Source organism: Cyprinodon tularosa, unplaced genomic scaffold, assembly GCF_016077235.1.
Source record: "Cyprinodon tularosa strain WSP-4 unplaced genomic scaffold, ASM1607723v1 ctg338, whole genome shotgun sequence".
Classification (NCBI taxonomy): domain Eukaryota; kingdom Metazoa; phylum Chordata; class Actinopteri; order Cyprinodontiformes; family Cyprinodontidae; genus Cyprinodon; species Cyprinodon tularosa.
Genome location: NW_024039050.1, coordinates 1,078,357 through 1,222,535, shown reverse-complemented (window position 1 = coordinate 1,222,535; position 144,179 = coordinate 1,078,357). Strand labels below are relative to the sequence as shown.

Genomic DNA, 144,179 nt, shown 5'->3' with positions numbered 1-144,179 from the left:
CCCGCCCTATATAGTGATTGAGGGATTTAGCGGTTAGAGCGCATGTTTGGGCACAGTAAACTTGTATAAGCTATGAGAACAGCAAATATTTAAACAAAGTGTGCACGAGGAGAAATGGGCTCATGCACGCTTTCACACGCAAATTTTTTTTTGGTGGAGAGGGCGGGTCATTTCAAAAATTAATGAAAATCCTCCACAATACAGAAAAGTGTATTTGCTCTTAATTTGAGCAGCTAAATAAGATGAACAGTCAGTGGAATGAGTATTTTTACTCTTAAATAATGCTAATTAGACATTATGCACTTGGAATAAGATAATAAAATAGTTTTTTCTTATTTTAAATGTAAATTGTCTTGTTCCATTGACACTGTCTCACTTGCCTCCTAAATATGATGCACAAATCCTAAAAATGCACAAATTTTACGAAAAAATGTCTTATTTAGATTAAAAATGTTTGCAGTGAAGCTCTATCATTACATAATCAGAAATATCTCATGTATATATTGTTTGATCCTATCTGTGTTACTCTGTGGTTTTGTGAAGGATCATAATAAAAATAAACAATTAACCTAAATACAGTTATATTAATTTAAGCATTTCTGCAAAGACCAAAAACAAATTTTAAAAACAATGGATGAAACAACTTACGGAAGAGGATTAGGGCCACTGAAAAAAAAAAAAGTAACTGATTTTTAAATTTTATTTCAGTTTAATATGGGAAAAAAAGTCAGAATTCTGACTTTAATCTCAGAATTCTGAATTTAATCTCAGAATTCAGACTTTTTTTCTCAGAATTCTGACTCTAATCTCAGAATTCTGACTTTTTCCTCAAAATTCTGACTTTAATCTCAGAATTTTGGATCTTAAAACAGACATGGCTATGGCTTGATGCTAAAATGTTTATTATCTGTCAGAATTCTGAGATTAAAGTCAGAATTCTGAGAAAAAAGTCAGAATTCTGAGATTAAAGTCAGAATTCTGAGAAAAAAGTCAGAATTCTGAGATTAAAGTCAGAATTCTGTGTTAAACTGAAATAAAATAAAAAAATCAGTTAACATTTTTTTTTTTCAGTGGCCCTAATCCTCTTTCATAACACCTAGATGTGTTGCTGGACGCTTTACACACTGCAAAGAAATGTAAATCTAAATCAATTTTTTCTTAAAATAAGTAAAAAAGCTGAAGATTCTCAGTCATCAAGGTCATAGTAATTACCAAAACAGTAAAAAACAATCCACTGGATTGATGTTTTGCTTCCCATCCTGGAAGCCTTTTCAATTGAATTGAAAAAGCTTCAAACTTGGAAAAAAGTCCAGTGGATTGTGTTATAATTTTTTGGGAAATCGTGTGATTGGTTACAATGGCGCCATAAGTTGCATTTACACTGACCATTATATTATGTGAACTGTCGTTGCAAAAATCAATGGGAAACATGCAAATTTTTAACAAAGTCGTTTTTCAATGAATATTTTGGTGCCATGATCAGGTGTTTGTCTGTATTGAAGTTGGTAAATTTTATAACAATAACCAATAAAAGCTTCTGTGTCTACAGATGCTTTAGGTTCGCTCTGTAGTTTAAAGATCCAGTACCTGTTGTGGTTCTATGATCCTCTTTAACTCTGGTTTTCCTGCATTTGATGAAAACAACAGCCAGAACAACCAGCGGCACCAGAACTGCACCAAGGAGGATGTTGATGATGTTGGTGTTTTTGGGAGGAACTGCTTCTGGGATACAAAGATGATAAAATATGCAATGACCATGGTTAAAAACCCATAAAGCATACTAAAGTATAAACCAGTACTGCTAAGCTTCAACATGCATGGCATAGATTTAATGACAGATTTTAATTCAACCTTTACCTTATAAAGATGACATCATACCTTCCAGCTGGTAGTGAGCTTCTATCTTCACTGTGTTTCCCTCAATAAACTGGCAGGTGTATCGTCTTCTGCTGCTGCTCTGAAGCTTCACAGTGAGATGAGAATCACAGCCAGTCTTTCCTCTAAACTGGTAGCCAACACCTTCACCAGTCAGATTAGTTCCTCTATCATCCATCCAGAGGAGGCTGTTCTCTGGACAAGAACCCAACCCACTCCACCTATTAAGAGAACACTGTAATGTGACATCTCCATCCTTTGTTGGATCAGCAGCTGGTGAAGATGGAGAGACTGAAAGAAAAATGAAAACTGTTGTCTGAGTTAGAAAGATGAAGAATAAACTTTATATAAGGTGAGAAACCTAAAAAGACAACTTTATCTCAGTTTGTGAAAAGCGGAATAAAAATAAGAAACCATAAAAAAAAAAACTAATGAAACTTTATATGTTGTCTCCATGTTTCTTGGTGATTGATGCACTAATGTTGCAGATCTGAGCAGATATTTATCAGCATGATGGAACAAAACAAGAAAACTTTTCAAATGAAAGTAAATGATGCAGTGGTTTGATCAAAGCATTTAACCACACAATACAAGAGAAACTAATTGAATCTAAACAGCCCCACAGCAGCTGAGCACAACGTTCATTCTGATGAGGTCACTTCCTGATGTCAGGCTGCTCAAAGCTTGGCCCCGCCTTTAGCTCAAACAGGAAGCAGCCGACACCCAACAAAGAAAACTCAACAAAAACACAGTTGGAGGCAGAAATAAGATTTAAAAACCACATTGAGTTTGATTTGATCATTGTTAGGTATAAAAACAATCATCCATGAAATGAATGAACCTTTTCAACATCAGATCTTTGACTGTAAAGTCAAACTAAGTGTGTGGACTGATGTGTGGTTGAAGCATCACACAGAGCTAAATAAATGATTGGTTCACACTCTGTCAGAACAATATTTGAACTTCTGACTGCATCAGATATTCATCAGAACTGTTGATGTCAGAAACATCTGTCCAACACAAGTATTTCACAATGTTAATGAGAAGGAAAGAGTCTGACAGCATCAGATCATTCCGGTCTACATACTCACTGGTTAGAACGTTCAGAAACACAAATCCATCATAGGTGGATCCTGAACCAAATCGATAGAAATAACATCCAGCATCTTCAGCAGTGATGTTGTTGATGATCAGAGAGCAGTTACTGTCCACATTTAACCTGGCAGCTCGAGGTGAACTCTGAACTTTTCCATTCTTAACCTGCTGCTGATGATCAGTGGGCGAATCTCTGCTGTAAAACCAGTTAATAGTGGAGCAGGAGGGAGAATTTGTAGAACTGTTACAACGTAGAACGGCATCATCTCCAGATCTATGATAGAGATGAAGATCACCTCCTTCAGTTCCTGCACCAGAGACAAAGACACTTTCAAGTTTTACACGTTTTATCCTTTATAAATACAACCATAGAAAAAACCATCAGAAATATTTAGTCAATGATTTAATTTTTCATAATCTTTTAATAATTTATATATTTTTCAATTGACTTAAAACCTTTTAAAAAATCTATGTAAGACATTTTAAAGTGAAAAACAATTTACATTTTCATTCCTGTCAGGTAAGACATCTGAGAAAAAAACCCATTGTATTCTCCTTTTCTGAATGTTTATATATTTGGTTAAAACCTGATTGACCAATACATTCTAACGAAATTATCCTACAGATACTAGATTTAAATTGTCATATCTCAATTAAATATCTCAGTAAACCAAAGTGTCCTTTAATCTTTTCATGCTTATTCGTCTCTGCAGTTGGCAGCTATTTAAAATCCAATTTTTTGTTTATCATAGGTTTTTATTCTATATATCATTTGACACAAACTGCCATCTTATGGCCATCAACTATGAGGGTATCAACATTTTCTCAAATTCAAAATGGTCTACAGACAACAAATAATCCTTAACAACTCAGATATCTTGTTAACTGTAATACAGTAGAAAACCTTTGCAGGTAAAACACATTGATTGCAAGAACAGTGGAGTATATTAATGATTTATTTTACATATAAAAACTCTATTTAGGAAGAAATTCTTAATTGATCACCTGTCCACTAAATTGAACGTCATACATCAGCAGTTCGTTCTGTTATTCTGGAGTATGCAATATCTGCAGAATCTCTTTTTACAGCAAATAATGCTGGTTTTACTGGTGAATATTCTCAGTCAGTCGCTCCTCTTTAGATCTCAATGTCCACAAATCACGACAGAAAGAAGATTTTAGATGTTTAAAAAAGAAATTGTAGGGGACTAGCCAAGGACCAGTAAAGGACCCATCAAGGGAAGTGGGGAAAATTTTGAATGTTTTCTTCTGTAGATGTACCGCAGAGTCTTGTCTGGAGAGAGTGGTTATGTTAAATCTTACTGTAGTATATAAATTAGGATGTTATGAAGAAAAGCAATTTGTTGTTGCAATTACAGCAGTAGCCATTCAGAATTTCCCCACTTTCCTTCATGGGCCCTTGGCTAGTTGCCTACAATTCATTTTTAAACGTCTAAAATATTCTTTCTGTTATGATTTGTGGGCATTAAGATCTAAAAAAAAAAGTGTCATCTCCTGGTCAGATCCTATAAATCAATGAACAGGTGGAGTCAAAGTAAAAATATATATGCAATAGGGGGTCACTCCATTGGCTGGAAGTTGAAGGGGATTTTGCTGCCATTTGGCTGGCTTTTGACTGGGAAGGGTCATTTTGAATGGCTGCTACTGTATGTCTATAGTGGCACAAGTGTCTATTGATTCAAGTGAGGATAAAGCTACCGATAGTGATGATGACTGACTGCGATAAAGAGAGGCTCTGGTAATTGTGTGATTTTTACTGAGAATTGAATTATATAAAAAAAATTGTTCAGGTAGATCACGTTTCCCACACCTTAGTCGATTAGTTGATGTAATGACACATTACATCAACTAATCGACTAACTCATGCAACACATCCATCCATTTTGTTTTCCTGTCTGTGTGGTTTGTGTTTTGTGTGTTTGTCTTCCTTCCTCCACCAGGCGGCGCCTGGTCCTGGTTCGCCTCCTCACACACCTTCGGAGGGTTACCTCATTAACGGAGTGCTCTTAAGCTGCTGACTGCCACTACCTCGACGCCTGAGTGTTTGCCAGTTTTGGGTACTCTAGCCAAGCTGAGTTTTGCTGAGTCAAACTGAGTTTTTGTAAACCTGAGTCTTAACTTTGTTATTTTTGTCTTTGCCTCTCGGCAGGAAGTCATCCTGCAAACTGGCTGTTTTGGACCTTCTCTCCCTGGAAGGATAATCTGAGCTTCAAACTGAGCTGGGGATTCAAACTGGAGGTTTGGATCTACTTTCCTCCAAGGGATCGTTTGAGCTTCACACTGAGCAAGGGATTCATCTCCACAACAACCCGTTCAAGTACCGCAGGAAATCTAAGTGGCAGTCAGTTTCTTCGTTCACCAACAAACAACCGCATCCTGGGTAAACCCTGTCCGCCCTCCACCGAATGAGACAAACACTGGAACATCCCACACCGACAGGAGTCAAAGAGTCAACCACTTTTCTGGAAACGTGAGTCTGCAATCTATTTCTCCTCTTCAAGTTTAAGAATCAAATTTCCCACTGAGCCTGAACTAACCGCAGTGTCTTCCCCTCACTTTCCAGTTCCGGTTGAGCAGTGTTCAGAGCAACACTGGATTCTTCACAATCTCCTCAATAAACCAGTTAAACTTTCCCCTGGTCTCTCTGTATTGGTTTTTTCTGCTTGTGGGTCCGAGCTCTTGATAAAATCATGACACGTTTTCCATGACCCTTTTTTCTAAGCTGGGGTTGCAAGGTGCTGGTGCCTATCTCCAACTGTCTGCGGGTGAGAGGCGGGGTCCGCCCTGGACAGGTCCATCGCAGAGGCAACACAGATGAACTCCATTTATGATATCTCAATTAAATATCTCTGCAAACCAAAGTGTCCTTTAATTTTTTCAGCTTCATTTGAAAGGAAAAAATGTCTTAACAATGATCCGAATCAGTACCAGACCCAACATCTCCTGTCTTTCTATCAGCCGTTGAGAACTGACAGACGTTTCTCTGCTGCAGATCTAAAAATAATGAACTAATTTCCTCTTTTAGGCTCATTAGGCTGTAATGGGAAACTTCTTCACACCAACTCTTCTGTTATTTGTTTTTACAACACTTGATTATTTCTTAGAAACTGGAAGAAACCCACAAATAGAAGGAACTAGTTGCTCAAACGTTGGTTAGAAACCAACATTTATACTGAATTTAATCGACTGAATTTATAATAGCCAGATCAACTAAACGGTCTCACAGTCACTGGCACTACAGTGAGGATGAGGATGATGAGGATCCTGCAATTACTGAGGGAACTCAAAGTGCTGAAGGACTTCAGGGAGCCTGACAGAGTTAAAGGTGAGAAAAGCAAAGAAACTTGGAAGAAAAAGGAAAATGATTTTGTTTTTTATCAGAGAAGCGGAAGATGAAGATTGAATAAGAGAAACCAGAAGATATCACCGTGAATTTATCTCCTGAGGATTAAACTGCTGCAGTGTTGTCTGCAGATATATAAATATCACGCCATAAACGAGAAGTAGTAGAATGAAAGGAGAGATATATGCAAAAATGGATATCTATGTTTTCAGTAAACCAGTCACAATATTTCAAAATGTGTTTATATTTTTATCTCACAGCCTTTTAATTGAAAAATCCTGAAACAGTGTTCTCCGTCTGAGTGGAAAAGTGATAAACTCTTTGAATAAATTTATTTTTTACAGAAAAAAAATCCACACTATTTTTCATACTCTAAGAGAAAGAAAAACGGACAAACTTAAATATTAAAAAGCAAAAAAATTTACCTTCGAACTGAAGAACGATGATCAGAATCAGCTCCAAACCCAACATCTCCTGTCCTTCTATCAGCCGCTGAGAACTGAGAGACGTTTCTCTGCTGCAGATCTAACAGTACTGATCTTATTTCCTCTTCCTGGTTAAATTAATGGGTGGTATAAACGTCTCACCAACACCCACTGCCTATTCTGTTCTATTTAGTTCTAAACACTTGAGATTTTTTAAAGAAATGGACAGAAAACCAAAAATAGAAGCAAATAGTAGCACAAATTGAAGGACTTTTGAAAGACGGAACACAATCATTCTCAGATCTGTGATAGAGATTAAGATCTCCTCCTCTGGTTCCTGCAGCAGAGACAAAGTTTTACACACTTCATCCGTTAAAAATACCATCAGGAAGCTGGAATTAGAAAGTGCAGTCATTTACAGGTGCTGGTCATAAAATTAGAATATCATGAAAAAGTAGATTGATTTCAGTAATTCCATTTAAAAAGTGAAACTTGTATATTATATTCATACATTACATACAAACTCATATATTTCAGATGTTTATTTTGTTTAATTTTGATGATTATAAATGACAACAAATGAAAATCTCAAATTCATCATATCAGAAAATTAGAATATTGTGAAAAGGTTCAAAATTGATGGCCCCTGGTGCCACACTCTAATCAGCTAATTAACTCAAACCACCTGCAAAAGCCTTTAAATGGTCTTTCAGTCTAGTTCTATAGGCTACACAATCATGGGGAAGACTGCTGACTTGACAGTTGTCCAAAAGACGACCATCGACACCTTGCACAAGGAGGGCAAGACACAAAAGGTCATCGCTAAAGAGGCTGGCGGTTCACAGAGCTCAGTGTCCAAGCACATTAATAGAGAGGCGAAGGGAAGGAAAAGATGTGGTCGAAAAAAGTGTACAAGCAAGAGAGATAACCGCACCCTGGAGAGGATTGTGAAACAAAACCCATTCAAAAATGTGGGGGAGATTCACAAAGAGTGGACTGCAGCTGGAGTGAGTGCTTCAAGAACCACCACACACAGACGTATGAAAGACATGGGTTTCTGCTGTCGCATTCCTTGTGTCAAGCCACTCTTGAACCACAGACAGCGTCAGAAGCGTCTTGCCTGGGCTAAAGAGAAACAGGACTGGACTGCTGGTGAGTGGTCCAAAGTCATGTTCTCTGATGAAAGTAAATTTTGCATTTCCTTTGGAAATCAAGGTCCCAGAGTCTGGAGGAAAAGAAGAGAGGCACTTCATCCACGTTGCTTGAAGTCCAGTGTAAAGTTTCCACAGTCAGTGATGGTTTGGGGTGCCATGTCATCTGCTGGTGTTGGTCCATTGTGTTTTCTGAGGTCCAGGGTCAACGCAGCCACATACCAGGAAGTTTTAGAGCACTTCATGCTTCCTGCAGCTGACCAACTTTTTGGAGATGCAGATTTCATTTTCCAACAGGACTTGGCACCTGCACACAGTGCCAAAGCTACCAGTACCTGGTTGAAGGACCATGGTATCCCTGTTCTTAATTGGCCAGCAAACTCTCCTGACCTTAACCCCATAGAAAATCTATGGGGTATTGTGAAGAAGAAGATGCAATACACCAGACCCAACAATTCAGAAGAGCTAAAAGCCACTATTAGAGCAACCTGGGCTATCATAACACCTGAGCAGTGCCACAGACTGATCGACTCCATGCCACGCCGCATTGCTGCAGTAATACAGGCCAAAGGAGGCCCAACTAAATACTGAGTGCTGTACATGCTCATACTTTTCATGTTCATACTTTTCAGTTGGCCAACATTTCTATAAATCCTTTGTTTTTATTGGTCTTCAGTAATATTCTAATTTTCTGATATGATGAATTTGAGATTTTCATTTGTTGTCATTTGTAATCATCAAAATTAAACAAAATAAACATCTGAAATATATGAGTTTGTATGTAATGTATGAATATAATATACAAGTTTCACTTTTTAAATGGAATTACTGAAATCAATCTACTTTTTCATGATATTCTAATTTTATGACCAGCACCTGTATATAACATCATGTTTGGATGAGTTCCAGAAGATTTTATTTCCAGTTTAATGCATTTATTAAAGTCTGTTTAAGACATTTTTGTATCAACAGTTCATCAAATTTTGACACAAAAAATCGATATCAATCCAACTTCCATCACGCTTATCTCCAGCTGTCTCTGGGCGAGAGGCAGGGTGCAGCCTGGACAAATCGCCAGTCCATCTCAGGGCAACACAGAGACAAATAGAATAAACAACCATTCACACATAAGGAGAATTTAGAGAAGCCAATTAACCTAACAGTCATGTTTTTGGACTGTGGGAGGAAGCCGGAGTACCCAGAGAGAACCCGCGCATGCTCAGGGAGAACATGCAAACTCCATGAAGAAGGACCCCGGGCTGGGATTTGAACCCGGAACCTTCCTTCTGCAGTGCTGCCCACTGTTCCACTGAGCAGCCAATGAAGGAAGGGTGGGGGATTATATATATTATCCACGTTTTTTGGTCAAAACATGATCAACTAATACATGCTGCACAGATTAAATCTTGCAAATACTGGTAGTTATTTCTTGATATCTCAATAAAGCCTTTAAAATTTCTTGGCTTTATTTGAAAGGGGAAAAAAAGTCTTGATAACGATCAGAATCTGATAGACTTTTCTCTGCTGCAGATCTAAAAGTACTGATGTTATTTCCTCTTTGACGCTGAATTAATGAATGGAAAACAACTTTGCACTAACTCCTCGCACAGCTTCTTTTCACGTTTCACAGCACTTGACTGTTTTTAGAAACTGAAAGAAAATCACAAATAGAAGGACCTAGTTGCACAAATGTTGGTTTGAAACAAACGTTAAAACTACATTTAATTAATTAAATTTCTAAGAGTCAGATCAACTAAAATGATAAATTTTTAAGCCAAAGGGTCTGCTGTTGAAGAACATTAAACAGACGATTAATTTTAATCCAGCTTGTCATTTCCTCTGCCTGAGCAAAGAGGAAGTGTGATGTATTCTAATGAGCTGCAGTCAGTCCACTAACACCCAGCAGCTCTGAGACTCTGCAGACAGAGCAGTTAAACCGAGTCAGAACAGAATCCCAGCAGGTCAAAGTGGACCCCTTACAGCAGAGGAGTCAGACTCAGACCCACAGACCAAATGTGATCAATGAGATCAATCCAAATGTCTACTAGAGCTGACCCACTGGTAGACAGACCATTCACTGCTTATACTACAACCCCCAGAATGCACTGCTGGTGGGTTGAGCTGATGCTACAACCAATCACATCAGTAGAAGAAGAGATGCCAGCTATCTGGGTTGGACCAGAGAGCATCAGTGTAGATGAGAGAGCAGCAAACTGAGCTTTAATGATTGTTTTCTTTATGCTCTGTTCTTCCTGATCAAAGGAAGAAACTGATTGGTTGGATTTTATAGGAGGAAGTTATTTATTTATGTTTATTAGCAGAGATGGGAAGTAACGAAGTACAAATACTTTGTTACTGAACTCAAGTAGATTTTTCTGATATTTTTACTTTACTTTACTACTTATTTTTATGGCGACTTTTTACTTCTACTCCTTACATTTTTACACAAATATCTGTACTTTCTACTCCTTATATTTTTAAACAATTGTCTTGTTACTTTAGTTTTGAATCATTTCAATGGAGTTACCGTTATTTTTTTTCACATCATCAATACCAAATTCATCTAATTGGATGGGAATCTACATTGCATTTGACGCACCACTACAAGACGAATCGACAGATTCGGCGGTATTCATTGGCGGCAAATCATTGCAGCTTGGTGGCGGTGGCGTTAGCATAGTAGCATGGACGACGAGATGATTGAAAATGAACACAACGGAGATCTAGTCCTATTGGCAGACATCCATTTAAAATGTAGGCAACGGCATGAAAAAAGTGGTTTCTACTTTTACTTTTATACTTTAAGGACATTTACAAGCCTGTACTTTGTTACGTTTACTTGAGTAAAGAAGTTTAATCAGTACTTGCACTTTTACCAGAGTATTTTTAACACAAGTATCTGTACTTTTACTCAAGTACGGAAAGTGAGTACTTTTGCCATCTCTGTTTATTAGTGACAAAAGGATTTGTTGTTTTCGAAACAAAATCATAGAGAGTTTTAAGCAAAAATTTGATCGTTGATGTGACTCCGTCTGTCTGTCTGCCTCCAGGTTTTAGTCTGAGAACAAATCCAGAGATTTTGTTTTTTTTTTCTTCATGAATAATAAGAAGAACCAGGGACAAAAATGGGTAATTTATCAGGAAATACAATAAGATAGTGTACAAAATATAATAAAGTCTTTAGTATAAACTGTATTGATGTGTTGAAGGTCAACTGATTGTGGCAGCAGCAGAACGTTCTCCATCGTCTCCAGCATCAAGAACCTGTAAGATAAAACCAAACATTAACCTTATAATACAGTTATAGAAAAAAAAAAACATTTAAAGAGACATTTTAAAACATTATAAATGAGAAAATCCTTTGTAACAGCTGATGTATTTATTATTCTGATATGCTGATGAAGGTTCTCAGTCATCCAGGTCATAGTCATTCCGTAAAAATTCAAAAAATATCCACTGGACTTGGTTTCCAAGATTTGAAGACGTTTCGCCACCTCTCCAGGAAGCTTTCTCAATTCTGATAAAATAACAGTTTTACACTGTTTAAGGTCAAAACATGTTGTTTATCTTTTAAAAATATTCTCGTTGCGTGATTTTTTACTAGATAGGACCAAACTTTCCTTTTTATTATTTAAAAGCCTAGTTTGTCCTTTCTCTTTAGAAAAAGGACAAAACTGGATTTTTTTTGTTACCCAAACCTTCTTGTTTCAGCAGCTTGTAAATCGATTGTGTTCAAACAGAATCTCACCAGAGAGAATAAGTTGAAAATGTTTAATGTCTTGAAAACTGGAAGCTTAGCTTAGAGGGAACAGGTTTGTCATTATAATCTACAGGGGTTGGACAATGAAACTGAAACACCTCTCGTTTTAGTATGGGAGGTTTCATGGCTAAATTGGCTAAACCACCAGCCTGGTGGCCAATCTTCATCAATTGCACATTGAACCAGTAAGAGCAGATTGTGAATGTCCAATTAACAGGGTAAATATTGCAAGGCACACAACATTATGGGTGACATACCAGAGTTCAAAAGAGGACAAATTGTTGGTGCACGTCTTGCTGGTGCATCTGTGACCAAGACAGCAAGTCTTTGTGATGTATCAAGAGCCACAGTATCCAGGGTAATGTCAGCATACCACCAAGAAGGACGAACCACATCCATCAGGATTAACTGTGGATGCAAGAGGATGCTGTCTAAAAGGGATATTCGGGTGCTAACCCGGATTGTATCCAAAAAACATAAAACCACGGCTGCTCAAATCATGGCAGAATTAAATGTGCACCTCAACTCTCCTGTTTCCACCAAAACTGTCCGTCGGGAGCTCCACAGGGTCAATATACATGGCCGGGCTGCTATAGCCAAACCTTTGGTCACTCGTGCCAATGCCAAATGTCGGTTTCAAAGGTGCAAGGAGCGCAAATCATGGGCTGTGGATAATGTGAGTCCAGCTTTACTGTTTTCCTCACTTCCGGGAGAATTACGTTGTGGAGAAGCCCCAAAGAAGCGTACCACCCAGACTGTTGCATGCCCAGAGTGAAGCATGGGGGTGGATCAGTGATGGTTTGGGCTGCAATATCATGGCATTCCCTTGGCCCCATACTTGTGCTAGATGGGCACTGCCAAGGACTACCGAACCATTCTGGAGGACCATGTGCATCCAATGGTTCAAACATTGTATCCTGAAGGAGGTGCCGTGTATCAGGATGACAATGCACCAATACACACAGCAAGACTGGTGAAAGATTGGTTTGATGCACAGTCACCAGATCTAAATATTATTGAGCCATTTTGGGGTGTTTTGGAGGAGCGAGTCAGGAAACATTTTCCTCCACCAGCATCACGTCGTGACCTGGTCACTATCCTGCAAGAAGAACAGCTTAAAATCCCTCTGACCACTGTGCAGGACTTCTATATGTCATTCCCAAGACGAACTGATGCTGTATTGGCCGCAAAAGGAGGCCCTACACCACACTAATAAATTATTGGGGTGTAAAACCAGGTGTTTCAGTTTCATTGTCCAACCCCTATATATTTAAAAGATCTATGAAGGTATTATTTGTCTCTTTGTGCCTTTTTGCTTTCTGTGATGGACAAAAATGTCAGGAAATTGGGTTTTTTTTGGGCGGGATTTGTTCTGCTATTCTTCTGGTTTTCCACCAGAGGGCACCATAAGGCTGCTACTGAGCTGACAGCTTCTCCTGCATGTCTTACACAGGTGCAACACATCAGCTCATCACCAGGGCTGCATAAGAGGAGGGGTTCACCCTTCACTCAGTGTCAGAGTGTTATTCTTCTAATGCGACTGATCTTGGTTTCCTTCGGACGTATCTATAGTTCTCACCAATGACTGGTGTTCTCTGCTGATTTTCATGACAAACAAACATCCAATCAACTATGCAGATCAATTATTAGTGTTGGTGATTCAACCCTGCAGCCAGTCTGTTACGACAAATCACTAATTTCTTTGAGCTTCATGTGAACATGACACCACCTACTGGCACAGTGCATAGATATATGTAGCAATATAATATTTGAAGTTTGCAATTGAAATTGTTCATGATTGATGTGTATAATAAAATATTCTCTAAGGTCTTTGTGTGTAAATTGTCTTTGAAAAAAAACAATCCTTAAAGATACACTGAGTACACTAAAAGTTTTTTCATTGTTTTTGGTTTTAATTTGGTTTGACTTTATGTATCCAACCAATATTTTGGTTAAAACAACCTATCTAATTCGGTAGTGTTTTTTTCCCAAACTATACAATACAAATTGGTCCCATTGACCAACACACTGGTTAAGTAGTATAACAAAAAATAGATAAATAAAAAAGAAAAAAAACTAAGGGTGGGTCTCAAATCAATAACCTTTTGTTTGAGAGACAAACTCCTACACCCAGCACAGCTGTCACCAACATTTGATTTCTCAGAAAGTAATACCATTGAATAATGCAATAACCAAAACCAGTGGCTTATTCAGACTCTGACCATTATATTGTTTATTCTAACCATAATTATTTTAATTAACGAGCTCTGTTGTTTTTTCAACCAATCTATTTTCAGAATACTTTCAAACTCTATCCAAACTCCAACATCTTGGCTGAATACTGAGTCTGTTTAAAAGCCTGTCAGGTTGCGGGCGATCTGAACCACTTCCTGAAGCGGTCACGTGGTATGGCAGTAGCGAGGCTTCTGACGTCATAGATTTTAGCTCCTCCCCTACATGAAGTAAGCGTTGTGTCAGGGCTCCTGTCTGTGTGTTTGTTTTTGTGTTTGTCTCCCTTCCACCGACAGGAGGCGCCTGGTTCCGGTCCGCCTCCTCACACACCTGATGATGGTTACCTCGTTAACGGAGTGCTCTTAAGCTGCTGATTGCCACTACCCGAGTGTTTGCCAGTTTTTGATACTCTAGCCAAGCTGAGTTTTCTCTGAGTAAGACTGAGTTCTTGTCAACCTGAGTTTTAACTTTGTTTTTGTCTTTGCCTCTCAGCAGGAAGTCATCCTGCAAACTGGACCTTTTCGGACCTTCTCTCCCTGGAGGGATCAACTGAGCCTTTAACTGAGTCGGGGATTCAAACGGGAGGTTTGGATCCAGTCTCCTTAGAGGACGTTGAAATCTCTGAGCAAGGGAATCATCTTCACTACGACCCGTTCAAGTACAGCAGGAGTTCCTCATTGTCCCTCTCTTACCATAGCCTCGTGAGACCATCCTGATCTCGCGAGCTTTCAAGGTTTCACTCACAGATTAGTCTGGAGACTCTCCGTTAAAGAAAATTTGGAGCAGTTCATCAAACGAACGTCCAATCAGCGTTGGCTTTGAGGCGGGTTGAGGTGTGACGCAACAAGAAGCGCGACAGTTCGGTCTAAAGAACATGGTGGCTTCAGCCAATGAAACTAGCGTTAGCGTGGCTATCGAGCAAGTTTTATCGGAATTACAGAGTATTTCTTCACTGAAAGAAGAGCAAAACACTGCTCTGGAGGCTTTTCTCAGAGGAAAAGATGTTTTTGCTCTTCTCCCGACTGGTTTCGGCAAGAGTTTGATCTATCAATTGGCTCCTCTTCGTCGTTGCTCTGTTAGTACGTCATATGCTTCGTTGATCTGATTGGTTTATTTGGCCCGTCTATCACCAACATAGGCCAATCAGCTAACCAGTATTTTCTCCCCTTCCCAAAATTACTTCAACGAAAGGTTTCCAGATGGATATGCGGAGCAAATCCATCTAGCGGAGTCAGGTTACTCTTACCATAGCTCAGTCTTCACATTCCGTCTCTATACAATAGACTTTATTATAGTGATTCACCTCTCGTAAAAAAAACTTCCTGTGTGTGCATCAGGAGATTAAATAAAACCATGAGAGAAAAATTATAATTACAACCACAAATCTGTAGCTTTGCTCCATTCTGGTCCAGTTTGCTCACCTCTGGTTCTGATGATATCAGCAGTGATTCCAACCATCAGGATCAGTGCTGTGATCCTCAGAGTCAACATGATGAAGCTCAGAGGAGACCAGTCTGTGGAACCTGTGGATGAGATGAAGCAGAGAAGCTGCTGTGTTTGGATTCTTTTTAACATGATGGTGGTTTGTTCATCAGAATTAAAAGCATCTTCTCTCCAACGCATTCAGACAGATGTTCACACACAGTAAGCTTTTTCACAGGTCATGTTTCTCTATGGAGGAAGTATGTCTCATGTTTTTTTTTTTAGAGATTTAATTCATAATCTTGTGCAATGATTTTATTGACTTTTTTTTTACTCTAAGCCTAAGCTTGTGCAGGAGGTGGAGAGATACTCGGGCTCCCCTCCACACATTACCTAGGCTCTGGCTCTTTTGCTGCAAAACAAGTTTTGCATGTAAAGAAATTCAGTAGCACAACTTAAAGCTACAGTGTGTAATTTTCAGCGACATCTAGTGTCCAGACTGCAGACCGCAGCAACATGAACATCTCCCCCACACCGCTTCTCCCCCCAACAGTACGGCGACATTACGGGACAAAATGTCTTCCACGACATCCGCATCACCTACCTTCTCAAGTGATGAGGTTTGTTTACATAGATAATTCTAATACTGCCATCTATTGTTCAGTACCGTCTCAGTTCATCTCTCTCAACTTGCCGTAGTTACTTTCGAGCGTAATGGGCGATCTAGCAATCGCTAGTTTGTTGGCTCTGCGCTGCCGTAGCGCAAAGATGTCTGCCTCCATGGCTGTGAGACCCGCTCCTATGTAATTATAAATAACGAATTCTAAGGCATCGCAAATATTAAGGTTAGGAGGCTGAGCTCGTAGATGATGATAAATAACATAGTTATGTATAATATATTGCATTTCTGACTGTATATCCCTGTAATTATTACACACTGTAGCTTTAACAAGCAAAAATTAGCTTGTAAAATTGAGTTGACCTTTTGTTGACCCCTAGCCAAAGCGATTAGCTGCAAGTTCAGCAGCTTTAATCCCATCAAATTAGTCATTCGTTTATGGGACATATCAGTGATTTTGCCAACAAACTTCCATACAGACAGACGATCAGTTCAGTCAACATTTTACCCAGCATCGTTTCTCCGTAGGACCTCGTGTTTTTGAACTGGTGCTCTCTGGATGTCATGGAACTATAGTGTTTTATTACATGTTAAAACCCATTTACTCAACCTTTGTCATTAACAGTGGGGGTTACACAACACAGAGTAAGGGCAAAGTTGCACGATGACAGAGCTTGTTCACATGTACCTTTGGGTGCGATATTGCAGCTTGCAGATTGCATCAACAAAACAACAGTTAAGGAGAAGAACCAGGTGGCTTTGCTCAAGCAAAGGTATGCACAATGATTTCATTAATAGTATCAACAAGTGTAACATAAACTAGTAGTTTAAGATGTTTTTTTTTGTTAATCATAGGTAAACTAGCTATTACAAGAAGTTGCAGGGCTGCAGTTTGGTGGTATCCATGATTGTATACATCCAGAGTGATTCCCAATTTTGACTCAGCTGACAAGTGACGATTACTGGGTTTCACCAACAAGGATGCCTTACTTGCTTAAAGCTGCTAATGTAAGACAGGTTAAAATTAAAGATTAAGCAAAACGAACATTTGATCGCGGAGTGCATTTAGAAATCCTGGTGAAACATGAACTCTGGTAGACATTGGTAGAAAGCAGATTGAGAAATTTTATTTTGAAAATAAAAGGGAAATACTGTTCCCAATCAATAGAAGCCTGAAAGGAGAATGATAGACCATTGCTGAAAGATTAAATGCATAAATTGTCACCTTATTCATCATAGACATTATTTTATTATTTGAATGTGACATTTAACTAGCGTGAACTTTGACGATTTAAGTACGTGGTAGCATAAAGTCTTTTGATGAATAAAACATTATTTGCCCAATAATCTTTTATTCACCTTATGGATTTGCATTTTGAATTGAATTGAAATCAGTCACTCTAAATTGGTTAAAAACTAATATGATTCCATCCCAAATTCTTCAAGGTAAACTTTAAGACCAAATCCATTCTAGATGGTGATATAATTTCATCGTCTCTCTTTTAGTGAAATATGTTTGCACTGGAAAAATGATCTATAAATAAGTAAAAATGTCTTAAATGAAGTGTATTTATCCTTAATCTGAGTAGATAAATGAGATAGTTTGCCAATGGAATGAGTATTTTTACTCTTAGAATAAGGTAATTGGATAATATGTAGTTGAAATAAGACAATGCAATTGTGTTTTCTTATTCTAAGTGTAAATTGTCTTGTTCCATTGGCAAAATGTCTCTTTTACCTCCTCAATCTAAGAACAAATGCACTTATTTTAAGAAAAAATGACTGATCTAGATTTTAATTTCTTTCCGTGTGAGTTGGCGCTGAATCATTGTAAAAAAAAAAAACCTCGTATTTTGAAAGGAGGCTGTGGTGAATTTATTCCATATATGTGCAGAATTTTCAGTTTAACCAAGATATTAGAAAATTCACTCTTTCACAGCCAGTAGGGCGTGTGTTCATACACAATATATGATAGCCTGAATAATATCTTATCAAATAAAACATTTACCACATCTCCTGGGTTGGGTTATGAATATCTTACAGTTGTTCATCATATGCATTCCATGTAATGTGCTTTGTCCCTTCGTGATCTTTAAGATGACCAGAGATGGCAAAAGTACTTACTTTCTGTACTTAAGTAAAAGTAGAGATACTTGCGTTAAAAAATACTCTGGTAAAAGTGGAAGTACTGATTAAACTTCTTTACTCAAGTAAAATTAACAAAGTACAGGCTTGTAAATTTACTTAAAGTATAAAAGTAAAAGTAGAAACCACTTTTTTCATGCCGTTGCCTACATTTTAAATGGATGTCTGCCAATAGGACTAGATCTCCGTTGTGTTCATTTTCAATCATCTCGTCGTCCATGCTACTATGCTAACGCCACCCGCCACCAAGCTGCAATGATTTGCCGCCAATGAATACCGCCGAATCTGTCGATTCATCTTGTAGTGGTGCGTCAAATGCAACGTAGATTCCCATCCAATTAGATTGAATTTGGTATTGATGTCGTGAAAAATAATAACGGTAACTCCATTGAACTGATTCAAAACTAAAGTAACGAGCCAATTTTTTAAAATGTAACGAGTAGAAAGTACAGATATTTGTGTAAAAATGTAAGGAGTAGAAGTAAAAAGTCGCCATAAAAATAAGTAGTAAAGTAAAGTAAAAATATCAGAAAAATCTACTTGAGTACAGTAACAAAGTATTTGTACTTCGTTACTTCCCATCTCTGAAGTAGACTATATGCCATGGATAAGCAATAAATGTTTAAACCCAAGGAGAGAACCAGAATTAATTTTAAAAAATAAAGTGGAGCAAAATATATGTTGCTAAAGATAAAGACTGTAATAATAATATTGACTTCTGCAGCCTTATCACAGAACATTGCACCAATATGAAGATTCAAATCTAATATCAGACATTCACTGCTTTGATAATAGATGCTAAAATGTCTGAGATTTTCACTTTATTAGAATGTATCTGTAGCGACAGATGTGTAATGACATCATACCTTCCAGCTGGTAGTGAGCTTCTATCTTCACTGTGTTTCCATCAACAAACTGGCAGGTGTATCTTCTCCTGCTGCTGCTCTGAAGGTTCACAGTGAGATTAGAACAACAGCCAGTCTGTCTAAACTGGTACCCAACAACTTCACCAGTCAGACCAGTTCCTGTCTCATCCAACCAGAGGAGGCTGTTCTCTGGGCAAGAACCCACACTGCAAAAACCATCTAGAATTAAGTTAAAAAATTCTTAAATTGAGTGTATTTACCCTTAATTTTAGCAGATAAATAAGATGATTTGTCAATGGAACTAGTATTTTTACTTCTAAAACAAGATAATTAGATAATATGCACTCGAAATAAGACAAAGCAATTGTTTTTTCTTATTTTAAATGTAAATTGTCTTGTTCCATTGGCAAATTATCTCAATTACCTCCTCAATTCAAGAAAAAAATGCACTTAATTTAAGCAAAAATGACTCATTTAGATCTCCATTTTCTGCAGTGCAATGATCTGAATCTCAGCAGAGAACAGAGTAATGTGATATTATTCTCTGTTTGATCAGCGTCTGATGAAAATGCAGAGACTGGAAGGAAATAAAACAATCAGTATGAAAAAAATAGGGAAAAACTAATAAAATCAACTTTTTAAAGTTATGAATAGAAGCTGATTTCTTAACATTACAGACTAACAGTTGGCAGTAATTAAAAAGATGGACCTCTGCAAATATAATCAACATATCCAAACCACTGATGTGCCTAACCACATTACCAGACAATAAGTTGCCTGAAAATTAGAAATTCTGGTATTTTTTACATCTCTAAGAAATAAACAGACCCAGTTTCAGTTAATCTCAGAAGATAAATACATCATGATCTAACCATCCCCCTTTTGCAAAAACGACCTAGAAATAAGTAAAAATGTCTTAAATTAAGTGTATTCACCTTTAATTTGAGTAGGTAAATGAGATAGTTTGCCAATGGAATGAGTAATTCTACTCTTAAAATAAGATAATTAGATAAAATGCACTTGAAATAAGACAATATAATTGTGTTTTCTTATTTAAAGCGTAAATTGTCTTGTTCCATTGGCAAAATGTCTCTTTTACCTCCTCAATTCAAGAACAAATGCACTTATTTTAAGAAAAAACCACTTATCTAGATTTAGATTTTTTGCAGTGTATATAGGGGTTTCAGGGTTAGGAAGGACTGATATCAGCAGGAACGCAGAGTAAGTTCAGATCACTCACTGCTAAGCAGATTTAGATACACATCTGGATCAGAGCTGCCTCCATCCTCAATCTGACATCTGTAACCTCCAGCATCCTCAGCAGTGATGTTGTTGATGATCAGAGAGCAGTCATTGTCCACACTCAGCCTGGCAGCTTTAGATGAACTCTGAACAACGTTTCCTCTCTGAACTTCCTGCTGAGGATTCAAGCCTTCAGCTATCCTATAAAGCCAGTTAACAGTGGAGCATGAGGAAGAGGATGATGAAGGTCTGTTACAGGGTAAAACAGCATCATCTCCAGCTCTGTGATAGATATGGACTCTGATACCTGCAGAAAAAGACAAATTCAGTATTTTAATGAGAGCTAATTCTATGTCTTTTAATATTTCTGGTCAGCAAACAGTAGAGACGATTCAGAGACAGTTCAACACGCCCACACACCACCCGCCTTTATGTGCTGCATTCATTAGAAACACACGTGGAAGAGAGAAGTCTGACGTCTGTTGGTCATGTGAACATTTCTCAGTTTCACACACATTTTCTTTTTTGTCCCTGTTAGGTTTGACTTCCTTCTTTGCCTTTGACTCTAAGCAGTGGATCTGCACAGAGTCATTAAAGCTCATTAAAAGGGGCAGAGCGGTCCATATCAATCATATTTAAGCTTGATAATTAAAAAGTAAGTAAAGGAAAACCCACAAAGCTGGATTATTGTCAGTTATCACACTCGGCTACATTACACACATTGCTGTCATTACTGACATAAATCCCACTTATTACCACTGAAGGAAAAGACTGGCTTTAATTTTTGGAGAACCAAACTTTGTCCTAAAAGCTTTAAATATGTTTTTTTTTTTTCAGTGTTTCTACAGCAAATTTTAAAAAAAAAGGACCTTTTTTGTTAAGCATAAAACAAGAAATATGATGCTTTTTTTCTTGCAGATTTTTAAACTAGTTTGAAAATCAAAACAATCTCTAAAACAAGAAGAAAAAAATGCTGAATATAATAATATTCCAATTAATAACCAATCTAATTACTCATATGCATAATATTCTGGTAATTCCTGCTTATTACCCAGTAAATTCAAGCATCTCACCTTTAAACCCAGCTGAGTAGTGAGCTTCTACCTTTACGCTGTTTTCTGTGACAAACTGACAGGTGTATTTTGTATTGATGAAGCTCTGATGGTGCACAGTTAAAGAGGAAACACAGCTCCACGGTCTCCTAATCCCATAGCGAACATCTTCACCAGTCAGCCTCTTTCCTGTCTCATCCAACCAGCGGAAGCTTTGATGTTGACAAGATCCAAACCAACTGATTCTTTCCAGAGAACATCGTAATGTCACATTTCCATCCTTTGTTGGATCAGCGGCTGGTGAAGAGGGAGAGACTGAAAGAAAAAAGAAAACCGCCGTCTGAGTCTGAAAAATGTAGAAGTAAGTTTTTCCAAAACAAGGAACTTAAAGGAGAAATCTTTTCCTCTGTGATGAAAAGATTTCATTCTGAGAAAAAAAATTGCCTCCATGTTACTTGGTGATTGAATTTTGCTCATGATGCAGATCTGAGTAGGTTTCCATCAGCACTATGGAACAGAGCAGAAAATCTTTACAAATGAAAGTAAATGATGCGTTGGTATGAAAAAACTATTTAACCACACAATACATCAGAGAATCCCAATCTTCGCTTTATCCGGGCCGCGGGGGGAAGTAGTCTCAGCTGAGACTAGAGGGCTCTGTTTCTCCTGACACCTCCTCTGGGGGAAGCCTGGTGCACTCTAAGGCCCCTCCAGGGTATCCTGGACCATCCCCTGGGCCTCCTCCCAGTTGGACGGGCCTGGAACACACTTCACAAGGCGGGGTCAATGGGGCATTGGAAACAGATGTCTGTGTATTACAGCTTACTTCTCACAAGCCCTTCCTATCTCTAAGGGAGTGTTAGCCAATTCCGGTTGCTTGTATCAAGGTGTCACATTCTTTGACATTCCTGAAACAGATTTCAGGACCATAGATGGGGGTAAGAATGTAGAACAACTGGAATTTTGACTCTGCTCCCTCCACCATAAAAGACCGGCACAGTGTCCACATTATGGCGGCAGCCACACTGATTCGTCCTTCAATCTCCTGCTCCATTCTAGCCTCACTCTTGAACAGGATCCCAAAATACTTGAACCTCCAAACATAAGGCAGGAACTCTCATCCAACCTGAAGGGGGCAAGATCATTTTACAGCACAATAACCATGGGCTCAGACCTGAATGAGCTGCTTCCTTTTAGCTGCAAATCACCCCAACAAATGCTTTAGTTCTTGGCAGGAGGGCGCTAGCGGAGCCATTTCATTTGCAAAAAGAAGAAAAGAAATCTGCTGGTCCCCAAACCAAACCCCTGCTGGCCCTTGGCTGCACCTAGAGATCCTTAAAGTTACAAACAGGAACGGATACAGAGGGCAGCACTGCCAGAGTCCAACATGCACCAGAAACAGGTCAGACCTAAAGGTAAATTAGAGGATTTTTGCGATTTTTTTAAAAGACCCACCCTCTCCACTTAAAAAAAAAAAATGCACATGCACCACCCTGTGCCTGCTCCTGAGAGGACACCTTATTAAACGCGTGGAGGGCGTGCATGAGGAGAAATGGGCTTGTGCACGGCCAGTTTAAAAGTTGCTGTTAGCATCACTCATTCAAGCTTACAAGAGAAGATTTGCAATTTTTCCATTATGTCAGTTTCACCGGCGGTGGGTGAAAATGGGAACAAGCATGTAGGATGGCCTTATGTAAACATCACCAGAGTGATTGACAATTAGGAGTACCTCTAATTTTGATGATCCACCCGTAAAAAGAAAATCCTCCACTATACCTTTAACGCCAGCAATGCAGACCAAACTCCTGCTGTTTTTGTACAGAGACCAGACGGCCCCTATTAGAGGACAGCTGACTCCATACTGTCATAATCTGGCCTGTTTGCTCTCCCTTAATTAGTCATTCCTTTCACCTGTCTGTTTTCTCTCCCTGCCTCAATTCTTATTTATTCCTTTCACCTGTTTCCTCTTGGTTATATTCAGTTCAGCCTGAGCATTCAGTGCCAGATCATTGCTTGTCTTTCTGTTAGCCTGTCTGTTAGTTTTGTTCCTTGGTTCATGTCCTGGATCCTAGCAGCCAGTGGAAAGAGGGTTTTTGTGTTTTTCTCGTCTCCTGATCGTCCACTGTTCCTCCCCCGGAGTCCTCTGGGTTTTGGCTCAATATGTGGGGAGGTTCCGTTTTTATCCAATAAGCCTGGCTCCAGGGAGGAGACCAGTTTAAAGTCCTGCTTCAAGTTCCGGTTCCACGTCCTGTCTCGGCTACCCTCTTCCACTGAGCCTGCCTGTCTGCACCTGATCCTGTCTGCTCCTGTGCGTGACCACCTGGTCATGCTTCTGGTCCCAGTCAGACTCTGAACCCTCCTGGGAGCCTGTGGATGCCTGGAAGTCTGGATCCTGCCACCTGTTTTTGTTCCTACCTGATCTGGATTCTGCCTGTTCTGTCTGTTCCCGTCTGTTCTGGATCCCTGACCAGGATCGGCTTCCAGCATCACCCCTTGGACTGCAGCACTGGGGACATTCATGGTCTGGACTTAATTAATAAACGTTTTGAACTTTCCTACTGACTGTCTCTCCTTTAATACTTGGTCCTTCTGTCCCTGGTTCATGACTCATACTCCTGAAGGGCCTCCTAAAGGGCAGCATGAGGGACGCAGAAGAGAACCTTCTCCAGGGCCACAAAGCACATGTAGACGGGTTGGACAAACTCCCACAAACCCTGCAGAGAGAGTAAAGCTGCTCTACAGCCTAAACTAACCCACACTGCTCCTTCTAAAGCCGAGGTTTAAAATCAGCCCCTCTTCTCCTATTAAAGGTCTCCCAGGGAGGCTGTATCAGCGTATAGTTGGAACACAACATCCAATACAGTAAGTAAAGCTAAGTGTGGATCGATATGTGGTTGAAGCATCACACACACTGGAAAAAGTCTAAATCTAGGTAAGTAATTTTTCTCTTAAAATAAGTGATTTTCGTCTTGAATTTAGGAAGAAATTGAGACACCTTTCCAATGGAACAAGACAATTTACATTTAAAATAGGAAAAAAAATATATGCATTGTCTTATTTTAGGTGCATTTTATATAATTATCTTATTTTAGGGTTTAAATACTCATCCCATTGGCAGATCCTGTTATTTACCTGCTCAAAATAAATGAAAATACAATTAATTTAAGAAATGTTGACTTATTTGTAGATGGTTTTTGCAGTGCAGATTGAGCTTTTGATATCAGAAACATCTGTCCAACACAGTACAAAAAAAATATCTAGAAATAAGTAAAAAAAATGTCTTAAATTAAGTGTATTTACCCTTAATGTGTGCAGGTAAATAAGATAATCTGCCAATGGAATTAGTAATATTACTCCTAAAATAAAATAATTAGATAATAAACACTTGAAATAAGACAAAGCAATTATTTTCTTATTTTAAATGTAAATTGTGTTGTTGCATTGGCAAAGTGTCTCACTTACAGTGGGGCAAAAAAGTATTTAGTCAGCCACCAATAGTACAAGTTCTCCCACTTAAAAAGATGAGCGAGGCCGGTCATTTTCATCATAGATATACCTCAACTATGAGAGACAAAATGAGAAAAAAAAATCCAGAAAATCACATTGTCTGATTTTTAAAGAATTTATTTGCAAAATATGGTGGAAAATAAGTATTTGGTCAGTTACAAACAAGCAAGATTTCTGGCTCTCACAGACCTGTAACTTCTTCTGTAAGAGGCTCCTCTGTCCTCCACTCGTTACCTTCATTAATGGCACCTGTTTGAACCCGTTATCAGTATAAAAGACACCTGTCCACAACCTCAAACAGTCACACTCTAAACTCCACCATGGCCAAAACTAGAGAGCTGTCAAAGGACACCCGAAACAAAATTATAGACCTGCACCAGGCTGGGAAGTCTGAATCTGCAATAAGTAAACAGCTTGGTGTAAAGAAATCAACTGTGGGATCAATTTTTAGAAAATGGAAAACATACAAGACCACTGATAATCTTCCTCGATCTGGGGCTCCACGCAAGATCTCACCCCGTGGGGTCAAAATGATCACAAGAACGGTGAGTAAAAATCCCAGAACCACACGGGGGGACCTAGTGAATGACCTGCAGAGAGCTGGGACCAAAGTAACAAAGGCTACCATCAGTAACACACTACGCCGCCAGGGACTCAAATCCTGCAGTGCCAGACGTGTCCCCCTGCTTAAGCCAGTACATGTCAAGGCCCGTCTCAAGTTTGCTAGAGAGCATTTGGATGATCCAGACGATGACTGGGAGAATATCATATGGTCAGATGAAACCAAAATAGAACTTTTTGGTAAAAACTCTACTCGTCGTATTTGGAGGAGAGAGAATGCTGAGTTGCATCCAAAGAACACCATACCTACAGTGAAGCATGGGGGTGGAAACATCATGCTTTGGGGCAGTTTTTCTGCTAAGGGACCAGGACGACTGATCCGTGTGAAGGAAAGAATGAATGGGGCCATGTATCGTCAAATTTTGAGTGAAAACCTCCTTCCATCAGCAAGGGCATTGAAGATGAAACGTGGCTGGGTCTTTCAGCATGACAATGATCCCAAACACACCGCCCGGGTAACGAAGGAGTGGCTTCGTAAGAAGCATTTCAAGGTCCTGGAGTGGCCTAGCCAGTCTCCAGATCTCAACCCCATAGAAAATCTTTGGAGGGAGTTGAAAGTACGTGTTGCCCAGCGACAGCCCCAGAACATCACTGCTCTAGAGGAGATCTGCATGGAGGAATGGGCCAAAATACCAGCAACAGTGTGTGAAAACCTTGTGAAGACTTACAGAAAACGTTTGATCTCTGTCATTGCCAACAAAGGGTATATAACAAAGTATTGAGATGAACTTTTGTAACTGACCAAATACTTATTTTCCACCATATTTTGCAAATAAATTCTTTAAAAATCCGACAATGTGATTTTCTGGATTTTTTTTTTCTCATTTTGTCTCTCATAGTTGAGGTATATCTATGATGAAATATACCGGCCTCTCTCATCTTTTTGAGTGGGAGAACTTGCACTATTGGTGGCTGACTAAATACTTTTTTGCCCCACTGTACCTCCTCAATTCAAGAAAAATGCTCTTAATTTGAGCAAAAAGGACTTATTTAGATTTCCGTTTTTGCAATGCACAAGTATTTTACTATTTTAATCAAATGAAAAGAGTCTGACAGCATCAGATCATTTAAGTCTACATACTCACTGGTCAGAACGTTCAAAAACACTAAACTAACAAAGGTGTTTCCTGAACCAAGTCGACAGCGGTACGCTCCAGCATCCTCAGCAGTGATGTTATTGACGATTAGAGAGCAGTTACTGTCCACCTTTAATCTGGCAGCTCGAGGTGAACTCTGATCAACTTTTCCATCTTCAAACTCTGAGACTGAGCTTCTTTCTCTGCTATATAACCAGTTATGAACGGAGCATGAGGACGATGAAGAACTGTTACAAGGTAGAACGGCATCATCTCCTGATCTGTAATAGAGATGATAAACTCCTCCACTGGTGCCTGCAGCAGAGACAAAAACACATTTAAGGTTTTATATCCTTTGTTCTTGACAATCACAATCATAAAGCTGTAATTAGGAATGTGTAGTCATTTATATAATTTGCTTTATGATTGATTTATTGTTGTTGAAATAGTTTGTTGCTTCAACCCTTTAAAAAATCAATTTAAGACTTTTACTAATAAATGTTTTAATCCGTGTCAAATTAGAAGTTTTGGACTAAAAAACATAAAATCAAACAATCCAAACTGCTCAAAGAATCATATTGGACCAAAAAATAAATCTGTCTAGAGCTGCAAAAATGTAAAAGTCTTATACATGCCTCGTATGGAAACACGGGCTCTAAGTGTTTTATGCCACTATAGAAAATGACTATGTGGGCTTAAATATATAATAAGCATTCATAATTAAATCTTTATCCTGGAGCAAATGTCACATAGCAGCATGAGGTGAGGGAGGAGCAGTGAAGGCTCTCACTGCGGCGCTTAACCACCCTTCATTGCACAGTTTAAGCTTTGTTGCATTGATGAAATTCTAGAAACAGGATCAAGCAATCTCTCTATGATGGACGTGTTTCTGTTGGGAGGAGTTGATTGAGTCATGAGGAACCAAGCAGGAACTGACACCCATCAGAGCACAGCTCTCCAACCCTGAAATCCCCCATCCCAGCGTTCCTTGGTGTGATTTATAGTTTTAGGATTTGGGGAAAAAATGGAAGAAAGTTCCCATCCCATCTGTGGATGGTTTTCCATCCTTGCAACAAAACCAGCAGCAGCGGATGGAGATGCAATCCGCTTCTTAAATCTACATTTGCTCTCCTCTAATTTTTCTGCAATCACCATTTTTCTCTCCCTCCCAGCTTGGTTGTTGGCTGCATATTTAGCTTGCCTTCCCTGGAAATTGGCTTTCCAAATGTTTATTTTTTGCCAACCTCATTACCAAGCAAAAATGCATGCAATCGTTGATAATGAAAGAAAATGATTTGGTCCATCCTTTGAATCCTCTTTTCTCATCAGCTATCTTCCTTTTTTCCCCTTTGGAATCCATGGTCCGAGACACTCCAGCAGCCTGGCACCGCGCAGCACGTTATGACACCTGATCTCTATGGCTATGACGCAAATTTACATTTATTTATTATACAAATGTTAACAGCATTGGAAAATGCTGTTAGCAAAAGAAAAAAAACAAGGAAAAAAAAACGTGATTTTCAGAAATTTTTTGAAACAGCTCCAGGGAGCTGTTTTTTTTTAGTTTTTTTTAGTTTTTTTGCTGTGTTTATTCTCATATGGCCATGAAATATCTCAGTAAACCAAAGTGTTTCATTTAAAAGAAAACAGATATTTACCTTCAAGATGAAGAACAACGATCAGAATCAGCTCCAGACCCAACATCTCCTCTCCTTCTATCAGCTGCTAAACAATAAGAGACTTTTCTCTGCTGCAGGTTTAAAAATAATGATCTTATTTCCTCTTTGTGGCTGAATGGAACTTCAGAAGAACTTCAGACCAACACCCACCACCTACTCTCTCTGTGGGTTCAGTAGGAACTGGCATAAAACCTCAAACAGAAGCAACTATTTGCACGGAAGTAAACATTTAATAAGCATTTAAACTTGATTACTTTTAACCCTCAACTTAAATTGAGATCAAATAAAGGGAGCCATGTTTTAGCTGAAGGATCTACTGGTGAAGAAGATCAAACAGACGATTTATTACCTTTTTATTGCAATCCAGCCTGTTATTATTTCCCTTGTATTAGCAGTAAAAGAGGAAGTGTGATGTATTCTAATGAGCTGCAGTCAGTCCACTAACACCCAGCAGCTCTGAGACTCTGCAGACAGAGCAGTTAAACCGAGTCAGAACAGAATCCAAGCAGGTCAAAGTGGACCCCTTACAGCAGAGGAGTCAATTCAGCTAATTCAGACTCAGCTTTGTCCTGTCCACGGTTATAAAGACAGAAAACATTTATGTATCAGTTGGCAAAAATGTTTTGTTGTACTTTTATTTATGTTGAATGTGATAAAAATCCCAAATGTGGGGCAGAGAATAATTGATATCAGACTCTAAGTCAGATTTTATTTATAGGTAATATTGGTAAAATCTAGTTGTTTTAGGGAATGTAATCAAAATATTAGTAATTCTTTAAAAAGATAACATTTTTACACACTTTTTGACACATGATGAATATTATAGGGTTTCAGCAAAAGTATCAAATATCTCAAAATAATATGACACTTTCGTACTGAAAAGAAGAGAGCTGGAACTTCATTTATAATATGAGAACTAAACTTTCCCTCAGCTAAGTCAGCAGCACACCACAGATCTGCTTCCAATCCCGTCTTAACTGGGAAGCTAGACTGACACCATGGCGCCCCCTTGGACAGTAGAATTCAATCAGTGGGTAAAAGTTCAGCAGCCATAGAGTCCTTTATCCCTTAATTGGTATCTTTAATTAAATCTTTGTTAGTTCAATCTCTAAACGTTCTGCTCTCTCTGCTTTTTCTCATAGTAGCTTCATCTGGTCTGTTCCTGTTTGGCTGTGACTCCATCCTGGAGAGAAATATCAGCTGTGCTGCTGCCATCAACACCTTTGTTTATAGATGATGGAGATCGGCCTGTTTTCCAGTGTAGTCCTGTTTCTCTCACTGTGACTAACTGGATGTGCTCTCTTCATTCTCTGACATGGGAGCTGGCTCGGAGCTCGTCTGCCTGGCTGTGTGTTTCCTGGATGGGGCCTTTTACAGTGGGCCTCAGCAGATGGCCGCTCACACTGAGTCTGGTTCTGCTGGAGGTTTCTTCTTGTCAAAAGGGAGTTTTTCCTCTCCACTGTCGCTACAAGCTTGGTGTGAAGGATTGCTTTAGAGTCAATGAGTCGATGAAATCAGCTGGTTTTCCTTCGATCTGCTTGAAAATAAATATTAATTTATCCAAACATTTTTTTTTATTCATATATGAGCTTGATTATCAAAGGATATGAAAACTAAATTCAAACTGGGATGGTCATTAAACATTGATTATTCTCAGTTTCTCATTGATTTAATACACAGAAAACAGTAATAAACAGTAAATAAACAGCCCTTTTCAGTTTTTGTTGAGACTCATTGCCAATCTCCATGATGCGTTTAAGAGCGTTTAGGATCAGAACGTCCACATTGGTGTCCAGGTCCTTCTCCATGTAGTAGTTCTTAATGGTAAAGATATCGTTCTCAGGGATCCCCGACTTCTCACTGAAGTCCTGGACCTGCAGTTCAGAAAGGACTCCATGAATCGGAATTATAATGATTTTAACACAAATAAAAAATAGAAATAATAATAATATTCACCCTGTCATGCAGTAATTTGCTCCTGCAGACATTTCTTATTTCTTTTTTTGTTTTGGCACAGGCCTCATCAATCTTGGTGAAAATGGCAACTTGAGGAATTCCTGCAGAAATAATTTTTATTAAAATCAATTCCTTTAGAAGAACTAGAATTTAAACCTGGAGAGACTCACACAGATACAATCTGCGATCAGAAAATTACTCAATTTATTTATACAGATTATTATATACTTAAAAATGTTTCTATCTAAAGAAAATAAGCTGATTGCGAGGACACAATGACCCTCTGCAATCCTTTGCACTGAGCATGCATGTAGCCACTGTGGAGAGGAAAAACTCCCTTATAACAAGAAGAAACCTCCAGAAGAACCAGGCTCAGTTTGAGCGAAAGACATAAACAAACTAAGTTCTTTGGCGCTTGGGCCCCTAGCCTCGTGAGACCATCCTGATCTCGCGAGCTTTCAAGGTTTCACTCGCAGATCAGTCGGGCTACTTTCCGTTGAAGAAAATTTGGAGCCGTTCACCAAACGAACGTCCAATCAGCGTTGGCTTTGAGGCGGGTTGAGGTGTGACGCAACGAGAAGCGCGACAGTTCAGTCTAAAGAACATGGCGGCTTCAGCCGATGAAACTAGCGTTAGCGTGGCTATCGAGCAAGTTTTATCGGAATTACAGAGTATTTCTTCACTGAAAGAAGAACAAAACACTGCTCTGGAGGCTTTTCTCAGAGGAAAAGATGTTTTTGCTCTTCTCCCAACTGGTTTCGGCAAGACCAGCCTGGCTTGTGGTTGTGTTTTCGTTGTCGCTCTGTTAGTACGTCATATGCTTCGTTGATCTGATTGGTTTATTTGGCCCGTCTATCACCAACATAGGCCAATCAGCTAACCAGTATTTTCTCCCCTTCCCAAAATTACTTCAACGGAAGGTTTCCAGATGGATATGCGGAGCAAATCCATCTGGCGGAGTCAGGTTAGTGAACCAGTGTGCTGGTCTGGATGTCAATATCGGGGCGTGACAAAAGTAAAGGCCAGAACCAAATAACGCAACATCTCCAATATTACGTCAACTCAGGGCTTCGTTTGGATTCGCCGTTTTATGGTGAAGTTTAGAATAGTGAGATTTGCAGAGAAAGGAGGTGTCGATGGGATTTGAGCTTCTCTGTACGTCGTTTTCACCCACTGAACTATCGTTATTCATCTATAGAAACTCAGTTTTGCGTTCTATGACCCCTTTAAGCTTCATTTGCGGAGACCTAATCCTCCATTAAGGAAAAGAACTGTGTGTTGTCTCACCCAGATCTGTGGCGTCATCTCTGATGTCCTGAATTGTTTCAATGACATCGTTTCTCAGCTCTGAGGTAGCATCAATCACACATACCAGGATGTGCGCTTTGTCATTGGCGTTTGGAGAAGTATTGTAGTATCCATCACTTTTGGACAAACTGCACTCAGGATTAAACTAAAAAAAATAATAAAAAAAACTCTAAAAACAAATACCGTAAATTCTCTAATATTGGCCTGTATTCCAATAGCGGCCGGGACTCTAACATTGGCCGGTCTCGCTGTCAGAGGAGGTAAATAATGGCCGGTCTCTAATACAGGCCGGGGCTATAAACGTTTTTTTCTGGGCATACCTCAACATTATACTTGTAGTAAGTAACATACAAGTACCACAGCCCTGCGCAGCTGGACGACAGGCCCTGACTGCTGCCCGTCTGCGCGAGGAAGAGAACAGACACGCAGCAGAACAGGAGGAGCGCGAGTGATGAGGAGATTAAAGGGAGAGATGAAGAGGAGGAGGAAACTGAGGAGGAGAATTAAACAGAATTGGAGGATTTTTTTTTTTTTTTTACTTCAAACCAAGCGAGACATGGTAACTGTACTTTTTCAATAAATGAACCTAGTGTTTTATAGGTTCAAATAGACACAAAATCTCATTTTTATTCATTCCACTGGTAGTCTGTTTTGCTCAAATAGCAATAGAGGCCTGTCTCTAATTCTGGCCTCTATCCAATAAAGGCCTGGACCGCGATGCACTTGAGTGAAATAAAGGCCCGGGCCTATATTAGAGAATTTACGGTATTTCAGATTTAAATCAGATAAAAAATGTTCTCCCGTTTCGTAGAGACTTTACCGTATAGTCATCTTTGATGTGGCCCTTCATCGCCTTTTTCATGTCCTTTACGTGAACCCTTCTGACTCTCCTGCTGCTGTTTGTCTTCAGGCTCATTGTGTCATTTAACACAAAAGGGTAAAAACTTTCCTCATTTGGTTTCTTAATCCTGTAACTTGTGTTCTGCAGATCAATCAAAGATGTATAGTGACAAATACAGCTTTTAATCTCAGATTATAATTTCCTTCTCTTGTTTTACCTTTTTAGTGAAGCTAGCCTGAGCAGCATTATTCACAGGAGCAATGCGGATCACTTTTCCCTGTAACACACTGTTGACAGAGTTGATGAAGCTGGACTTTCCAGCTCCAGATGGACCATGGAGAAGAATCCTGAGCTGCTGACCTTCAGCCTGAGGTTGGAAACCCTTTAGGAACTCCAGTTTAGAGGATTTGTCTCTACTCAGGAAAACAAAACAGTATTTTATTGATATTATGTGGAAGTTGGAGACATCTGCTGGTGAAACGGAAAAATATAAATACTCATTACTAATACAGGAATACTTCTAGTTGACAGATCTACACAACTTTGAGCCCAAACCAACAGATCTCACCCCCAGTCTATCTGCAGCCATGGTTTAGGAAGGTCTAACCAGGAAAAGGTGGAGAGAATCAGTCAGCAGTGAGTCATCTTCAGGTAAAGAAAGATCTCTTCATCACGTAAGCTTACATGAGTGTTGACTTGGACGCTTAGATGCTTGACATCCCACAGCTGCAAGATAAAGCAGTTAATTCAGCTCATTGCACAGATTTGGATCTTTAAACATGCTTTAAACCAAAACGATTAAACATGGAAAATATTAATACCAAACAAAGGACTTAAACAGAAAGATGTTGTAAAAAAAAAAAAAAAAAAAAAAAAAAAAAAAAATTCAGTAAAACTTTTCTTTAACTAACTTCTAAAAAATTAGACAAAACTATTTCAAATATAGGCTTTTAAATGATCGTTTGCATTATTTTACAGTTGTTAAAAGCATTTTAAAGGCACGGTTAGTCTCTGTAAAAGACAAGATCTTACCTTCTACCGGAGGTGGAGAAATAGAAACCTAAGACTGACAGGCACCGTTGGGTTCCTCACTGAAAACAGGAAGTTAATATCATCATCCGGCTTGGTTTCATTTCTCGGTAAAATGTGAGCTTTCACACTTCTTTCACTTTCAGGACTGTTTCTTTACGCAGCGTGACGTCATCACTGATGCCTACTAATTCTAGGCGGTGTATAGGTAATATAAATCTTCCTATTTGTGCACATTAATTATGTTTATGATAAAGATCCTTTCGCTAAAAATACGGAAGAGGATTAGGGCCAGTGGAAAAAAAAAGAAAAAAGGTAACTGATTTTAAAATTTTATTTCAGTTTAGTATAGGAAAAAAGTCAGAATTCTGACTTTTTTCTCAGAATTCTGACTTTTTTCTCAGAATTCTGACTTTTTTCTCAGAATTCTGACTTTAATCTCAGAATTCTGACTTTAATCTCAGAATTCTGACTTTTTTCTCAGAATTCTGACTTTAATCTCAGAATTCTGACTGAATTCTGACAATAAAAAAAATCAGAATTCTGAGAAAAAAGTCAGAATTCTGAGGAAAAAGTCAGAATTTTGAGAAGAAAGTCAGAATTTTGAGACTAAACCGAAATAAAATTTTAAAACCAGTTAACTTTTTTTTTTTTTTTTCCCACTGGCCCTCTTCCGTACTAAAATGCCATCAGAACGCTTATAATATTATTTTTCATTTTTTGTTATTTAACCAGGGCTGAAAAAATCCCACTGAGATTAAAAAACTCTTTTTCAAAGGAGTCCTGACCAAGAGGCAGCAAAGTTATATTACAGTTTTTCTTGATTGTTTACACACAAATATTGGTACTTGAAACACAATGACCACAAAATGTAACTCATGCACCAACCCCCTGAACCAATTCTGCTAAACTACAAGCACAATTCCTGCTTTACACTCAAATTGCAGTTCTAAAACACACTTTTTCCAAAACTCTACACACAATTGTCATAAAGAAAATCTTTTGTTTTCACAAGGAACACACTGTTATTCAAAACTCTAAAGTTAATTTCCCTACTATGCACACTGACTCCTCACATGGGCAAACACCTAACACACATGTTTCCACTCAGCAATCAGAGCTTTAGCATAAAATGGCAACAGGTGAGCTCTTCTGTTTTGGAGCAATGGAGGCCAATGTTGTAAACAGAGGCAGAGCCAGAGCCAGAGGAGTGAGAGTAAGAGGAGGACGATGGGGAGGACGAGGACGAGGACGAGGACGAGGAAGGCCAAGGACAATCATGTCTGATGAGTTCCGAGCCACTTTGGTTGACCATGTCTACTCTCACTACAAAACTGCAGTACTGCATATCAATACAGTACTCAATGAGTACAGTAGTACAGTATTACCTGTGGACTGTTTTGTAGGACATTGTGTTTCGAGTATTTGGGAAATGTATTCCTACACAGTATTTACAGTATTGCACTCTTTGTATTGCAGAACTGAAAGATTACCAACAAGAGGTGGACGGGGCCGTCTTCTGTCTCCTGAACAGCAAACAGAGATCATGAACATGGTTCTTGAAAATAACGCCATTACCTTACGACAAATATAAAGAAAAACAATAGAAAACAATGAGATATTTCAAAATATTGATAGGGTAAGTTTATCAACGCTGGACCGTGTCTTGCACAGAAATAAACTGAGGATGAAGCAGGTCTACAGGGTGCCATTTGAGCGCAATTCAGAAAGAGTCAAAGAATTGCGATATAACTATGTGCAAGTACGTCCTATACATTCCCACCCTTGATGCATACTGTCAACATTGTATAAATCATACATATTTCTTTCTATTATATTGTAATCATAATGATTGTGCTTCACAATAGTGACCGCTCCATGTCTACTTCTGATATTGTCATGTGTGTTTCAGAGAGTCCTTGAGCTGGAGGTGGATGCAGTGGAGCACCAGTTCTTCTTCATTGATGAGGTTGGATTCAACCTCACAAAAAGACGAAGGAGGGGAAGGAATATAATCGGCCAGCGTGCCATTGTTGAAGTCCCTGGCCAGCACGGAGGGAACATCACAATGTGTGCAGCGATGACCGACCATGGCATCATCCATCACCATGCTACCCTTGGCCCCTACAACACTGCCCATCTGATCACATTCCTGGACACCCTACACAACACACTCATTCCACCAGATCAGATAGACGGCCCAGAGCAGCTCAGGTACGTTGTCATTTGGGACAACGTAAGCTTCCACCGGGCTGCTCTGGTTCACTGACCACCCACGCTTTTCAGTTGTTTATCTCCCTCCATATTCTCCATTCCTCAATCCTATTGAGGAATTTTTTTCTGCCTGGAGATGGAAAGTGTACGACCTAAATTCAGAAACGCGTATATCCCTTTTCCAAGCTATGGAAGACGCATGTGGAGATATAGCAGTTGATGCTTTTCATGGCTGGATTCGCCATGCTAGGCAATATTTCCCCCGCTGCTTGGCCAGGGAAAACATTGCTTGTGATGTAGATGAGGTGCTGTGGCCAGACCGAAACAGAAGAGAGGATGCAGCATAGTTTATTTTGTTTTGTTTTTTTTATTATTACTGTAACTGTATACAGTAAAATCTTCTGCACTGTATGTGCAACTTTGTGTCGGTTGGGATGTACACTGTGTACATTGTTTTGTGGCAAAAATAAAACATGTTTTTTACAGTATATTTGTGTGTTCTGAGTATAAAAACAATATTCTAAAGTATTTTACAACGCACTTATGTATTTAATGTCTGTAGTAACTGTAACACTGAACAAAAAGTCATTATGATGAATGGAGAATGGTGTTTTACACTGAGCACATCAGTGTTTAAATGCTTTTTTTAATTGTCTGTTCATATGATAGTTTGTGTGTGTCATCTGAACACAAAATGGCCTTTTGTGAAGAGATAAAACTGTTTTGAATGTAAAGTTTCATTTTGCAGGAGATTTGAAGGGTTTTGCCCATTGTGTGTGTGTTTGTTGGATTTGTGTGAAGAGTTCTGAGAATATGAGGCATGTTTTCAGAAATGTGTGTAAACAATCCAGAAAAACTGTAAGTGTCTCCCAGCTGACCCCCCCCCCCCCCCCCCCCCCCCCCCCCCCTCAAGTGTCCACCATATTGGATCAGTCCATTTGCTGCACATGTTCAGAAAGGTCCAAACAGACAGCAGCAAACCATTTGAAAAGAAATGATGCAAAGAGCAGTGTTGCGCTTTAGTCGCTATATTTAGCGACTTTTCAGACTTTTCAGACCCCTCCAGCAACGCCTAGCGCCAAATCTCTGACTTTTTTCTGCTACTGGAGACTTTGGAGACAACATCTAAGAGCAGCTAACTCTGCTCTCCAGAGCAAGTAGATTGGTAACCCCGTCTCCTGCTCTCCTCTATCTTGTCTGCTGTCATCAGAGGCGTGCACAGACATTTTGGGGGGCAGGTGCTCAGGAGGGGGGGGAGGGCACTTTTTAGCGCACGTGTAACACTTAATTATAAAAAAAAATAAACGCATGTTGAATGAAATTTGACTTTTATTTGTAACATTCTCAAAACGTGAGTTTTCAATGGAAAAAAGTCACATCACCAACAGAACAGACTAAAGCATACTTCTTTCATCTGGCTCATCTCCCTGTTTTCCCTCACCCATCTGTTGTCCCTCATCCTGGTCTTTTTCTGTCTCTGTGTCTTCCCTGAACTCTTCCTCATCTCCTGTCCTGTTATATGTTGATGGTATAGAGCTTCCCTGCTGTGACTGGCTACAATATATTAATAATAACCATCATGACAATAATAATAATAATATTGATAATAATAATAACTAGAAAAAGCTGTTTCGGAGAAACATCAAAGTGGGAATGCTTTTGCTGAATGAAAAAAGCTGAAATTTCCTGAAGAACATATGAAAATGTGATAGGAAGTCATCAGAAAACTTCAAACTGCAGAAAACAATTGAATCATCTGAAGATTTTGTAGGGTAGAATCATTTGGCAGTAAAATGGCAGAAACAAACTCATCTTAAAAGCTGCACAGCCAAACCATACATGATATCAAAAAATGTCTTGAATGTGGGCACTAGAAGGGTCTTAATATAATGTCTCCCAAGTTTCTAGAAAAATGTATAAAGAAATTTTGAAGGGGGGTTTACCTACTTTCCAGAAACATGTCAGGCGCGTTATGAATTAGCAGCAAACAGAAAAGCTTAATTCCTGTCCTGAAACAGAGCAGAATGAAGCCAAAGTTCACAACATAGGCTGAAAAGTATGAAATTAGCTGAAGTAGAAAAGAAATTACAAAGAAAAACTTTAATCTTATCTGGTTGAAGAAAAAATTAGTAGCTTAAGGATGGGAAGTAAAATGTTGAGGAAGATGGTATTGAATAAGTATCAAAATTTTGAAATCATATGTGGAAATGTCAAGACTTGGCAAAACAATTGGAAAATTATTTAAAATGTGTCGGTTGATCAGCATAAAGAAAACAGTGTCATCCTTAGAGGATTGAAAATCTACAAACCTATGTGCAAGACTGACCATGAGAAGCAGAGGAAGGACAGATAGAGAAGCTTATAGAAAGAGAGCTAATACCACTTAAGGAGCTGAATTTATAAAAAAAATTGAACCTGCATGTTACGAGCCGCTGTGGTAATGAAAACACCGTTGGCAGGCTTAGGCTGCATGTTACAAGGTTAGCAGATGCTTTATTACAGTGTAAATCTTAGAACCTGATTAAGAAATATGCACTGAGGTGTGTGGTCAACAGGCCTTGGTAGTGTAATTTGAAGAAATTGGTTGAATTTGGGTCATAGCTACAAGCCATACGGCACAATGAATGAGTGTGTGTAAGGAAGAGGCTTTTATTTTGTAGAGTCCCTTTAGTCTTATTTTGAAAGTCTATCATGGATGTGTGTCAAGGGAAGGGTCATGCCCTGCAGTGATATAGAATCCATTTCTAAATATGAAATCACTGGTTTTCCATGTTATTGGGTGAATAGATGCTGTATTAGAGCGTAAATGGGAGACTTTTATTGTGAAATTCACTCTGGGGTATGTTTTGAAAAGGTCCCTAGAGTCTAATAGAAACAAACTGGTAGAGTTTGGGTCATAATGCTGAGCCATTTGCATCAATTAATACGCGAGTATAATATAGAGGCTTTTATTTTGTAGGGTCACTGGAGTCTTATTTTGAAAGTCTAGCAGTAGTGTGTTGAGAAAAGGGTCAGACCCAGCAGTGATACTTGATGACTTTCCAATCATTAAATCACTCTTTTCCCCTGTTATTAGGGCAGTAGATGAAGTGGCAATGGGAGGCTTTTATTTTGAAATTTGCTGTGGGGTGTGTTTTGAAAACCCCCCTAGAGTCTAATTTTAAAAAAGTGGTTGAGTTCGGATCATAATGTTGAGCCATATGCTGGGAAAAAAATATGAGTTTAATGTAGGGGCTTTTATTTTGAAGGGTCCCCGGAGTCTTATTTTGAAAGTCCATCAGGGTTGCGTGTGAAGGGAAGGGTCATGGCCAGTAGTCATATTGTATCCACTTCCTAATGTTAAATCAGTGTTGTCTCCCTCCATTAGATTAAAATGTGCTGTTTAAAGTGGTGGAGGTAAAATCTCTTTGAAGCACGGTTACCTTGACAACGCTTAACGAGCCTGTCAGTGACAGAGAGACATGCGCTTCACTTTCGTTCCTTAGTTCTCAGGCTTTTTTGAATGGGATTATCAGCTCCGAACAAACGAGTGCTGAAGACAAACCGTAAATGGTATCTAAAAAATTCTTTCAGTCTAAGCGAGAGCTATCCTTTGTCTCCGTTTGGGGTAACTTTCATGGATGTAGCTCATTCACAACCTTAATGGGAAGGAGAAATATAAATGTTTGAGAAATCCTGCTGGTCTCATTGATTAACATGCAGCACAATGGTAGAGCAGAACTCTCAAAAGCAAAACTTTCCCTCCGAACAAACGAGCGGTGAGCCAAAACCGTATTAGGTATTCAAAAAATTCTTTCACCGTGAGCGTCAGCCATCTTTGGACTACAACTGGTGTAACTTTCTTATTTCTACAATATTTCGTCTAGGCGTGGTGACGATGTAAAAAAGTGTATAATTGTCAAAATCTCGATTTTGGTGTTCGGACAGATTTGTTACCCCCGAACAAACCTTTTTCCTAGCTAAACGATAAAAGATATCGACACAATTCCTTCAATGTGAGTGCTAGGAAGGTCTGAGGAACAACTTTAGCAAGGCTCATGTTGCTACGTCGAACGGTTCCCAAATGGGAGCGATACGAAAAAGTCTGTTGTTTTGAATTTTCAGTTCGGATTTTCAGAGAGCTCTCATTGGATTTCTATTGAGGAAGTGTGGACTTCTTCGTGGTCTGGGCCAAACTGTCGGAAAACCGTAAACGCCACACAAATGAGGGTTATATTTCCTGAATCCTGACAAAAATCCCTACGTTTTGATGTATAATTTATTTCAACTGAGTGAAAAATGAGGGACTGAGAACAATTTGTTCGGAAAAACCAGAACAGCTCAAAAGCTAGAGCACGCACTCTAGCAGTTGAAGAATTCCGTCCATAGACTTCCATTATAAATCTGAAAATCTTTAAAATTTCTTTTAAAGTTTGAATCTTCACTGAAGCAAAACTGTAAAAGTTAGCAAAAAGCTGAGATAGATAGTAATAGCAGAAAGATACGGAAACATTTTAAAAGTTGAATGGTGTTTCTAGCTGAAAGTATGCTGAAGTAGTTAAAGGGCAAAGTAGCTGAAGATTCAGTGGAATTTTTGAAGTTTTACATGTATTTCAATGGGACAGAAAAAGTCATAAAAAGCTAAATATTTAAAAAAGTATAATAGCTGAAGTTATCACAAGATACAGCAGGATGGACCAGAAGAAGCTGAACGTTTTGATACCAAATTTGTTGAAATCGGCTGAAGTATGGGGAACTAGTTAGAGACGGAAAAACGTACGGAAAGTATAATAATAATAACTAGAAAAAGCTGTTTCGCAGAAACAGCAAAGTGGGAATGCTTTTTTTGCTAAATGAAAAGAGAAAAATTAGCTAAAGAAACTGCGAGAAGGAAAAGAAGCACAAATTAGCTGAGGAACATATGAAAATGTGATAGGAAGTCATCAGAAACTTCAAACTGCAGAAAACAATTGAATCATCTGAAGATTTTGTAGGGTAGAATCATTTGGCAGTAAAATGGCAGAAACAGACTCATCTTAAAAGCTTCACAGCCAAACCATACATGATATCAAAAAATGTGTTCAATGTGTGCACTAGAAGGGTCTAAATGTAATGTCTCCCAAGTTTCTAGAAAAACTTCTAAAGAAATTTTGAAGGGGGGCCACCTACTTTCCAGAAACATGTCAGGCATGTTATGAATTAGCAGCATCCAGAAAAGCTTAATTCCTGTCCAGAAAGAGAGCAGAATGAAGCCAAAGTTCACAACATAGGCTGAAAAGTATAATGTTAGCTGAATCGGGAAAAAAAAAGAGAAAAACTTGAATCTTATCTGGTTGAAGAAAAAAGTAGTAGCTTAAGGATGGGAAGTAAAATGTTGAGGAAGATGGTATTGAATAAGTATCAAAATTTTGAAATCATATGTGGAAATGTCAAGACTTGGCAAAACAATTTGAAATGATTTAAAATGTGTCGGTTGATCAGCATAGAGAAAACTGTGTCATCCTTAGAGGATTGAAAATCTACAAACCTATGTGCAAGACCGACCATGACAAGCAGAGGAAGGACAGAGAGAGAAGCTTATAGAAAGAGAGCTAATACCACTTAAGGAGCTGAATTTATCAAAAAATTTAACCTGCATGTTACGAGCCGCTGTGTTGATGACAGCACCGTTGGCAGGCTTAGGCTGCATGTTACGAGGTTAGCAGATGCTTTATTACAGTGTAAATCTTTGAACCTGATTAAGAAATATGCACTGAGGTGTGTGGTCAACAGGCCTTGGTAGTGTAATTTGAAGAAATTGGTTGACTTTGGGTCATAGCTACGAGCCATACGGCACAATGAATGAGTGTGTGCAAGGAAGAGGCTTTTATCTTGTAGAGTCCCTTTAGTCTTATTTCAAAAGTCTATCATGGATGTGTGTCGAGGGAAGGGTCATCCCCAGCAGTGATATAGAATCCATTTCTAAATGTGAAATCACTGGTTTTCCATGTTATTGGGTGAATACATGCTGTATCAGAACATAAATGGGAGACTTTTATTGTGAAATTCGCTCTGGGATATGTTTTGAAAAGTTCCCTAGAGTCTAATAGAATCAAGATGGTAGAGTTTGGGTCATAATGCTGAGCCATTTGCATCAAGTAATGCACGAGTATAACATAGAGGCTTTTATTTTGTAGGGTCACTGGAGTCTTACTGTGAAAGTCTAGCAGGGTTGTGTGTTGAGAAAAGGGTCAGACCCAGCAATGATACTTCATGAATTTGCAATAATTGAATTGCTACTTTTACCTGTTTTTAGTTCAATAGATGAAGTGGCAATGGGAGGCTTTTATTTTGAAATTTGACATTAAGCGCATTTTGAAAAGCCCCGTGGAGTCTAATTTTTGGTTAGGTTGAGTTTGGGTGATAATGTTGAGACATATGCTGTAAAAAAAATAAGAGTATGATAAAGAGGCTTTTATTTTGAAGGGTCCCCGGAGTCTTATTTTGAAAGTCTATCAGGGTTGCGTGTGAAAGGAAGGGTCATAGCCAGTAGTCATATGTTATCCATTTCCCAATGTTAAATCAGTGTTGTCTCCCTCCATTAGATTAAAATGTGCTGTTTAAAGTGGCAGAGGTAAGATCCCTTTGAAGCTCGGTTACCTTGACAACGCTTAACGAGCCTGTCAGTGAAAGAGAGAAACGCGCTTCACTTTCGTTCCTTTCCTCTCAGGCTTTTTTGAATGGGAATATCAGCTCCAAACAAACGAGTGCTGAAGACAAACCGTAAATGGTATCTAAAAAAGTCTTTCAGTCTAAGCAACAGCTATCCTTTGTCTCCGATTGGGGTAACTTTCATGGCTGTAGCTCATTCACAGCCTTAATGGGAAGGAGAAATATAAAGGTTTGTAAATCCTGCCTGTCTCATTAAATAACATGCAGCTCCATGGTAGAGCAGAACTCTCAAAAGCAAAACTTTCCCTGCGAACAAACGAGCGGTGAGCCAAAACCGTAAAAGGTATTCAAAAAATTCTTTCACTGTTCGCGTCAGCCATCTTTTGGCTTCGACTGTGCCAACTTTCATGTTTCTACTAAAAACTATTTGGCCACGGTGATGATGTAAATATTTGCATTTTCTGAGTTTGAGGATTTTTCTCAGAATCAGCGGTTTCCTATGCCCGAACAAGTCAGCTAAACAGCTAAACCATAAATGATATTGAAGAAATTCCTTCAATGTGAGTGCTAGAAGGTTCTGAAGATGTTGTATACCAAGTTTCATGTTAGTACATCAAATAGTTAATAAATGGGAGCGATACGGAAATATGTATCGTTTTGGATTTTGTCTGTGATTTTTGGAAAATCTCTCATTGGATTTCTATTGGGGAAGTGTGGACTTCTTCATGGTCTGGGCCAAACTGTTGGAAAACCGTGAATGCCACACAAATGAGGGTTATATTTCCTGAATCCTGACAAAAATCCCTACGTTTTGATGTATAATTTATTTCAATTGAGTTAAAAATGAGGGACTGAGAACCATTTGTTCGGAAAAACCAGAACAGCTCAAAAGCTAGAGCACGCACTCTAGCAGTTGAAGAATTCCGTCCATAGACTTCCATTATAAATCTGAAAATCTTAAAATTTTCTTTTAAAGTTTGAAGCTTCACTGAAGCAAAACTGTAAAAGTTAGCAGAAAGCCGAGTTAAACAGTAATAGCAGAAAGATACAGAAACATTTTAAAAGTTGAATGGTGTTTCTAGCTGAAAGTATGCTGAAGTAGTTAAAGGTAAAAGATGAAGGTTTAGCTGAATTTTGCTGAAATCTAAGAATTCTACATGCATTTCAATGGGCCCAAAAAAAGGCAGAAAAAGCTGAATATCGCGAAAACTACAAAAAATATCTTTACCAAAAGACATAGCAGAATTCTCCTGAACAAGCTGAACGTTTTGATACCAAAATTGTTGGAATCAGTTGAAAACTGCGGGACTAGTTAGAGTCAGAAAAATTACAAGTGAAAAAGTGGGAATGCATAAGCATTCCCACTTGATAATAGCTTTAACAAATATGCCACATTAGTTTAAATAATGGGCTATTAGGGCAACATGACTGGAAGTCTTGTCACGTGGATATGACTTATGGTAGCCTACAAAATAATAGCTATTTTAATACCTGCTTCACAAACCACTTAAAAATAAAATGTGAACAGCTTTTAAGATTTTTCAATATGATTAACCCTCCTTTCTTGGCATTGTGCTGCAATTACTAAATCAATATACAATTAAGACAATAAAGAGACCAAAATGTGTTAATTTATGTTGCCTAACAAAACCTATACAACAGAAAACGTTTGTCTTAACACATAGATTTGTACAGAAGAGGATTAGGGCCACTGAAAAAAAAAAAAGTTAACTGATTTTTAAATTTTATTTCAGTTTAACATGGGAAAAAAGTCAGAATTCTGACTTTTTTATTGTCAGAATTCTGAGATTAAAGTCAGAATACTGAGCAAAAAGTCAGAATTCTCAGCAAAAAGTCAGAATTATGAGAAAAAAGTTAGAATTATGAGGTTAAAGTCAGCATTCTGACTTTTTTCCCATACTAAACTGAAATAAAATGTAAAAATCAGTTAACTTATTTTTTTTTTCAGTGGCCCTTATCCTCTTCCGTAGATTTGCAATTGCAAACTCTACCAAAATTATTTGTAGCCTATGTGGTCGTCCTCACGTTATCTGTCATTGATTTGGGCCACAGTGTAAAACTTTCAGAATCAGAATCAGGTTTATTGCCATTTTTAGTGAAGGAGTTCACAAACTAGGAATTTTTTATGGTACAATCGTGCAACATGAAACATATAATATGGAATAGGTAAATAAAATTATAAAAATATCTAAAAACTGTGGGTATACGTCATGCAATAAAATAGACTAATGTATACACTTAAGATAAAAAAATATGGATACAAAATATGAAAAGTAAAATAGCATCTTACAAGGAGACAACTAGTTTATCTGGTGACCAGTTGGCAAAATGCGTGTTTGGTGCTGCTGAATGAGACATTTTAATGCCCAACAAAATGATTCTGCTTGATCTGTATATTACCTGGCTAATGGGGCACGGGAGAAGCAGCCTGTCAGCGACCGTTCCTGCTATCTGAAAACTGCTATGATGCTGCGCATCTGGCATGCCCTGCGGGCGACCGAGCGAGTTCACGTGACAAAGGAAGAGAGAGAGGCTGGTCGGGTGTGCGCAAGTAGGTCGGTCATTTCGGGGCATTGTTTCAGTCGTTTTTAATGGCTCAGGTTTTCAAAAGATCATTTCAAAACCGACCTCAGTAAAATATTAATAATAATAAAAAAAAAAAAACGAGTTTCAAAAGGGCATTTTCTTTGATAGAGGGCAAACTTCCTAGTGCTTTAGCACCACCTAGTGTCTATGTGTGCACGCCCCTGGCTGTCATGATTCATGCAGCTATTATTTCATCCAAATGAAAAATGGAGAACAGAGAAGCAGATCATGGCTTGTCTACAGTGAAAAGAAGGACTGGGTTATTTACTTTGGCCTTTTTGGAAACACAGGAAGGAGCAATCAGCTAAGTGAGCTTAGTGCTTGGAAAAAATCTTTCATTCCTTTAGAGACAGCATGAAAAGTCAGCTGAGTACAAAACATAGAGAGGAAAACGAGAAGAAGAGAGGGACAAGAAGAGAGGGACACAACCTAGAACAGATAATGGATGTCTATTCTATTAACATTTCTCTATCTGTAGAATGGGGCTGTTCTATGTATTGTCTTTTCAATTCAGAGGGCCCCTGCCTGTCTTTGCCTAGGGCCCCAAATTTCCTAAATCCGCCCCTGGCCTGACGTACATCATCCCCATCATCTTTTACTTTAAAATAATTTAGTGCAACATTTTATAGCTCAGCAGAGCCTCCATTATGCTGTGAAACATGACATTTCTGCTGTTGCAACACAAAGCAGAAATATATGCAACGACGATGATCTTGCTATCCCACTAAACTGAGAGGTGTTTTATATTTTAAGCACGAAAACTAGTGCAACTATCTAATAAAAGAACTGTTTAAACACCGTTGCTATGGTAACTAGATGTTCTGACTCTTGACCTCAGTATTTTTTGGGCCCTGCAGAGAATTACACTAATGCTTAACAGCATAAAAGAGAACTTGAGTAAAATAAAAGTTTTCAAATAATATCTTTATGCTAATAGGGTTCACTCTGTTCACACCAAGCCCAAAATTGAGACCCATTGGATCATTTTCCTGGATTAATAATCTGCTTAGATTGATGTCATAACATCTTTTTTTAGATTTTTTTTTCTTGAGTCATTCTGGCGTAAACCTTTCAGTGAGCTTTAGATGGTTTCTGCTGTAGAATCACAAACTGATGGCTTTGATTTTCTTTTAAAAGAAAAGTTTTGAAAGTACTTTAAATAGGAAATCATTACATACAGTTCAATAAAGGATAGGCGTTTTTAATTCAGAGTTATTTTCATGTGAATGTGCTTTACTGGAGGCATCCATGTTTGTCAAAGAACACTACTGCCACCTACTGGTTAGTGACGTCACGGTGCGGTATCGGCTGTTGATCAAGTCCCAGTGCTGTATCTGGTGTTTGTCACAACGCGCTATTATCCAAGTCATCTTGAAAACATTCTTCTTCCAAATGTTGGCTACATATTACGGGTTTTTTCTCTGGCCAGAAGTTCGATGGCAAATCCTCCCTCTTCAAGTTGGCGATCCAACGACCAACCCGTCCGTGGAGGATCAGGAATCAGAAAGGTGGATAACTCTTTTTTTTCACTTTTACCCAATGTATTCCAACATCCAGCTGCCATGCACGTGGGCATTGTCAGTTTCACTATAGCTCTGGCGAATTTAAAGAAGCCAATTAACCTAACAGTCATTTTTTTTGGACTGTGGGAGGAAGCCGGAGTACCCAGAGAAAACCCATGCCAGCTCAGGGAGAACATGCAAACTCCATGCAGAAAGACCCCGGGCCAGGAATCTAACCCAGAACCTTCTAGCTACATGGCAGCAGTGGTACCCACTGTTCCACTGAGCAGCCCAGGATAATATAAATCATATTAAGTTTAAATATAATTCATGTTAACTACAGCTTTTCACATTGTTCTATTAACAGGCTGCAGTTTCCCTGAATGTTACTTTTCTTATTGAAATCTGAACAGCGTGTAGGGACAATTCAACATGATCATACAGTCAGATTGGTTAAATTTTTTTTTCTTCTACTGTACAGCTTAACTTTTACATGTTTGCTTCTTCCAAACTGCTCAGGTGTGACAGTAGTACTAACAAGTAAACAGAAAACACTTAAAGTTTCAAATAAAAACTGAGTTTTCCATTTTTGGCACAATTGAAGCATTCTTCGTTTTCTTCTTTATCCTGATGAACCTATTAGTGGTTTTCTAGAGTTTATTCCAAGAATTTAATGTTTCAGAATCCAATTAAAGAAACCTAAAGCTCTTATTTACACAAAACACTAAGTATCGTGTAACAACAAATTAGGCAGGTGATCCATCCTCACTAAAATACTAATTAATTGACCTCTGAGATACAACTTTAACTTACAGTCAAGTGTGTTTTACTTTGCTAATGAAGATTAATAACCTGGTGGGGGAAAATACAAATAGAGCAAAGAGAAGCTGAATCTATTCCTTAGACGGAATGCAACAGTTTAAATAGAACTGTAAAATAGAGATATTTTCTGCACCTAAGTCATTTTAACTGAGTTCTTGTGCCTGTCGGGTTCTAAAGATGCTTACATGTAAAATGAGGAAACCCTGTTATTCATTTGTATTGTATTACTAGAGAAATAAAGAGTTTAACTGAACCGTTTAGGATTAAAATACTGAGTCAGGATTTTTATTTTTTAATTAAGCATTTTCCTCCCATAATGAAGAACTGAATCTGTAAAACAGCGAAATCAGAACAATCTATTTATGGCATTAGAAAATAATTTATCTGCGTCTTTTTTTGCAGAGAAAAAGATAAAATATCTGTGATGCTTGGAAATAATTGACACATTTTCACTCGTAAAAAAAAAAACTCGTGAAATCAGCAGTTAATGAAATACTAGAGGAAGCTATCAGAGGCCAGAAACATTTTAATTCATCTTTGGACGCCTTCTGTGCTAATTAAATGTTTTGAACCTTGGCTCATTAAAGATGTTCATCCATCAAAGGAGGTTTTTAATGACGAGGAGGAAAACGCGAGTCCTGCAGCAGCTCCAGAAACGATTGCTGATGCACGGTTGGTTTTCTGTTCACCTTTTCCTCTGATGTGTCCAGTTTTCCCACCTCTGCTTTCAGACGTGTTGCTGAAAGGCCTCTGCAGTGCTGACAGCTGCTTTCTCTGCATCGAGGCTCTACCGCTGCAGGTTTGGTGGTTTTTCTGAGCCATAGTGGGCCTTTCAGCTCAGCCTTCTCCTGTTCTTGGCGGGAGTGATTGACAGCTCACTCAGGCTGGAGGACAAGTCGCCCACCTAGTGAACGTCATACTGTGGGGGCGCCAGGTCCATTGTGCTCCCAGTGACAGTGTGTTACAGCTGCAGAGGGAGGTGGAGGGGCAATGTGCATCCAACCGTGATGAGAAGATAATGGGAAAGCTAAGAGCATCATTACGTCTCTCCTCCCCCATTTATCCAAGAGGAACAGATGAAGTGGATGGATCTGGGAGTCTGTTAAAAAAAAACACCACAAAGCAGAATCCAAGAAGCTCAACATATTTTATTGCTTCGGATACAAATGTTTACAACTCTGGTCTGTGAGCGGCATCTAAAGCAGCCAAAACAAGCAGAAACTGAAGGATTTCTAGAAATTATTGATGAGATCAGAGCAAATCCAAAGCAGAAACATAAGAGGGAAGCAGCAGCTTGAGATAAAAAATAAAAATAACAGAAACACTGATCTCAGTGCTGTCAGGAAAAAAAGCTGCTTTGGAAGCAATTTTCCAGCTGAAGTCCTGGAAGGTTTCTTAAATAAAAAAAAAACAGGCAGACTTTTGCAAAGCAGCAGTTATTAGACTGTAAAATAAATAAAGGACATTTCAGTAGTTTGGTTTTGAAGACAAATCTCATCCCTGATGATTATTGTAAAAATGAAAAAGAAAATCCTTATCTATTTGTTCTAGGGTTGTAAAGAACCCCGGTTTGGACCCGAGGCTTGCGGTGCAGAGCTGAAACGCTTTGTTTATTAGTGAACATTTATTTAGTGAAAAAGATTTCACACCGAATGAACAGTGGTGTTTTAGACATAAAGAGAAAACTTGTGTCTATCTGGAAAACAATTAAAAACCAACCTTAAATAGAGCGGATGGACTCAGATTTCAGCTTTAAAAAACCTACAATTCAGTTTTCAGAGTTGATTCCTTCCCACTATCATTGCAACCCCCACCCCCTTACAGGGGAACAGAAGACCTCACCTGTTTAGCCAGGCCAACTATTCCCTATAACAACCCCCCTTTCAGAGACATAGACAGGTATTGGTTATTGCAGGCTATAAAAGAACCCAAACCCCCATTACTAAGGGACGGACCCGTTCGTTCGGCTCACTTTGCATGTTTTCTAAGCCAAAACGAACCTTTATTTTGGTCCACTCTATAGAGCCTCAAACTCTGTCCTATTTCTGACATTTTGAATTGAAAAAGCTTCCTGGATGGGAAGCGAAACATCTTCAAACTTGAAAAAAAAAAAAGTCCAGTGGATTGTTTTTTTTAAACTTATTTGGAATGACTATGACCTGGATGATTGAGAATCTTCGCTAGCAAAACATAATTAGCTGTTTCTCGGGGGTTAGGGTTATTTTGCTCAATATTCTTCTATCGCTATCAGTGCACATCTTCATTTGCAGCTCCGCGGACAGACGTTAAGCCACCCCCCCACACACACACAAACCCACAGCAATCACATCAGAGAGCTGCTACTAGAGGTTCAAAACTCTAATAATCTCCAAAAAATCAGCAGGTCTTATTTTTTTCTTTTACAATCATTTGGTTAAAAAGTCTAATTTTTCTTACCAGAAACTTTCGTTCATTAATTTGCACAAAAACAACAAGAAAATAACTAAAATGTACAAAATAAAAGAATAAACAAACCAGCTGCTAATCTGGCGAATGATAAAAAGAGTAAATGTCATTATATTTTGGAGCCAGGCTAAGGCTGCCAATAAGAACTGCTGACAGCTGTGGCTGCATAGATCTGCTTATTCCAGAACATTACCTGAGCTGGAAAAGAACAGAAATATATTAGTTTAAGTGGAGAAGTGAACCCAAGTACATACTTCCATAAAGATATCAATACTTCTAAGTATTATTTTGTTTACTGCTTCGGTTTACAGGGAACAAAATATATATTTTTTCTGAACTGCTATAATGAAAAACATCGTAATTTTTTCTGGAATCCCATGACTTCACTACGGTAGGATTTTCATTAGAATTTATATTACATTAAAAATGTCAGTGTCGTAACTTGCCTACCACCAGGTGGCGCTAAATGTTATTTGGAAAAGAGAACGTCAGAAAAATGACCAACTGCAGCAAAAAGGCTGAAATACCAGAAACCACCAGTAGGGGGCGACAATAACAAGATATCAATTGGTTCTCTATCAGATTTTAGAACAGGAGGACTGAGGCTGAGTCCGAACGTCCGTCCTAACCGCTCTGTAGATCTCTATATGGGGTTACCACTTTTTATACAAGCGTCGCAACGTCTAATGGATGAAAATGTAATGCGCTTAAAATTTCCCACAATGCATCTTGAAAAGTTGTGTCCATCCATGGTCACTACACAACCAGACATATCCCAGAATGCTTTGCAAGGGTGTCACTACTCGATCCGTACCATCAGTTCATTTGCTGAACCAGATGTACATCCGGTCGCGCTCAATTTTAATTTGTAAAAAAGACCTAAATTACATTTCATATTTAATGGGGTTAATAAATTATATCCCGAGAAAATAAATGCATTAAAATCCTTTTTTTTTTTATAACTCGTCTGTTCCCGATCTATGCAGGAAATGGGATCTACGCTACTTAAGGTAGCGAGCTTTTTCGGCTTTTGATTTAAACATAAAACATTTTTTTTTTGTCTTTCGAAGCTTTATTCTTTCCTTTTGTGTTAACATCATGGTATATAGTGCATAATCTAAGGAAAGAAAATAAAAAAATAAAAGATAAACATTTCCGATAATGCAGTTTAACAAAGAAAATGTAAAAAAAAAAATAAAATAAAAATTAAAGATTTGTTTTAGTATTCTTATAGTGATTTAAGGATAAAAAAATAAGTACTTTTAGCACATGTGCAAATGAGCTGATGGAACGGATCGTCCTTCCAGTACGGATCGAGTAATGACATAGTGACTTGTTTTAGGGGTGATAGAGAAAAAATATGGGCGGAGAATTACTGACACACAGTCAGTAATTTTGCAACAGTGAAGTGCTATCCATTCCTTTTAGGAGGGCTTCACCTAGAAGTTACAGGTCTAGCACCCCTAGTGGCTTAAAGGTACAGTGTTGCTTCAATCTATAAAAAAGATGCATGTTCAACGTCTCCACTGTGATTTCTTATTTTTTGCTGAGAAAGTCATGACAAAATGAGGCTGCTAGAGGCACATTTGGCTGCAGGAAACTGTTCCAGGAATCGGTGGAGTTCGCTGTGGCGTTTCTTCATTTCCACACCATCTGCAAGGGTAAAAATAAATTACCAAAGCGGAAACTTAAACCAAAGAAAAATATAAATTTAAGCATGTAGCCTGAACTTTTGGATGTGGTACAGGAGAGAGGGAGAAAAAAAAAAGCTCTGCATTGAAGAAATACAATTTAGTTTTGTTTTTAATAATTTTTTCCCTTGAGTTCTTAGTGATTTACCGAAGTTTGACGTAACGTCTGTGACAGAAACATCAGCAGGTTTTTTTTCTTTGTTTTCTGAACATTCCTGCAGTTGTTTTGAAATCAGAAGACATGATTTACATGAAAAACTTTCAGGACCCCACTATGGAAGTCCACACAGGTCCTACACCATCCAGAGTCCAAATTTTAAACTTTTTTTTTTTACTTTTAACAACATTCTTATGATTTTTCTTTATTAAAGTCTTTTGACTAAGGGGTTTTTCACTTGATTCATGCATATGTGAGTAATCATGATTTCCGCTGTCGTAGAAATGTATAAAACAATTATTTATATGCTGTATATTTCTTCTTCAGTAAAATTATACTTTTATTCTGCACCATTCTATGTTCTGTTGCATCATTTTTCTTTTAAAGAATAATTTTGATGAAAAAGTTTTGGCTATAACCTTTCGCCGAGCCAAATTCGAGCGAAATAAAGGTATAGTGGAGGATGTTCTTTTTCCAGGTGGATCATCAAAATAGGTGGTCCCCCTAACTGTCAATCATCCTGGTGATATGTTTATGTAAGCCCGTCCAACGTGCTCGTCCCCATTTTCACTCATCCGTGGCGAGTCTGACAAAGGAAAAATTGCAAATCTTCTATTGGAAAGTATGTTTGTATGAGCGATACAAACAGCAACTTTTAAACAGAGCGTGCACCAGGAGAGCAGGTACAGGGCTGTGCATGTGCATTATTTTTTTTATTTTTTAAGTGAGGAGGGCGGGTCTTATCAGAAATTCACAAAAATCCTCCTGTATCTTTTACTAAAAGCAAAAAGCTGATTATTATGCTGGTAATGTATGTGAACATTTTGCATTCACCTGTAAAGAAAAAAGAAAATGGTCTGATTTTCTAAACTAATTACATGATATAAAATAAGTAAAAACACGTTCTTATTTAACCAGCTATTTGTTACTGTTTGCATTGAAGATTTCAGAGCATGAGGCGCCTTTACTTCAGAAAAGCTTGTTTTTTGAGTTTAATTCATTTTTATTTTCTTTTGGGATAGGGTTAAGACACTGAGACACTAGGAAAATCCTCCAGTCTCTTAGGCTACGTTCACACTGCACCCTGAAGTGACCCAAATCCGATTTTTTGGCCCAAATGTAACCTGGATCTGATCTTTTCGTGACTGTCTGAACAACACGGATCCGATATTTTCCAATGCGACTCAGGCCACATGGCCATGTGGTCCTGAATCCGATACGAATCTAATCTTTTCAAATGCGACCTAATGTCTGAACGGCCAGGTCGCATTCATCCGACCTGAAGGCAAAAATAATACCCGACAAAGGTCACTATTCTGCGAAGAAGAGGCAAGAAAAACAACAATCATGGCGGGCGACGATGCGGAGAGCAGTATTTATGTTCAACCGTCTTGGAAAGATTGAGTTTTTAAGGTTTGTAAAGATGGCTAGATGCACTCCGGCACTACCATCCATGTTTACTTCAATTAATACAGAGAACACTTGCCTGTGACGTAGGGATGGAGCGGTTTATGAAAACCGTCCGAACCGTTCGGTTCGACTGTCTCGGTTCGGTTCGCGTGTGTTGCGTTCGGTTCATGCGCTGCTCCTTTTTCTCATAGGCGAAGCGTTTACACTCCAGAGCAGAAGGTGGCGGTACTGCGACCAAAGCCAACCACCAGTAGTAAACAAGAAGAAGAAGAAGCGAAGCAGCATAGCCGGGTGTAGCAGAAATAAATCAGTTGTTGTGGAGAATTGTGTGGGTATGGCGAGTGGGAAAGAACAGGAGTTGGAAGACGCGCCAGCAGCACTTTATAGGTCTGCTGTATGGGACCACTTTGCATTTAGAGTGACCTACGATGGCGGCGGAAAGAAAGTTGTGGATAAAAGTGCAACATTGTGCAACACGTTTTGTTTATGCTAACAGACACAACCAACATGTCAGGCTAACAATCAACATAAACCAAACCGAAAACCGTGACCACGAAACCATGAACCGAACCGAACCGTGGATTTGTGAACCGTTCCACCCCTACTGTGACGTCATTGCGTCCTCTACGGTGTAGGGGTGTAAATAATAATCGTTTTGTATCGATCCAACAGCCGATGATCCGATGCATCGACACGTCCGCAAGAGAATCGATTTATGTTTTTTTTTTTTCCTCCGGTCTATTTTTATCCATTTGCTCCTGGGCGCAATTCTCCCTCCCGTGCTGCGGTGGCGCTAAACCTATTTTGCCCGTCTGGACGTCTGGAGCCGAGGTATTGAATTGCACTCATTGCACAGGTTTTCTGCAGTATTTTTACAGTATTTTTTGATTCAACTTTTCTACTTCTGTGATTTGCTGTCGTTTCTAAAAAAAAAAAAAAAAACGCATAACAATATTACAGCTTTCATTGATTTATTTCAAACTTGAAACTTTGTTTAGCCTGCAAGGTGTAAAAAAAAAAAAAAAAAATAAAACACATAAACCGATTAATCGCATCGTGGTGTATTCTTGAGTATCGAAAATCGTTGGGTCAGGAAATCGATACTGAATCGAATCACCATGATGGATGTGAGTTACACCCTTACTACGGCGCATGAAGGACACTTGCGTTGTATGACTGCATTTCACACAGGAGGTCGCATACAAGTTGCATATATTTGCAAATGTGAACGGCAACGCAAAAAACGGATATCACAAAAAAAATACCGTAGTGTGAACGTAGCCTTAGTGTTGTTCATGTAATCACTATTAGTTTGTGGACTTTGGGAAGACACCTGTGCACTTCCTTCCTCTTCACTTCACAATTTCTCTAATTAAGAAAAACAGACCAATTTATTGATTTTCCAGGTGAATGTATTTTCCCTCTGTAGTAATTAATATGACTCAAAGTTTAAAGTAATAAAATGAATCAGCATCTCATGATATTCTAAGCTTCTCAGGTGCACCCGAATTTTTCGGTGGTATTTTTTCCAAAACTGACTCATTATTTAATCGTCTAACTTAACTTAGTTTCTTTCCTGACTGCAGTGATCAGACTGAAGCTGCCGTCTGTCCACAAGCATTCATTTTCTGCAGGAAATGAATGAAACTCACTTTGTTTCAATTAGCGTCTTTGCATACAACGAGCTGCATGAACAAGCAACATTAAAAACACAGAGTTGTTATTAAAGGCCTCGGCTGTGGCGGCGCTGAGCGGCCGTGTCTGTAAATCAGCCCAGTCCCCAGAATCCTTGGTGGCGGCCCTGTTACAGCGATGGTTGTTTTATCAGAAGGCAGAAAATTGGCTGGAATAAAATGGCTTTTTTTTTCTTTCAGTCTGAGCTGAAATGTTTTCCTCTTCAGGTTCTGTTTTGTTTCAGAGCTTTGGTTTGAGTGAAGCTGCAGTCGGTCAGTCAGGATTTTTTTTTTTTTTGTGCCTCAGAGGTTCATTTGCTGCTCTCTGCTTCTAAGGCATTCAGCTGAATCTACAATCTGTCATTTACAACATTTAGTAATTACCCCCCCTCTCTGCACACACCTCCCCCAGTTCAGGGTGCCTGAACGCCTCAATTCAAAGTCTACATTTCCTCCCAGGCATCAGCGTTACACGTACTCCTGGAGGCTGTAGTTGTCCTTGAGGTCTTTCTGAGGGAGTCTGGAAGGAGAGCAGAAGATCCTCTGCTCCTGGACCGGTTCTGCTTTCCCTGGCCTCACGTCTTCCGTCTGCAGCTGGACGCTTTTGTTTTTCTTCTTTTTGGGTTCCTTGTTCTCCACTTTCGCCTCCCGCCTGTTCTGCTCCTCGCTTTTCACCATCGGGCCGTTTGGGCCAGGCGAGGAGACGTTCTCCGGTCGCCCGGAGCTCCTTCCTGGACAGGACAGGCAGAATATCACCCCTCCAGCCAGCAGGAATCCAGCGGAGATGAAGGTGACGCACAGAGCTCCGCCGGGCTGGTATTTACTGCTGTCCGGCAGATCCGTGGTCAGGAAGGCGGTGATGACCTCGTTGGTGAACATCGACGCCGGAACCAGACAGAGGAAGCTGGCCAGGACGAAGCAGCCCCCCGCAGCGATGGCCGTGTGCCCCTTCGCTCGGTGGCTACCCCCCCACCGAGTGCATTTAAGCCCCAGGGAGGCGAGGCAGAGTCCGAACGCGGCCACCATGCAGGACAGCACCATGCCGGCCCGCATCATCTGCAGCGACGGCGGCAGCGACAGCACGGAGTTCTTCATGGTGCAGCTGAAGACACCGGAGCTGTACCACACGCAGTCCATCCACAGACCCTGCATCTGCGAGATGGGGGTCATGATGCTGGTCCACACGCTGATGCTCACCTTCCAGTTGGGCAGCAGCGTGGCCACGGTGGCGCCCAGGACACCCAGCAGCGCCAGGGCGAACGCCAGGATCTGAACAGCGCCGGACAGCATGGCTGAGTCGCGAGGGGGGGGGGACGTTCCGGCCGACAGCAGATAATTCCTCAGCACAGGCTCCAGCGGGCTGCAACCAGAGGAGAAATGAGAATTGGAGTGAGCGTGGGAGCGTGACGGACACACAGCTGAGGCTGCTGATGGAGCTGGACGGCTGCCTGCTTTAGTTACTCTGCAGCTCAATCGGTGATCATTGACACTTAATGAGGTGTTTTTAAAGCAGCAGCGTCCCTCTGAGAGCAGAAACTTGGACTGAAGTTATTCCTGTGGACAGAATCCCCTCCTGATGGATCCAAACATCTGAAAGAAGAAGAAGAACCTGCAGCCTTACCTGCTCCGAGCATCTGAGGAATGAGAAGACGGGGCGGGTTAACCACCCCTCCGCATGCCGTCTCCTTGGAAACCGGACAGCTTCAGCCCATCCTGCAGCCCGTCTCTGATCTGAGAACCATTCAGGAAGCTGGTTCTGCTCTCCAGCCTGAAGGTCACCAGCAGCTCTGACGGCGCCGCAGAGCAGCGTTCTTATCTGATGAGCTGACGGCGGGTGCGTCACACCTGCAGCGCCGCAGAAGCCCGCCGCCCCTCACCTGCGAGCGCCGCTCTTGGGTCGTCTTCTGCAGAATCTGGAGGGAGACGCCGAGCGTGAAGATAAGAGCTCATTTCCGATCGTTCCTGATAACATGGGCGGTCCTGCAGAACGCCGATGGGATCGTTCGTGCCTTTGGAAGCGTCCTCGTTCTGGTTTTGGTGATATAGTCGCTGAGCTGCGAATCAAGGTGAAGAATGGGCCACTGCAACACACTGATAAGGGTCCGCGGACCGGCCCGCCCACCAGCAGGGCCCGGCAGCCTGTTATTACCATAATCCTGCAGACACAGAAGGGAAACTATAAACACACATTTTGCTGCCTGCTTCCCTGGGAGAAAAAACAACTTTAAAGTCGGCAGGAGTCGCTTTGAGGCTAATTAATGTTGTTGTGTTTGTGTTAAAACTCCCCCCCCCCAAAAAAAAGGAAACCATAACAAAGGTTCTGGTTCCCACCGCCGATCCAGAGAGGTGACGTCTGTGATTTAATGTGGGCACGTCTCAGATTGTGTTGCAGCGGTTTGGGTTGGGGGGACTTATCTGCAGCAGCGCCGCAGAGAACCGACTGGATTCATGGAGGAAACGCTTTCAGCTGCTCAGGCTGCGGCTGATCGGAGCCAAAGATTAAAAACTAATTTATCACAGATTTCTGCACAAATCATCCAGTTAATCAAACAAACTTAATTAAATCTGCTTTTAATTGAATATCAGCATTTTTTTTTTCTGTGACCAAATAATTAAACAATCTGAAGCAAAAATTAAACATTTTATTTATAATTTGCACAAATATAAAAGTTTCAATGCAGCCATATATTAAATAAAATCATTATTTTTATTATGTAATTATTCTATTGACTTAATAAAAAATAAAAATAAAATGTTTTAAAAGGAAGAAATAATTTTTGTTGTTGAGAATCAGTAAAAAAAAAAAAAAAATACAAATTTTGAAATTATTTTGGTTTATTCACAATGAAATAAACTTAATATTTTATTTATCAATGATTCTTTAATCCGGAATCCTTTATTTATCATTTTAAATCCAATCAAAAGTAATAAAAATATATTTTTTAAAAATGTTAAATAAAGGTTATGCATTGATTTTATACAAGTTTTATTTGAATTAGCTCACATTTAAAAACATTTTATCATGTCGAATGTTTTCAATTTAAACGTTTTCATTATCATTTTGTTTATCTTTATCAACTGTATTATTTTTATCTTTATTTTCTCCATCAGGACATATTTAGTTGAACCCGGAGTCATTTTTCTCTCAGACATAATAAACTGTTTTCTTTGTTCTGATAAATTTTCCTGACCCGTGAGGAATGAATGATGCCGGCGCGTCGGCTCGGTTCGCCTGCGGCTCGATGCGTGGAAGCAGCAGTTTGATGATTGTTCCACATCCTGAACAGCCTGTTTTAACCTCCGCCTGCTTCGTGTCGCTCAACGAGGCGGCGCTCCATTACAGCAGCTCTCTGGAGGTTTAGGGGACGCCTGCAGGCCTTTGTTCTGTAACACACAGAGGACAAACTCACATTTTCCTACATTTATTCTGACATTGGTGTAGAAAGCCTCCGCTGCCCATTTTTGACCTTCAACAGAAGGTCGGAAATATTAATTTACTTTTTCTGCTTGTATAACATTTTTTAACAACATATTTATTAAGAATTTGTGAATCTCAGTGCAGATTAGAAGCATCTTTCTTTTTATGAGACTTTAAATTTCTCCATTTGTTGTTTTTTTTATTTAATATTGATTTTGATTTTATTTTTATTGTGGTAGAAATGGAACATTTATTTATTTTCTAGTTTTTGTTTTCTGTTATTTTAATGTTAGTCATAATTTTAACTTTGTCATTAAGTCTAGTTTTTCTTCTGTTAAATCAAGGTGATTTTTTTTTTTGCATCTGTTTGAATAAATATTTTGTAGAACTTATCAGATTGTAACCGCTGATTTTGTTTTATTTTCTACGAAATTATTTTATAACATAAATAAATGTATTTTTATTATATATTTGAAACTGCTGTGCTTTATATTTAAACACATTGTGTGTTGATATTTTAAAGGAGACTTTTTTTCTGTAAGGATGTTTTTGCACAACTTTTATGCTTCACCTCATGGTTATAAAATTATTGCGCTTTTTTAATGTCTTTCCAGCTATTTCTTTATTCTTAGGTCACTATAGTGAGTCCATTTGATTCACTACACTGAAAACAATCTAGAATTAAGTAGAAATGTCTTATATTTATTGTATTTACCCTTAATTTGAGCAGGTAGATAAGATGATTTGCCAATGGAATGAGTATTTTTACTAAGATAGGATAATCAGATAATATGCACTTGAAATAAGACAATGCAGTTTTTTTTGTATTATTAATTTAAATCAAAATTTTCTCTTTCCTTTGGCAAACCATCTCACTTACCTCCTTAATTCAAGACAAAATGCACTTAATTTAAGAAAAAATTAATTATTTTCATTTTGATGCAGCTAATATTAACAAGGTGAACATGCCATTTTTTCCATGACTTAAACTAGTGTCAGATTTTTTTTTTATTTGTAATATTTGTTAATAAAATTTGTAGAAAAGCTGTCAATAATGGAGCATATTTTTAGATGATTTTTTCAGATATAATATTTGTTCTTGTCTGGTTTAAATAGTAGGAATACAATAATTGAATCAGATTGATTGTGATTAGTGGATTATTGAGATAATCCAATAATCTGATAATTGAAACATAACCCAAATTAAAGGAACAAAGAAGCTAAAACAGCATTTGTTGAAATAAAAACATACAACATAACTAAATATATATATATATATATATATATATATATATATATATATATATATATATATATATATATATAAATACTTTTTACATCAGCAATGCATTTAAAAATTGCATTAAAGGTGTTTTTTTTCTATAAATGTTCACTAACAATAAACATATACTTTTTTTATGTAGATTAAACCAAAAAAAAATCCCATAGATTAATTTATCAATAAAGTCATTCATAGTCTTCTCGAATAGTGAGCTTCATTCGATTATTAAAGTGCTTGTTTCTTTCAATAAAAATGTTTGATACTTTAAACTTTCTACCGTTTATTATTCTAGATTTTTTTCAGGAGATTTAAAGGATCAGCTTTGATGATCCATTTTTAAAATGAAGCCCATCAGGAGCTCAAATATTTCTGTTTGGCTTCATGCCTCTTCAATCTGAACCATGCAGCGCCTCTGATTCCTGAATCTGAAATCCATTATGACTGAAATTAGCTTCGGATTAAAGGCGACAGTTTGACCTCTGACCCCTGCAATTATAGTCTGGAGAAGAATCAAACCATCTGGCAGAAACAAAACCCCCCGAGGCTTCAATAGACATCATTTAACAGCCAGACAGGGATATAAATGAAAAGCCTTATCTGAACCACACACACCCTACCAACACACACACACACACACACACCCCCCCACACACACCCTACCAACATGCACACGTATGCAGCGCGTTTCCTGTGCTGAGTTGATTTCATATAGACCTTAAACATCAAATATAATGAAAAGATTCAAGATAATTTATTTTTTTTTATCATTAAGACTTGTTTGATTTTTTCCAGGACATATAATGAATCAATCTGCTTAATGTTCCTTCAGCACCAAAAAAAAAAAATCTGTAGGTTCACCTAAATCTCCTGTATTCACTTCAGAAAAACTTCTTAGGAACCTAATCTATCTTATAAAAATCACATAAATCTAAATATTTTGATGAAGTTCATTTGTCTGATTAAAACATTAACATTAAATAAAAACCTTCAAGTTCAGAATTTTCTTTAAGTCCAAAATTTTCTTTGAAAATATTTTTGTTAGTTTTCTGATGTTTCATTCTAATTTTAAATGCATGTTTTCTTACATATTTTGATCACAAATTATCTGAATTAACAGAAATAATAGCATTAAAACCTTAATTTATTTGGAATTGAGCTCTTGAAATTTCACTAAAAACATTAACTGGAATAAATTAAATGTTTAATGCCATTTTTATTTTGTTTACTGTAAATCTCTAACCTGACTCCGCCAGATGGAATTGCTCCGCATATCCATCTGCAAACCCTCTGTTGAAGTGATTTTGGGAAGGGGGGAAAATACTGGTTAGCTGATTGGCCTATGTTGGTGATAGACGGGCCAAATAAACCAATCAGATCAACGAAGCATATGACGTACTAACAGAGCGACGACGAAGAGGAGCCAATTGATAGATCAAACTCTTGCCGAAACCAGTCGGGAGAAGAGCAAAAACATCTTTTCCTCTGAGAAAAGCCTCCAGAGCAGTGTTTTGCTCTTCTTTCAGTGAAGAAATACTCTGTAATTCTGATAAAACTTGCTCGATAGCCACGCTAACGCTAGTTTCATCGGCTGAAGCCGCCATGTTCTTTAGACTGAACTGTCGCGCTTCTCGTTGCGTCACACCTCAACCCGCCTCAAAGCCAACACTGATTGGACGTTCGTTTGGTGAACTGCTCCAAATTTTCTTTAACGGAAAGTAGCCAGACTGATCTGCGAGTGAAACCTTGAAAGCTCGTGAGACCATCCTGATCTCACCAGGCTAAGAAAATTCCACCTTAATAGCAACCTAGCATATGAGCAAAACGGTGGAGAGCGCATCCAGAGGATTGAAATGTTGACCTACATTCAAGGTTCCTACAGCATAAGGCAAGTTAAATTCAAGACTTTTTAAGACTTTTTAATGCCACTTGAAATAAAAATTTAAGACCAAATTTACAAGAAACACAAGAAAAACCTGCTTGCGACAACTTTACCCAAAGGTTTATTTTAACATAAACCACTGCACTAATGTTTCAAATTTTGAAAAGCTTCCCATACAGGAAGAAAGCTAAAAACACACAAATGACAGATATATTTTAACAATTATTTAACTGAATTCACAAACTTTGTTTTAGCAGGGAACAAAACAAATCAGTTTTAAAGCCCCAACATAACCAGTGCTAAGTCTTTTTTGCAGCTATTTTTCTTTGTATGGTTTTCTTAGTATGTTTGATTTGGTGATAAGTGGAGGCGTTGCAGAGACAAGGGTGGAACTAAACTGAGAAATACCGGCTGTTTCTCCGTAACTCCATTTTGACGCTTTGTGTTTCGTGCTTCGCATGTGTGACTCCACTGCCTTAATTCCCATCGTTCTGAGCTTGAATCGCTTCCTGCACTACAGTAAATCCACTGAGCCTCATGTCTGTTCCCTGGTTTTAGCCATGGAGAAAACTCTTGGCTGGAGACAATTTTGGTTACTTGATCATATTTTCCAGACAAAAAGTTAATGGAGCCTCTCCCAAATGTCCCGGCCACTTTTATTATTTCGCTATCGGGACGGAACCAAATATGGCGAGCCGTTATTTTTTTTAAATAAAAAAAATGTTTTCAATTTTAATGTTTTATTGAGATTACAAAAATAAATCGTAATAAAAATAATCCTATTTATGATGTTTTAAAAAATAAGACCTACAAAAGACAAATTTAAGACATTTTAATACCAATTAAGGCCTTACAGTAGTTTTATTTTGAAGAATTCAATGCCTTTTGAGACTTTTTAAGGACCCGCGGGAACCCTGTACATATTATTTTGGCCGAAATAAAGTTTTCATGCAAACAGCATTATGAAAATATAAGTTACTCCTTCACTAGACATGTTCCCCCTATAGCTGACGCTAATTTGCTGTTGCAGTACATACTGTATGTAAGTACAAGGTGCGGTTCCAGCTGGACTAGAGGTAGAGACAGGTGTGCTACACATCTTGATTTGGTCTACAGAGAATATCAGTGGTGTATAGTAACCATGTACAAATACTTCATTACCTTACATTTAAAAAATAAACTCATTATGCTTCATTTAAGCTAATTTTCGTTATGGCCTGCTGGTATTTAAACCATCAAAATAATTTGTTTCATCCAGACAATTTCTTTGTGGTTGGACTCGGTGCTGCCCCCACTTGTTGTTCACCACATACCAAAATAAATATTTTTAATATAATATATAATTTTAATATAATATAATATAATATTTTTTATATTTTTCAAGATGATGAAAAGTTTAATTTGGCACTGTTACAATTAGCTATAAAATTAAGAAATTAGTCAAGTTATCATTTTTACTTTTATATTTTAAGCAGTTATAAAAATGCTACTTTTGATACACTTTAATTGAGTAAAATGCTTAGGTTGATCCTCTTAACTTCTACAAAATTGTTTTTGAACAGTAGGATTTATACTTCTACTACAGTAATAAACATGAATACTTTTTACACCTCTGTTAGTAATTATATATAATTTTAATGTTTTTTTAAGGGTTGACACGTTTTATAGTTATTTAGGGATTCAGAGGCTGAAATATCAGAGAATTCCTGTTTTTAAGCATACTGTAGTCATGTCAAGTAAAATCTATTTATTGGATTTAACAAGCAGGCAATTTAAAAAGGTAAATGTAAATAATTTAGTACAGAGGATGTCTGACAGCCCCTTAGCACAATACTGAAGAAAAACAGAAAAATTTTCTTACCTGAAGACATGCAGCCAGAATGTCTTGTGAATGTCGATTTTTCTGCACAAAAGTACTTTTTGGGAAAAAGTGAGACCAAAACAACAATTCCAGCTACCAGTTTAGTTATTTGGGAACATTACCACATGCATATTTAACATCAGCATTTTTTTTTAAAGCAGTAAGGCTCCTAATTCACTCTGCAGTAAACTGAATTACTTGCCTAAACCTAAATATAATCAGCCAGAACCGCATGGTTCAAGGAATGAGGGGACTTTCCAAACAGGTGTGCATGCTGCCTTCAGGGACACCTATGACACCGGCATGTCTCTCTATAGTAGCACTAAACCACGACTATAAAATCAGAATAATCCAACTTACCACGCTGGATTTTTTTTTTCTTAATTTAAAGTTACATACCTAATAGTTTTAAAAGTAATTGAGCAACACAAGAGAACATTTATTGTGATATAACATCAGACACAACAGAAAACAGTGTTTTACTGCAGTTTTGTTTTTTTAATTCAACTCTGTGTATTGATGGTAACTTAGAAGCAGCAAAAAAAAACATCTAATCTATTTAATTAGGCATCAATTATGATATTAGAAGCACATTAAGAAACACTGAATCTAATGCTACATTAATATGGAGGACCAACTTTGCCATATTTAAAAATAAATACAGAAATAAATGCTAAAGTGCAGGTAGAAATGTAAAAAAGGGCAGGCAGAAATAAATAGCGGCGAAGAAATCACTAGTGTAAAAAAATACAAAAGAAGAATAAAACAGACAAAAATAAATACTTAAAAATATAATAAAAAAAATAAAGTTGAAGATTATAAAGGACAAAAAAATTTATAAACAACCTTAAACAGAGGGGGTGGACTCCGATTTTAAAAACCTACAGTGCAGCAATTGAGTTGATCCCTTCCGCTATCATCGCAGCCCCACCCCCTGTACAGCAGAATGGAGGACCTTGTCTATTTAGTCAGGCCAACAATTCCATTTAACAACCCCCCTTTTCAGACACTTAGATGGGTATGGGGGTTTGCAGGCTAACAAAAGAAGACAAACGAACCCCATTCCAAAGGGGTTTCCATGTTTTCAAAACAAAAACAAGGCTATGTTGGGCTACTGTATAAAACCTCCAACTCAACGCTATCCACGACATTTTGAATTGAAAAAGCTTCCTGGATGGGAAACGTCTTCAAACTTGGAAACAAAGTCCAGTAGAATGTTATTAATTTGTTTTGTTTTGAATGACTACTATAAATCTTAGTATTTTTCAAACAAATACAAATACAAACAAACAGAAATCATATAAATATTGGTCTTCAAAGTACAAATGTTTATCCTGCTGGTTATTATACAATAAAGTCTTAATAATTTATCTGATTTTCATGTCAAGCTGAAAATGATCTGGATCAGAGGAAGCACTGATTGCCTGGTTTTGTAGATTCCTCTGGATTTCAGAAAACCAGATAAATCACCGTCTAAAGATTTTTTTTATAATTAACACTTTTAAATCATGTGGTTGCAGTCTTATTACCATTGGCACAAAAAAAAAAAGACTCCAGATAAATTTGCATATGTAATAAAAACAAACTTGGTTGTAGAAAGGTAATGATGTTTGGTCACTAATTGACCAGAGCTCCACCTGTGGTTAAAATCCACTCCCTGGAAAACGAAACAAACTTCTCACCAAAAGAACTCTGTACATCACTAAATGTGCTCCCCCTGGTTTACTGAGTGATCAAAAACAGTTACTTACCCTATAAGGTAGAAGTCTTCGAAGTTTTCCAGGCCAAGGACCCCCGAACTGATGGCTAGGTGGAGCCCCTTATCAAATTGTATTATATCAAATTGGTCTTTTAGTCACTCTATTACACATGGAGTAACGTAACTGAAGTAATTTCTCCCTGGGATTATTAAAGTATTTCTGATTCCTGGTTGATGGGACAGGTGTTGTGAATGAAACGGTGCCCAGCTTGAAAGAGCTCCTGTGTGTCGCTGAATGTGAGCATTGATGACTGAAAGACATCTTCTGCCTCCATTTATCTGTTTACTACAGTCTGTTGAATTCATGTTAATGTGGATTTAAAGACATTTCAATTAGTGGAAAAAATTGCAGGGGGAAATAAAAGGGGAAAAAAAGTCTTATCAACCAAAACTTTCACGACCTCCGTGGACCTCCTAGGGGTTGGGGACCCCCTGTTGAAGACCTCTGCTATAGGGGGTTAAGAGAGTCAGCTGTGTGTCCCGTTTCATTCCCAGGGTAGATATGATCTTCCTCCATTTGTTGAAAAATGCCAGAATATTGATGCTCATCTTATTCCGTCTCTTTCAGTAAAACAGTGAATTTTTGTTACGGAGTTTGAGGTGCACTTTTGACTTTTCTTTTGATCCCCTCACATTTACCAATAAGCTAGGGTTCACTTCATATCTTTTTCTCTTTTTTTCCAGCTTTTGTCATTACACTGTGAAAATTACAGTGCAACGAAATGAACTCTCTGCATTGAACCCATCCCCTTGGAGAGCAGTGGGCTGCCATTGTGCGGCGCCCAGGGAGCAGTATGGGAGTTAAGGGTCTTTGCTCAGTGACCCAACATGGCAGTCTGTGGGAGTGGGGCTTGATTCTAGAACCTCTGGGATCCACGCTAACCACTCGGCCGCCACTCTCCATATTATACAGGTTACATAGGAACAAGGAGCAGGCTTGTACAGTGGGGAGTGGCCCAGGAGCAAAGGGGAACAGCATGGGTAATCAGCTACTCCACTTTCTATAGCAAGAAAATATTTTGCAGTTTATTGGTGTTTAACAGCACCTAATCATTTACAGAAATATGCAGATGTAAAAAAAATAAATTACAAAAAACATTTTTCAATTTAAAAAACAAAATGTTTTCATTTCATAATGAAACAGACACATTTCATTAGAAATAAAGATTAAAGAAAGACAACATAAATACTTTAAAAAACGTCAGATGTACAAAAAGGCTTTAATATGAAGCAGCAGCTCTGGATTTGGATCCAAAACAGCTTTTGTCAAATAGAAAAAAATCATTTACAGCTCAGCCTAAACTGTACAGAGAATATTTACAACACAGCGACGTATAAATTATCACAAAATTAAGAATCCAAAGCTCAACATTAGGCTGGTGTCACTTGTCTCTTTTTTTATCATCTGAGTAAATGGTAAATACCATTAACATATAAGTCACCAGAAAATGAATGAAAATCAAAGCTTTCTGGGATCCAGTACAACTTTACTTGGTTTCCTGCTACAGTATAACATTGATGAGTTTGCTTTAGATTTTCATTAACATGTCTGACTTGAAGCATTTTTTATCCTTCCTGAATAAAAAAATAAATAAAATATCCTGAAATAAAAGAAATGCTAAAGTATTTTCCAGTTTTTGTTTGAGACAAAATAGATCTGTCTTCTAATTCTGGTTTATATGCTTATCAAACATGATGTTTGTGATGTTTCTATAAAGTGCATATATCATAATATTAATAAGGAAAACAAATAAACATGAATAAATAATTAATTGCAGTCATTTTATTGTTGTTAGATCACAAAGGTCCTGCTCTACGGCCAAAACTCAGTGAATTAATTTTAATAATTTGGTCTTTAAAGTCCTAAATATTAGCAAATAATTACCCTTAATATATTTTTACAGAATCAGTGCCCTTTTCTGACAAAACTATATAAATATTTGTAAATAAATAATTTTTAATGGAAACCACTCAAAGATATAATTCAATATTTCACAACAGATACTCTGAACTTTTTATTATCATTATGATTATTACTTTATGAGCTTAAGCTTGTTTTTTTAAGGACTAAATAAATTTCTTCCAACAGGAAGTGAAACTTGCTTTTTAAATTTTTAAATTGAAGCTAAAGCCAATTAATTTAACAGATAAACATGGTTTAGTTTTTTTATTGATTAAAAAAATAAATAAATAAATTTCTGTGTTGAATCCAATCAGAACTTCAGCGCCAAGGTTTAAAATATGAACTTAAGGGTATGCTGGAGGATGTTCTTTTTATGGGTGGATCATGAAAATAAGTGGTCCTCCTAATTGTCAATCTCTCTGGTGATATGTTTATGTAAGGCCGTCCTACATGATCATCCCCATTTTTACTTACCAGTGGTGAGTCTGACATAGTGGTAAAAATGCATTTTTGGAAAGTTAGCTTCTATGTGTGATGCTCATGAAATGTAAGGTCACATCTTATGTAATTTTGTTTTATTTTGGAAAATTATATTTATGTGGAAGAAATGTGTTGTGGTTAAAAAGCTTAAAAATTGTCTCTTTCTTTGAACAAAGTACTTATGCAATGTTACCAGCAGGGGGCAGTGTGACGAGTTGTTTCCCATCTTGGGCGCCTCTTTAGAGCGAAATCTTTTTTTACTTCCTCATTCTTCTGAGCAAAGCTGTTCTAAACAGAAACAACCGCTCGCCTGGCTCTCCAGGAACCTTATTTGTGTGCAGGTACTCTGCCTTGGACCTGTTACATATTTAAGTAATGCAAATATGTAACAGGCAGGGGGTGCTGCTGGGCCGCTGACTGGACCGGACCGGGCATTTGAACCGAGCCATCAGCTCCGGGGCTGGTCCGGCTCCAGAGCCAGCCGGAGATGGAACGACCAAACTTGACCCGGTCGGGTTCGGTTGTTCTTCCAGCGAGAATACCCACTGGTTCCCCTCTGTCCGCCGGAGTTCCCGGACCAGCCCCTAGAGCTCACAGCTCAGTTCTGTAGCACTTTAGTCGACCAAAGCCGCAGTCGATTTGGAAATTCCCCCCGGCCATTTTTTTTTAGGTATGATAATTAGGACATGTCCGGGAAAAAGAGGACGTCTCGTCACCCTAGCATGCACGAGGAGAAATGGGCGACGGGTACAGAGTTGTGCATGTGCATATTTTTTTAAAGTAAGGAGGGCGTGTCTTTTCAAAAATTCGCGAAAATCCTCCACTGTACCTGAACAAAACCAAATTATTGGATGAGAAACTACCAAAACTACCAAAGCTGAAGATCCATAAGAATGTTGAGTAAAATGTTTAATGTGGGGCTACAGTGGCGTTGGATGGAGTTTGCCCGGCAATTGGAGGGTTGTCGGTTCAAGGCCTGGCTCCGCCTTTCAGTGTTGTACTGTGCTTGGGCCAGACACTTCACATGCATTGCCTACTGATGGTGGTCAGAGCGAGTGGTGGCGCGAGTGTACGGCAGCCTCGCTTCTGGCAGTGAGCCCCAAGGCAGCTGTGGCTACGATGTAGCTCACCACCATCAGTGCAAGCTACATCGTAGTGAATGACTGAATTGTGAATAACTGTAAAGCCCTCTGGTCAAGTCCTCTGATTTGAAAAAGCGCTATAAGTAAATGCCATTTACCAATGTATTTCTAATCGTTTCTCCTGGCCAATAAAACCTGATGCTTTTTCTATCTGTCGATTTTTTTTTGTTTAAATCCGCTCTCAACTTCATATGAAGCTAATTTCAAGAAAATAAAAAAAAAAAATAAAAAAAAATAAACCAGTCGTGGGAAAATTCTGAGCATTTAGGACCACGTTGAGGTCCAACATTTGGAAACATCTGATGGTTTCTGTTCAAACCAATTGGAGGAATTCTCCAGAGTCCGTGGTGCAACCAGTCAGCAGGGATGCAGAAACCCTAAAAACATGAAGGTGTTGTAGCTGGACCTGTTAGAAGGTCGAAGTCACTTCCACCACCAGGGCTTCAGACTCATGTCAGCAGGTTTATGTTGTCTGTGTGGATCTCCAGCACCGAGTCGTAGAAGCAGTCCTCGTTAATCATGGAGGTCATGCTCTGAACGCTGAAGTCTCTCCCCACAAGGCTGCTAAAGTCCATTCCTTCCACGCCAGGAGCCCGTCGAAGACTACAGCTACGACTCTTCTCATCATCCCCGGGATGCGGCGTTACTTGAGCCTCGTCGGAAAAGTTGAGTCTCTGCAGCTGAGCCTCTAGCTCTCCCGTCAGGGAGCAAAGCCTTGGTCTCATCTCAGAGGACCCTTCGTGGCTTGGCAGCAGAGGCTCCGAGCAGGTTTCTCCCAGGATGCCGTTTGGTCTGCAGCTCTTTTCTGGAGCTGTTATCTGGAGGTCTGAGCGGCCTTGCCGGTGCCTCCTCCTCCAGGTGCTGCTTCTCTCGACGGTAGACTGCTTGCTTCCCCTCAGAGAGCCACCAGGAGCTCGGTCTTTGAGGAGGGGGCTCAAAGCTCGTAGCAAAGCAGCTTTGGTCTCCAAATTACTGGAACACAAGCAGCATAGTCTCTGTTAACCCCTTAGTTCTCATTTCTTCATTAGAGGTACAAATTCATGTTATATGCCTAAACAAAAAAAAGACCTAAACCCAGTGACCATGATAAAATAAGGCTAAAGAATCTAATACCCCATTTACACTACCCTTGAAAAACCGTGCCGAGTCCGGTCCGAGCTCAGTAACTGAGATAACTTATCGTGTGTAAATGGAAAGCAAACTAAACTGAACCCAGCTAGACACAACAGGACCGAGCTAACTGCAGACCAGTTTTCCCCTGGCTCGGTTCTCTGGTAACAAGAGCGCATGAGCAGAACGCGTCATCTCCGTCTGGCTGCGCACTCCATTCCAGTAGTTGGCGGTAATGCCCCTCTGGAAGTTGCTTGCCAACCAACACAAAACAGAAGAAGAAGAACAACTATAAACAACAATAAACATCCATGAAAGGTTACTGTCTTCGCCTGACCCTCCACAACACCGAAGTACAGCAATAATAATCAAGCATAACTTTCTGAATGTGACGGGCGCCGCCATTTTAATTTGCTTGATTCCCTCCTTCTAAGTCTTCTTCTTCTTCTTGTGTTTTATGGCGGTTTGCAAACAACTTTTGGTGCATTCCCGCCACCAACTGCTTGATTTCCTCCTTCAATACTGGCAGTAATACCGCAGATCATCACTAGGGGGCGAGGAACCGAGATAGCGTGATGTGTAAACGGTCGTCAGAACCGAACTCGGCCTGGTTAACTGATCCGAGCTCGGACCGGTCGCGGCATGGATCGGTTTTTCAAGAGTAGTGTAAATGGGGTATAAGTGTACAAATGGTCCTTTTTTTAGCCTAAAGGGAACCCCAGCACCGTGAGAAACAAGCTGACATAAAAAGACTTGCCGCCATCTACTGGCAGTATCACTGAACTACCAGAACGCTAGAAGGTGGCCTTTAACGCAACTACTAAAACTTCCTAACAGTGTCAATCGTCCTGTAAAGCCGGGCATACACTGTATGATTTTTTTTTTGCCCTTTTCGGGTCGATTCTCCAGTCGTGCGAGTATTTTTCTATCTGGCCGAGCTGTAAAATTTTAAACCCTGCAGTTTCATCATACATTTTGAGCTACAGCTGCGTGCAACGATTGAAAATATCGCACAGTGTATGTCCGGCTTAATGCCTCGAGCAAAACTGACAGCTCTGAGGATAGGACTTAAAAGCATTGCTAACAGCAGTAGCACTATTAGCTAGAACATAAGCTAATGTGTCTATCAACTTCACAGCGACATCAGAATCCTTTCCTAGCTTTAGCTCCAGATTTACTATACTCCAACATTAAGACAGTTTTCCTATCAGAATTCGAGCCTGTATCGCTCTTGGAATCAAAAATCTCATGCTTTTTATCATTTGCTGGTAAGTTCAGCCTTATTGCGTGAGTTTAATGAAACTGTAAAGTTTGACAAAACCTTTTTTTGGGCTCGATAACTTCTAAAGGACCACAACCATCAACTTCCTTTAACGAGACACAGAAGCCTGAATTTGCTCCAAACTGTCTGAGTCTAATATAGACTCAGACAGACAAAAAATCTAAGTTATACAAGTTTCTAGAATCTTAATTAATCTGTTATTACAACATAATAACATGGTTGATCTACTTGATACCAGAGCCAGAGGTTGAGATTTGTCAATATTCCCTAACACTGCTGGTTCCGGCGTTCTCCCTACCTGTTACACAGCTGAAAGACCGTCTCAGGTCGACCCTCCACCTCCGACCTGCAGTGAACCAGCTCCCACACACACGGATCCTCTGAGCCTGTAAACAAAACACACACATTCAACCAAGCAGTTCTGGTTACATGAACACAATGCGCTCCGGCGGCTCACTGACCCGGGATGTTTGCCGGTCGGATATGAAGAGCCGAAACTGGGATTAACCAGCGGAACCTGAAGGGGTCTAGATCTGCTGAACGGGAGCTCGTCTGTTACAGAAAAAAAATTATAGATGTGAAGGTTTTCTGCGTTTGGCTTAGAATAAAAACAACAAAATTACAGAATGAAAGGAGACCAACCATCCTTTTCTTCAGCTTGTTCTCCCGATGGACCAGGATGACGGCTCGTTTGAACACTGAGGAAAACAGCAGAGGAGTTACTCTACAGCCGGAGCATTTAAATGTGTGAAAGAGTTCTATTTATAGATAGTCTAAATGAAGGGATTCTGAACTCACCAAACAACGTTAGCTGAGGCTCCTTCCTCAGACGTCGCAGACATGGCATAGGGTTCAACCAGACCACTGAGGAGTGGACCAGAAACTCTCCCATGGAGATCTCCGTTACCTGTGGAGACAGAGAGGATGCTGTGATGGTTCACCTTCCAGGAGGTCTGATGGCTTCTTGAACACTGGACCTTTAGGCTGTGTACCTGTTTGTCAGCTCCACTGTGCTCCGCTACCAGCTGGTCAAACACACAGCCGTAATCCTCGTAGATCTTCTGCATCTCATTGATGTGGCTCGCTACCTTCTCCATCGCTTTCAGCGCCTCTGAATGGACAACAGAAGAAATACAGGCGATGAGAAGATGTGATTTTGATCTGTGTTACCTGCGAGGGGAGTCTGTTACCTGTGAGGAGTGTGTGTAAATTATGAGGTGAGTGTGTGTTACTTGTGAGGTGTGTGTGTTACCTCTGAGGTAAGTGTGTTACTTGCAATGTGTGTGCTACCTGTGAGGTGAGTCTGTTACCTGTGATGTGTTTGTGTGTGTTACATGTGAGGTGTGTTAGTTACCTTTAAGGTGAGTGTGTGTTACCTGTGAGGCATGTGTGTTACCTGTGAGGTGTGTGTGTTACCTTTGAGGTGTGTGTGTTACCTTTGAGGTGTGTGTGTTACCTGTGAGGTTAGTCTGTTACCTGTGAGGTGTGTGTTACCTGCGAGGTTAGTCTGTTACCTGTGAGGTGTGTTAGTTACCTTTAAGGTGAGTGTGTGTTACCTGTGAGGCATGTGTGTTACCTGTGAGGTGTGTGTGTTACCTGTGAGGTGTGTGTGTTACCTGTGAGGTTAGTCTGTTACCTGTGAGGTGTGTGTTACCTGTGTGGTGATTGTGTGTTACTTGTGAGGTTTGTTACTTGTGAGGTGTGTGTGTGTGTTTTACCTGGTGTGTGTTACTTTTGAGGGGTGCATATTTTTATTTTTGGGAGTTTGCTGTGAGGTGTGTGTATTACCTATGAGGTATGTGTCTTACCTGCGAGGTCAGTATGTTACTTGTGAGGTCAGAGTGTTACTTGTGAGGGGAGTGTGTTTCCTGCTAGGCGTGTGTGTTACCTGTAAAGTCAGTGTGTTAACTGTGAGGTGAGTGTGTTCATGCGAGGAGAGTGTGTTACCTATAAAGTCAGTGTGTTACATGTGAGTGTGTTACCTGTGAGGCAACTGTGTTCATGCGAGGAGAGTGTGTTACCTGTAAAGTCAGTGTGTTTCTTGTCAGGTGAGTGTGTTACTTGTGAGGTGAGTGTGTTTCCTGCAAGGCATGTTTGTTACCTGTAAAGTCAGTGTGTTACTTGTGAGTGTGTTACCTGTGAGGCAAGTGTGTTCATGCGAGGAGAGTGTGTTACCTGTAAAGTCAGTGTGTTACCTGTTAGGTGAGTGTGTTTCATGTGAGGTGAGTGTGTTCATGCGAGGAGAGTGTGTTACCTGTAAAGTCAGTGTGTTACTTGTTAGGTGAGTGTGTTTCATGTGAGGGGAGTGTGTTACCTGTAAAGTCAGTGTGTTACCTGTTAGGTGAGTGTGTTTCATGTGAGGTGAGTGTGTTACCTGTAAAGTCAGTGTGTTACCTGTTAAGTGAGTGTGCTACCTGTGAGGCAAGTGTGTTCATGCGAGGAGAGTGTGTTACCTGTAAAGTCAGTGTGTTACTTGTTAGGTGAGTGTGTTTCATGTGAGGTGAGTGTGTTACCTGTAAAGTCAGTGTGTTACCTGTTAGGTGAGTGTGTTTCCTGCAAGGCGTGTGTGTTACCTGTAAAGTCAGTGTGTTACTTGTGAGTGTGTTACCTGTGAGCCAAGTGTGTTCATGCGAGGAGAGTGTGTTACCTGTAAAGTCAGTGTGTTACCTGTGAGGCAAGTGTGTTACCTGTTAGGTGAGTGTGTTACCTGTGAGGCAAGTGTGTTCATGCGAGGAGAGTGTGTTACCTGTAAAGTCAGTGTGTTACCTGTTAGGTGAGTGTGTTTCCTGCGAGGCGTGTGTGTTACCAGTAAAGTCAGTATGTTACTTTGGAGGGGAGTGTTTTACCTGTTAGGTGTGTGTGTTCAGGGCTCTCAGTATCAGTCAGGGACACCAGCTCTTTCAGCAGCAATGGGTACTTCAGGACTCTCTGAACCGGTTTTATCAGGTATGACTCCAGGGAAGACGAGTGCTGATTGGTGGGATTCCTTGTTTCCAGGAAGTGCTTGAAGGCTGCATCTGTTTTGGCTGAATCCCAGAAGGATTTGTTAGATTTCTGCATCTTTGATGTTTAAACAGATCAACTACCATTCTGACCCCCCCTCTGACTGTTATAATTGTATAAAATAAAAAAAAGTGCATGTCTAGATGAGTGGAGGTCACCTCTTTCCAGAACTTTCTGGACTTTGATATGGTTGGCACAGAAGCCGCTGTACAGCTTAAAGTGGTCGGCGTAATAGAGGAAAGATCCACCCAATGAGAAGAGGAGCATCTAAACGACAGTAAATTAAAATCAAATGATATTGATCAGCTAAAAAGTTTGTTTTAAATAAAAAAAATCAAGGAGGAAATAAAAACTTTTTATCTAACCTTGAACTGTTCTGGAGTTTCCAAACTGCTGAGGTCCGGACAGGCAGCGATTCTTTCCTCCAGTGTTTGGAGAAAAACTCTCTGGAAGTCCAACATCTCTGGCAGGCTACCAAACAATGCCTCCATCTGTGGGAGAAACCAGACTTTCAGAATCAGAAGCACAAGCTGACGCCTCACAAAAGCTCTGATTGGTCGGTTCTCACCTCGTCTTTACTGAGGAAAGTCTCGCTCTGCAGCGGCGTCAAGTAGATGTCGAACAGGCAAACCAGATCCTGACAGCAAAACAAAGTCAACAAGGAAACAAGAGTCATGTTCAAGTTGAACAATACATGAGTAACCATGACGATGACAGAAGTAAAGGTTAATGTCTTTAAATTTGCAGAGATTTCTTAATTTCTTATAAATTAGGTTAGAAATGAATTTAAGTAAAAGAGATACATAATTAATAAGAAAAATAAAAAAAACGAGTAACATGAGTAAAATTGTAATACGAAAAGAAATGTGTCAAACTGAGTTTAATTTATTACTAAAACCTAATTAACCTAAAATCCATCAAAGGTTGGATTCCCACCTTGACGTAGGATTTCTCCGTGTCGACCAGTTCCTGGATGACTTTCCGCAGGCGCTGACACACGCTGAGGTGGCCGGGGCTCGGTGGCTGCACACTGCCCTCCCTGCTGTACGGGTTTTTGGGGACGTCGACGTCTGACCTTCTGCTCTCTGGGAAGGTCTGGTACAGAGAGAAGACCCGATCCGTGTTCTGAAAGAACAGAACGGATATTACCAACTCCACCTGGAACCAGAACACTTCTTCCTGCCCATTCTACTTCTGCTTCTGTTCAAACCAGCATGGCTGCTGGTCGCAATGGTTCTGACACTGAGCAGAGAAGAGCGAAGAAAAACGTTTGAACCAGAACCAACCGGCTGCTGAGTTAGGATCTAAATCCACCTGCTGATTCATACATCACACTGCAAACATATTTTAATCTAAATAAGTCATTTTTTCTTAAAATAAGTGCATTTATCCTTGAAGTGAGGAATAGGAAAATAAGAAAAAACTGTTGCATTGTCTTATTTCAAGTGCATATGATCTAATTAGGGCTGGACAGTCGGTAGCACTGCTGCCCTGGAGAAAGAAGGTTTTGGGTTTGATTCCAAGCCAGGGGACTTTCTGCATGTTCTTCCTCTATATGTGCAACTTCCCTCCAGCTTCCTCCCACAGTCCAAAAAACATGAATGTTAGGTTATTTGGCTTCTCTAAATTCTCCTTAGAAGTGAGTGTGTGAGTGAATGTCCTATTTGTCCTTTTGTTGCTGTTGTCGTCTCGCCCGTAGAGATGAGTAGAGTTATTTCAAGAGTAAAAATGCTCATTTCATTGGCAAATGATTTTATTTATCTGCTAAAATTAAGGGTGATTAAAATTTAGAAATTTTTACTTATTTCTGTTTCATTTTTGCGGTGCAGAATCCTCTTAAACTGAACCAACCATTACACTGGAAAAACAATCTAGAAATAAGTCAAAATTTTTGAAATTACATGCATTCACCCTTAATTTGAGTAGGTAAGAGAGGTAGTTTGCCAATGGAATGAATGCTTTTACTCTTAAAATAAGATTTTTAGATAAAATGCACTTGAAATAAGACAATGCGATTGTGTTTTCTTATTTTAAATGTAATTTGTCTTGTTCCATTGGCAAAGTGGATCTTTTTCCTCCTCAATCCAAGAAAAAATGCACTTATTTTAAGAAATAATAATCTAGATTTAGATTTTTTCCAGTGCTAACTGCAGAAACAATCTAGAAATAGGTTAAGTTAAATTATGTGTATTAACCTTTAATATGAGTAGGTAATTGAGATAGTTTGCCAATGGAATGAATATTTCTATTCTTCAAAAAGGTTAATTAGATAATATGCACTTGAAATAAGACAATGCAACAATTTTTTCTTATTTTAAATATATATTGTCTTGTTCCATTGGCAGAGTTTCCACTTACCTCCTCAATTAAAGAAAATGCACCTATTTAAAAAAAAAAATACTTACAGTGCATACACTGCAAAAAAATGAAATCTAAGTAAGTTTATTTTTCTTTAAATAAGAGCATTTCTTTCTTGAATTAAGCAGTTAAGTGATACACTTTGCCAATGGAATAAGGCAATTTACATCTAAAAGAAGAAAAACAATTGCATTGTCTTATTCCAAGTGGATATTATCTAATTATCTCATTTTAAGAGTAAAAATACTAATTCCATTGGCAAATCTTATTATTTACTTGCTTGAATTATGCTAAATACACAAATTTTAAGACATTTTTACTCGTTTCTAGATCGTTTTTGCAATGTAACGGACTGTCAGTCGACCCCCCACACTGGAAAAATGATCTAGAAATAAGTAAAAATTTCTTAAATTCAGTGTATTTAATTTGAGTAGGTAAATGAGATAGTTTGCCAATGGAATGATTATTTTCACTCTTAACATGAGATAATTAGATAATATGCTCTTAAAATAAGACAAGGTAATTGGTTTTTCTTATTTTAGATGTAAATTGTCTTTTTCCTTTGGCAAAATGTCTGTTTTACTTCCTCAATCCAAGAGCAAATGCAATTATTTTGAGAAAAAATAACTTATCTATTTCATTTTTTTTTTAGTGCAGTCACCCTGCAGCCAGAGATTTATTTTAATAACTAAGGACAGACTAACTTCCAGGAAAGGAGCCTTCCTCAGATCACCCGTGACTTTTTGAGAAATTCTGATTCTGGGTCTTAACTAAGAAATATTCCTTAATCTGGTGTCTAAGACCCGCAGCTCAGACAGGAAAAGTCAGAGGAAGGTCTCCGTCACACAGAAACAAAAATCAAACTGAACTTTAAACATAAACGCTCATTAAAGGCTGAAGGAAAATCTCCAGAACAAACAACACAGATGCTCAGAACAATGTAGATCTGTCTGGAACAAAAACCGGAGGTCGCTCATCTCACGCTGTCAGGGAAGCCAAATGTGCTCAGAGAGTTTGATTTTACCCACAGATGATTTACAGTAAGTAAAGAAAAGACATTAAATCAAATAATAAAGTTCTTTATGACTGCATTTCTGCGCTGAACAGATCCTAATTGCCTTGTTTTGGTATCATCTGGGCAGAGAATTTTCTCCCACAGTTTTGCTGCATCTTTTTTCTCGCCTTTCTTTCATCAAGGCTAGATGCATGAAGTTACACTGCAAAAATTATCTAAAAATAAGTAAAAATGTCTTAAATTAAGTGTATTTACCCTTGATTTGAATAGGTAAATTTGATAATTTGCCAATGGAATGAATATTTCTACCCTTAAAATAAGATAATTAGATAATATGCATTTGAAATAAGACAATGCAAGTGTGTTTTCTTATTTTTAAATCTAAATTGTCTTGTTCCATTGGCAAAATGTCTCTCTAATCTCCTCAATTTAAGAACAAATGCACTTATTTTAAGAAAAACTGACTTATCTAGATTTTGATTTTTTTCCAGTGTAGGACTATCAGCAGGTTGTATACTGAAGGTAAACTGTGTCAGTGGACTTCATTTAAGAGCATATTTTAAAGAGGAAACTGGACTTTGTTTCTGAGTTAGAAGACGTTTCCCATTCAGGAAGCTTTTTTAATTCAAATATCACAAATAGCGTCGAGTTCGAGGTTTTGTACAGTAACCAAACAAAGCCTTGTTTTTATTTAGAAAACATGCAAATTGAAACAGAAGAACGGGTCCACCCCCTTTGGAATGGGGGTGGTTTAGCTTCTTTTGTTAGCCTGCTATGCCTCGTACCTGTCTATTTTAAAGGTTCTGAACCAAATGATATCAGATATTAACAAAATTGCCAGAGAATGTTTAATTTTTCCACCTAACTAGGAGTTAATGTTGATGGAAGGTCAGCAGTTAGATCTGCCAGAGGATCAACAGCAGAAACCCTTTGACACAAAGGGGGGCGGCGTCTCTCCCCGCTTTAAGGGGGCAATCAGTCCGATCTAAAGAGATCAACCAATCAAAGAGGATCCATCATGTTTTACCAGCAGAGCGAAGCCGTCTGGAGGTCGTTGGCAGCCCAGACAGCAGGCTACCTCTTCCAGCAGCTCCACCAGTCTGCTTCCTTCGCCCTCCTCCAGGATGTCTGCGTCCTCCTCCAGCGGCAGCACCCAGCACAGGGCGCCCATGGTGAGGGTCAGGGGTCGCCTCCGGGGTCTGTTACTGCTGCTGGTAGCTGAGGAAGAGGAGGAGCTGCTCCATACATCCACCGCCTTCTAAAGGGGGATTAGTCTGCTCCAACTCCACAAACACTCCTGATGGCGTAAACCCAGATTACCAGGCTGGCCGCTGGTCATGTGACACATACTGGTGTGTGTTAGGATGGGGGGGGGTGAATCAGGTAAGTTTAAAGAGCAAGAGAGGAAGGAGGCGGTTTTTTCTTAGAGAGATGCTTCATTTTAGACAAGAGGCTTTGAATATTTTGATGTCTGTGAGACGTTAACGCTCTAAATGACCAACCGGTTATTTTTACCTGTAATCTATTAGCGTCTTGATTTTAACTATGGGAATTAATAAGATTTATTTAGGCTGCCTTCTATCAGCCGTCCTTTTCAGGATTCCTGGTTCTGGTTTGGAGACCAGAGGATTTCATCCCTGCTTTCTGCAGATGAGATGGTTCTGCTGGTCTGAGGACATGGTTCTGGTTCTGGACCGGAAAAGGGTGTTTTTACCCCTTAAGCCTCAAGGGCAGGAGTTCAAGTATCCAGAATGGAGCGGGAGACTGACGGATGAATCAAAAAAAGTTTTTTTTTGGAAACTTTTTTGAAGAAACAAAGTACTGAAAAATGAACGCAGTCACATTCTAGTTCTGCTAATGAAACACAGGAGAGTTTTCCTTCTGATTCTGATGGAGGCAAACCTGTGTTTTCTCTTTCTTTGAGTATTTTACTCTTAAAATAAGATATTTAGATAATATTGAAATAAGAATGCAATCCTTTTTTCTTATTTTAAATGTAAATTGTCTTGTTCCTTATTTTAAGAAAAGATGATTTATCTAGATTTTAATTTTTTACAGTGCAGAGGTCTAATAAAACTCATGTATCAAATACAATACGCTTGGCAAAACCTCAACACTGAAGTCCTCAGACATTTTTCTTTCGTTGTTTCTTTCTTTGCACAGGTAAACAGCACATTTCTTCTTCTACGCTTGCATTATCGGCAGAGCAGACGCTGAATGCGCACTTTCATCTGGTTTGGTCTGTTGCGGTTTCCGTAGACTCGTGAACTCGCAGGCACGCGCTTTTAGGAAATCCTATACACTACTGTTTATGCTCTAAAAACATTCTAAATGACTTCGATTCGAGTAAATTCTGGATGCTACCCACTCAGGACACTTGGAATACATTGGACGAGCAGTATGGAGGAATATTGACACGTTTTTTGTGGACTTTTATGGACCTTTCTGTCTCGGGCGCCATAGACCTCCATTATTTGAATGTCAGCAGACAGCAAGAAGCCTCCCAGATCTCCAGATGCATTTGAGATATCAAAAAAGTACTCCAGAGTGTTGTTCAGCATGGGGGTGAGTAGAAAATGAAGGCTAATCATGTTTTGGGTGTACTATTCCTTTAATTTGAGTAGTTAAATAAGTTGATTTACCAACTGAATTAGTATTTTTACTCTTAAAATAAGATACTTAGATGCGTTTGCAATAAGACAATGCTATCCTTTTTCTTATTTTAAATGTAAATTGTTTTGTTCATTATTTTAAGAAAATATGATTTATCTAGATTTTAATTCTTTGCAATGCAGAGGTCTAATAAAACTCATGTATCAAATACAATACGCTTGGCTTTAAAAGGTTAAAACATTAAAACCACATCCAACTGTCCTGTTAGAGTCGTCTGCAGCCTAGGAGCCAAACTGTTCATGTCTCAGAGTCAAACTGAAGCTCACCTGCTCAGGTGATTCCTGTGTCTGCGACGTTTCAGCACCAGCAGGGGGCGGGGCATCTGTGACACAATTAGGAGGATTAAGGATCCAAATTTTTTAAAATTAAATCTCAATGATTGTGAAAGAAAAATAAAAAGGTTCTGCATTTTGTTATTCTAAAAAACAAATAAAGAAAAATAAAAAGAGCTCTAAATGATGACATCACACAGGTAACAAAAACGATTACATTTTATCCATAAATTCATTCAAATAAAATGAGCCTTCATGATTGAAATGACACTTTCTCGCAAATATGAGAAGCTAAGAAAGATTAAACATCATCAGCATTTAGGTTATTTGATTTATTTTTGATTTCTCCTGTTTGACTTTACTGCTGGATCTTCATTTGCACTGCATAACTCTAGAAATAGGTAAAACATTTCTTAAATTAACTGTATTTAGCCTTAATTTTAGCAGGTAAATAAGAGGATTTGCCAATGGATGGAGTATTTCTACCACTAAAATAAAATAATTACATAATATGAACATGAAATAAGACAAAGCAATTTTTTCTTTCTTATTTTAAATGTAAATTGTCCTGTTCCATTGGCAAAGTGTCTCACTAACCTCATTTCAAGAAAAAAATTCACTTATTTTAAGAAAAAAAAATATCTTTATTTAGATTTCCATTTTTGCAGTGTGGTTCTGAGGTCCAGTTATCTAAATAAAAGTTTATTTTGAAGTTTTAATCTCTAATATGGACTATTGTGGCTCATCCAACAGAGTTTGACCTCACTGTAATAATAATCTTATTAGTAGCTCTTGGATTGACTGGATTCTGTTCTGTTTAAGCGTATTCTCTCTGCGCCCTGTAGGTGCCAGTATGAGACTCTGCCTTGAATTTAAGGTTCTGATCCAGCTACTGTGGTACCTGCGGTCCAGTTGTGCGGTTCGGTGGGAACCGACTGTTTGACCCAGAGGTCTGTGGGGTCATTGGGGTCAGGCCAAACGACGGTGGGCTCCTCGAGGTCTGGTGGCTCGTCTCTGCTCAGCACCAGCTGGAGGTTCTGGTGTTTGAAGAGGGTTTGGAGGAGGTCCAGGTCCAGTCCAGAGACCACCGACCCGTTCACTGCCAGGACCTCGTCTCCGGCCTGGAGGCCTAATGGGACGTAGGAACAGACTTTTCTCATTTTCAAATAAAGAAAAAAATATAAAAATGACCTGGTAAAACTTTTTTTTACTAAACAATTTTATGATTTTCTTCATATTATTGGATGCAGCTCTTTTTTGGAATATTTCAATGACTTACAGGGTTCAGAATTAAGAGCTTTTTGTTGGTTTAAGCTAATTTTATATCATAAATAAAGAACAACAAAAGAAATCAGTTGAAAACAATTAATTGTAGTTTGGCTTTGAATAAAGGAGCTCCTAAAAAGTAGATGAATGGATGGATGCTGGAATGGATGGTTAAATAAATGATAAACTGATGGAATGTTTAAACAAATAAAGTCTGAAAAAATCACTTATTTTTCTATTGTATCCTTTTTAAGCTATGATTAGAAAAATACTTGAATTTAAAATCCAATATTCCAGTAATAATTGGCTGTTTTTCTTTCTTTTCTTTTTTTTTTAACAGTATAAGCTTCAGTTTTTCACTTTTAACATTAATAAGAAGCTTAAAAAAATAAAGTCGTGCAAGTTAAACGCTGAAAACACGATAAATGGCGCCCTCTGCTGGAGACACTCCAAACCACAAACAACCAGAAAACCTAAACTGATGGAATGTTTAAACAAATACAGTCTGAACAAAATCATTTCTTTTTCTATTTTCTCCCTTTTAAGCTATGACCTAAAAAAAAAAACACTTGAATTCAAATTCCAAACATTTCCAAAACTGTATAAAAACTTTAAAATTGGCTCTGTTTTTGTTTTTTAGTGTTTTTAATTAGTAAAAGCTTCAGTTTTTCACTTTTAAGATGAATAACAAAGCTGAAATAAAACAAAGTCGTGCAGGTTAAACACTGAAAACCCGAGCAAAGGGCGCCCTCTGCTGGAGAAACCCTGCACCACTAACCACCACAAAACCTAAACTGATGGAATGTTTAAACTAATAAATTCTGAAAATAATCATTTATTTTTCTATTTTCTCCATTTTAAGCTATGACCCCCCAAAAATACTTTAATTCAAACTCCAAACATTTCCAAACAGAACAGTAACCTTCATTTTTTTCACTTCTAACTTCGAAAATCCGAGCAACGGGCGCCCTCTGCTGGACAAACTCCACACCATAAAACTTTTTTTTCCTGTGAAGCTGAGACTGCTGTAATGTTGTCGCAGATGTTCTACCTTCTCTGGCTGATAATCCCAGCGGGTCGACTTCACTGACGAACACGTGGCTTTTTCCCGCTCCGTCTACGTGCCCCGTCACTGCAAAACCTGCAGGAGGAGAAACAAATGATTTATTTCAATGTGTTAATTAGACCATCTGGATTAAAAGCTTTCAGCCTACAACTGAAGCCTCTCCAGCTGTGGTGGGGAGGGTTCAGAAACTTTCAAAGAGTCAAAACAAACAGGGAACAATGTTTTCAGTGTTAGGCGTTAGGGTTAGGCAGTGTTTTCTCACCAAAGTCCTGGTCTGTGTTGGACCGGCAGATGTTCAGGGTGAAGATCCCAACGGTTGAAGGATGTGTCTCCTCACTCAGCTGAAGTTCAGATCAGTCGACAGTTAATGATGTCAGCAGATTTCAGATCAGAGTCAAACAAATTCTTTAAAGGCGTATGCCATCCATTATTAATAATAATGCTTTATATTATGGTAAATAAAGATTCCTTTATGGTTAAAATAGTCTTTGTTTGTGCATTAGAGTGTAAACTATGTAAAAGTTGTGTAGTTTCCTGTCATGAATCCCTGGAGGATAAATTCCTAAAAAAAAAAAAGTTATTCCACACAGAAAAATGTTTGATTTTTTGAAAATAATCTTAATAATGATTTATAATAATTGGACTTTAATGATCTCATATTGGAGAAATTTACCTCTGCATATAACAAATCCCTTGGGGAGCAGTGGGCTGCCATTGTGCGGCATCCTGGGAGAAGTATGGGGTTAAGGGTCTTGCTCAGGGACCCAGAGTGGCAGCCTGTGGGAGTGGGTTTTGAACTCACAACCTCAGGATTCAAAGCTTTATGCCCTAACTGCTAGGCCGCCACACCCCCATAATTTCTAACTGTATTATAAAAATTATTATTTCAACTCAAACTGTAGTTTATTTTTAAATAAAATATGTATTAATTTGAATTCGTATTCAAACTGATTTATTTCTTTATTTTAAATTCTTCAAAAGTATTTAAAGTAAATAAGCAAAAATGTCCATTTTTAAAACCAGACTAGAGACTCACCTGCGGTTCTGCCACATGTCCTGCAGGGGGCATCACACCTCTTTGTTTGGACACACAAGTCACAGTCTGCAAGAGGAAAGCAGCTAAAATGTGACATCACTGCTAAACCAGCCTGTTTGTTATCTGCTTGCTGAAATTAAAAGAAAATAATTTGGCAGATAATATTAATAAATGACAAGGAAGAGACGGTTAAAGCGATAAAATGAGTGAAAGAAATGAGGAAGGAAGGAAACAAAGCAGCAGCAGGATGTGGAGGAGACTCTATGGGGGGGGGTACAGAGAGAAAGGTGGAGGTCATGTGGAGTGACAGGAGGAGGCGGTGGAGTCATCCTGCCTTTGAGGAGCAACAAACACTAAGAGACAAAGGAATTCTGGGAAAATAAAAGGCCAGGCAAGCTTTTAATCCTCAAACATCTCCTCTGTGTCCACAGACCAGCATGCTGCTCTCAAACAGCTGCCCAGCTTCGCAAACATCAGCTCTCCACGCGAACCCTCATCTCCATCCTCCCTTTGTTCATCTTTATTTACCAAACCCGCATCAACCACGAAGAAATTCTACACGGCCGGACTGGTTTTCCTCAGAAACCTTCAGCAGAAGCAGAAGGAAGAGATTTCCCAAATGCTACAGTCAGTGATATGTTTCTGAAAACCTGCAGGCCAGCATAACTTCATGTCATTTTAGTGGTGACATATTAATTCCACCCTTAAAGGAATAGTACACCCAAAACATGATTAGCCTTCATTTTCTACTCACCCCCATGCTAAACAACACTCTGGAGTAATTTTTTGATATCTCAAATGCATCTGGAGATCTGGGAGGCTTCTTGCTGTCTGCTGACATTCAAATAATGGAGGTCTATGGCGCCCGAGGCAGAAAGGTCCATAAAAGTCCACAAAAAACGTGTCAATATTCCTCCATACTGCTCGTCCAATGTATTCCAAGTGTCCTGAGTGGGTAGCGTCCAGAATTTACTCGAAACGAAGTCATTTAGAATGTTTTTAGAGCATAAACAGTAGTGTATAGGAACTTGCACCATGTCCGTTGGTTGTGCTGTTCTTTTTACATCTCTTTGACTGAAAAAGTTTTATCATGAACTCTCTTTTATCTCCTCTTTCTTTCATCTTTTCACCTACATTGCAGTGTCCATATATCTGTAAAACTCCCTGCATAATTATAATAAAGCAATTTATTTGCATGAAACAAGTGGAACACTATGGCAATAGCCGTACTGCTCCACTTGTGAAAGTAAAATCTGTTGGTCTGTTTTTGGCATCAAGACAATTATTCTTATTGCCAGACAGGACACTGTAAAAAAAAAACGGAAAAAAAAAACAACCTTAAACAGAGGAGGTGGACTCAGATTTCAGCTTTTAAAAACCTACAATGCAGCAATTGATGACCTCGCCTATTCAGCCAGGCTAACTATTCCCTCTAATGACCCCCCTTTCAGAGACATAGACAGGTATGGGGCATTGCAGGCTAACAAAAGCAACCAAACGACCCCCATTCCAAAGGGGGGGACCCGTTCATCCGTTTCAATTTGCATCTTTTCAAAATAAAAACAAGGCTTTGTTGGGCTGCTGGATAAAACCTGGAACTCAACGCTATTTCTGACATTTTGAATTGAAAAAGCTTCCTAGATGGGAAGAGAAACGTCTTCAAACTCGGAAACAAAGTCCAGTGGATTGTTTTTTTTTTTACTTTTTTTGGAATGACTATGACCTTGATGACTGAGAATTTTTACCACTATATCTTTTCAAAGAATTCAAACATTTTTCTTCTTCGTAATGCTAATGTCAGGCTGGTTTGTCTATTCCAGATTAAGATTATGATCTTGTAACACCCAATAATGTCAAAGATCAGTCAATCTGACTGAAACTCTCTAAGGTACAAAGAAGTTGGTCAGACTGTTACCCGAGTAACAACCGATGGCTTAAACATGCCAGAAACTCTATAAACACCCGTGACACTGGCAGATTGAGCACATTACATCACCTCTAACTGAGCCGGTACCAACCAAGAAACCAGAACCAGGATCAGTACCTTCCAACTGGACTCAAACAAGGAGCTGTCCAAACAGAAAAGCCCAATGTCTTCCGGAAAACACCTGGATTTTAAGACAACATGAAGCTATATGGACACAAAGACAAGAGGCAAGTCTGGCTTCTAGCACTAACATCCCTTTATCAAGCACGGTGGTGGCAGCATCATATCAAAGACTATTTTGATTCCTACTAAATGGCTAAAAGCTTTGACACAATCAAGGTTTTCAAAAACAAAACAAAAAGAAAACAAGCTGTAATGGTTTAGTTCCAGCTCATCATTTTCAGGAAGTGATCTTTGGTTTCATGGTTCAGTAGGAAGTTTACCTCTGACCAGCAGACAGCAGGAAGCATCTGAACGGACGGAGCAGAGACTTGATGATGGAGAATCTAGAACACAAACACACAGAGAAAAAAACTAACTCATCACAAACTCAACGCAAAACTTTAGTCTTTAATTCATCTGGATTTAAAGTGATTAAAGGCAGAATGATGAATGAGACGAGAGGAAACGGAGAAGAACAGGACGGAGAAATTACAGGTTTAAAGAGCGAGAGCTGTAATCAGGCTGAGAATTAAAAAACACCATCATCATCATTACCATCATTATCACCAGATTGTGTTTAGATTCCAGGACTCTGACTGGTTTCCAGTTTATGTGTGAGGATGGCATTAAAACTGGACATAAACTAAACCTGAGTTACACAATCATCCATTTAACATTCGTTAAGAAGGGAAACCAAAACGACTCTTTAACCATGTCTACTTTTAAGGCAAGGCTTAAAACTTTTGGATGAAGCTTATAGTTAAAAGCAGAGTGATGTTTGGTTAGCCGCTGGGTGAGTAAAAGGTGGTGGGGGAGAATTTTAGTCCAGACAGACGTTTCTCCTTCGCCCTATTGTGGCTCTACCTTTCTTATACCTCATTCAAAATAGTCAGGTTATCCTGAGCTATCTCTATAGTTATGCTGCTATAGGTTTAGAATGCTGGAGGACATAGGGACAACTTTTCCTCATTCTGCTCCATTCTATCTCTATTCTCCCATTCTGCAGTATACGTTAGTCCAATCTCTAATCTAATGCTCTCTCTGCTTTTTCTCATCATAGTAGCTTCATCTGGTCCTGGAGAGAAATATCAGCTGTGCTGCTGCCATCGACACCTTTGTTTATAGATGTTGGAGATCGGCCTGTTTTTCCAGTGTAGTCCTGTTTCTCTGACTGTGACTAACTGGATGTGCTCTCTTCATCCTCTGACATGGGAGCTGGCTCGGAGCTCGTCTGCCTGGCTGTGTGTTTCCTGGACGCAGCCGCCTGTGGAGCTGGTTGACAGTTGCCTTTTGTATCTATGCTTCTTTTTCTATGTCTGTTTCTGTGTCCTTGAACCCCAGTCGGCCTCAGCAGATGGCCGCTCACACTGAGCCTGGTTCTACTGGCGGTTTCTTCCTGTTAAAAGGGAGTTTTTCCTCTCCACTGTCACTACAAGCATGCTTAGTGTGAGGGATTGCTGAAGAACAACAAAATACAAGCAAAGGAGAAGAATGTCAATGACTGGTTTTCCTAACCAGTCTGTCTGTATTGTGTCTGTATGTGAATTAGGGCTATATAAATAAACTTAATTGAATTGATAATTGAATTCATTGGAGTTGAAAACCTCCTGCCGTGCTGCTGCCTGATGGGGGCGCTGTGAACAAGGACCCAGGATGATGAGAGCAGCTGTAGAGTCGGCAGAGATCAGGAAGCATCAGCAACTTAGCCTGATCTGAGAACAGACCAAAGGAACCCAGAAGCCCGGCTGCAGGTTCCATCTGTTGCTGCAGAACTGACTGTAGAACGTAGCAAACAGCAAACAGGGTTCCTACACCTTCTTTAGCTTTTTAAATTGATCAGGATATCATAACTGTTTCTGTTCCAAACTCATATTTTTCTCAAAAACAGACAAACTGATGAACAGATGGGCAGGAAAAAGAACTATGGAAAAAGAAGGATTTTCCAGTTTCCTCACTTTCAGCTCTGATTGGTCCATTTCCTGTCAGACGATCTAAACATGGAGCCTTAATTCCCATCAGGAATGCCGGATCCCTGCCAGGCTCTGAGAAAAGTTTTCCCAACAAGCGAACAAACCAAACCAGAACCTGTTAGTAGAAGCTCTGTGAACACTGCTGAAGCAGCTGCTCTTCAAACACGTCAGCATGAAGTGAGTAAACATGGAGCACGTGCTGCAGAGCTGGAAACTCAGCCAAAATAAACCCTGAGCTGAAAAACGCAAGAAGATTTATTCTCTGGAATCTGAATCCCAGACTCCCCGTCCTAAAAATAACCAAGTGTTTATGAGGAGGGGGCCAAGACGAGCCGGGATGATGGGAGCTTCAGCCGACGATGGGGGGGGGACTCAGAGACATGGATCTCCAGATGAGAGATGTCCTTCAGAGATGTTTTGACCTTTTTAGGAAAACGGAGCAACATTCTGCAGCAGTTTAGCTGCAGCGGTTCGTGGATCCGTTTATTACCTGGTGGTCTGAGTGTTTCCCATCATGGCTGGGTCTGGATAGAGCCCTCAGGGACGACGGTAAGCCTCTCCTCCACCCTGATTCACCTGAAACCGACCTGCAGCGCCTTAGCAGCGTCCCTTCTTCACGACTGCACACCTGCAGGAAGCAAGAAGAAGATTTGCTAAAAAACATGAATGTATTGGCTTTCCTGAGAGGAAACAAGGAAGGAAGGAAGGAAGGAACCAAGGAACCTAGGAAGGAAGGAAGGAGGGAAGGAAGGAAGGAACAAAGGAAGGAAGGAAGCAAGGAAGGAACGAACGAACGAACCGCGGAACCAAGGAAGAAGGGAAGGAGAGAAGGAACGCAGGAACGAACGAAGGAACCAAGGAAGGAACCAAGGGAGGAAAGAAGGAACAAAGGAAAGAACGAAGGATAGAAGGAACAAAGGAAAGAACGAACGATAGAAGGAACAAAGGTAAGAACGAAGGAAATAAGGAACAAAGGAAAGAACGAAGGATAGAAGGAACAAAGGTAAGAACGAAGGAATGAAGGAACAAAGGAAAGAACGAAGGAAAGAAGGAACACAGGAAAGAACGAAGGAAAGAAGGAACAAAGGTAAGAACGAATGAAAGAAGGAACAAAGGAAAGAACGAAGGATAGAAGGAACAAAGCTAAGAACGAAGGAAAGAAGGAACAAAGGTAAGAACGAAGGAAAGAAGGAACAAAGGTAAGAACGAAGGAAAGAAGGAACAAAGGAAAGAACGATGGATAGAAGGAACAAAGGTAAGAACGAAGGAAAGAAGGAACAAAGGAAAGAACGAAGGATAGAAGGAACAAAGGTAAGAACGAAGGAAAGAAGGAACAAAGGTAAGAACGAAGGAAAGAAGGAACAAAGGATAGAACGAAGGATAGAAGGAACAAAGGAAAGAACGAAGGATAGAAGGAACAAAGGTAAGAACGAAGGAAAGAAGGAACAAAGGTAAGAACGAAGGAAAGAAGGAACAAAGGAAAGAACGAAGGATAGAAGGAACAAAGGAAAGAACGAAGGATAGAAGGAACAAAGGTAAGAACGAAGGAAAGAAGGAACAAAGGAAAGAACGAAGGATAGAAGGAACAAAGGTAAGAACGAAGGAAAGAAGGAACAAAGGAAAGAACGAAGGAAAGAAGGAACAAAGGAAAGAACGAAGGATAGAAGGAACAAAGGAAAGAACGAAGGAAAGAAGGAACAAAAGAACGAAGGATAGAAGGAACAAAGGAAAGAACGAAGGAAAGAAGGAATAAAGGAAAGAACGAAGGATCGAAGGAACAAAGGAAAGAACGAAGGAAAGAAGGAATAAAGGAAAGAACGAGGGATAGAAGGAATAAAGGAAAGAACGAAGGAAAGAAGGAACAAAGGTAAGAACGAAGGAAAGAAGGAACAAAGGTAAGAACGAAGGAAAGAAGGAACAAAGGAAAGAACGAAGGATAGAAGGAACAAAGGTAAGAACGAAGGAAAGAAGGAACAAAGGAAAGAACGAAGGAAAGAAGGAACAAATGAAAGAACGAAGGATAGAAGGAACAAAGGAAAGAACGAAGGAAAGAAGGAATAAAGGAAAGAACGAAGGATAGAAGGAACAAAGGAAAGAACGAAGGAAAGAAGGAATAAAGGAAAGAACGAGGGATAGAAGGAATAAAGGAAAGAACGAAGGAAAGAAGGAACAAAGGTAAGAACGAAGGAAAGAAGGAACAAAGGTAAGAACGAAGGAAAGAAGGAACAAAGGAAAGAACGAAGGATAGAAGGAACAAAGTTAAGAACGAAGGAAAGAAGGAACAAAGGAGAGAACGAAGGATAGAAGGAACAAAGGTAAGAACGAAGGAAAGAAGGAACAAAGGAAAGAACGAAGGATAGAAGGAACAAAGGAAAGAACGAAGGATAGAAGGAACAAAGGTAAGAACGAAGGAAAGAAGGAACAAAGGTAAGAACGAAGGAAAGAAGGAACAAAGGAAAGAACGAAGTATAGAGGAACAAAGGTAAGAACGAAGGAAAGAAGGAACAAAGGAAAGAACGAAGGATAGAAGGAACAAAGGTAAGAACGAAGGAAAGAAGGAACAAAGGAAAGAACGAAGGAAAGAAGGAACAAAGGAAAGAACGAAGGATAGAAGGAACAAAGGAAAGAACGAAGGAAAGAAGGAACAAAGGAAAGAACGAAGGATAGAAGGAACAAAGGAAAGAACGAAGGATAGAAGGAACAAAAGAACGAAGGATAGAAGGAACAAAAGAACGAAGGATAGAAGGAACAAAGGAAAGAACGAAGGAAAGAAGGAACAAAAGAACGAAGGATAGAAGGAACAAAGGAAAGAACGAAGGAAAGAAGGAATAAAGGAAAGAACGAAGGATGGAAGGAACAAAGGAAAGAACAAAGGAAAGAAGGAATAAAGGAAAGAACGAGGGATAGAAGGAATAAAGGAAAGAACGAAGGAAAGAAGGAACAAAGGTAAGAACGAAGGAAAGAAGGAACAAAGGTAAGAACGAAGGAAAGAAGGAACAAAGGAAAGAACGAAGGATAGAAGGAACAAAGGTAAGAACGAAGGAAAGAAGGAACAAAGGAAAGAACGAAGGAAAGAAGGAACAAAGGAAAGAACGAAGGATAGAAGGAACAAAGGAAAGAACGAAGGAAAGAAGGAATAAAGGAAAGAACGAAGGATAGAAGGAACAAAGGAAAGAACGAAGGAAAGAAGGAATAAAGGAAAGAACGAGGGATAGAAGGAATAAAGGAAAGAACGAAGGAAAGAAGGAACAAAGGTAAGAACGAAGGAAAGAAGGAACAAAGGTAAGAACGAAGGAAAGAAGGAACAAAGGAAAGAACGAAGGATAGAAGGAACAAAGTTAAGAACGAAGGAAAGAAGGAACAAAGGAGAGAACGAAGGATAGAAGGAACAAAGGTAAGAACGAAGGAAAGAAGGAACAAAGGAAAGAACGAAGGATAGAAGGAACAAAGGAAAGAACGAAGGATAGAAGGAACAAAGGTAAGAACGAAGGAAAGAAGGAACAAAGGTAAGAACGAAGGAAAGAAGGAACAAAGGTAAGAACGAAGGAAAGAAGGAACAAAGGAAAGAACGAAGTATAGAAGGAACAAAGGTAAGAACGAAGGAAAGAAGGAACAAAGGAAAGAACGAAGGATAGAAGGAACAAAGGTAAGAACGAAGGAAAGAAGGAACAAAGGAAAGAACGAAGGAAAGAAGGAACAAAGGAAAGAACGAAGGATAGAAGGAACAAAGGAAAGAACGAAGGAAAGAAGGAACAAAAGAAAGAACGAAGGATAGAAGGAACAAAGGTAAGAACGAAGGAAAGAAGGAACAAAGGTAAGAACGAAGGAAAGAAGGAACAAAGGAAAGAACGAAGTATAGAGGAACAAAGGTAAGAACGAAGGAAAGAAGGAACAAAGGAAAGAACGAAGGATAGAAGGAACAAAGGTAAGAACGAAGGAAAGAAGGAACAAAGGAAAGAACGAAGGAAAGAAGGAACAAAGGAAAGAACGAAGGATAGAAGGAACAAAGGAAAGAACGAAGGAAAGAAGGAACAAAGGAAAGAACGAAGGATAGAAGGAACAAAGGAAAGAACGAAGGATAGAAGGAACAAAAGAACGAAGGATAGAAGGAACAAAGGAAAGAACGAAGGAAAGAAGGAACAAAAGAACGAAGGATAGAAGGAACAAAGGAAAGAACGAAGGAAAGAAGGAATAAAGGAAAGAACGAAGGATGGAAGGAACAAAGGAAAGAACAAAGGAAAGAAGGAATAAAGGAAAGAACGAGGGATAGAAGGAATAAAGGAAAGAACGAAGGAAAGAAGGAACAAAGGTAAGAACGAAGGAAAGAAGGAACAAAGGTAAGAACGAAGGAAAGAAGGAACAAAGGAAAGAACGAAGGATAGAAGGAACAAAGGTAAGAACGAAGGAAAGAAGGAACAAAGGAAAGAACGAAGGAAAGAAGGAACAAAGGAAAGAACGAAGGATAGAAGGAACAAAGGAAAGAACGAAGGAAAGAAGGAATAAAGGAAAGAACGAAGGATAGAAGGAACAAAGGAAAGAACGAAGGAAAGAAGGAATAAAGGAAAGAACGAGGGATAGAAGGAATAAAGGAAAGAACGAAGGAAAGAAGGAACAAAGGTAAGAACGAAGGAAAGAAGGAACAAAGGTAAGAACGAAGGAAAGAAGGAACAAAGGAAAGAACGAAGGATAGAAGGAACAAAGTTAAGAACGAAGGAAAGAAGGAACAAAGGAGAGAACGAAGGATAGAAGGAACAAAGGTAAGAACGAAGGAAAGAAGGAACAAAGGAAAGAACGAAGGATAGAAGGAACAAAGGAAAGAACGAAGGATAGAAGGAACAAAGGTAAGAACGAAGGAAAGAAGGAACAAAGGTAAGAACGAAGGAAAGAAGGAACAAAGGTAAGAACGAAGGAAAGAAGGAACAAAGGAAAGAACGAAGTATAGAAGGAACAAAGGTAAGAACGAAGGAAAGAAGGAACAAAGGAAAGAACGAAGGATAGAAGGAACAAAGGTAAGAACGAAGGAAAGAAGGAACAAAGGAAAGAACGAAGGAAAGAAGGAACAAAGGAAAGAACGAAGGATAGAAGGAACAAAGGAAAGAACGAAGGAAAGAAGGAACAAAAGAAAGAACGAAGGATAGAAGGAACAAACGAAAGAACGAAGGAAAGAAGGAATAAAGGAAAGAACGAAGGATAGAAGGAACAAAGGAAAGAACGAAGGAAAGAAGGAACAAAGGAAAGAACGAGGGATAGAAGGAATAAAGGAAAGAACGAAGGAAAGAAGGAACAAAGGAAAGAACGAAGGAAAGAAGGAACAAAGGTAAGAACGAAGGAAAGAAGGAACAAAGGTAAGAACGAAGGAAAGAAGGAACAAAGGAAAGAACGAAGGATAGAAGGAACAAAGGTAAGAACGAAGGAAAGAAGGAACAAAGGAAAGAACGAAGGAAAGAAGGAACAAAGGAAAGAACGAAGGATAGAAGGAACAAAGGAAAGAACGAAGGAAAGAAGGAATAAAGGAAAGAACGAAGGATAGAAGGAACAAAGGTAAGAACGAAGGAAAGAAGGAACAAAGGTAAGAACGAAGTAAAGAAGGAACAAAGGAAAGAACGAAGGAAAGAAGGAACAAAGGAAAGAACGAAGGATAGAAGGAACAAAGGTAAGAACGAAGGAAAGAAGGAACAAAGGAAGGAAGGAAGGAAGGAAGGAATGTACAAAGGAAAGAAGGAAAGAAGGAACAAAGGAAGGAAGAAATAGAAGGAAGGAAGGAAGGAGACAGAGAAAGGAAAGAAGGAAGGAAGGAAGGAAGGAAGGAAGGAAGGAAGGAAGGAAGGAAGGAAGGAAGGAAGGAAGGAAGGAAGGAAGGAAGGAAGGAAGGAAGGAAGGAAGGAAGGAAGGAAGGAGACAGAGAGAACCATGGGAGACAGATCCGATTCCCACCAGAGCGTGGAAGGACGACACGGAGAAGATTCCCAGCCGAGCCAGCGTGGTCTTGGTGGGACGGCCGGCCACGGCCAGAAGGCTCTTTGGGTTGGGGAGCTCGGAGCCCTGCAGGCTGGAGAGGTAACACCTGAGCCGGAACAGATCCAGGTTCAGCTTCTCCAGGTTCTGCTCCCACTGCTGGATCTGAGGGAACATCCACAGGTCCAGTTACTAACATCCCTTCATGCTGAGGCTCGAACTCCTGGTTCTGAACCACAGGACCTTCTAACAGAAATGTGACTGAATGTGGAGCAGAAGGGGGATCACCATAGCAACCAGATGAGATATTTTACCTTGGACTTTCAAAATAAAACTAAGATTACTCCAAATAATAGCTGCTGTTCAAAAACATCTGGATGTCCAAGTTAACACCACATGACTCAGAGATGAGATTTTTTTCTGCTGCACATCTGGCAGAACATCCTGAGTTGGCTCTTCTAACGCAGGATGCCTTCTACAGCTTAAGAAAGGAAAACCCTGCATGGTTCTAACTGCACAGGGAACCCCACCCCCACACCTACTGCTGACCTGGCTCTCCACGGCCCTCCGGTTCTTCTGGTCCTTGATGATGGACAGCTGCAGCTCGGCCATCTTCTTCATCTTCCCGTCCATGTCGATCTTGTGGAGCAGCGAGCGGCTCTGGCAGCGCAGCAGCCACAGGGTGTCCTCCCTCCCCTGACGTCTGGCCAGCAGGGCGGCGCTGGCCGAGTGGATGGCAGTGACCCAGTTCTCCAGGTCCGTCTGGTTGGTGGCCTGAGGGGATGGAGAGATACGCTATAGGTTAGCATGAAGCTAACAGGACTGACAGACTTTAATAAGAGGAAAGATGGATCCAGTCAGACCTCAGCAGGTCATACGATAAACCGGGTCACTGAGGTCAACGAACATTAACAGACTTTAAAACTAAAAAACAAGATGCTATAAAATGAGGGATGTGATGAGGAGGGACAGCAACAGAATACATGAGGAAAATCTATACTTGGTGGGAGAAGAAAGTATTTGTATTTCATTAAGTCATTAAGTAGAAAAAGGGTGAGACAAAAGAGAGATTTGAGGAAACAAGGTGAGACAGAGAGAGACCCACATAAGACTGGAGGAGAAGAGATGATTAATCTAAAGAGGAGGTCATAGAATGAGACAAGATGAGACTTTAAAAGATCAGACAATATGAAGCCATGAAAGATATGAAGATAAAAGATGTGAGGAGCGAACATTAAATGATGACGAGACAAGATGAGCAGGAAGACTTGAAGAAAAACGGGATGAAACATTTAAAGATGGCGAAACGAAAAACATGGTAATATGAGAGATTACAAGATGGAAGATCAGAAGCTAGTGAAGAAAACCAGATTATTTCAATTCAGTTTATTTCTATATTGCAAATCAAAACACGTCATCTCAAGCCACTTTACAGTTCACCAGATCATCCAGCTGATTCCAAGTTTTCTATCTAAGGAAAACCAGCTGATTGCATCGACTCATCGACTCGGATGCAATCCCTCACACTAAGCATGCTTGTAGCGACAGTGGAGAGGAAAAACTAATTTTTAACAGGATAAACCTCCATCAGAACCAGGCTCAGGGTGAGCGCCCATCTCCCAAGACTAACTGGGGTTTAAGGAGACAGAAGCAGAGATAGAACAAGAAGCAGGGATACAGAAAGAAGCAGAGATAAAAAAAGGGCAACTATAAAAGACATGATTGCAGAGTATTTATCCTTATTTTAGTGCATCTTTTTTCAGATTATGCACAATAAACCTTGAAAGTTCAGGAAAAGGCAAACATAAAACTCCAAATTACTACATATAGCTACAAATCCAAAGACCAAAAAATCAGCTGCCGGAAGTAGAATAAGATCTAATTTCCAGGACAGACCAGCGACAGACGAGTGATCGCCGAGGCAGACTGGGGTTCAAGGAGACAGAAACAGACATACAGAAAGAGACAGAGATACATCAGCAAGAGTAAAAGGCGGTTTAGGAAACACACAGCCAGGCAGACGAGCTCCGAGCCAATGCCCATGTTCAAGGATGAAGATAGTCACAGTCAGAGAAACAGGACTACACTGAAAAACAGGCCAATCTCCAACATGAAGCAAAAAGACAGAAAATCGGATAGGATGGAGGAAGGTAAGATGGCAAAAGTTGCCAATCATTAGATGAAAAATAAGATTCATGTACAAATGAGTAAATGATCTACTCGATCCCTTCAAAATGTGTTTTTTCTAAAAAAAAACAACAATCTACATTATTCCAAAGTATAACGTAAACGAGAACTGATTTAAGGTGTAAAGATGATGTTTTATTCTAATGGGAAATGAAAAGTTTCTCCTCAGATGCAGAGCAGAATGAAGCCGGTTCCTCTGAAGGGTTGCAGGTTTTTCTCTCTCCTCTCTGAGCTCGTAAAAAGCCAATCTGCTGCAGATTAGCAGCCTTTCTGACCCCCATTAAAAGGTTTCACTGCCCTTCATCCTCACTCCTCCTCGGTCCTAGAGAAGCTCCTCACAGTGATTTGTGTCTCTAAACACTCTCTGCTGCTGAGTTACTCTGGGAATAAAGAAGTGCTCCCAGAGCTCGTAAAGCTAACGGGGGACAGTCAGAGACATGTGATGTTTGAGGTCAACAGCGGCTCTCCAGGAGAGGTCACAGGAAAGCTGCTGCATCTGCTGAACGGCTTTCCTGCCATTTATTCTATTGCTGTTGGTACCCTGCGGGAGGTTTAATGACACCACCAGAGTGTGGGATGTTTCAGAGGTCCTCTCACCTGGAACATGTAGACGTCTCCGTGGGAGTTGCTCAGACAGAAGACGTGCTCCCTGCGAGGATGCTCGGGGACGGCCTGGACCATGCTGTCATCCGCCAGCAGGGCATACCGGGGGGACAGCTCCTGCTCTGTGCCGCTGCTGCTCCGCCCAAACGTGGCATAAAACAGCAGACTGCAGCCTGTAGGAATAAAATATTTATTCATCCGTTGTTACATTTCCAACCACACAACTTCTTTTGCAACAGCTGATGATTAAATATCCTCTTTTTTTTTAGCTTTTATTGTCATTACACTGTCGCAAAGTACAGAGCAGTGGAATTAACTCTTTGCATTTAACCCATCCCCTTGGGGAGCAGAGGGCTGCCACTGTGCGGCGCCGGGGGAGCAGTGTGGGTTCAAAGGAATAGTACACCCAAAACATGATTAGCCTTCATTTTCTACTCACCCCCATGCTGAACAACACTCTGGAGTACTTTTTTGATATCTCAAATGCATCTGGAGATCTGGGAGGCTTCTTGCCGTCTGCTGACATTCAAATAATGGAGGTCTATGGTGCCCGAGTCAGAAAGGTCCATAAAAGTCCACAAAAAACATGTCAATATTCCTCCATACTGCTCGTCCAATGTATTCCAAGTGTGCTGAGTGGGTAGCGTCCATAATTTACTCGAAACAAAGTCATTTAGAATGTTTATAGAGCATAAACAGTAGTGTATAGGATTTCCTAAAAGCGCGTTCATGACGCTACGGAAACCGCGGCAGACCAAACCAGATGAAAGTGCGCATTCAGCGTCTGCTCTGCTGATAATGCAAGCGTAGAAGAAGAAATGTGCTGTTTATCTGTGCAAAGAAAGAAACAACGAAATAAAAATGTCTGAGGACTTCAGTGTTGAGGAAGAGCAGGAGTTCTTTGCCGAGCTGAATGCGCACTTTCATCTGGTTTGGTCTGCCGCGGTTTCCGCAGAGTCGTGAACGCGCTTTTAGGAAATCCACTACTGTTTATACTCTAAAACATTCTAAATGACTTTGTTTCGAGTAAATTCTGGACGCTACCCACTCAGGACACTTGGAATACATTGGACGAGCAGTATGGAGGAATATTGACACGTTTTTTGTGGACTTTTATGGACCTTTCTGGCTCCGGCGCCATAGACTTCCATTATTTGAATGTCAGCAGACAGCAAGAAGCCTCCCAGATCTCCAGATGCATTTGAGATATCAAAAAAGTACTCCAGGGTGTCGTTCAGCATGGGGGTGAGTAGAAAATGAAGGCTAATCATGTTTTGGGTGTACTATTCCTTTAAGGCTCAGGGACCCAGAGTGGCAGTCTGTGGGGCTTGAACTCAGACCATTGGATTCCAAGATCTATGCAATAACCACCAGGCCGCCACACTGCAAAAACGATCTAGAAACAAGTAAAAATTTCCTTAATTAAATGTATTCACCCTTAATTTGAGTAGGTAAATGAGATAGTTTGCCAATGGAATGAGTAATTTTACTCTTAAAATAAGATCATTAGATAATATGCACTTGAAATAAGACAATGCAATTGTGTTTTCTTATTTTAAGTGTAAACTGTCTTGTTCCATTGGCAGAATGTCTCTTTTTCCTCCTCAATTCAAGAAAGAATGCACTTATTTTAAGAAAAAAATTACTTATCTAGATTTAGATTTTTTGCAGGGACTCCTCCTCTTTTTGTGGGAGGCGGCCTATTTATGCTGCTCCTGCATGAAGACATTCAGCAAACGTTAAATTCTCAAATTTTATATAATTATTCAACCATTAGATCATAAGAATTGCACTGATACATTTTTTTACTTCCAATCTGATTCCAATATTTCAATTTGGATCACTAAAAATACTTTCCCATTATCAACAGTCTGTTCATTTAATGCTCTCATATTTTTATTTTTTTTTAAGAAGCTGTCATAAACTCCTCTCTACAAGCAAGTATTTCTATTATTATAAACATTTATATCCTATAGCGGAGGTCTTCAACAGGGGGTCCGCGACCCCTAGGGGGTCCTCAGAGGTACTGCATGGGGGTTGTGAAAGTTTTGGTTATTTAGACTTTTTTTTATATTTATATTATATAGATGCACTAAAATAAGGATAAGGACTCATTGTCTTCAAGTCAATGAGTCGATGCAATCAACTGGTTTTCCTTAGATAGAAAATTTTGAATCAATCTGGCTGGATGATCTGGTGAATTGGAAAGTGCCTTGAGATGACATGATGTAAATTGGTGCTATAGAAATAAACTGAGTTGAATTGAATGTTCAAGGTCTGCTCTGAGGAAGTCTAATTAGGACGTCTGACAAGCAATTTATTAGAGAAAATGTGAAACACACCATATATTTTTTATTTTTAATAAGATTTTTATAAGATTTCGTTTACCATTCTTTGACAATTTAAGAAAATAAATAAGTACTTTTGATATTTTAATTACATTATTAATGGAAACCTGGATGAACATCTGGCTGTGCAAATAAACTGATTGTAGGAATCCTTCTTCCAGTGCAGATTCATCCATTTTATCTGATCAGTGTTTAGGATTTGAACGTAAATTCACCTTTAAATTATTATTCAAAGTTTGCTGTTTTTATTGTGTTCTTTCTGTGTTCCTTGTCAGAGTTTATTTTCATACCTGGATGAAGTGATTTAAATACAGATTCTCGGTTTGACAAAGGACGAACCTTTCAGTGTGACCCAGTAGCGCCTCCACCGCCGCCTGGAGACGAGCTCCAGCTTCCTGTCCTTTTTGACGGTGATCAGAGCTTTAAAGTTGAGCCAACCTGCTCGCCGCACCACTCCCTCATCTTTCTCCAACATCACCTCCAGCTCTCCTCCCGCTTCCTCGTCCATCTCCTCCTCTCCATCATCCTCGTCTTCTGACGGTTCGGTGCGGTCGGCCGTGCTGCTGCAGCCCGTCTCCAGCTCCTGCATGAAGTTCCTGTAGACGTTCTGTCGCTGGGCATCGCTGCTCTGGTTCTGATTCAGGCTCCCGGAGAAGTCCCAGTGGACCGGAGGGAGCTGGTTCTGGTTCAGTTGGAGGAGAGGGTTAGAAGACCAGTGAGCGCTGCCGTTCAGTATGTTGATGCAGGCCTCAGAGGTTTCGCTGCCGTTTGGCTCCTGGAGGGAAATCAGACAGAGGCTTTAGGTGTTAAATCAGATGAACAGCTGCCGTAAACTGACCCTTCAGCATGATTCTGCAGCTCTCTCTGCTTCCTGTGGGGTTTATTTGCAGAAGCAGTTTAGAGTTTATGAGCTGCTTTTACTGACCACACTTTTCCCCTTCATTACTGCTAAATGGGTGTGAAAACACTCCAGAGCCGGAGTAAGAAAACAACCATCAGCAAAACAATTAGGGCGACCCCACCCATCACTGGGAATGACATTCAGGGATAAAAATTCCAGAAATCTGTTGATTTATTACAAGAAAGGACTTTGGTTCCACTTTATTTATCTATTTAGGCCCCGTCCACACAAAGTCAAACTCTGGCCTAAATTCACAAATTTTTCACCAAACCAGCCTCTCATCCATACGAAGCCGGCGTTTCGGGGGTCTGTAAAGGATCTTTTTTTTTATTAAGCCTTCAGAGTGGGAAGATTTTGAAACTGCGTTTTCGCGTTTCCATCTTTAAGCTCTAACCGCATTTTTTTTTTACACGCATGCGTCATAGCGTCGCCTCTAAACACGCATGCGCGACACAGTATCACAACAACAATGGCGCCGTACTGTGTTGAATGGTTGCTGCTCATGCTACTCACCCTGCTGTCGGGCTTACAACAGAATCTTCTTCTTCTGGAATATCTCCAGGAAGAACAGAGCAATATCGACCACATAGTTCAGCACCTGAGTTTGACTGAACCACGAAAATGGACCCGCACGGCCATTTTCCGGTTTTCCGGTTTGGTTGTTGTATAAATATTAGTGCGCATGCCCAACATTTCGTTGCCTGTTTTCGCCTATTTTTGCTTTAGCACCACAGCGCCACTTACAGGCCTGGCATACATTTTGCAGCGTTTTCATGCATTCATGTGGTCGATCACATTTATTTTACGTCTCAGTCTTTAAGACAAACGTTCTGGAAAATATTAGCGTTTCGTGTTCGTTTTGACTTCGTGTGGACGGGGCCTTAATCTCATGCTATAACAGTTTTTTTCCCCCCTTCATTTCTTTGGATATAAAGACCAATTTCTAGCCCAATTACAAACATACCATATGCCATAAAGTTAAATAATTCTTAAAATATTAAATAGTAAAACTTTCCAATAAATTTAGAGACTATAAAGAGGTATATTTTTGTATATAAGTGGATATGATGATGGTGATTATTCTCATCCAGGTCATAGTCATTCCAAAAAAGTTTTTATAAAATCCATTGGACTTTGTTTTCAAGTTTGAAGATGTTTCGCTTCCAATCCAACAAAGGTTTCTTTCTGTTGCTGGAGGTTTCTTCCTGTTAAAAGGGAGTTTTTCCTCTCCACTGTCGCTACAAGCATGCTCAGTGTGAGGGATTGCTGAAGAGTCAATGAGTCAATCTGACTGGATGATCTGCTGAACTGTAAAGTACCTTGAGATGACACGTGTTGCGAATTGGTGCTATAGAAATAAACTGAATTGGAATGAAGCTTTTTCAATTTAAAATGTCAGAAACAGCGCGGAATTTCAAGCTTTATTGAGTTGTTTTTGATTCACTCTTTTAGCTTCGAACTCAACGCTGTTTCTGACATTTTGAACTTAAAAGGCTTCCTGGATGGGAAGTAAAACGTCTTAAAACTTGGAAACAAAGTCCAGTTGATAGTTTTTTTTTTTTTTTTTACTTTTTTGGAAATAAATACGATGCATTCAAGAAGTAAAAAAATACTGAGAAAGATAATTGGACTAAAATAAGTATGGGCACATTTTAAATACAATGAAATGTTTTTTTTCCTGAGAACTTTTATGAAAACAAAAAACTGTCAGGTGTGTTAGTTATCATGCTACAGTAGCAGCCATTCAAAATGGCCCTTCCCAAAATGGCCACCCAATTCCCAGCAAAATCCCCTCCAACTTCCAGCCACTGGAATGACCTCCCCCTTCTTCTCCTGGACGTGCATATTTTTTTACTCTGACTCCAGCCTTTCACTTAATTACAGTGTCTGAGCAGGAGATGATGCTTCTCTTTAGATGTTAATGTCCACAAATCATGACAGAAAGAATTTTTTAGCGCAAAGAGTGATGTTCAAAAAGGAATTGTAGGGGACCAGCCAAGGGCCCATCAAGGAAAGTGGGGACATTTTGAATGACTACTAATGTATGTTTGTAAAGTTCAGAACCAATTGTACATTTTCACTCCATTGGTTGCGCTGGAAACTAGCTTTATTGGGCTCAGCCATGCTTTGCAGAATGAATTAGCATTTTTATCCCTTTTATTTTTTTTATGCAGTCATGGTTTGGTAATTTTCTCAGAGATTTCAGCTTTGTTGCCAAAAGATTCATTGACGAACATTAGCGGAAAACCACCAGAGGCTGCTGTTGAACGGGAATCCCAGTGACTGAGCGGCTCTGTCCATCCATCCATCCATTATCTGACACGCTTGTCCCAATTGGGGTCGGGAGGGGTGCCTATCTCAATGGGCGGGAGGCGGGGTCCACCCTGGACAGGTCGCCAGTCCATCACAGAGCAACACAGGACAAACAACCATTCACGCACACACTCACACCTAAGGACAATTTAGAGAAGCCAATTAAGCTAACGGTCATGTTTTTGGACTGTGGGAGGAAGCCGGAGTACCCGGAGAGAACCCACACATGCTCAGGGAGAACATGCAAACTCCATGCAGAAAGACCGTGGGCTGGGAATCAAACCCAGGACCTTCTGGCTGCAAGGCAGCAGTGCTACAAACTGCGCCACTGAGCAGTGCCTGAGCGGCTTTGACAGCGAAATAATATTTAAAAGCAGGATGGTGGTACGGATGAACTGACTGCACAGATGAAGTTTTCAGGAGGACTTTCTCACATAAAAACACATTAAAACTACTTTTTACCCACTGATCACAGCAAATGTAGCTGCCATTGCTACAGGCAAAGAAAGGATAGGGTAGCTCCGCCCAACGCACATCAGACGTACTTTTCGACCGCGCAGCTACAGCAGCAAAGATTCTTCAACCGTGCATCAGAACTAAACTTTTACAAACATCGAAAATGAAGCAGCATGTGTGTTTTTGCTGCTCCTGCTGCTTGCGGTCTGAACGTAGCGGAAGGTTAATTGTAAAGAACTTTTTTGGTTTATCTGATGTTATGTTACAGGTTCTTACCTGGATCCTCCGCTTTTTCCGGCTCAAACTGCCCGTCCAGTCGCTCAGCTGCCTGATTCGACTTTTCAGGAAGTCTTTTCGGTTGTTTCCAGAAATGCTGGCGCTCACGGGCTCAGCTTTAAGGGTTGGCAGCGTGTGGGAGAAGTACCGCGTCTCTAAGCCTCCAACGAATGATGCCTCCTCCTGGATGACGCTCTTAATCACTGAGGAGTTGCTTGTGGTTACTGGTTGCTCCTGCAGGAAAGAGTCTGAAGAAGTGGGGAAGGCTGGAAGTGTGTTGTGTCTGGTGTGGAAGTCAGACGGTGAAACTAGGCCCAGGTCTTGGAGCTCTGGCTGAAGGATCACGGAGTCTCCGATGCCGCTGTCCTCAGTGCGGCCAGAGGAGCAGCTGTTGTGGCCTTTGGGGTTCTCTACCGTAGGGAACAGGAGGGCGGAGCCAAATCCAGGTGAGATGTCATCCACCTGAGTGGAAGAGCAGGTGTTGTAGCCACTGCTGGCGTCGACACTCTGTCCACAGACAAACACGTTATCCGTCAGCTCACTGGCGGCGCCCCATGGCGAGTCGTACCAGGAGCCGTCAGAACTGAGCGAACTGCCTTTGCTGGTGCGGTGGTTTGGCTCTTGGTTAATGGTGGAGAGAGGTTGCCCCTGTGGCTCAACAGGAACCACCCCGGCCTTAGTGAACTCCACCCTCATGCTCCCATCTTTACTGAGCAGAACTTTAGGGCTGCCGCCACACTGCAGTGCCGCCTGATCACCATCACTTCCCTGAAATCCAAACGTGAGGCCGCCCTGGGACCGATCATGCTGGGTGAACCTCTGAGAGGGTGCTATGTTCTGTCTGGAGACTCCTTTGGGTGCAGACTCATAACGCCAGGAGCCATGCTGGTTCTGGTAGCCCCGGCCCCGACTTCCCCCGCTGCTTTGGCTGCTCCTCCACCAGCTGCGGGCGGACGGTACCTCTTCCTTCGTGGAAGGGAACCTGAGAGACCCACTGGGTTTGACTGGAGAGATGAAGCTGCTATGACTGTCCGTGTTTCCCATGGCAACCTGGAAAATTACATCATCAATGTCAGACCGGGTAAAGTAAGCTGATGAAGGAGTAAATAGCAGGCCCATATTTGCTCCTAAACTCTTTTATCTAATTATCTTAAGTCCTAAAACTGACCTTGGCCCCGTCTCCCAACCTTAAACACAAATTATTGAAGCAAGTCGTTAAATGATGTTTATTTTCTTCAGTACAAATCATGAACAGGCCGCATTGCCTCAACCATTACTCAGCTTAGACCACATCATGATGTGCAAGTCTTACACTGTAAATTAGGAACTTTTAGATCAGTTTAAAGCAGGGTTATGATCTAACTTTATATTAAAAGCTGTGAAGATCTCCCAGAGTTCTTTTCAATCCATCATCTAAACATTGAGAGTGGATGGACCCACTGTAGAGCTACTAAGACATTGACGTCCTCGTAGACTGACAGGCTGGACAAGGAAAAAAATTAAAGAAACAACTAAGATGACCATAATAGCTCTGTGGAGAGGAGGCGGGGGCGGGTAGCTGGTGTTCCATCCACATTAGGACAAACTTTAATATTGCAGTTTCCATCTCTGGTCATTGTGGAAGAGTATTAAGGCATGCAACCTTTTTCATTATACTAGGACTGAAGTAGGCTCGTGAGACCATCCTGATCTCACGAGCTTTCAAGGTTTCACTCGCAGATCAGTCTGGAGACTCTCCGTTGGAGCCGTTCACCAAACGAACGTCTAATCAGCGTTGGCTTTGAGGCGGGTTGAGGTGTGACGCAACGAGAAGCGCGACAGTTCATTCTAAAGAACATGGCGGCTTCAGCCGATGAAACTAGCGTTAGCGTGGCTATCGAGCAAGTTTTATCGGAATTACAGAGTATTTCTACACTGAAAGAAGAGCAAAACACTGCTCTGGAGGCTTTTCTCAGAGGAAAAGATGTTTTTGCTCTTCTCCCGACTGGTTTCGGCAAGAGTAGCCTGGCTTGTGGTTGTGTTTTCGTCGTCGCTCTGTTAGTACGTCATATGCTTCGTTGATGTGATAAGTTTATTTGGTCCGTCTATCACCAACATAGGCCAATCAACGGAAGATTTCCAGATGGATAGGCTAAGCGGAGCAAATCCATCTGGCGGAGTCAGGTTAGGACTGAAGACACAGAGGCATAAAATCCATAAAACTGATGTTCTGTATAAAACATCTGGAATTCAACTGCAGGTTGAAACCATTCATACATCTGTACCATAGAGCTTCATCCATAATCCTGACACCAACTCCAAGGCTAAAGATCCAAGGGATTAATAAGCACACTGGAAAAAATCTAAATCTAGATGTCATTTTTTCTTATAATAAGTGCATTTGTTCTTGGATTGAGGAGGAAAAAGATACATTTTGCCAATGGGACAAGACAATTTACATTTAAAATAAGAAAACACAATTGCATTGTCTTTTTTCAAGTGCATTTTATCTAATTATCTTATTTTAAAAGTAAAAATACTCATTCCATTGGCAAACTATGTAATTTACCTACTTAAATTAAGGGTAAATACACTTAATTTAGGAAATTTTAACTTATTACTAGATCGTTTTTCCAGTGCAAAGAATAATAGAGGACCATTTCCAAAGCAGGACACTGCAAAAACGATTTAGAAATAAGTAAAACTTTCTTAAATTAAATGTATGAACCCTTACTTTGAGAAGGTAAATTTGATGATTTGCCAATGGAATGAGTATTTTTACTCTTAAAGTTTTTAGATAATATGCACTTGAAATAAGACAAGGCAATTGTGTTTTCTTATTTTAAGTGTAAATTCTCTTGTTCCATTGGCAAGATGTCTCTTTTACCTCCTCAATTCAAGAACAAATGTACTTATTTTAAGAAAAAATTACTTATCTAGATTTTGATTTTTTTTCCAGTGGACTGATCAACATCCTGGTTTCCCTTCTCCTCTTAACATTTTATAATCTGATGTTCCTTTTATGAATGCATGCATTTTAACATTATTAAACCAACCAGGAAAACTTTTACAGGTCTGCTGCACAACCTGTAGCTTCCACCTGTTTGGTTTAACATCAGAAAAAAGCAGAAATAATCTAAAAACTTTTCCTCAAGCAGAAAAAAAAACATTTAACAGGGAGGTAAAATTAAAATAAAGCTTTCAGTTAATGAGTGAATGACAATGATGAAAGAGTTTCACCAGTTTTCAGATCCTCAGCTGCGTCTTCATGCTCGTCCTCCTTCCTCCTCTTCACTGGAGCTCTCCGTCCTCCCAGCTGCTCCCTCTCTCTCTCTTTGTGTCTAAGCCTATGTCGCTCGTCCCCAGTCTTCACATCAGCTCATCTGTTGGGGGAGAACAGAAGCAGGGAGGGGCTTTGTGAGCCTCGGCACACAGACTTTCCTTTTGTACGACCCTCCTCCCTCTCTTCCATGACGTTTCTGTTTCTGAAACCAGACCTTGTCCTTCTCCTGTTTATTTTGGTTTTCTGGAATGCTGAGCAATTTTCGCCTGGTTTTCTTTTCTTCTGCCTCTTTTTTTTTTCCTGTCAAACATGAATCTGCAGGCTGAGCTCATCGGGCTGCAAATGTTCAACCACCAAGAACAACAGACTCCAGTTAATCATCATTTTGGGTGTCCCTGAGATGTTGCAGCTCACTTTCACTATTTACTGAAACACGCTGAAGCAGAAATAACAGCAGGAACAAATGAGAGAACCTAAACCAGCAGTGATGCAGAGGTTTTTCAACCCAGCCTGGAGAGGATAAACCTCTAAAAAGAACTGGACCAACCTCTGCTTCTGGTCGGAAACATTTCAATGCATTAACAGTCCAATGTGGCTCCCCTTCCCTCCATTTAAACTAAACGTGAAGCACAGGCGTAACTTTCTGAAGGACTAAGTTCAATAAGTAGACTTTGGCAATATGTGGGACTAATTTCTTAATTTGATTTTGCTGGTTTTGAAGGAGGATATTCACTAATGTAGCTAAAAGGAAAACATCAATCAATCAATCCACATTTTTCTGGATGGATTGATGGATGGATGAATGAAATTGAAATTGTGTGCATGCTAGGGAGGCATGATATATTGCTGTTGGAATCGGAATCGGCTGTTATTTATCCTGTTTTTATACATTAACTTCTAACTACATATAAACATAAATTGTATTTTTTTAAATAGTTAATTTTTGGGAAATACAAACCCTATTGAATGCGTTTGTGTGGAGTAACTGTAGGTCCACCAACTTTCATCACAGAGTTACACCCTTGATGTGACGTATTTCTGACAAGTTGCATCTGTTGCTGCAATGAGCAGAAACAGAAAAACTGAAACTAAAGAAATTTTCTGTTTACTTCCAACAATAAAACCTACGGAAGAGGATTAGGGCCACTGGAAAAAAAAAAAAAAAATGTTAACTGATTTTTTTTATTTTATTTCAGTATAGTATGGGAAAAAAGTCAGAATTCTGACTTTTTTCTCAGAATTCTGACTTTTTTCTCAGAATTCTGACTTTTTTCCCATGTTAAACTGAAATAAAATTTAAAAATCAGTTTACTTTTTTTTTTTTCCAGTGGCCCTAATCCTCTTCCGTAAAAACCACCAATTTACTTTAAAAATAAGAAAATCTAAACCAATGAGCTCCCTGCAAACACTAGACCAGGGGTCACCAACCTTTTTAAGGCTGAGGGCTACTTCATGGCTACCAAGTCATAGGAATGGCTACCAATACTGACCTATGAACTGGAGGGAAAAGTGTTCACCTACAGTAAATCTCATCCATAAAATCTCTTTTTTATTCTTATTTTATTCTCTTATTCATTTTAATTTTCTTTTTAATATTTTCATTTTGAAACCACTGAAATATGATGAAATAGTTAACATGATGAAATAATACATAAATGATTAAAAAGAAGAGCAACAGAATAAAAAATAATTAAACTTAACCCACTGAGTGAGTTCTTCTGTTTTTAGAAGACGAAGAGGGCCCCCCATGTGGTCCTTGAGGGCCCCTTGGTGCCCGTGGGCACTGCATTGGTGACCCCTGCACTAGATGATGAAAATATTGGGAAACATTGCTTAGCTCAACCTATTCTCATTATGAAATCGTACGAAAAGTTATGCACCGTAATTTCGTACCTTTTGGACGTTTTTTTCGTCATATGCGCATCTGACGCACCATTCACAAATATAGAATATAAATTACAATTAGCCCTAACCCTGACCCTAACCCTAAGATATAAAACAGCAAGCAACGCAGTTAGAGACATGAATAAGTGATGATTGCACTGTTTTTCCCATTTTTACGTCCGTCCGCGGATCTGCTTTTTCTTTCTGTCTGCCAACGCATGCGCACTGATCTGTTTTTTTGAGGAAAAACGTCCAAAACGTACGAAATAGTGTGCATAACTTTTCGTACGATATCATACGCACTGATAATGAGAATATGTTGCTTAGCTCTGTTCCCCAACCGCTTCACAGGGGAACAGAAGACCTCACCGGTTCAGCTAGTGCAACAATTCCCTTTAACGACCTCCTTTCAGAGACATAGACAGGTATGGGGCATTGCAGGCTAATAAAGAAGCCAAACGACCCCCATTCCAAAGGGGTGGACCCGGTTATCCATTTCAATGATCATGTTTCCAAAACAAAAACAAGGTTTTGTGGGGCTACTGTATAAAACCTGGAACTCAACTCTATTTCTGACATTTTGAATTGAAAAAGTTTCCTGGATGGGAAGAGAAACGTCTTGAAACAAAGTCTAGTGGTTTGTTTTTTAACTTTTGGCGAATGACCTGGATGACTGAGAATCTTCAAGCGACCTTCCGCATTTACATATTTTCACACACAAGAAGAGATATGCTGTGAGCCAAATTTTCTAAACGCTTCTAACACGGTTGTGCTGAGGTCCTCTTTCATGACAGTAAAACACCCATATATCTTTAAATTAGGGAAAAATAGAGAAAAAAATTAGCTTCTTTTAGATAATTATCCATTCAACTTAACCAAAGCAAGGCTACTTTTTAATCTGTATAATGAAAAGTTATTACAGAAGCTTATCTGATCCCTAAATTAATCTGATTTCATCTAATCTTTTGTTACAGCTGTAAAACCTCTAATTGATGCAAAAGATGAAGTTTTTTTAAACTACATAATGAAAATTACTTTTTTGTGATTTTATTTTCCAGCAGTTGTGCTAGCTAAATCTCTATTGTTCACATTTTTTTACGTCATCACCTAAATTCTTATGAAGTAAAAGTTTTTGTTTGTTATTTAAAAGAAAAAGAAAATTAACAATAGAATAAAAACAAAGACAATTAATTAATAAATGGAACAAAGATTATCAGTAAAAGATATTGACTACTGTATAAGCGGCTGATTATTTTAAACCAGATTTTTTTTTAAGAGAATGGACATTCTATAATCAGCGCTGAAAACAAAACATCTCAGTGTTGAATTTGTTTATAGACTAAAGAAAATTAAATGTAACAGATTGGGAGAATGTCATGAGCTTTTTCAAAGGAACATGTTGATTTCTGCAGGTCAGAAAGGCTGTAAGAGAGCAGGACTTTTAGCTGATAACAGGAAGGCACAGAAAAGTTACCACGTTTTAATATCCATCTTTTATGGATCCTTTGGGTTTGGAAATGGAAGAAAATAGATCTGTGGCACCAGAATACATAAAGCCAAATTATGCTAAAGTTCATTAAGAAAGTTTAAAAATACAAATAAAAAAAGAAGTTACCATGACTACTCTGGTTGCATTGCTTAGCAAAGCATTTTAGTATTGACTGATACAGATATGGACCTGATATGATATCAGCATGATTCTTAAATTCAACCTGGAAGGAGGTTAGCATAGAGAATTGTGATGTAATGATTGAGCAGGAGAATTAGGACGGTTGTGTCTAAAATCGGATGGATTCCAGTTTATAGTATCCAAATAAAACAATGATTCAAACAGCGTAGTTCAAACATTTCTCCACTCAGAGGGAACAAAGCTGTATTTCCTGTTGAGCTTGAAGCAACAAACATCATCGACATAATCATTACTCAATTACACGTCTCCTTCAGAGCAACAGAATCTCTGGACGCTAATTTCCTGCGTGGTCCGCTGAGGGGTCAGAGGTTCCGACAAACTCCAGGTTCAGTGCGTAACAAGCGGCCGGAACGGCAGCGCCCATCCTGTCCCACAGGAGGAGGAAGGAGGACGATCCTCTGACCCTCGAACGCATCGGCGACCTCCGACCTCTCTCTGAAATGAGAGGGATGAACCCTGGACAGCTGTGACTCCAAGAGGAGGTTTAATTAGAAGAGGAGGACAGCTTTCTTTCAGTTGGATTATTTCACACTGAGGCTGTGGTTCTAATGTCCAATCAGACAAACACCGTCCAGACGCAACTGAATGCTGCTCCGGCCTTCTGGATCTGATTCTATGAAGATGTATCTGTTCACGTCCATGTGGACAGATCAGTGCGGTGGAAATTACTTTGGACTCATTGAAATAATGCTGATAAGATGAATTTCCACCAAAGACAAAGAAGGTTTGAGGTTGAGATCTACAAGCTTCCTTTTGAGGAAACATGGAGACATTTCTGACCACCACAGTACACATAGTACTTCAGTAAAAGTATTAATACTCATAGTTTAATCTTACTCAGCTACAAGTAAAAGTTAATCGGTCAAACATCTAAAGATCAAGTGCTCACTTCACTGGAAAAAAATCGAAATCTAGATAAGTCATTTTTTCTTAAAATAAGTGCATTTGTTCTTGCATTGAGGAGGAAAAAGAGACATTTTGCCAATGGGACAAGACAATTTAGATTTAAAATAAGAAAACACAATTGCATCTTCTTATTTCAAGTGCATTTTATCTAATTATCTTATTTTAAGAGTAAAAATACTGATTCCATTGGCAAACTATCTCATTTACTGACTCAAATTAAAGGTAAATACACTTAATTTAGGAAATTTTAACTTAATTCTAGATAATTTTTCCAGTGTATTCAAAGTATTCAATGTATGAAGAAGTACCTAAGCATTGAAAACATAAAAAATTAAGTGTTATAATATCAAGAGATATTTTAAGGAACCTTGTAACTTTCTGAAATCACCTGATGCATTAATGCATAGAACCACCTGTTATAGATTCTACACCACCTGGAAAGAAGTTCAGCATAAAAATGCCACAAAAAATAATGACTGATATTGTGATTATTATTTCTCATATAAAAACAAAGCAAGAAGAAAACAGGAGAGTCTTGATTCTTCTCATTCCTTTACTGTGGAAGAGAGGCTTAAGGTTGAATCTATTACCACAGAGAAACTGGAACTCTGCTTTGAGACTCATCCTATGGAACAACTCAGCCACATGGCAACAACTAACGCCTTAATGAAATGTATAAACTACAAATAAATATCAGCTCTGAGTTTTCTTACATGTGTGGAATGTCAATCAATCTCTAATCTCCAGATTCAGTCCTAAGGACTGCTATCTGCTATTTTTGAATTACATTTAAAAAGAGTAACAGTGGATTACAAAGCTAAGCTAAGGAACTGGCAGCTTCCTGGAAATTATTATTCAAGTAAAGCAGAGTAATGAAGTAAATGCACTTTGTTACTTTCCACCATTGCCTTCTACCTCTGCTTCTTGATCAATATCTTTGCACCCATCTATTTTCCAGTGTAGTCCTGTTTCTCTGACTGTGAGTAACTGGATGTGCTCTCTTCATCCTCTGACATGAGAGCTGGCTCGGAGCTCGTCTGCCTGGCTGTGTGTTTCCTGGACGGGGCCGCCGTTTACAGCTGCTTTTTGTATCTCTGCTTCTGTCTCCTTGAACCCCAGTCGGCCTCAGCAGATGGCCGCTCACACTGAGCCTGGTTCTGCTGGAGGTTTCTTCCTGTTAAAGGGGAGTTTTTCCTCTCCACTGTCGCTACAAGCATGCTTTCTGTGAGGGATTGCCTTCAAGTTAATGAGTCGATGCAATCAACTGATTTTGCTTAGATATAAAACTCTGAATCAATCTGACTGGATGATCTGGTGAACTGTAAAGTGCCTTGAGATGACATGTGTTGTGAATTGGCGCTATAGAAATAAACTGAATAGAATTGAATCTCTGGGCGGCCCAGATGAAGGTGCGTTAATCAGGAAGTAGAGTTGGGCTCTTGACGACCATCATCCAATCAGAATATCCTTTAAAACGTTTTTAGTTTTAGTTTTTAGTTAACGTTTTAGGTTAACAATATCTAACCTTTGCAGAAATAAAAAATTAATATGATCTCACCGTTTGTTTTAATATCAATACTCCCAAAGCCCCAGAATTTATAAACTCTACCTTGATTAGAATTTATAAATTCAACCTTCAGCTGAATGTTGAGGGTTTTTCATGAGTTTCACAAAAAACAAAAAAAATGCAAAGAAATACCAAACTTTTTGTTCATTTTTCTCATTTAATGGTTCTGAAATTTGCATGTTTTCTTTACCAAAACAAGAATTTGTTTTAGATCCCCTCTATAAAGCCTGGAACTCAACGCTATTTCGGAAATTTTGAATTGAAAAAGCTTCCTGGATTGAAAACAAAGTCCAGTGGATTGTGTTTTTATTTTTACTTTTTTGGAATGGTTCTGAAAGAAACCCGATTGGACCAGAGGGGGGAACTTTACTTGATGCTTTGCTGCCACTGACTAAAGGTTTGGTTTGTTCCCAAAGACTCTGATGTAGAAACTTGAAGGGAAACAGCGACTTCAGCCGTTTGATATCTTTACAGAAATCCCGTCAGTGACGATTAGCTGCTTCCACCACTATGAGATGTTTAACATGACGCTGGAGAGATCTACAGGATTTAAAGTTAAATTTCCCCCTCTGCCTCCTTAGACGTGTTCTTAAACTGGTTGAAGTTACGCTGAGAGCGGCAGACCTTCACCCCCTCCTCCGGTCGCTGATGCTTTGTGTTCTTCTCCTCAGACGAGCTGCTCTGAAAGAAGAAAATCTGCAGCTCACTTTTGTCTGCTCAACCAACCCATCGACCATCTGCCGGCTGGCAGGACGCTCCGCCGCAGGCGACCCCCTCACCATTCTTCCTAGACAAAGACCCTCACCCCCCCATCAGCTCCTCCCCCCGGTTCAGGCCGGCTTGAGGCCAGAAGATTGAAAGAATCCATCAGATCTGAATAAAAATATGAATGCAGCTCAGAGGAATGCCACCTGTTCTCTGGAGACAAACGTCCAGCTGATCCTCTGACTTCATGAGCTTCAGATACACTTTAAGATGGCCTAGTTAAAGTCCTGAAACTCTATGTCTCTGTTTCAGTCTGATGATGGTTGTTTGTGTGGAGGAATGCAATCAAAACTAAAACACCAGAAGATCTTCCAGAAGGATTTTATCTCCCCGATTGTTTCTATGGATTCAGAATGGTTAGACTTTAATAAAACTTGGACTGAAAATAAAAGCTGAAATCATGAAGGCTAATTAATGCCTGCATCATTAATGGCTACAAGAACAACATAAGAAAACTTCATCAAATATTAAAGCTCATTGCTTTAGTTTAAAGTTCAATTCTACTTTAGTCTTTACTCTGTTAAGTTAGGACTTGTTCCTATCCAAGAATAGAATAGAATAGAATAGAATAAGGAAACTGAGGACTTTAGCACAGCAAACACATTAGACAAAAAGTTTCCCATGTCACTAAATAAACTATTTATAAAAAGCAAATACAAATATGAATCAAAAACTAGAATAGATGTTAGAGAGAAGGAAAAACACACATCATACTGTATGTATAAATAGTGCGGGGTTACCAAAATAAAAGTTTCCTAACAAATTAAATGAGGCAAAAACACAGCGAGGTAAATGGAAAACTATAAAATGCTCCTCTATGCTCTAACTTCAGAAAATGAACAACAAACTGTTCACAGAAAAAAATAAATAAATAAAAAAAACAAGAAGCTGTGCAAAAAAACAAGACAGAAAGAAAGAAAGAAAGAAAGAAAGAAAGAAAGAAAAAATAAATAAAGAAAGAAAGAAATAAGACAACAAAATAGGGAATGATAATGGAAGGATGGAATAAACAAAAATGGAAGCAAAATAAAATAGATGATTTTATCGGATGGATAAAAAGTAGTAAGAAGGAAATGTGATCTTATTTTATTTTTTTCTGATTTTTGCAGATTTTTTCTACCAGGTCAGGATCATCGCTTTAAAAATATATCAAAATTCACCGTAATAAAACCAGTCAATCTACCAAATGACTTAATAAACCTGCAGGTTGAAGTTCATCATCTCCCAGGTGAGCAGCAGGTGATACTCTGAGCTCTCTACCTGATTTTAATTAATCCGGCCGTGAATATCTGGTGGTTTATCCAAATTAAACATCCGTGTGTTTCAGGAACCTGCTGTTAGAGTTCACACTTTTTCAGAGAAAAAACCTTAAAGACTGCAGGAAGTCCAGACCAGCTGGTACCAGCAGGAGGGACAGAAACCAGTTCAGTGGTTGGTTTTAATCCGTTTACACTAAGAACACTGATGGGAGAGTCCTCTCTGCAGGAACCAAGATCACTTCTTCCTACTGTGGATCAACCATTCATCACAGTTCTTCCTCCTCCTTCTCCTCCTCATGGGAAAGCACAAAGAAGATTAGATAAGGAGCAGCAGGAGGAGGAGGAGCTGCAGCCACTTTCCTCACCAGAGGAAGTGTGCCTGGATGGAGGAGGGAAGAGGAAGTGTGCTTCCTGTAGGGCTGACTGGGCTCCTTGTCCTTAGCTGTGAGCAGACGGGCGGAGCCCCCCGGTTCTGGAGGTGCGGCTAAGCGCTGGGTTTGGTGGAGCTGCTGTCGCTGCGCCTGCTTCCAAAGCAGAAAACTAAAGCACCTTTTATAAGAGGTGGAGGGGGTCAGCAGGGGGGTTCCTGCATGATTAGAAAAAAAATCGGATCTTTTTCCATCCGTCCAGGTTATTGAGAACCTAAAGCTAAACCTGAACATAAATGTAAATTATTACAAATGCCAGAATCACCAAGGTTCCTCCCAGCAGGCCGTTCAGCGGCTCCAGCGGATCGATCACCTCTAATAGAAACAAAGAGTGGCGCTGGTGTGGAGGAATAATCAGATCTGATCCTGGATCCAATGCAGTTTACTTTAACCAGCTCAGGGTTATCTAGAGGTCACCAATAAATCCGAGTTGCAGTTGGTCAGGAATCAAATAATCACACATCTGCTAAGAACTTTAACACCATCTAATCTAACGATCGACTTAAATCTGCTGAATTTGATTTGATGACTAAATTATGAGACAAACATTTAGGATATTAGAGCAGTTACTAAATTAAAGATGGAGCAGTACAACACAGAGGTTTTACTCTACAAATATCAAAACTGATCTTAAAACCCAACATGATCTGATTTTTCATTTCATTTAAAACGGACAACAACTAAAATGAGTCTTTTTCCTGTTCCTGCTTTTGGTAAAATTACACATTTTAAAATAGATCGTTTCTTCTACTTTTTATTTTATTTTATTTTTTTTAAGTATGGAAAGCACAGCAGCAAAATGATTGGAAGTCCACAAAAACAAGTCGGGGGGGGATTTAGGGCCGACTGATCACAAACAAAACATGGAAATCTAAATAAGTCATTTTTTTTCTTAAAACCAGTGCGTGTGTTCTTTAATTAAGGAGGTAAGTGAAACACTTTGCCATTGGAACAAGACATTTGAAATAAGAAAAAACAACTGCATTGTCTTATTTCAAGTGCATATTATCTAAATATCTTATTTTAAGAGTAAGAATACTCATTCCATTGGCAAATCATACTATTTATCTACTCAAATTAAGGGTAAATAATCTTAATTCAATACATTTTTTCAGTTATTTCTAGATCGTTTTTGCAGGGCAATGCTCATCCAGCCATGCACTGGAAAAACGATCTAGAAATAAGTAAAAATTTCTTAAATTAAGTGTATTTACCCTTGATTTGAGTAGGTAAATGAGATAGTTTGCCAATGGAATCAGTATTTTTACTCTTAAAATAAGATAATTAGATAGTATTCTCTTGAAATAAGAGAATGCAATTGTGTTTTCTTATTTTAAATCTAAATTGTCTTGTTCCATTGGCAAGATGTCTCTTATCTCCTTAATTCAAGAACAAATGCACTTATTTTAAGAAAAAAATGACTTATCAAGATTTAGATTTTTTGCAGTGTGATTTTATATTGACTGAATCTCTTAAAGACATTGAAATTGATAACAGAATCCGGGTTGGTGCTGATAAACTCAGTATGTTTTATATTTAATCATCTGAAAAGGTTGATAAAGTATTGACATCAAATGTTGTTAGACAAAAGCCCCATTTACACTACCCTCTGAAACCCGATCCGTGCCGAGCTTGGATCAGATTACAGTGCTGAACTTGGTTCTTTATGACCGTTTACACACCACGCTATCACAGTTCCTCGCCTCCTAGTGGCGATCTACGGAACTACTGCTCTCTAGAGGGAAACAAGCAAATCAACATGGCGGCGGCTTTGGTGAATTTACTTGTCAGAGTTGGCTTTTGGGAAGTTGATACGACAAACGATAGTCTAATCAGGGCTTACAGATGCAGGAAACAACAGGCGTTGAGGTTCATCGCACTGCTAAGCAGAATCATCACTGGAAATCGTGTGGCACGGTAGGGAAGCTAGGATTTTTATGTATGTCTGAAATGACGGAGGCTGACTGTAAGGAGATGATGCCGTCTGCTCATGCGCTCTTTGTTATCTGAGAACTGAGCCAGAACTGAACCAAGCTGAGCTCTACTGATGAACTAGTACCATCTTAGCGCGGTTCGGTTGTGTCTGGAGCGGTCCAGTTCAGTTGTGCGTGAAATTTATGCCCGTTATCTCGGTTGCCGTGCTTGGACGAATCTTGGCATGGTTTCAAAAGGGTAGTGCAAATGAGGCTAATGTATTCAAGTTGTGAGGGCAACGTACTCAGGAGAGACTTCCATTTTGCCAAAAACTAATCGGTTCATCTAGAGCAGGCATCCCTAAAGTCGGTTCTTGAGGGCCGATGTCCTACAGTACAGGTGTTAGAGGTTTCTCTGCTTTAGTACAGCTGATCCTGTTGATTACAGTTCAACCAAAGCCTGTTCATCAATTATCAATGTAAATCTGCTGTGCTGGAGCAGGGAAACCTCTAAAACCTGCAGTAGAGCAGCCCTCAAGGACCGACTTTTGGGATGCCTGATCTAGAGGGATCCCTTTAAAGAGACCCAACAGCCACCATACCCAGAAACCTCCTGCTGACATTGTTGAGATCTAATCCAGACCGTTTCTAAGCAGGAGATGGACAGCTGTGCAGGAAAGCATCCTGACAGAACAGCAGACAACTGAACAGGGCTCCGCTACCCCTAGGGGGTCCACAGACTTACTGCATGGTGGTCGCGAAAGTTTTGGTTGATTAGACTTTTTTTTATATTCTCCCCTGCGATTTTTTCCACTAATTGAAATGTCTTTAAATAAACATTAACATAAATTCAACACACTGTAGTAAACAGAAAAATGGAGGCAGAAGATGTCTTTCAGTCATCAATGCACACATTCAGTGACACAGAGGAGCTCTTTCAAGCTGGGCACTGTTTCATTCATGACACCTGTCCCATCAACAAAGAATCAAAATCATAAATACTTTAACAATCCCAGGGCGAAATTACTTTCATAATATTACTCCATCTGTAATAGAGTGACTATAGGACTAGTTTGATATAACAAAATTTTATACTATACATTATTAGGGGGTCCCCCCTCCATCTCGCCATCATTTTGGTGGTCCTTTTCCTGGATAATGTTGAAGACCCCTGCTCTAAAGTGTCAATCCAAAGTTGTCTGGCCCATTACTTGGTCTGGGTCACTTTATCTGGGTCCACAGAGGCTCCAGAAACATGACTCTGATAAGGTAAAAGGTAAAAACCGTTCATAAGGTTTGGTTTGGAAGCAGCACTAGGCCCATCCCCCTCAGGGGAAAAGGTAACCTGACTCCGCCAGATGGATTTGCTCCGCATATCCTGGGAACCTTCAGTTGAAGTAATTTTGGGAAGGGGCGAAAATACTGGTTAGCTGATTGGCCTATGTTGGTGATAGATGGGCCAAATAAACCAATCAGATCAACGAAGCATATGACGTACTAACAGAGCGACGACGAAGAGGAGTCGGGAGAAGAGCAAAAACATCTTTTCCTCTGAGAAAAGCCTCCAGAGCAGTGTTTTGCTCTTCTTTCAGTGAAGAAATACTCTGTAATTCCGATAAAACTTGCTCGATAGCCACGCTAACGGTAGTTTCATCGGCTGAAGCCGCCATGTTCTTTAGACTGAACTGTCACGCTTCTCGTTGCGTCAAACCTCAACCCGCCTCAAAGCCAACGCTGATTGGACGTTCGTTTGGTGAACGGCTCCAAATTTTCTTTAACGGAGAGTCTCCAGACTGATTAGCGAGTGAAACCTTGAAAGCTCGCAAGATCAGGATGGTCTCACGAGGCTACCATCAACTACCAACATGTCTGATTAATTAACGGCAAAATTAACCACAAGCTCCATTAGGGGAAACACAGACTCTCAAACCAGATCTCCAAAAGAGACAGAGGAGGCTTCTGCAAGCCTTGTTATTAATCACTAGTTGGGAAAATATTAATTTCCATCAGTTATCCTTCTAAATGGACAGAGATCAACAGGAAAACTACACTTTTCCGGAATTTATGTCTGACAAAGAACTAAATATCACTCCAGAAAAAGAAAAGTAAAAACAATCCACTGGACTTTGTTTCCAAGTTTGAAGACGTTTCGCTTCTCATCCAAGAAGCTTTTTAAATTCAAAATGTCAGAAATAGTGTTGGGTTGACATTTTGACATTTTAAATTGAAAAAGCTTCTTGGAAACAAAGTCCATTGGATTGTTTTTAATTTTTTTTATTTGGAATGACTATGACCTGGCTGACTGAGAATCTTCACCAAGTAAATGTCACATTACCTGTTTCATAGATCATAATGGACGAAACATCAGCTGCAAAGACTACATCCTATAATTATGGGTCACTTGAAAAGGTTTAGACGCTGCAGAGGAGGAGAAACAGATTTCTCTTCACTTCTTCTGCCACAAAAGACTTGATAAAAGCACCATGCTGATCCTGGAACTGACAGCTCCATGATTAAATTATAAAGACCGCTGGTGGCCCCTCTGGGACTGATGGAGGTCCTCAGATCAGTCTAAATGGTCTAAATGCTGTAGTTGCTCAGTACTTGGAACGACAGAGAGTATCAGTGAGGCTCCGACAGCATGGCTGAATCAAGCGTCCAGGTTTCTCTCAGTGTCTGAGTGTGCTGAATAAACCCTCATTTATTTTCCATAAAAGCCTCGACAGACAAAACAGGAGGCGAGTGTCTGATGTCACGCAGTCTATTCAGAGCCCAGATGCCTCGGTGAGGCCCCCCAAGGACCCAGATGTACTCACAAAGCATCAGGAGACACAGTCAGAGAAACGATATCTGTGAACTTTAGACTAAATTAAACTTTAGTCTAAAGTCTGATTGAAATTTGACTTTAATATCTGAATTCAAACAAGCTTTTCTATGTTATGTACACCTTTTGAAAAAGCTTTGGTTTTCCCCATAAGAGTGATGCTACATAATAAACTAGCTTTTCCTTTCCACCATTCTTGACAATCTCAGCTAAACAGAAATTTAATATGAGTTCTGCATCTCTCTGTATCAGCTAAAGAATTGGGTACAAATGGTGGAAGAAATGTCGTTACAGTGCTGGTTCACCCACTGACCATAGGGAGCAATATCCTGCCTGAATGATTAGAAGCTCAAAGGTAGGAGCCTTAACAATGGTCAGATAGTGGGAAAAGGAGCCAGAGTCCACAGCAAATGTTTCAACGTACGTAAGGATGTTGGCATAGCAACTGTAAACACTTTAAGGGTGTCAAAACAGCCAGTGTTCAATGCTGATCCGCTTCTTTGTTTCACCTAAAAAGGCCTACATTTGTACAAAAAAAGGAGTAAAGTGGATCTAATTTTAATAACTATGAAACATCGAAAGAAATTAGCTAAGGTCCAAAAAAATGTTTACATTTTGGGTACAAAAAGGACTCAGGCTGAGATCAAAGCCATGATATCCATCTTGGAAGGCAGGGGCGTTAAAAACCACTTCATCTTCCAGATTTTTTTTATAGGGAAACAGCTGCTCCAACTGTTACATTTCCGAATCCTCCCGATTGGTGCCCGAATTTACACAAGTGAATAAAGTGAATGTGATTGGTCGATTATCAAGGGGGCGGGATTGTTTTGGCGGAAGGTTTGCAAGCACGTTTGGGTTGGAGGCCGGTTTGTTGGAAGCACCTTGCTAACCAGTTAGCGGCTTTGTGCTAGCAGGTTCCCAATGGGAAATTACAATGGGACCAAGTAGCAACGACGCTGTCAAGGAACGCTATGGACAGCGGAAACATGCAAGAGGAGGAGAGTTTAGTGTCGGAGGTCGTGGATGAGTCTCCTCCGTCATCCATTTTTGAATAAAGTCCTAATAAGAGAATAAAGTCATAAAATTATGAGAATAAAGTCGTAATATTTTACGAGAAAAAAGTCGCCACAAGAATAGTCATAAAGTTACGAGAATAAAATGAGAGGAATGTGGAACATCATGTGTGCATCGGTTTGACAAATCAGAAAATCTTTTAGCAGCAGCATCAAATTGGATAGGATGTCAAAGTGGACTCTGGTTGCTGATTGGTGGAGCTGGTCAGCTGTCATCTGCTGGGCGGAGCTCCAAGCTTTCTTTCTCAAACGGGTTGTTGTATGATGACTTCATTCTCGTAATATTACAACTTTATTCTCGTAATATTAAGACTTTAGTCTCAAAATAAAAAATAAATGAAATAGGGAGATTAGGGTCGTTGACATGTAAAACAGTCTTTAGAGAGAAAAATGTATTAAGTAACTAGTTGCTATAGTGATTTTTTTGTTGTCTTTTGGATGGTTTGCGGTGAAGCAATCTGGGCAGAGTGGAAACGCTGATGTAGAAATTTAAACCCTATTGAATGAGAGTTATATCAACTTTGATATAAAACTCTTGCCAATCCTTCGGTTAAAAGAGGCTATAGCTCAATTTAGGAAAGTACAATTCTGAAAAAAACTGAGTGGAAAAAACTTTGGGTGTTTTTTAGACTCTGAGATTCTTGGATTGTGGGCATTTTGAAATAAAACTGAAGACATGAAAGCAGTTCAAATCCACGCATTTCTGATTTTTTTTATGTCAAAATCAGAAGATTGACATCATCGTAAATCTAAAATTCTCTCAAGCCGGAAAGCTCTGAAAATCTGTTTTCAAGCTTTTCAGACTTTGAAGGATGATTCTGCAGGAGAGGAAGACTATGATTTTTTCAAATGTGGCAAAAATCTCTGATGGTTCATGAAAATTTCCTGCATATTATAAGATGCTTCACAAACAAACGTCAGAGGTCAGAGTGTTCAGGGTCAAGCTGCATGTTTCTAAGCATTATAGCTCTAGAATTGAATCTTTGATCTCCGTCTATCAGATCGTTTTCCAGCAGCATCATTTAGTGAAACAAATGAGTCATCACAGCTCAAATTGCAGCTTTTGATAACGTTTGCGGTGTTCTGCAGCTAAATTAGTCCAAACCAGAGCGACCGCCTCCGACGGAGGTTTTACTCCCTCTGAGAACTCCAAACAGAAAACCAGTTACAACAAACACACAAGAACAAGAACCAGCAAGGTTTCTGCCTTCAAAGAAACTATTTGTTCTTACGGTCCAGTTTCTCCGCAGGTTTAATGAGTCAAAAGCAGGCAGTAGATTCAGACTGCTGCGTTTAAACCCACAGCTGAAGAACTGGCCAGCGGCAGGAACCCAAACACGTCCATGCAAACACGTGTAAACACAGAGAAATTAGCAAGATTCTGTGGTTAGACTCAAGTTTGTGTAAATAAAGTTGGACCACAGGATCAACACAGCCTGGAGGAGGTTAAACCAACTGGAAACAGACTCGCATTTAACTGGAAAACATGGAGCAATAATCTGGGAAACATCGTCTGAATGAAACCTGAACGGCTTCTGGAAGGAAGATAGACTGAAATATTTGCCATTGTCGCTTTTAGCGTCTCATCATGAGAATCTAGCACCCTTAGGCATATTTAATTCAATTAAATTCAGTTTATTTCTATAGCACTAACTCACAACATGTCATCTCAAGGCACTTTCCAGTTCACCAGATCATACAGCCAAATTTATTCAAAGTTTTCTATCAAAGGAAAACCAGTTGATTGCTTCGACTCATTGACTCGAAGGCAATCCCTCACACTAAGCATGCTTGTAGCGACAGTGGAGAGGAAAAACTCTTAGGCAGCCTAAAAGGCACCTGAGATAAATGCACCAAACCCGAATTTCTAGGAGTTTCTTTTCTTTCTAAACATGGATATCCAATTTCTCCTGGAGGATTTTAAAGTCAATGGATCATTATCTATACCTAAAACTACTATGTTTGCCGTGATTTAATGAATTTAGCGTTAATCAGTAAAATAATAAAAACAATTGTTTTCGTTGGGATCACCGAGTCCGGGAGCGGCCATTTTTGCTTAGATATAGTAACCCCTCCCTCCTGCCATCTTCCGGCAGTGACGTCACGGTGCGGTAAGCCTAGCGCCATTCTCTCCGCTTTACAAAATGATTGAGAACTCAAAATCAATGAGAACTACTAGACAGATCTGCAATCAACAACAATTATTGAAGATTTCCAGAGGACTTCACCATTGAAATTCACCACAGCTATAGTTAAAGTCGTAGGGAAGCGGCTGTTCCTACGGTGTCAGTTCCAAATTCTCCCGAGTGGTGCTCGACTTTACACGAGTGAATAGAATGAATGTGATTGGTTGTTTATCAAGGGGGAAGGATTGTTGTGGCGGAAGGTTTGCAAGCAAGTTTGATTGTGGCCGGTATATAGGAAGCATCTTGCTAAGTTAGCAAATTAGTGCTAGTAGGTTCCCAAAGGTAAATTACATTGGGACAACATAGCACTAAATTGCTGACCCTGTAAACACTGGGACGTAACTCAATGATAAAGCAAATTATTCTTATTTATTATTTCATCTGTTGCATATATTAGCTGCCACATATGAATCAAGACCCTATGGCGGAAAAAATTTGATTGACAGATGACAGTTGATATATGATTGGCCGAATTTAGGTGTACAAGCTAACGTATAACTAACTGGCCTGCATAAGATTATTAAAAAAAAATGATTTTAGGACAGGATTTTAAAAATATATATACATTTTCTAAATTTTGGGACAACATGTTTAAGCCAGACTGATTTGACATCTAAATATGATTTCCCTGCGACTTTAAACTGACAATGCTCACGTAGATGGCAGTATGATGCTGTTATACATCGGGTAAAAGTGGAAAAAAAATTGTTATTTCACCTTTTCCGATTCATGATCCTCCACGGACGGGTTCGTCGTTGGATTGCCAACTTGAAGAGGTCAGAGAAAAAACACATCATTAATCCGTCACTCTCTGCTTTGCATAATGCACTGGTCATTGCCATCTTGGATAATAGCGCGTCGTGACAAACACCAGATACAGCACTGGGACTTGATCAACAGCCGATACCGCACCGTGACGTCACAAACCAGTAGGTGGCAGTAGTAGTGTTCCTTCCAGTAAAGCACATTCACATGGAAATTACTCTGAATTAAAAACAATTATCATTTATTGAAACAAGTTTAATCATTTCATATTTAAAGTACTTCCAGAAGTTTGTCTCCTGAATGTTATTATTTCTTTATTTTAGATGGTTCTGGATCTGGTGTCCAGAAAGTATCCAGATAGACTTAGAGAGACCGATTTTATTTTTTTCATTTTGTATACAAAAGTGCCATTAAAAGCAGTGCAAACAGATGAGGTTCTTTCTTATGAGGCCCCTTTAAATGCCATCAAGCATGGAGGATGGTAATAAACTCGGGTTCTTCTGCAGTATCGAGGAATGTCAAGGTATATATCAAGGTTTTAAAATGTTGAAAAGCAGACGCACCTCTTAGATTTTACACCTAATTCAAAGATCTGATCTCCTTCAGCAGAACCTCCTCGGCCAACTCAGTCTAGTTTTTTCTGCCCTTGTGTGGAGCAACAAGTAGTACTGTCAACACCACTGCCATTCAGCTGGCTGAAAGAAAACAACAACCCCTCTCCGGCTCTCACAGCACATATTTTTAAACCAGCAACTCCAGATGATTCAGACCAACTAAACATTTACCGCAGAAATTCTGGGTTGATTTATCTTGTTGGATCCTTTGTATCAGTGGTGCTCAGGTACCCCCGTCCTCCCTATTTAAGGAGGATTTATCTAAAGTAGTGAATGACGGATTAACAGCCTACTCAACACCACGCTCCACTTATGTGATAAAAACTTCCAGAAGACTGTAAAAGTGCTGAAAGCCATTTGTTTAGAGCAAACTTTGACTGTTGATATTCCCTAAGGAGCAGGAATATCATGAGAGCTGACAGCTCTGCTGCTGCTCAGTTGGCTGCAAAAGACCAAAGGTACATTTACTCAAGTAAAAGTGGCATGACTTCATCTTATTTGTACTCAGGTAAATAGTAGTCGTCCAATAAATTACTCAGTAAAAATAAAAAAGCACTTGGTAAAAAGGCTACCCAAGTAAGGAGTATATGTTTTACGACTTTATGGTCTGCAAGTCTGGAGAAGCATCAGCAGAACTAGATGTGAGTGAGGACTTCTCTGCTCGCCGTCATGCAGAGCCAGCAGTTTAGAGAGCTGACCTCTGACCTGGTTAAGTTGGTGGTCAGGCTGCTGAGTGCTCCAAAAAGTCCGGACAAAAGAGCCGCTGGTGTGGTCTCCACCCAACCTCTCTAAGATATTGTTCCATTTTAGCCGTTACGTCAAACGTAATCATATCTGACAGGAAGTGCTGCCAAAACACAATTAAGAGCAGGAACTGTAATAACGCCTGACCTTTTTCCTTCAGGTGCCGACAGTTTCTACCCAGAAACGCCTCAGAGTGTTTGGATTTTACCTCCGCTCCTCTCTGCACCTTTTAAGTCTGCAGTTGGAGTCGTTTTGTGGTTTCCAGAGAGTGCAGGTCAACAAAGTTTCCCTTGTTAACCCAAAAAAGCGTGATTAGAGAGCTTTGCTTTGGTTGTAAATAAGCTCAGAGGCCTGGATGTGTGGAGAGCAGAGAAAGGTCCGTTTGTTTCCAGAGCAGGTAATGATCCCAGAGGTGTTCAGCGGTTTGTACCAGCCGGGTTGGGTCTGAGCCTCAGAGGAATGTCGGAGCTTTCACAGTAAAATTGCTGAGGTGAAAAAAGTATTTCAGAGACAAAAGACAAAGGTTTTTCTGGCCTGGGTTGTAAAAATGATGCTGATCTAACTGAACGGACGGAGCAAGGCTGAGAAAACATTGGAGACAGAAGAGCCGTCCATGCAAACACAAAAGGTTTGGATTCTGCTGAGGTCCAGAATCAGAGCGATGGGACCCAACAGCATCAAAGGAGCGTCTCTGCTCTCATTTATACAGCCTGGTTTACTTTAAAAACATCTTTAAACTCACAGGGCATCGTATAAAACCAAACTAACCATCAGGAACTGTGGGTCGGCCTGATAACCAGCTTCATCATACTACTATACTACTATGGTGTCTTCATCTCCTGATCTCCTAAAGGAAGCATTTCGTCCGTTTCAATTTGCATGTTTTCTTAACCAATACTGTATAAAGCCTCAATCTAAACCCTATTCCTGACATTTTGAATTAAAAAAGCTTCCTGGATGGGAAGCGAAACGTCTTCAAACTTGGAAACAAAGTCCAGTGGATTGTTTTACTTTTTAGAAATCCTAAAGGAATCCATGTCGACTCGGCACCGCAGTGAGATGACGCTACTTGGACTCGTCTATCTGGAAGCCAAACCAGTAAAAGAGGAAAAAGACAAAAGTGTCAATGCCTCCTGTTAATTATGAAGCTCACTAGAGAGAAACGTGTTGCCTTGTCCAATTGTGCAATTTTGTGCTGAAAGCCTTCAAAAGAAAAGGCGACAACCGTCAATTTTACAGCAGTAACTCCATTTCACTCACACCCCCGTCATGCTAGTGTGTTTTTCTTCTGAGAGGAAGCAGAAGAAGAATTCTTGTTTGCGCTTGACCACTGAGCGATCTGCCCACAACCACCTTACGACATACGCTATATTGCCAAAAGTATTTGCTCACCCATCCAAATTATTGGAATCAGGTGTTCCAATCACTTCCATGGCCACAGGTGTATAAATTCAAGCACCTAGGCATGCAGACTGTTTTTACAAACATTTGTGAAAGAATGGGTCGCTCTCAGGAGCTCAGTGAATTCCAGCGTGGAACTGTGATAGGATGCCACCTGTGCAACAAATCCAGTCGTGAAATTTCCTCGCTCCTAAATATTCCACAGTCAACTGTCAGCTGTATTATAAGAAAATGGAAGTGTTTGGGAACGACAGCAACTCAGCCACGAAGAGGTAGGCCACGTAAACTGACGGAGCGGGGTCAGCGGATGCTGACGCGCATAGTGCGAAGAGGTCGCCAACTTTCTGCAGAGTCGATCACTACAGACCTCCAAACTTCATGTGGCCTTCAGATTAGCTCAAGAACAGTGCGCAGAGAGCTTCATGGAATGGGTTTCCATGGTCGAGCAGCTGCATCCAAGCCATACATCACCAAGTGCAATGCAAAGCGTCGGATGCGGTGGTGTAAAGCACGCCGCCACTGGACTCTAGAGCAGTGGAGACGCGTTCTCTGGAGTGACGAATCGCGCTTCTCCATCTGGCAATCTGATGGACGGGTCTGGGTTTGGCGGTTGCCAGGAGAACGGTACTTGTCTGACTGCATTGTGCCAAGTGTAAAGTTTGGTGGAGGGGGGATTATGGTGTGAGGTTGTTTTTCAGGAGCTGGGCTTGGCCCCTTAGTTCCAGTGAAAGGAACTCTGAATGCTTCAGCATACCAAGACATTTTGGACAATTCCATGCTCCCAACTTTGTGGGAACAGTTTGGAGCTGGCCCCTTCCTCTTCCAACATGACTGTGCACCAGTGCACAAAGCAAGGTCCATAAAGACATGGATGACAGAGTCTGGTGTGGATGAACTTGACTGGCCTGCACAGAGTCCTGACCTCAACCCGATAGAACACCTTTGGGATGAATTAGAGCGGAGACTGAGAGCCAGGCCTTCTCGTCCAACATCAGTGTGCGACCTCACAAATGCGCTTCTGGAAGAATGGTCAAAAATTCCCATAAACACACTCCTAAACCTTGTGGACAGCCTTCCCAGAAGAGTTGAAGCTGTTCTAGCTGCAAAGGGTGGACCGACGTCATATTGAACCCTATGGATTAGGAACGGGATGTCACTTAAGCTCATATGTGAGTCAAGGCAGGTGAGCAAATACTTTTGGCAATATAGTGTATTTGATTTTCTACCGACCCTACGATTCCTAATTGGGAGGTGGTTGTGAGAGGCTCATCGCCCCTCGTTACCCAATGTATACTACAGGAGGCACAAGGCACGATCAGGCTAAAGGTGGCCAGATTAAAAAATTCTCGCAAGACTGGAGAACTGACCCGATAGGGGCAAAAAATTTTTGTGTTTGCCCAGATTAGGTGATCTAAAGAGGTGTTTAGTAGGTTTTGTAGGTTTAAGAAGAGGCCATAGCATTTTCTAGAGCAGCGGTCCCCAACCTTTTTTGCACCACGGACCGCTATATGTCAGACAATATTTTCACGGACCGGCGGGGGGGTGGTTGGATACGATCAAGTAAAATGATAAAATCTAATACAAGCAGCATAAAAATAAAACAACAAGCCAGTCCCATCTAGGCGTAATCGGAGAAAATGACAGACGAAGTGTGCTCCTGATGTCCAGTCTGCTCCGTAGCTTTGTTTTGGTCGCTGTAACCACAGAAAATCCCGCTTCACAAAGATAGGATGTTATAGATAGGATGAGTCTTGACCTGAACTAACCTGTGACAAGAGGCACAGATGCACCGACTGATGTAATTGGGAGAGAATACCGCAATTTTTTATGTTTTTCAAAATAAAACATCACTCAGACTCTGATCGTCGATAAATTATATATATATATATATATATATATATATATATATATATATATATATGTGGTACCGGTCCTCGGCCCGGTGGTTGGGGACCGCTGTTCTAGAAGACAAAACTTCTTCCCACGAAGCAAAAATAGGTTGAAAAGATAATGATTTACATCCAAACAACATCTACATTTGGATGAAAAGTGAAAGATGAAAAGCCGTAATTTTCAGATTGTTGAAAAGACATTGAAAACTTGGATTCAATTTTAATTACTGGACTAAAGTGGGACAAAATCAGAGCGACTAAACACAGCCCAATTTTCAACAACTATTTTTTCAGTGTAGTCTTGTTTCTCTGACTGTGAGTGGCTGGATGTGCTCTCTTGCTCCTCGGAGCTCGTCTGCCTGGCTTTGTGTTTCCTGGACGGGGCCACATTTACAGTTGCCTTTTGTATCCCTGCTTTCTTTTCTGTCTGCTTCTGTCTCCTTGAACCCCAGTCGGCCTCAGCAGATGGCCGCTCACACTGAGCCTGGTTCTGCTGGAGGTTTCCTCCTGTTTAAAGGGAGTTTTTCCTCTCCACTGTCGCTACAAGCATGCTTAGTGTGAGGGACTGTATTTGAGTCAATGAGTCGATGCAATCAACTGGTTTTAATTAGATAGAAAACTTTGAATACATTTGACTGTATGATCTAGTGAACTGTAAAGTGCCTTGAGATGACAGGTGTTGTGAATTGGTGCTATATAAATAAAGTGGATTGAATTGAATTGTTTGTGTATTTCTTCCATCTTTCCATTAAGATGGCTGACTGAAAGAGCTTCCTTTACCCTCTTTGTTGTTTGTGAAGGGACTGTCTACTGGACGCTGTAAGCCGTTCCCAGGCTGTTTAAGTCATTACATGATAACATAGACGGTAACCAAATGGTGGCTTCTTATCAGAGTGGGGAACTCCAGTTTAATGGCTGCAGGCTTGAATGGAAAAACTGTTCAGGAATTATCCCAGCTGTGCTTTTGCTTTGCATAAAGGTGCTGCAGTTAACGGCTGAGGAACCTCCTGCTTCCTGTGTGTCTCTGAGTTAAATGCAGAACAGCAGCTTTTATATTTAACCGCTCCGTCGGCTTCCTGCCAAACGGACCAGCAGATAAACTGCAGCCACATCTGGTCCTCAGTGTGGGAATTTCCCGCCCTGGTTGTAAACAACATGACGTCAGCATCACACACCGAGAGCTCGCCGTGATTTCCTGAGGGCCGCACATCTGAAGGGTCAAACATCCCGTCGCATACTTCCCGTCCTGCTGTCACTGTATGGATACGACGGGCGGAACAACTGGAACAATTACTGAAAAATCAGCCTGCAGATCAGTTTCCAAGTATCTGTTGCTCCCTGATCATGTCTTTCTGTTCACATCGGGGGATGTTTTCTGCATCTGTTTGGGTATCTGACTCAGAAGAATTTCCAAATTAGGTTTATTTCAACATTTAGACATAGAAAAAACCTCAATGGGTAGCTAAAACTAGCATTCTTCTGCACCTAAACGTCTGTTTGGTTTTAAAGAATGCCTGGACGACCTTCAGCTTCTCTGCAACCAGTTAGGTTCTGTAACTTTGCACACGAGCTGCTGCCAGAGTCCCCAGAAACCGCAGGAAGCTGAGGAACGCTCTGTTCGTTACACAACGAAGAATCCTGCAATCAGGGAGGGCCAGACATTCAATCAGAAGGCGTTAGGAAACAAAAGGATGAAATGAAAGAGAAAAAAAACGCAGGATTATCAGAGGAATCCATTAGAAACCAGATGACAGAGTGGGAACAATGATGTGGTTTTCATGGGTGGATTTTTTTCTAAATGATTTTTCTCCATCAGAATGAAGCTGTTTTCTTAAAAACACGTTGACTCTCGCTTCCTACCCGGCCTCAGAGTACGCAGATCATGGTGGCAGGTCGGCGGCCAGGAAGATCACAAGCAGACAGATTATGTCCTGATCCGACAATACAACACCAAGAGCAAACAAACAGCCGAGGCAGTGAGAGATCAAACCACCAGACAGAGCATTTAGAGTTCCTAAGCAGAGGAACATTCCCATAATAAAAACATAGCTGGACCAGAAAACATGAATTGTTTTTTGGACTGAGATAATACTTAAAGAGACGGTGCTGCGTTGATGATTTGGATCTTTATCCCACTGAAAGATGCAAAAATGTCAGGTTTTTTTGCTTCGCTGTCAGTTTTTTTTATTTCAAGGGTCCCAACAGAAACGGGCCCACAGCATCACAGATGCTATGGAAGATATTTAACAGCTGTTCTCCTTTATTTCCATCATATTTTTACATATCTATCTAAAATGTCTGTAGAATGAAAACAGATTGAAACTGAGGATCAGATTCCCTGTTTGTGTTCTTAAACTTCACCAATAAAGCTGATTCTGATTATATTCTCCTGATGCAGCGTATTAAAACAGAAGCATAGAGTACCTGGAGAGAACCCTCATATGAATACGGAGAAAAACAAATTAACTGCCTGGGAAAAGTCCCCAGGCTATGAATCAAAAAGAGGATCTTCTTCCTTTACTGCTCCATCATGCAGCCTGGAAAACCCCCTTTTTTAAAGATTTCCAGAGGACTTCACCATTGAAATTCACCAGAGCTATAGTGAAACTGACAATGCCCCCGTGCATGGGAGCTGGATGTTGGAATACATTGGGTAAAAGTGAAAAAAACATTTATTTCACCTTTCTGATTCCTGATCCTCCACGGACGGGTTTGGTCGTTGGATCGCCAACTTGAAGAGGGAGGATTTGCCATCGAACTTCTGGCCAGAGAAAAAACCCGTAATATGTAGCCAACATTTGGAAGAAGAATGTTTTCAAGATGACTTGGATAATAGCGCGTTGTGACAAACACCAGATACAGCACTGGGACTTGATCAACAGCCGATACCGCACCGTGACGTCACAAACCAGTAGGTGGCAGTAGTGTTCTTTGACAAACATGGATGCCTCCAGTAAAGCACATTCACATGAAAATTACTCTGAATTAACAACATTTATCATTTATTGAACAGGATGTAATAATTTCATATTTAAAGTACTTTTAGAAGTTTGAATTCTGAACCTTTTCTCTGACTGAAGCATAAAACCGATGTTATATAAATAGTTTGCAGCGTGGATAGATTTTATTTAGTAGGACTAAGAGCAATATGTCCTTTTTGTGTTGTAAAGGTTTCTGACTCTGGTCCAAACCGGTCCATTAAATAATAATGCCACTTTATAGCTCTGACTGCTGATCTGGCCAGTATGGATCAGGAGATGTTCTCTCACAGCTTTATCTCCACTTATGAGGACCAATAAACCTCTGCCTTGGTTTAATAAAATGTTCAGTTTTGCGGCTGTGAGACAGGCCTCTGTGTCCCACCATGTTTCCACTGCAGGGAAATTGAAAGTCGTGAAATATTGAAAGAAACGGTTAAAATCTGTTTATTATTTTTGTGTCCGTCAGGAAATTTCTACTAGAGCAGCAAAAGGAGCAGAACTAGGGAGGTGATCAGGAACATCAGGTGTCACCAGAGGGAAATTGAATCATCCAGCCATTTTCCATCTGCAGCAATGGGCGAGAGGCGGGGTCCACCCTGGACAGGTCGCCAGTCCATCGTAGGGCAACAGAGACCCACAGAGACAAACAACCATTCATGCACACACTCACTCCTAAGGAGATTTTAGAGAAGCCAATTCACCTAACAGTCATGTTTTTGGAATGAGGGAGGAAGCTAGCCTCGTGAGACCATCCTGATCTCGCGAGCTTTTAAGGTTTCGCTAATCAGGCTGGAGACTCTCCGTTAAAGAAAAAAAAAACGAACGTCCAATCAGCGTTGGCTTTGAGGCGGGTTGAGGTGTGACGCAACGAGAAGCGTGACAGTTCAGTCTAAAGAACATGGCGGCTTCAGCCGATGAAACTAGCGTTAGCGTGGCTATCGAGCAAGTTTTATCGGAATTACAGAGTATTTCTTCACTGAAAGGAGAGCAAAAAAACTGCTCTGGAGGCTTTTCTCAGAGGAAAAGATGTTTTTGCTCTTCTCCCGACTGGTTTCGGCAAGAGTTTGATCTATCAATTGGCTCCTCTTCACCGTCGCTCTGTTAGTACGTCATATGCTTCGTTGATCTCATTGGTTTATTTGGCCCGTCTATCACCAACATAGGCCAATCAGCTAACCAGTATTTTCGCCCCTTCCCAAAATTACTTCAACGGAAGGTTTCCAGATGGATATGTGGAGCAAATCCATCTGGCGGAGTCAGGTTAGGAGGAAGCAGGAGTACCCGGAGAGAACCCACGCATGCTCAGGGAGAACATTCAAACTCCATGCAGAAAAACCCTGCACCGGGAATTGACCCAGAACCTTTTTGCTGCAAGGCAGCAGTGCTACCCACCATGTCACTGAGCAAGCAGGAAATTAAATCACATAAATAAAACAGATTCATCTGTGTTCTTAAATTAAAACCTGGAAGTTTGTCATGGAACAATTCATCCTTCTCTTATTCTCTCTGTTCTTACAGTTTTCCAATTGGTTTATGACCTACAGCCGGATAAGACCGGGTTTGAATAATTTTCCAAACCCATCGGAGCCCAAACCTGCTGAGCAGCGAATGAAAAGCCTGTGGTTTGAATAAGGACAGCACAGCAGCAGATCTCCAACCTCCCTTTTTTTTTTTTGTAGGGATGGAAAGATGCGTCCAGGATAAGAGGAAAAGTTTTCCAATTTCAGCAAATTCTCTTAGTATTTTGTGAAAAGGCTCAGATCAGTAGCCAAACAGGAGAAATTAGACCCGATAAATAAAAAAGTGGCACCGAAACGGGAGAAGATCTTCCCAACGCCGCTGCAGCTTCATCTGGAAGCGCTTCGGATCTGAACACTGATGGTCTGTTTCTGGGCTTCTACAGGATTAACATTCATGACAACATGAAGGCCGTGGAGCCATGGGCGAGCAAGGCTGTACGGTATGGTGTGGTAACCCGGGGAGAGAGAGAGGGAGAGTAATTGGAAGCAGCTGCTGAGCGGGAAGTGTTGCTTCTGATTGGCTGTTTGGAAGCTGCTCTGCCAACGGTGACGTACTGTAGAACATCCAGGCCGGACCTCGGCTTCCCATCACAACAGTTAGAAACATACAAAACTAAATTAAGTCATAAGTCAAATATTTTCTAAAAGAATCAACATCGAGAAGAAAAGTTTCAATCCGTTAACTAACGAACATGAAGCATCTGCTAAAGTAACATCTGGAAACGTCTAACTCAGATTGGATTTAGGTCTGGACTTTGACTAGGCCACCCTGAGCCATGAACCTGCTCTGATCTAAAGCATCCATCTCTATCTGGATGTTCAGGTTGGTTCTCCTTCCAGGTCCTCACCATCAGCCTCCAACTGGTTTTTCTCTCTGGATTGCCTTGGTTTAGCCCCATCCCTCCTCAACCACAGCATGATTCTCCCATCACCATGCTTCATTGTGGAGATACTGTTAGATTTGAGTCAAAGTGTTTTGCCTTTAGGCCTAAAGCTTCAGTTTCAATCTGATCCCAGGGGAGCATCCATTTCCATCTTTGTTGGTTGTCTTTTTCCCAATTTCTGAGACCTTTGACTAGCAGCTGTCCCACCTGCACTGCAGCTCCTCCAGAGCCTCTTGGCTTCTTCTCCCTGCCATCAATTCGTATCCATTTTTTTAGTAGCTGCGCCATCTGTCTCCACATTCAGATGATGGAAGGCTGGGATACTGTTTTAGAACCTAGTGCTCCTTTCACACATAGCAGGGGCAGTAGGAGAAAACTACGGAAAACCTGGCAAAAACGCTGGCATACTTTGGATAAGTTATGGGTCCGTTTTGTATAAATTATAGGTCGACATTCGGCAAGTACGTCTAGAAATTTTGCTCAAATATCTGGACGTATCCCAGCGTATGCCAGACGTGGGCCTTAAGTTACAGGTAAGTTTTCTGATTGTTGACATACGTTAAGTGTAAGTTACTCATAAGTCGTGGCATTTAACTTATCCTAAACCTATGGGTAACTTGCTGATGAAGATTCTCAGTCATCCAGGTCATAGTCATTCCGTAAAAATTAAAAAAATATCCACTGGACTTGGTTTCCAAGATTTGAAGACGTTTCTCCACCTCTCCAGGAAGCTTTCTCAATTCAAATGTCTGGATCTGCAGTGAGTTTGAGTCTTATGTGGACAAAGCCTTGTATTGCTTGGGTAATTTGCATGTTTCCAAGCAATACAACTCAAAGAAAGCTTCCTGGAGGGGTGGCGAAACGTCTTCAAATCTTGAAAACCAAGTCCAGTAGATATTTTTTGAATTTTTACAGAATGACTATGGGTAACTTGTGCATAACTTAAACGTAACATATAAAGAACTAATCTCCAACCCATAACAACGTATCTGATGTGTTCCAGACGAGCGCTGAACGTGTTTCTAACTTCCAGCTACTGTATAATGGCGTATTGGCAGCATTTTGGTATAAAGGGGGTTCACAGGAGGAAACCGTCAGTTCGACTGCTCCTGAGAGGAGCGGCTTAAACTGATGCATCTTAATGCCCATGAAATGATGCTTCATTACACTGCTGTGCGTTATGCATAGGTTAGGCTGTCATTGGACAGAAGTTCTGGGCTCGTTAAGAATACACTATATGCCCAAAATTGAAAAATTAAATAGAAAGTTCAGTGTATGCCGGCGTTTTAAGAGATTCTGGGACATCAGGCATACGCTGGCTAAATCGACAAGGTACTTTAAGGTAGTTACTTTACTTGGATTTTCACTTTATTTGGATTTAGTTTTTACATATGCATATATATACATACAGATATATATACAGAAGAGCTATACGTGTATATATTTTATCACTTTTTATTCTTATTTTTGTTTTATCTTTATTATATTGTATAGTTGGATGCGTGTATATATTATATTAAACTGTAACTGGAGCGTGTAACAAAAGTAATTTCCCTCTGGGATTATTAAAGTATTTCTGATTCTGATTCTGAAGGAGTGACAGGGCCCTTACCCAACTTTAAACTGAACCAGAACTTCCTCCCTGACCCATCTGCTGGGTTCCTCAAAGGTATAGTGGAGGATTTTCGCAATTTTTTTAAAAGACCCACCCTCTTCACTTTAAAAAAAAATATGCACATGCACAACCCTGCACCCACTCCCAAGAGGGAACACCTATTAATCTGTGCGAGAGCGTGCATGAGTCAATTTCTCCTCGTGCATGATCTGTTTAAAAGTTGTGCTTGCATCACTCATACAAGCTTACTTTCGAAAAGAAGATTTGCAATTTTTTCACTATGTCAGAATCACCAACAGCAAGTGAAAATAGGAACGAGCACGTAGGACGGCCTTACGTAAACATAGAATCACCAGAATGATTCACAATAAGGAGGACCTGTTATTTTGATGATCCACCTGGAAAAAGAACATCCTCCACTATGCCTTTCACCTTCATGATGTCACAATGCTGCTTGTTCTCTAACGCTGTTTGAAGAACCTGTCAGCAAAGAGCTGCATTTAGATCCAGAATAAAGCAGACAGCTGGAATGTGAGCAGATGATTTCTTTCGACAGCTGATTGGAATGGATTTTATTTCCTGGAATCAGAGTAATGCGACCGTATAATTTGGTTGAATTGTTTCTCTAAAGTGCTTTAAGATGAAATGTTGTGAATTTGAGATTTAGCAAGGAATTTCACAACCAAAAGTTTGCAGTAATGTTTTAATCACTGTGATCTTTTAAGAAGCTGTCAGAATCTCTTCTCTTCAAGCAGGTACATGTATGAATGTATCCATGTATGTCCTAAAGGTAGCTTAGGATTAGCATAAGGTCACAAAGGAAGTCATAAAAACAATAAATCCTGTTAACAGGACAGATCCCATCCTGAACACAAAGAAAACTGGAAGGGTTGAAATTGACTGGATTTATTAAATAATATAAAATACTTTGAGTTTTTAGGTGTAATATTTCTTTTTAGTTGTTGATCTTTGGTTTATTTTCCATTCTGTGCAGCGTTGGGCACGTTACTTTGAAAAAGTAATTAGTTATAGTTACTAGTTACTTCTCCCAAAAAGTAATTGAGTTAGTAACTGAGTTACTCCACGACCTGAGTAACGTGCAGTAACGGGGTGTCGGCAATTGTAACTGCATTATAGTTACAGTAAGAGTAATCATTTTTTAGTAACTCCCATCATTGATTCTGTGTTATATTTAAGCAGTCTTTAGTTACTCTCTGTTGCCCCCTGGTGTCTGTATCCTTTCCCCTAGCTCCCTTCTAGTCTCTTCCATCCACACCTGCTCCATATCATCTTAATACCCCAGTCTATGTTCTGTCTCCCATATATACTCTCCCTGTGCAGTTCTTCAGTGCTGGTTCCTTGTTGTTTGTTAGTTGCTTCCTCGTCTCTGACTTTACACCATTTTCCTGATGTTTGCTGGTTTTTTGGGGGTTCTCTGCATTTTTGTGCTTTGGATGTTTGCTTCAGTTTGCATTAAATCTATAAGAACTCTTCTGCTTTTGGGCCGTCAGGCAATCTCACTTGTTGACAGAACCAAACTCTTTAAATTAGCTTTCTCTCAAAGGTTCTGTACCTTTTTTCCCCCATATTTGATAGAACTTTATTGATAAAAATATAGACAATCCAATTATCCCGAAGCTTGATAAAAAAGCTTCCTGGATGGGAAGCGACACGGGAAACAAACTTGGAAACAAAGGCCAGTGGATTGTTGTTTTTTTTTACTTTTTTGGAATGACTTTGACCTGGATGACTGAGGATCTTCACCAGAAGAATCCAATTAAAAATAAACAGGGTTTAAAGATCTCCACAAACAGGTATGCTAGGTTTTTTTATGCAAAAAAGTTTGGAGTTTGAGTATAAATTAAAACATTGAACTTGCTAACGTTTTTTAACTGGTAAATTTCACAGAAAAAGATTTAAAAATTAATCCGAAATCAGAATTTATCATAAAAAATGGCAGCGCTCAGCCCTGCAGCAGGATAACTCAACTTCTCTGCTTTTCTATTTAATCTAACTGTCTGTATAAAGTTGCTATACAAGTAAAATTAATTTAATAGAAGACATTTTCAACCAAACCTAAATTTATCATAGAAACAGGCTGAATAGATCCGCCCTATGGATCAGGATGGATAGAAATCAGTGTCTAATGTCTCACCAGCTGCTCCTGCAGCCAAATAAATCAGGTTTACCAGAGTTTCTATCATAAATGCATCCATCCTAACATTATTGGGTCTATATGTTCAGATTTAGAGCCCCATTCGGACCCCTGAGCTGATTCTCAGGACCAAACACAACAATTTAAAGACACGTTGGACCAACCCTCCCAAAGCAGCTCTCTGCAGACAGAAGACTCCTGAAATTACAGCTGCAGGCTGTAAATAAACCTCATTATGATGAGCTGCACTCAGAACGTTTCCTCTCAGTAATCATGCAGCGTAAATATGAGTCTGAGGGGGAGATGCTCTTTAATTCAGCCGCTTGTGGAGAAAAAATGCTGAATTACAGATTCCAAGTGAATCTCTGCTCGCTCCAACAGAGGTGCTTCATTAAAGACGTTTTCCTTTTTTTAACCTCCTGCATCTGCAGCTTTTATTTGTCTGCATGCTGAAGATTTTATAGCTGCAAGATGAAGTTTAGTTATGTTGGAGCAAACTGGGATTAAATCATGTTTGGTAAAAAAAATCCGATGTAATGAACCTAAAGGGGTTCAACCTGTGATCGCTGACTGACTGAGAAAATAAAACCTTAAAATCACAGTTTAATAAAACTAGATAAATGCTCATTAATAAAGAGTTTACAGCATCCAATGACTGAAACAGAAAAACATTCATTTCAGATTTAACATTTATATCATACAGTTAGAAATGAAAAGCATTTTCTAATTGCAATTCAAATTGAATTATTAAAGAGAATTATTAAGTAGTATTTATTAATCCACTATTAAATGGTGAATTAGTGAAAACAAATAGTGGGGGAGTGGTGGTGTAGTGATTAGGGCATAGAGCTTGGAATCCAGAGGTTTTGAGTTCGAGCCCCACTCCCACAGACTGCCGCTCTGGGTCCCTGAGAAAGACCTTTAACCCCAATGCCAATTTAACTAGTATTTTTACTCTTAAAATAAGATAATTAGATAAAATGCACTTGAAATAAGACAATGCTATTGTGTTTTCTTATTTTAAATGTCAATTGTCTTGTTCCATTGGCGAAATGTCACTTTTACCTCCTCAATCCAAGAACAAATGCACTTTTTTTAAGGAAAAAATTACTTATCTTCCTGCTTCAGCAGATAGAGGATCCTCCATCTTTATTAATAGATCAGAGCCCGTTGTCATAAAGTGACTTTCACAGGTAGGGACAGTCAGAGGGGACCAGTGGACACGACAGGGGACAGAATAGCAACTTTTATTCACTCGATCCGTTCATTGTTAAGATGACCAGAGACCTCCTCACTGTACCTCACAGTAGTTGGTCCATAAATCCTGCTCACTGTTTTAAAGAATCTCAAACATGCAGTTTCACCACCTGACTGCAGCGGAGCAACAATACCAACCCTGTTCTGATCCAATTAGCCCCATTAGCCAGAAGCCGCTGGACTTTGAGTTCTAATGGAGTTCTGCTCCACAGAGCCTGATCTTATCAGCTCGGTCTCGTGCGCAAACAAAGCCGCTCTGAGGTGTTCTGCCCGGAGTCAGACGGCTTACAGGAGAAACAACCGGCCGGCTGGAACCAAGCCGGTTCTGCAGAACCACATGAAGGGAAAACTAAAATCCAATCTATAGATCTACGTCTGGATCCTGATTGTTTCTGATCATAACAAAATAAAGTCAAAATAAAAATAAATGAACGACTTTCAGGAAAGTTTCCTTTAAAAATTAGCTGCAGAAATCAGATCCTTGAGATATCGGTTCTGATCCCGTCATTGGTCCAGAGAGCTGCTGCCAGCCTCCATCCACAGGCTGCTGAGCATCTGGAGAGCCTGGACCAAACACTGGACTGACGGAGCGCCAACGGTCCAAAAAACAAGCTTCTATCGTTCAGGGAGATCCCAGATGACCTTTGACCTCCCTGATCACTGAGGCGGTGCAGTTATTGATCAGTGTGGGCTCCGGGGAGAAGCAGACAACCAGTGAGGCTTTACTTCCGCTGCTTTAACTGGGACCAGCAGGAAGGTAGAGAATTCTACAAAAACCCGTCAGTCACAGACGGTTAGAACTTCCTGGTAAATCAGCCGAGGCTCGCTCAGTTCGGACCCAGAACGCCTGTGAAAGGCGGCTGTCGAGCATCGACACAGATTATTTTCAATTCAGACTTTGACTAGGACAATGAAGCTGCTCCTGTTTCTCCGACCAAAGACCACAATCCGACCTAAAAAGACAGTTTCTTCAGAACGTTTGTGTGTTCTGGAATAAAATCTCCTAAAACATGTTTCCGGATCGACAAGTTCAATCCGCTCCCTGCTGAAACAGAACCGGGTCGCAATCATTCAAGGTTTCCTCACCGCCACCCGATACAAAAAGAAACCCCCAGAACCTAAAAAGACAGCTTCTTCAGGACGTTTGTGTGTTCTGCAATCAGATCTCTTAAAACATGTTTCCGGATCGACAGCGGCCCTAAAAAAGTTCAACCCGCTCCCTGCTGAAACAGAACCAGGTCGCAATGATTCAAGGTTTCCTCACCGCCTCCCGATACAAAAAGAAACCCACAGAACCTAAAAAATCATCTTCTTCAGCTTCTTCAGAACCTTTTTCAGAACCTTCTTCAGCTTCTTCAGAACCTAAAAAGACAGCTTCTTCAGGACGTTTGTGTGTTCTGGAATCAGATTTCCTAAAACATGTTTCCGGATCGACAGCGGTCCTAAAAAAGTTCAACCCGCTCCCTGCTGAAACAGAACCAGGTCGCAATGATTCAAGGTTTCCTCACCGCCTCCCGATACAAAAAGAAACCCCCAGAACCTAAAAAAACATCTTCTTCAGCTTCTTCAGAACCTTTTTCAGAACCTTCTTCAGCTTCTTCAGAACCTAAAAAGACAGCTTCTTCAGGACGTTTGTGTGTTCTGGAATCAGATTTCCTAAAACGTGTTTCCGGATCGACAGCGGTCCTAAAAAAGTTAAACCCACTCCCTGCTGAAACAGAACCGGGTCGCAATGATTCAAGGTTTCTTCACCGCCACCCGATACAAAAACATGCCCAAAACATTTCTACTGAGCATTTTACCCAATACATCGTTAAATAGAAAAAAGAAAATTATTCAATTACTGATTATGATAGCAAAGAAAATAATCTTTTTGCTAAAGCCACAACCCCCGAGCACCGACCTTTGGTGGGACAGAGTTAAGGAAGCGATCGGAATGGAAAAAATAACAGCAAAAGAACAGTTAAAGATAAATTGTTTCAAGAGACATGGAGATAGAAAAACCTTAACTGCTCTGGAATTTTAACTGTAAAAATGTTCATCTTTGGAATACAGAACGTGATGGATTCACATATTAAAATGTCCTCTCTAAATTTTTGGAAAAGTTTTTTTTTTTTCCCTTTAATTATGTATTTGTATTTGTTTCGACTTTTGTAATTTGTTTTGTTTGTATTTATAAATCAATACCTTTGGGAAAGGAAAAAGAAAACCATTTAAGAAATTCTGTAAAGAAACTATTTATGTCTTTACCAAATAAAAATGAATTGAAAAAAAAAAAAAGAAGAACCTGCCCAGAAAGACTTCATTAGGTAACCATGGCAACCATAAAGACAGGGCTGCCCGGTCCCTAACATGGAGATTCTGTTGGGGTTTTAGGACCTTAATATGTCCCCCCCTGAGGTTCCAGGGTCCCTGAGGGACCCCGTTTAGCTTTAATGAGTCTGCTCAATACCGACAAAAAAGACCCCCCAACTACCCCCCCAAAAAAGGTCACAGCTGCTGGACTTTAAACTCCCATCCAGGAGATCCTCAGTGAAGCAACAAGAGGACCGAAGACCTTCTTTGGGCTTTAGAGGGAAAATAATCAGGACATTAAAAAAATAAAACATACTGGATGAGACTAAAGGGATCTCAATTCAAAAATACTTTATTCATCACAAAGGGAAATTAAATAATGTTTGTAGATTTTAATGTAAAACCCTAAAGAAACAGAGTGAAACGAATCTACGGTTTTTTAAATTTCATTTCAGGAAAAAAGAAGAAAAAAAAATTCCAAGCCAACTTTGCTCTCATGTGAAAAAGATGAGAGAAAAAGAGTTATAAGTTCTAAAGAGAACCTGTCTGGCAACATGAAGTAGGCCAGCAGAGTTTGGCGTGGGAGATGACGCTTCTCTTTAGATCTCAATGTCCAAAAATCATGACAGAAAGAATATTTAGTACAAATATTGATGGTTAAAAAGGAATTTTAGGGGACCAACCAAGGACCAGCCAAGAGCTCATTAAGGAAAGTGGGGAAATTTTGAATGGCTACTACTGTAAACCCAAAAGACGAGAAATAAGCGATGATTTGTGGTCAAAATTCTGCCCCAAAATAACCCAACGATCTGCTATATGGAAGGTATGAAGGTATACTACAGTTTTATAGCGGCCTAGTCAAAGTCCAGAATTAAATCCAAGCTGCTGCTGGACCCAAAACAGGCAGATCATCCTGGAAAAGCCTCAAATTAAATAAACTCTCTGAAGCGGAGTGGCTCAAAATTCTTCCAAGGTGACATAAAAGTAGCATCAAGACAGAACCAGTTTTTCGGTTTATTTCTTTTTCAAGATTGATCTAAATTCTTTTGTCTCATAATAATAATGTTTGCATTAGTTCGATGATCCTAAAGCTTGAAATTTGACCAAACGGTAAAAACAAAAAGCTAAATCTCAAATAAAAAGAAGAGAAAAGAGGAAACTTGGGGGTAAAAACTTCTTCACATCTCTGAAGACATTAAAACTTTTAACTCAACTTCAGAAAAAGTTTCTCTCAACGCCTGATAGTAAAATAAACTCTTCCTACTTTTCATTTCTAACCAGCAGAGTTTGTTTAATGAAATATGATCTTTTGATGTACTAATAAGTGAAGCTTTCAGCAAATATTAGCCCAAGAAATATCTTAAAACAACCAACCATAAAAATGATCCGTCCTGATTCTGTAGCGCTTCTAACTCCTCAGAAATGTCATGAAATAACTTGTGTTATAAATTCTGGGGCTGGTAACCAGTCAGACCAGTAGGTTTCTGCAGATTAAAGTCATTAAACCAGTCTGTAAAGAATCAGCAGGAAGCATCTGCTCCCAGCTGCAGGTTTGATCCACAGAACAGCTGCTTGAGGAGAACAAGCTGCGTTCAAAGTGAGAAATCCTCAATGGTTATTCAGAACCAGCAGACCCAGAGGAACCGAACAGAACCTCTAAAGCCACAGAGATCCTCTCTGCTGCTACAGATCCTCTGCAGAAGGAAACCAGGGAGGAAATCAGAACCACTCACCGACAGAAGAAACGGTTCCCTTGGTCTCTGCTCACTTGTTGCCTCCAGTCTGAGTTGGACGCTCCTGGTTCCTGTGTTCTGACAGCAGGAAGGCGGGTTCTGCTCCAGGAGGAGGAGGAGTTGGTCTCAGCAGACCACACCTCTGTGACTGCAAACAATATGAGCATGTCCTCATCAGATATGTTCACACCTAAAAACACCCGTTCTGCTCACCATCTGCTGGGTTTTTATCTGGACCTCCTTTCCAGACCCACCTACCCTCAGTCAGCGACCCTCAGATCCAAGCCTTCAGCTTCGACTGGTTTCATTTCACGTCCTCTGAGCAGAAGCAATAGGTTCTACCCAGCTGAAGCCTGCTGATCTATTAAAAGAAACGGCCTAAACACAGTCACCTGGTGTTTCATCCACACACCTTTCAAATGAGGCTTTAAAATTGGCTCAAAATTATTTTTTCACACTTACTTTTTGTTTTATAGCTGTGTAAACAAATAAAAATAGCTTTTAAATTCCACCTGAAAAGTGTGATTAATGCAACAGCAGGTACTAATTTTAGCCCCGCCCCCTAATGGCCACTATCATTGGAAACTAGAGGCTCAGACGTTTCCAAGGAGGGGTCGGAGGTCATTGTGCGACCTTTTCAGGTGATGTAACCGGCGTGCGTTACATAGGCTTTCTTTGTTATTCATATTTTCTATTTAGTTTGGTGATATTATTGTGTTCAATGGTAAATTTCAATGACTGAATGGCAAAATCTTAGGAGGAAAGGCTTTGTTTTTCTGCAGAAGGTCTCCAATAATGTAAATCAGCATATTTGTCTGTCCAGATTCCTCTTTTACGAGCGCATTTTTGCATAATTTGGCCACTTTTGGCACTGTGCCGAAATCACATTTCCTCCTAGCACACTGCCCACTAAACCCTTTGTGGAACAAACATCCTTCAACCTAATGAGTCGAAATTTACTTGCGTTATAGTCAAGATGTGAATCTGTAAAGTCTGAGGGTTTCTTTAAGAGTTTCAAATGTGGTTTTATGGTGTTTTATAGTGTTTATTCTGGAAAAAAAATTGGCGAGGCTAATTTATCTAATTTCCAATTTTCTTTGTTTAATCTCCCATAAATCAGACTTGGTGACATTTAAAATGGTGGTTCCACCTGAAAAATATTCCTCTATGCCCTTCTGTTATACAAATACAAACAATTATTTTCCAATGTATAGTTTGGAAGCTGAACTTGCTTTAAGTCATGTATGTAATCTCAGGTGCTTAAGGTTAAGCTAAATGTTAGCCTGTTTTATCAACTGCAGAACCAGTTTGAAGATCATTGTCCAGATGGACCCAAACCCAACCATCAGTGTGTTGAGTACCATCAACCAGCGGCATCAGACACAGTACCCCCACAGTATGATGCAGCCAACACCTTACTTCACAGCCAGAAAGCAGCCCTAAGGTCTGATAATGATGCCTTGACTAAATCTGATCGTTCGTCCAGTTTTTCTCTGGTCCTTAGCTCTGTTTTTAACTCAGCTTTATTTGGATTTTCAGAAACGACGACGGATTTTCCAGAAAAACACCCAAATTGATGAATACAAAAAAAGTTTGAGAGGAAATGAGAACGTTGTCCTGATTGTTCAGCATGGTGGAGGCAGCATCATACTACGGGCTTGTTTCATCAGGTGGTTTGATTCACTGAATAAAGAGAATAAAAAAAAAACTAGAAATTCCTCAATGTTTACCATAAATCTTAATAATAATCTAAATGTTTTTTTTTTTTATGAAGAAAATGTAAAAGTCTGGGTTTGGTTTGTAGCTTTAAAGTAGCAGAGAAACCTGATCCAGAACCAGGTGGTTTATAGAAGGTTCAACCTGAGGAGCAATCTGCTGGCAGCAGCGTCAGACTGACCTACAAACAGCATCAGAAGATGGTGCACTGCAAAAAATCTATATGAGTGCATTTTTTCTTGAATTGAGGAGGTAAAAGATACATTTTGCCAATGGAACAAGGCAATTTACACTTAAAATAAGAAAACACAATTACATTGTCTGATTTCAAGTGCATCTTATCTAAATATCTTATTTTAAGAGTAAAAATACAAATTCTATTGGCAAACTCTCATTTACCTACTCAAACTAAGGGTAAATACACTCAATTTAACACATTTTCACTTATCTCTAGATTGTTTTTGCAGTGTGGAAAGAATCTTGGTTCTGTTCATCAACACCTTTAACCCTGTAATGCCAAATGTATCATAT

General features: G+C 39.8%; 3 protein-coding genes and 2 long non-coding RNA genes across 6 annotated transcripts in view; all 5 read right to left on the bottom strand.

Moving 5' to 3' along the window:
- Nucleotides 1–1,672, bottom strand: part of LOC119789394 — a 6,980-nt gene extending 5,308 nt beyond the window's left edge. Inside the window, exon 1 of the long non-coding RNA XR_005281577.1 lies at nt 1,588–1,672. This is a non-coding gene — a long non-coding RNA (uncharacterized LOC119789394). The remainder of the gene's footprint in view (nt 1–1,587) is intronic.
- A 9,377-nt stretch (nt 1,673–11,049) lies between these two features.
- On the bottom strand, nt 11,050–19,039 carry LOC119789395. Its single transcript, XR_005281578.1, has 3 exons — nt 18,955–19,039; nt 15,324–15,425; nt 11,050–11,174 (listed from the first exon to the last, which is right to left on the bottom strand). It is a non-coding gene; the product is annotated as an uncharacterized LOC119789395 (long non-coding RNA).
- A 1,147-nt stretch (nt 19,040–20,186) lies between these two features.
- LOC119789386 (interferon-induced protein 44-like) lies at nt 20,187–33,042 on the bottom strand. The gene is made up of 11 exons (XM_038294253.1): nt 33,027–33,042; nt 32,921–32,962; nt 32,805–32,838; nt 32,454–32,649; nt 32,216–32,377; nt 31,375–31,540; nt 30,088–30,188; nt 29,835–30,005; nt 26,708–26,767; nt 21,270–21,354; nt 20,187–20,503 (listed from the first exon to the last, which is right to left on the bottom strand). Exons 1-11 carry the CDS (start codon nt 33,040–33,042, stop codon nt 20,187–20,189), a joined length of 1,350 nt encoding a protein of 449 aa, XP_038150181.1.
- Nucleotides 33,043–54,611: 21,569 nt separating this feature from the next.
- LOC119789399 (claudin-20-like) lies at nt 54,612–57,812 on the bottom strand. 2 transcript variants are annotated; one of them, XM_038294266.1, is made up of 3 exons: nt 57,608–57,811; nt 56,038–56,572; nt 54,612–55,776 (listed from the first exon to the last, which is right to left on the bottom strand). In XM_038294266.1, the coding sequence occupies exon 3, from the start codon at nt 55,704–55,706 to the stop codon at nt 54,885–54,887; it is 822 nt and encodes a 273-aa protein (XP_038150194.1). In that variant the 5' UTR covers nt 55,707–55,776; nt 56,038–56,572; nt 57,608–57,811; the 3' UTR covers nt 54,612–54,884. The 2 variants fall into 2 exon arrangements, with proteins under 2 accessions (XP_038150194.1, XP_038150195.1); XM_038294267.1 differs by having other exon boundaries at nt 54,612–56,572; nt 57,608–57,812.
- Nucleotides 57,813–66,015: 8,203 nt separating this feature from the next.
- On the bottom strand, nt 66,016–142,013 carry LOC119789412 (T-lymphoma invasion and metastasis-inducing protein 2). The gene is made up of 25 exons (XM_038294289.1): nt 141,933–142,013; nt 105,539–105,681; nt 102,320–103,369; nt 98,713–99,148; nt 96,020–96,198; nt 93,785–94,009; nt 93,215–93,400; nt 87,771–87,908; nt 85,592–85,654; nt 83,222–83,287; nt 82,448–82,526; nt 82,171–82,260; nt 80,755–80,982; nt 79,848–79,903; nt 74,472–74,660; nt 74,104–74,172; nt 73,901–74,026; nt 73,694–73,802; nt 73,379–73,558; nt 71,525–71,643; nt 71,331–71,439; nt 71,175–71,230; nt 70,994–71,084; nt 70,831–70,918; nt 66,016–69,112 (listed from the first exon to the last, which is right to left on the bottom strand). Exons 3-25 carry the CDS (start codon nt 103,361–103,363, stop codon nt 68,590–68,592), a joined length of 4,449 nt encoding a protein of 1,482 aa, XP_038150217.1. The 5' UTR covers nt 103,364–103,369; nt 105,539–105,681; nt 141,933–142,013; the 3' UTR covers nt 66,016–68,589.
- Between the last annotated feature and the right edge of the window lie 2,166 nt (nt 142,014–144,179).

Excerpts from the sequence above, each read along its gene's own strand:
- LOC119789399 (XM_038294267.1), bottom strand. The coding sequence starts at position 55,706 with ATGCTGTCCGGCGCTGTTCAGATCCTGGCGTTCGCCCTGGCGCTGCTG.
- LOC119789386 (XM_038294253.1), bottom strand. Across the intron at positions 32,839-32,920 it reads GCGTCCAAGTCAACACTCAT|ACCTTCCTAAACCATGGCTG; the intron begins GTAAGCTTACGT and ends TTTCCTGGTTAG. Across the intron at positions 20,504-21,269 it reads CTACTCAGCTGGGTTTAAAG|GTATCAGAGTCCATATCTAT; the intron begins GTGAGATGCTTG and ends CTTTTTCTGCAG.
- LOC119789412 (XM_038294289.1), bottom strand. The coding sequence starts at position 103,363 with ATGGGAAACACGGACAGTCATAGCAGCTTCATCTCTCCAGTCAAACCC. Across the intron at positions 74,661-79,847 it reads CACAGGAATCACCTGAGCAG|AACACGGATCGGGTCTTCTC; the intron begins GTGAGCTTCAGT and ends CTGTTCTTTCAG. Across the intron at positions 71,085-71,174 it reads ACAAGCTGAAGAAAAGGATG|ACGAGCTCCCGTTCAGCAGA; the intron begins GTTGGTCTCCTT and ends TTTCTGTAACAG.